This window comes from Capricornis sumatraensis, chromosome 19 (assembly GCF_032405125.1).
Source record: "Capricornis sumatraensis isolate serow.1 chromosome 19, serow.2, whole genome shotgun sequence".
In the NCBI taxonomy this organism is placed as follows: Eukaryota; Metazoa; Chordata; class Mammalia; order Artiodactyla; family Bovidae; genus Capricornis; species Capricornis sumatraensis.
In genome coordinates this window covers 76,120,436-76,253,357 of record NC_091087.1, presented here as the reverse complement: position 1 = coordinate 76,253,357, position 132,922 = coordinate 76,120,436, and the positions used below count along the sequence as shown (strand labels likewise).

Here is a 132,922-nt window from a genome sequence, read left to right as displayed (position 1 = left end):
CATAGACTGCAGCACACCAGGCTTCCCTGTCCATCACCAACTCCCGGAGTTTGCTCAAACTGCTGTCCATAGAGTCGGTGATGCCATCCAGCCATCTCATCCCGTGTTGTCCCCTTCTCCTCCCGCCCCCAATCTTTCCCAGCATCAGGGTCTTTTCCAATGAGTCAGTTCTTTGCACCAGGTGGCCGAAGAATTGGAGCTTCAGCTTCAGCATCAGTCCTTCCAGTGAATATGCAGGACTGATTTCCTTTAGGATGGACTGGTTTGATTTCCCTCCAGTCCAAGGGCCTCTCAAGCATCTTCTCCAGCACCACAGTTCAAAAGCATCAGAAGCATCCCGCATGCCGAGAAGCAACTAAGCCCATGGTCCGCAGCCACTGAGCCTGTGCTCCAGAGCCCGGGAGCCGCGACTGCGAGGCCAGGAGCCACAGCCGCTGAAGCCCGCGGCCTGGAGCCGCGCCCTGCAGCAAGCTAAGCCCCTGCAGCGCGGAGCCCCCCGCAGCACAGCTGGCCAGTGCCCCCACTTGCCGCACTTGGAGAAAAGCTCACGTTTAGCAGCCAAGACCCAGCACAGTCAGAAATGATAATGAATAAATAAATTCAAAACGGAAATTAAGAAAGCGATTCCATCTAAAACAACATCTAAAAGAATTAAATACTTAGGAATAAATTCACCTACTTGGTGAAAGCCTTGTGCGCTGGAAACTGCAAAACACTGCTGAAGAGAATTAAAAAGAAATGAACGGGAAGACATCCCGAATTCACAGACAGGAAGACTCAACATTGGCAAGACGTCAGCAGTGCCCAAAGCAGTCTACAAATTCAGCACAGTCTCTGAAAAGCCCAACAGCCCTTTCCCACAGTAGAAAAGCCACTCATCAAATTGATATGGAATTGCAAAGGGCTCCAAATAGCCAAAACACTCCTGCAGAAGGATAAGTTGGAGGGTCCACATTTCCCGACTTCAAAACATACCACAGGGGACTTCCCTTGTGGTCCAGTGGTCAGGACTTAGCCTTCCGATGCAGGGGGTGGAGGTTCAGTCCCCGGTTGGGACACCAAGATTCCACATACTTCACAGCCAAAAACCAAAGCAGAAAACAGAAGCGATACTGTAACAAATTCAATAAAGACTTGAAAAATTATTTAAAAAAAAACTTACCACAAAGCTACGGTAATTAAAACAGTTTGGTACTGGCACAGGAGCAGATGAATACAAGCACGGAGAGCCCAGAAACAAACCCTCACGTGTATGGTCAAGTGACTTTTGACAAAACTGCCCAGACCACTTAACTGGGGAAAGGACCGACTTTTCAACAAATGGTGCTAGGAAGATTGGATATCTACATGCAAATGAATGAAGCTGGACCCTTACCTTACACCATACACAAAAATTAACTCAAAATGCATCAGAGACCTCAGTGTACGAGCTAGGGCTCTAAGAGAACATGGAGGTAGGCACCCGTGACCTGAAGTTAGCCACAGCTTTCTTAAATAGGACACCAAAAGCGCAAGCCACAAAAGAAAACACCAATTCAACTTCTGAAAATTTAGGACGTTTTTGTCCTTCAGAGGACACTATCAAGAAAATTAAAAGACAACCCTCAATATGAGAGAAACGTATTTGCAAGTCTTGTATCTGATAAGCCTAATAACCAGAATACACCAGAACTCTTACAACCCGGCAATAAGAAGAAAAAGCCTAACTAAAACAGGGGCAAAGGGTCTGAATCGGCATTTCGCCAGTGAAGACACACAAATGGCCAGTGAGCAAAGCTTCATGGGTACAAGAGGTGATGGAGCGTTCTGGAATTAGGTCTTGCTGATGGGTGATGCTGACACAACTCTGCATAGACTGAAAAACACAGAATGATATGGTTTAAATGGGAGGATTTTGCGGTATGTGAATTACGTCTCAGTTTAAAGCTCTTAAAAAGAAAGAGGATGAAGAGAGGTGCCGGAGGCATTGTGTTATAGCCGCTCTTCCACAGGCATTTGCAGCAGAGATCAGCGCCTATCATTCTTCGTAAACTATACTGAATCACACCTCAATAAAAAGTAAAGGGGAAAACATAACAACAAAAGGTGTATGGCATGGTCGCTGACGAAGTGCAAGAAGATTGCACTTAATAGTAACCTCTGTTGTTCAGTCGCTCAGTTGAATCCGACTCTTTGTGACCCCAGGGACTGCAGCACGCCAGGCCTCCCTGTCCTTCAGTATCTCCCAGAATCTGCTCAAACACATGTCCATTGAGTCGGCGATGCCATCCAACCATCTCATCCTCTGTCACCTGCTTCTCCTCCCGCCTTCAATCCTTCCCAGCATCAGGGTCTTTTCCAGTGAGTCAGCTTTTCTCATCAGGTGGCCAAAGTATTGGAGCTTCAGCTTCAGCATCAGTCCTTCCAATGAATAATAGTAACCTAGGAAAGGAAAAAACAATTTAAATCAAACCTGGGATCAATCAACACTGGAAATTAGAACTTCAACCAAATAAAGATGGGGTGAAGAATGGAGTTTGGTAGAGTTCTCCTTTACGGCTTCCCTGGGGCTCAGACTGTGAAGAATCCGCCTGCAATGCCGGGCAGTCGGGCTTGATTGCTGGGTTGGGAAGATCCCCTGGAGTAGGAAGTGGCAACCCACTCCAGTGTTCTTGCCTGGAGAATCCCATGGATGGAGGAGCCTGGCGGGCTACAGTCCATGGGCTTGAAAAGAGTCGGACACGACTGAGCGCTTAACTCAGGGCAAAGCACACGGAGTTATCTTTCAAAGCACAGAAACTCAGAAACTACTTTAGCACCTATTAGAATCTGTATCAGAGGAGACAATGGCACCCCACTCCAGTCCTCTTGCCTGGGAAATCCCATGGATGGAGGAGCCTGGTGGGCTGCAGTCCATGGGGTCGCGAAGAGTCGGACACGATCGAGCAACTTCACCTTCACTTTTCACTTTCATGCATTGGAGAAGGAAATGGCAACCCACTCCAGTGTTCTTGCCTGGAGAATCCCAGGGACGGGGGAGCCTGGCGGGCTGCTGTGTATGGGGTCGCACAGAGTCGGACACGACTGAAGCGGCTTAGCAGCAGCAGCAGAATCTGTATACAGATTAAGGCCAGGTCTCAAAGGGAAAACAGATGAGGACTGAGCAGAAAAGTGAAAGATCCCACATTTGAGGAAAGAGATCACTCCTTGAATGGGGAGCTCTTAGCACTGGGCTAGAGGGGCACACAGACACGGCGGGTGAGCTGCAGGCTGGAGGGTGCCCAGGTGCGAGGGTCTCACGAGCATTAAGAATAAGTGGCAAGACGGCTGTCGTGAAGAAGAAAAGTTGGGGCTTCCCTGGTGGTTCAATACAACCAAATAAATAAATATCAATATTTAAAAAGAAAGAAGAAATGTTACAGAAATATCTACTGTAAATGGGCTTTCCATGAACACCTAATATCCGAAATTTAACTGTACAAAGCACAAAAAAGTCTCTATCTGGCCTACAAATCAGCTGTAAGTGAAAGGCCTGCAAGTTTTTTCCCAAAGCACGTGAAGAAGCTCGATACAGAAATCATAGGACTTATGGTGGAGAGATACAATTTGGTTTCAAATATGAGGAGCTCATGGAGATGACTCAGGTGACCGGGAAGACAGTGTCTCGCATCCAGAAGCCTTGCGCTGCACACGTAGCTACTGGACGGCCTCCTGTGTGCGGTCTATTTCCCAAGCCTTACGAAGACCAGATTTCATTTTAAGCTGGGGCATGGTTGCATTCCCAGCTCCTGGGAAGTCAGGACAGCTGCTTGTCTCTGGTCTGTTCTGCCTGCTAGGCTGTGGGCTTCTGGAGGCCCAGGGCTTTGTGCCAGCAGGGACGTGGAGACTGTGGGTGTTTACAGGGATGTCTGTGTGATCCTGGAGCGGGTTGCCACTTCCTCTTCCAGGGGATCCTCCCAACCGAAGGTCGAATCTGGATCTCCTTCATTGCAGACAGATTCTTCACTACTACACAAGTAAAAATTACGGTAACTATCCAGTTAAGGTGTGGGCGGGTGCTTAGGGTGCATGATACCTCAGTGAAAATAGGTAACATGAAGAAATGGCATTTTTTTTAGCATACTGCTACTCCTGTAAGTTTGAAACATACACACAGGAAATAAGCTTAAACACTTTTTTAACCACCATGCACCCTTTGTCCTGGGGGCTGCTGAGGCCGGAGGGTTGGGGTTCAGTTAAACAGTGGGAGGCCCGGTGCTGGGACCCCAGAGGTGCCCAGGGGAGATCACCAGCTTTCCGATCGCTGGCCCGGCCCAGCACCTGCCCAGGCCCTGGTCCCCGAGCTCTCCTTTGCCCGCTCGGGCCCCAGCTCGCTGCCCACTCCACCCGCCCATGGCTGCAGGTGGAAGTGATCCGAACGGTCCCCACGCCTGCTCCATGACTGACCCCCGGAGAAGTGGTGGGCAGAGGGGACCCCCAAGGGATTCCGACAGCACCTGGGCCACCTGACATAAGGCCTGGGGCAGCGGGAGGTGCAAGTGGGTCCAGAGACTCCAGGGGGAGCGGCACCCCCAGGACCTGCCACACCGCCCCTCCCCTCCCTCCACCCCCATTGAGGCCCTCACCACCCGGGAGGTGTCCAGACTGCCTCTTCACGGGGATCTGGGCAGCAGCCCATCCCCAGCTCTCAGATCCCCCAACATGCTGAGCAGCCCTCCCGCTTGCAAAGTCCCGCATGCTTGCCTGTTTCTCCTGGGACCCTCCAGTTAAGCCCCCGTTCACCCCGCTCCTCTCTGCCTCCTGCCACCCCTGGGCTGCTGCTGCCCGCAGATCAGGAGGGACTGAGCATCCAGGGTGCCAGGCCTCAGTGGGTGTGGCCAGGGCCCCGGCCACCCTGGCCCTTCCAGGAGAGCTGAGCTCTGCCCTTCCATGCCCCTCTGAGCACTCCCCACCCCCGCGACCCCTCATGGCCCAGCGAGGGTGGACCCCAGGCGTCCGTCTCCTAATCCTGCGAGGACCCCTTCCCCACCAGCAGGTGGTGATTCTGGTCCTACTGGGGCCGGGTGTGTTCGAAGGGCTGCATTTGCCCACAGTGCGCGACTCTGGAGGCCATGAGGGTCTCTGTGGAGAAGCCCACGGTTTTTGTTCAGTCGGTAAGTTGTGTCCAACTCTTTGCAGCCCTACAGACTGTAGCCAGGCTCCTCTGTCCTTCACTATCTTCCCGAATTTGCTCAAACTCGTGTCCACTAAGTGGGTGATGCCATTTAACCATCCCATCCTCTGGGACCCCTTCTTTTGCTTCAGTCTTTCCCAGCATTTGGAGAAGGAAATGGTAACCCACTCCAGTATCCTTCCTGGAAAATTTCAAGGACTGAGGAGCCTGGCAGGCTACCGTCCATAGGGTTCCAAAGAGTCGGACGTAACTTTAACTAACTTAACTTAACTAGCTTAACTTTAACTAACTTCCCAGCATCAGGGTCTTTTCCAGTGAGTCAGCTCTTCGCATCAAGTGGCCAAAATATTGGAGCTTCAGCATCAGTTCTTCCAGTGACTATTCAGGGTTGATTTTCTTTAGGATCGACTCCTTTGATCTCCTTGCTGTCTAAGGGACTCTCAAGAGTCTTTGTCAGCACCGCAATTCAAAAGCATCAATTCTTCAGCGCTCAGCGTTTTTTATGGTCCAAATCTCATATCCATATATGTCTACTGGAAAAACCATAGCTTTGACTAGACATAACTTTGTCAACAAAGTGGTATCTCTGCTTTTCAATAGATGTCTAGGTTTGTCCTAACTTTTCTTCCAAGGAGCAAACATCTTTCAATTTCGTGGCTGCAGCCACCATCCACAGTCATTTGGGAGCCAGAGAAAATAAAATCAGTCACTGTTTTCCATGGTTTCCCCATCTATTTGCCATGAAGTGATGGGACCAGATGCCATAATCTCAGTTTTTTGAATGTTGAGTTTAAGCCAGCTTTTCCACTCTCTTCTTTCACCGTCATCAAGGGCTTCTTTGGTTCCTCTTCACTTTGTGCCATAAGGGTGGTGTCATCTGCATATCTGAGGTTATTTATGGTTCTCCCAGCAATCCTGATTCCAGCTTGTGATTCATTCAGCCTGGCATTTCTCATGATGCACTCTGCATGTAAGTTAAATAAGCAGGGAGACAATATCCAGCCTTGTCATACTCCTTTCCCAGTTTTGAAACAGTTAGTTGTTTCATGTCTGGTTCTAACTGTTGCCTCCTGACCTGCATACAGGTTTCTCAGGAGGCAGATAAGATGGTCTGGTATTCCAATTTCTTTAAGCATTTTCCACAGTTTGTTGGGATCCCCACAGTCAAAGGTTTTAGTGTACTCAGTGAAGTAAAAGTGTTTTTCCCTTGCTTTCTCCATGATCCAAAGAATGTCAGCAACTTGACGTCTGATTCTCTGCCTCTTTGAAACTCAGATGGCACATCTGGAAGTTCCCAGCTCATGTACTACTGGAGCCTGGCTTGAAGGATTTTGAGCGTCACTTTATTCGCGTGTGAGATGAGTGCAGTTGTGCGGTAGTTTGAGCATTCTCTGGCACTGCCTTTCCTCGGGGCTGGAATGGAAACTGACCTTTTCCAGTCCTGTGGCCACTGCTTAGTTCTCCAAATTTGCTGGCATATTGAGTGCAGCACTTTCACAGCATCATCTTTTAGGGTTTGAAATAGCACAGCTGGAATTCCCTTATCTTCACTAGCTTTGTTCACAGTGATGCTTCCTAAGGCCCATTTGACTTCGTACTCCAGGATGTCTGGCTCTAGGTGAGTGATCACAGCACCGTGGTTATCTGGATGATGAAGGTCTTCTGTGTATTCTTGCCACCTTTTCTTAGTCTATCCTGCTTCTTTTAGGGCCTGACCATTTCTATTCACTATTGTGCCCACCCTTGCATGAAATGTTCCCTCAGTTCAGTTCAGTTCAGTCGCTCAGTCGTGTTCGACTCTTTGCGACCCCATGAATCGCAGCACCAACTCCCGGAGTTCACCTAAACTCATGTGCATTGAGTCGGTGATGCCATCCAGCCATCTCATCCTCTGTTGTCCCCTTCTCCTCCTGCCCCCCAACCCTCCCAGCATCAGGGTATTTTCCAATGAGTCAACTCTTCGCATGAGGTGGCCAAAGTACTGGAGTTTCAGCCTCAGCATCAGTCCTTCCAATGAACACCCAGGACTGGTCTCCTTTAGGATGGACTGGTTGGATCTCCTTGCAGTCCAAGGGACTCTCAAGAGTCTTCTCCAACACCACAGTTCAAAAGCATCAGTTCTTCTGCACTCAGCTTTCTTCACAGTCCAACTCTCACATCCATACATGACTACTGGAAAAACCATAGCCTTGACTAGATGGACCTTTGTTGGCAAAGTAATGTCTCTGCTTTTTAATATGCTGTCTAGGTTGGTCATAACTTTCCTTCCAAGGAGTAAGCGTCTTTTAATTTCATGGCTGCAATCACCATTGGCAGTGATTTTGGAGCCCCCCAAAATAAAGTCTGACACTGTTTCCACTGTTTCCCCATCTATTTCCCATGAAGTGATGGGACAAGATGCCATGATCTTCGTTTTCTGAATGTTGAGCTTTAAGCCAACTTTTTCACTCTCCTCTTTAACTTTTATCAAGAGGCTTTTTAGTTCCTCTTCACTTTCTGCCATAAGGGTGGTGTCATCTGCATAAGTGAAGCTATTGATATTTCTCCCGGCAATCTTGATTCCAGCTTGAGCTTCCTCCAGCCCAGCGTTTCTCATGATGTACTCTGCATATAAGTTAAATAAGCAGGGTGACAATATACAGCCTTGATGTACTCCTTTTCATATTGGGAACCAGTCTGTTGTTCCATGTCCAGTTCTAACTGTTGCTTCCTGACCTGCATATAGGTTTCTCAAGAGGCAGGTCAGGTGGTCTGGTATTCCCATCTCTTTCAGAATTTTCCACAGTTTATTGTGATCCACACAGTCAAAGGCTTTGGCATAGTCAATAAAGCAGAAATAGATGTTTTTCTGGAACTCTCATGCTTTTTCGATGATCCAGCAGATGTTGGCAATTTGATCTCTGAAATGTTCCCTAGATATCTCCAATTTTCCTGAAGAGATCTCTAGTCTTCCCCGTTCTGTTGCTTTCCTCTACTTCTTTGTACGGTTCATTGAAGAAGGCCTTCTTATCTCTCCTTCTTGCTATTCTCTGGAACTCTGCGTTCAGTTGGGTATATCTTTCCATTTCTCCCTTGCCTTTCATGTCTCTTCTTTCCTCAGCTATTTGTAAAGCTTCTTCAGACAACCACTTTGCCTTCTTGCATTTTTTTTTTCTTTGGTATGGTTTTGGTCACCACCTCCTGTACAATGTTCTGAACCTCCGTCCATAGTTCTTCAGGCACTCTGTCTACCAGATCTAATCCCTTAAATCTATTTGTCACTTCCACTGTATAGTCATAAGGAATTTGATTTAGGTCATACCTGAATGACCTAGTGATTTTCCCTACTTTCTCAATTTAAGCCTGAATTTTGCAATAAGGAGCTCATGATCTAAGCCACAGTTAGCTCCAGGTGTTGTTTCCACACAGTTTCTGACTATATAGAGCTTCTCCATCTTCAGCTGCAAAAAATATAATTTGATTTCAGTACTGACCATCTGATGATGTCCATGTGTAGAGCCGCCTCTTGTGTTATTGGAAAAGGATGTTCGCCTCTTGTGTTATTGGAAAAGGATGTTTGCTATGACCAGCGTGTTCTCTTGACAAAGCTCTGTTAGCCTTTGCCCTGCTTCATTTTATATGCCAAGGCCAAACTTGCCTGTTACTCCAGGTATCTCTTGACATCCGACTTTTGTGTTCCAGTCCCTTATGATGAAAGGGACATCTTTTTCTGGTGTTAGTTCTAGAAGGTAGATCATCATAGAACCGTTCAACTTCAGCTTCTTTGGCATCAGTGGTTGGGGCATGGACTTGGATTACTGTAATGTTGAATGGTTTGCCTCGGAAACGAACAGAGATCATTCTGTCGTTTTTGAGAATGCATCCAAGCACTGCGTTTTGGACTCCTGTTAACTGTGAGTGCTACTCCGTTTCTTCTGCGGGATTCCTGCCCGCAGTAGACATGATGGTTAGCTGAGTTAAATCCACTCGCTCCAGTCCACTGTAGTTCACTGATTCCTAAGATGTTGGTGTTCACTCTTGCCGCCTCCTGCTTGACCACATGCAATCACGCTGATTCGTGGACGGAACGTTCCAGGTTCCTCTGCAATATTGCTCCTTACAGTATCTGACTTCACTTCCGTCACCAGTCGCATGCACAACTGATGGACCTCCGCTTTTCCCAGCCTCTTCATTCTTTCTGAAGCTGTTAGCAACTGCCCTCTGCCCTTCCCCAGTAGCATCCTGGACGCCTTCCGACCTGGGGGGCTCCCCTTCCAGGGTTACGTCTTTCTGACTTTTCACACTGCCCATGGGCTTCTCCAGGCAAGAGCTCTGGAGTGGGTTGCCATTTCCTCTTCAGTGGACCACGTTTAGTCAGAATTCTTCACCACAACCCGTCCACCTTGGTGTTTTTGCCGGACGCCGCGGCTCAGAGCTTCAGTGAGTGCGCAAGCCCCTTCCCCGGGGCAGGGCTGCGACTGGCAAGCGGAAGCCGGTTAGCCGCGCACGCGGCGCCGTTACGGCTCGCTGCCGCCAGGGGGCGCGCTGGTCGCGGGCTGGGCCGCGCCACGAAGCGCGCGGCGGGCGCGGGGCGCGCGGCTGCGGGAAGAAAGGGCGCTCTCCACGCGGACACCGGCTCGAGGCCGGCGCTCCCGGGCGAGGAGCGAGAGGAGCAGGTGGGACGCGCCGCCCAACCGTCCCAGGGCCCGCAGCCTCCCAGATCAGGAGCCCTCCTGTGGAGACCCCAAGGCGCTCCGTTTACTCCGCAGATCTAGGTTGAGCGAGCTGCGGCCCACCCCAGGGGCGGTGCCCAGCCCGGCCCGAGCGTCCTAAGCGCCGGCCTCGGCCTCTCAAGCCCCGGTGCCCAGCCCTCCCTTGGGCAGCCCCTGCTCTGCTCTGCGCTAGTGCAGTGCCCTCTTGGCTGACCTCTGGCCCCCCTGCCCTGCGCTGTGTGCTGTCCACGCAGCAGCCAGAGAGGGGCCAGAACCCAGGTCCCGTCCTGTCACTCAGGGGATGGAATCCACTCAAACTCGAAAGCCCTGCAGTGGCCGCCAGGCCTGTGTGCCCCCACCCCCGCCCCGTCCGCCCTCCTCTCCTCTCTCCTCTCCAGACACTCTGCGCCCCCAGCACACCCGCAATGTCTGCCTGGATCAGCCTCTGCTCACAGATCCCGGTCAGCCAGAAGCCCCGCCCCGCCCACTGATAGGCAGATCTGGAGTCCACAGTATTTACTTTCTTATTTGCTGAGAGGGCCACGGTACTGCCACCCGCTCTCATGAGCGCCATCCAGAAGGGCCCTGGGGCTTAACTAATCATCTGGAGGGCCCAGGTGAGCTTCCCCGGCAGAGTCCAGACCAAACCCCAGCGCCTACCTGCGCCTCTTTCTGATCTGTGCCGCCCCTTGACCCCGACCTGGCTGGGAGAAAGCTGCCCCACCCCTGCCTTCTCAACCCACACAGCAGGTCGCTTAGTCAGGGTTTCGCTAACATAGGCAGAAGGTAGAGGGGAGCAGGGGAGAAGGCAGTGGCATCGCACTCCAGGACTCTTGCCTGGAGAATCCCAGGGACAGAGGAGCCTGGTGGGCTGCCGTCTATGGGGTCGCACAGAGTTGGACACGACTGAAGCGACTTAGCAGCAGCAGCAGCAGCAGAGGGGAGCGGACGGAGCAGCAGAGTAATCCACTGGAGGATATGGCCCAGGTTTCTGAGCCTCCCAGAGTTCTCAGGAAGCACCCCTGCTGATTCTCCGTCCATCCAAGCATCCTGCTGTGCAGTCACCCACCCCACACAGTCATCCATCCTTCTGTCCATCCATCCGTCCAGTCATCTTCCTGACCATTCGCCCACCCCACACAGTCATCCATCCTTCTCTCCGCTCATCTTCCTGTCCATCCTTCTAGCCTCCACCCATCCAGTCATCTTCCTGTCCGTGCATCAGTCCCAAACCCCCACCCACCCACCCATCCAATTCTGACCCATTCCGCCATCCAGACACCTGTCCATGCCTCTCGTCCATCTATCATCCACCCACCCAGTCGTCCGCCTGCACTCGCTCGTTTGTTCTGAGGCGTCTCAGCTCGCGAGGGTGTAATGAGCTGTCTGTCAGTCCCTGCGCTCTGTCCAATCCCCCTTTCTCTCCCATAATTATATCTCAGGCTTAGGCAGGGTCCACAACATTCAGGCATCAAGACATCCCGGACAGTTTGAAATGTCCCTCTGATAGCCAGTTTCAGCCTCCGCTTTCCCTCAGGAATCCCACTGCTGGCCACGCCTGTGACTCCCAGGCTCCGAACTGCGGCGGGGTCGGGGCTGCTCGCTCGCTCCAGCACTGGCTCGAGAAGATCGCTGACCTCCTTCTCCTGGGCCTCGGCCCTCTTGTTTTTGGGGGCAGGAAGCTGAGGTGGGGAAGCAGGGAACACTGCAGCGGGGGCCCGCTCCTGCTCCCGGGCTCTGGCCAGGCCTCATCCTCCTGCAGTCGGATGCCCTGCAGCGGCGGAGGCCGTCCGTGGCTGTCCTGGGGCAGCGGTCAGCCTCAGCTGGGCCCCTCCTCCAATGAGCCCCCAGCAGCAATCCCTGGCTGCAGGCCCTCCTCCACGGTGGCAGGCCCTCCTCCACGGTGGCAGCCCCTAGTCACAGCCTGCCCCTCGAGGCTCTCCTGCCCAGCCTCCCCTGACCCTCACAGGCCTCCACCCTGCCCTGTGCCCTGGGAGGCTGGCTCCCACGCCAGCTAGTTTCCGGCTGGATCAGCCTGAGGCAGACACGAACAAGTGCCCAGGGCAGGGGGCTCCCTGGTAGTTTAGGTCATCTTCCTGAGCTCCCGCCCAGCTTTAGTGCCCAGCCTCTGGCAGCGGCCATGCCCCTCTGTGACCTCGGCCACTGGGGAGTCCTGCTCCGCGGGCCCAGCTCCTCGTGGATTCCAGAAACATTAGCTGCTACCCTCGTCCTTCGAGCTCAAAAGACAGTGACTGTCCTGTTTGCGAGCCTCCAGTGCCCCTCCATCTCCCCTCTGCTCCCCAAGGCGGCTCCACCTCTCCATAAATGGTGCCTTTGGTAAAGAGTCTGTATCCAAAATGTCTGGGATGAACACGGCTTCCCGACTGATCCTGTAACCAGTCGCCAGAGCTCACCTGCTGACACGGGCAGGAATCAGTCTGTCTGTGGAAGGAAGAGACCCAGGGGGTGGGGCCACAGAGGGCGGGATGTGAGGCTGGTGGAGCTGGGTGCCCCCTGGTGGGTGCACGCAGGCAGGGCTGGGGTCGGCCCTTGAGGCCGAGTCCCGAGGGGAAGCCCTGACGGCTGGCTGGCTGTTGGCCGAGGCAGAACCAGGCTGGGGATTTCAGACCTTCACGCAGCTCCCCGCTCTGAGTCAGGCCATAGACCCCCCAAGTTCCGTGATGGGGAGGGCCTGGGTCCCCCCGAGGAAGGCTGCTGCTGTGGGGCCTCACGTGTCCGCCACAGACCTTTCCCCAGGCCTGTCCCAGAGGACCGGGGCCACCAACCATGTGAGCCGGGGAAGAACAGGCACGTTCCCTGGGGGTGGCCACGTGCTGGCCCCTTGGGCCTCCACGTGCCGCCGTGTCAGAGGGGAGGCTTTGGGAGCTCAAGTGACGGAAGAGTCTGGCCCGAGTCCATTTCAGGGTGAGGCCAATGGGTCGCGGTCACTCCTCTGGTTCCTGAGCTCAGGCAGACACGGCGCAGGAGTGATGGGCTCCTGCCCTCGGGAAGGAGAGTGGAGAAGCCACTTTAGGGAGACTCAGGCCTTCTCTCAGTACTCCAGACCCCAGGCGTCCTCTCCGGGCCTCGGCACTCTCCCTCTGGGTGTCCTACCATTCAACTCGGTCCCGATACTGTCTGCCCAAAACGGCACAGATCCCACAGGTTGAGGGCTCAGCTTACAAGACAGCCCCATCCCCCGTGTACCAAGTGCAAGTCCAGCTTGACACCGGTGCTTCTGACTCCGAGCCTTCTATGTCAGGGGCCCCATGATGCTCTCTTCAGGGTCAATAATTTGTGGATTGGCTCACAAAGCTGAGGGGGATGTTTCCTTACATTGACTAATTTCCAGTAGTCATGTGAGAGTTGGACCACAAAGAAGGCTGAGCTCCAAAGAACTGATGCTTTGGCATTGTGGTCCTGGAGAAGACTCTTGAGTGTCCCTTGGACTGCAAAAGGATCAAACCAGCCCATCTAGTGGAAATCAGTCCTGAATGTTCATTGGAAGGACTGATGCTGAAGCTGAAGCTCCAGTACTTTGGCCCCTTGATGCCAAGAGCCAGCTCATTGGAAAAGGACCTGATCCTGGGAAAGATTGACGGCTGGAGGAGAAGGGTGTGGCGAGATGGTTGGATGGCATCACTGACTCGATGGAAATGACTCTGAGCAAGCTCCAGGAGCTGGAGATAGACAGGGAGGCCTGGTGTGCAGTGTCCATGGGGTCACAGAGAGTCGGACACGACTGAGTGACTGAACTGAGCTGGACCTCCCAGCACCTGGATGTGTCCCCGCCCCAGAAGCTCATGTTGTTAGAGAGTTTTCATAGAGCTGAATCTGCAGCACCCCTCTCGGCTTCAGTGGGCAGGGCTGAGCACTCCAGTTCTCTGCCATTGGGCCTTTCTGGTGACCAACTCCATCCTGGGGCCAGCCAGGGGCCCCAACCCAGACCACTCATTAGCATCAATCCAGGTGTTATCAAAAAAGGCGTCCTTATGAAGAAGAAAAGACACTCCCTATCACTCAGAAAATTCCAAGGATTTTAGGAGCTCTGTGTCAGGGATGGGACAAAAACCAAATTCATTTTTTATTACATCATGGGGAGGAAAGGCCAAGCAGAACACCCAAGGGAAAGGCCTCCAACCTTGCTAAAACTGTCCCCAAGGGATTGAAATTAACGTCATCATGCCAGACTCGAGAACACAGAGGTGATGATTCTCCGGACTCAGCCCTGCCGACACCCTGGTATGAGACTTCTGCCGCCCAGAACCTGAGAGAATAATGCTGCTGCTCGAAGTCCCTGCGTCTGCGGTGCTCGGCTACAGCAGCAACAGGGCGCTAACACGCTCCCTTGTCCCGTGCGCTCATTTCACTGTGCGTCCACAGGCCGGGCGTGGAGACCAGTGGGAGACTGTGATAAGCTTGATCAGACTGCGATGAGTCTAAGGCATCTGCAGCTTTTCTGGATGCTGTGCGTCTGGGGAGCAAACCACCACGTCCTTTGTGCCCCGCGTGCAGCTAGTCACCCGCCTGGTGGTTTGTTTCCCCTTCAGTTCTGACTAATCTGAAAAACCCAGAAGCCTTCTGCTTTCCCTTGGCAGGGTTATCAGTACACCCGGCCTCCGTCACAGCCTGGCTCCGGGGGAACTTGGTCACTTGACGGCCGGCAGCTGATACACTGCTCTGGGCCCTGCACTGGCTGTCCGTGCTTAGCAGACCCCGTTATTAGGAAGCGGTAAGGGCACGAGACGCCACGGTGGGACCTGCGTCAGAGGGTGGGAGCTGAGCCTCGTGCAAGTTCAGGTGGTATTTCCAGGGTCCCGGGATCTGGAACGTGGCGGTCAGCCCTCGCCCCAGAGTGAAAAACGAGTCGCCGTAACTCGTGCTGCCCACTCGAGAAACGGGGCGCTGCACTTGGCGAGTCATTTCGGAACTCTGTTTTTCTCGGCAGTGCTCGGTGGCCTGCAGGACCTCAGCTTCCCAAGCTGTGCCCCCTGCCGTGGAGTATGGAGCCCTCCCGGGCTGCCGGGTCATCCCTGTGGTGGCCGTCTTGGATTTTGGAGGCAACACGTACTATCTGACCACGTTTCCCAACCCGTTTACTGAGTGACGTGAGGGCTTCCAGGCTCGAGTGGGGCCAGATCAAGAGGAGTGAGAGCTCTTGCTTGAGGCCAGGCCACCCTGCCATTTGGGACCCACAACCCATTGGGGCTGGTGCTTCTGAGATGCCAGAGAAGAGGGGGTTCTGGGGAAAGCCTCCGGCAGCCCTAACAGGGGAACTGCTGGACCCCGAGGTGGCGGATATGACATCGTGGCCTCGGTAGCAACAGGCAGCTCCTGGCTGAGCTGCTGGCCCCGGGAGACGAGACCATGGGTTGGGAGGTGACCCTGAGCCACCCTGGTGCCCTACTGATCCTCCATCCATACAAATGGAGAGTCAAACCCGCCCCACGCACCCCCGTCTTGGACTGAGGACAGCGGACGTGCGGCCGGGCCCCGCCGGGTCCAGGGGCCTTGAGTGTCTGCTGGACGTGGAGGCCGCTGCTGCAGCTGCTCCATCCGGGTGTGGGTGAGCCTCATGCAGTGACCCTTGGATGGGTGAACAGAGAACGGCACCAGCTGGCACGGGGTGTCAGCGGGCAGCTGGCTCCATGGCGCACAGCCCTGCTCGGTGAGGCCCTGGAGGACCACGGCCAAGCCACCTTCGGAGTGGTCACAAGGACCGCCTGGAGCATGACTGCCTGGTTCACGAGGTGTGGCCCCCAGTGGGAGTGGGGGTGGCTCACAGGGCGGTGGCTGGGGTGTGGAGAGCTGGGCAGGGGTCTTCTAAGGAGGCTTTTGAAACAGGCAGAGCGTGACGACACCTGTGTCCCACGGAGATGTTCCCAGAAGCCTCTGCTGCCCAGGGGATGCTTGAAAATCAGGTGGACAGGAAGGCCCTGTCTGCGGGGTCTGACACTCCTCACCAGGACCCCGCGGCCCTCGCCCAGGGTGCTCCCAGCAGCAGGCACGGTGGCCGCAGGCTCTGCATCGGGCTGGCTCCCCAGACCCCTGCAGCCGCCTCACTGCCGGGCGCCCGTTTCACCAGCAGGGCACCCCTCACCCTGCCCTACCCCCGCCCCCGCCCGCACCTCTGTGAACAGGCCCCTCATGCTGCCTCTGTCTCTGAATCCACAGGGTAAGCTGTTTTCTGCAGCAACCCCTCTCCCTGGCTCTCCCATGGACCAAGCCCATCTCTCATCCGTGGGTGCCTGCTGCTCTAAGAGGCCTCTAGCCCTTGGAAATACCAGGAGGGTGGCACTGTATCCTGCATACGGCCACCTTCAGGGAGGATAAACCCAACCCCTATGGATGGAGCTCTAGGATGACGAGGCAGGGAGGAGGGGGTGGTCCAGGACGGGGCGCTCCCTCAGCCTGAGCATTGGCGGCTCTCCCCACCCATCCTCTCTGGGCTGCGGCAGGACAGGCCGGGTGGCGGGGGTGTTGCAGGAGGCTGGTGGCCCTGGCTGGCAAAGCTCTCAACAGAATTTGCTTTGGAAGCACAAGGAGGGGGCGTCTGGGGCAGGGGCCTCGCCACTGAGCAGACCCCCCAACTCATGTCTGGTTACGTGTCCATCTGCCCGCTCTCCCCTCACCCTGACACTCACGGTTGCTTGAGGGATGGGCTGTTGTACAAGTGTTCCGAGGCTGCTGCAGCAAAGATCTGCAGACCAGGGTTCCTAAAACCACAGGAGCTTATTCTCTCAGGCTCCGGAGGCCAGAAGTCCAGCATCCAGGTGTGGCCACACCGTGCGTGCTCCCTCTGAAGGTCTGTGGGAGGGGCCTCCAGCTTCTGGGTGCTGTCAGTCTGGCATTTCAGGGCTTGAAGCCGCAGCCCCTCGAAGTCTGTCCCTGTAGTCACACGGCCTTCTCCCCTGGGGGTCTGTCTCCACGCTTCCCTCTGATGAGAACACCAGCGTCCTGGACTGAGGCCCACCCCAAGGATCTCTTGGTGACTTGATGACACGGTCCCAATCGCAGGTATGGGATGAGGACACAGCATCGGGGGAGACACATCCGGCCCCTAACGGCTGTGGATGAAGGGATCCACTCTAGCTTGCTTACGCACGTGCGGATTTATAAGGAGCTGTGAGAGGGCTCGCGGATCTGGCTCAGCTTCCAGGAACAGTGCCCAGAATCCCTGCCAGGACTGGTCTGGCTACGGGCTCTACTACCCCCACCACGCCCAAGCTGTTGTGGCAGCAGGAGGTGGACACCAGCCCGGGCCCCAGAAACAAGTTGCCTCTGCCAGGACCAGTCCAGCAAAACCGCTGCCCCAGCAGCCCACTGGGGTCCTGGCGCCGCTGCCCCCTCCTGGGTCAAGCTGGACATCAGGGCCTAGCGGTGAGGGAAGGCTGGGCAACGCAATCCTTCAGGGTTCCAAGCCGGAGGGACGGGATTCACAATGTGGGGACCACCCAACTGCAGAGATGCTATTCAAGAGATGCTGGGAGGCAGCAATGCCTGGCGTCCCCCGCAGTCACACCTCCACCCTCCTCTCCCCTTCTCTCTTCTGCTATAAACACTGGGAACACTTCGCGCCCACTCCCCCAGGTCTGCTGTGGTAGGTCACATAGTTCTGACCAGTGAGATGTCCCTGAAGACTGCTGGGGAGCTTCTGGGGAGTTCGTTTCTATGATAAAAGAGGTAGACATCCCTTTCACTATTCTTTCCGCTCTTTGTCTAGCCTGGAACGTGAATGTGGTGTCTAGAGCTGTGGCAACCCTCTGTGAGCATGAGGGAAGCCAAACATGATTGCAGAGATGCTGGTCTGACATGACGGCTGCTGAGTAGACTTGCCTGCCTCCAGGACTCTTGTTATGGGAGAAAAATAAACCCCTGTTGGTCCAAACTACTGCACTTTTCATAATTACCGCATTTGAAACCAAGTGAAAGTGAAAGTGAAGTCGCTCAGTCGTGTCCGACTCTTTGTGACCCCATGGACTGTAGCCTACCAGGCTCCTCCGTCCATGGGATTTTTCAGGCAAGAGTACTGGAGTGGGGTGCCATTTCCTTCTCCAGGGGCTCTTCCCCACCCAGGGATTGAACCCAGGTCTCCTGCACTGTAGGCAGACGTTTTACCATCTGAGCCACCAGGGAACTTGAAACCAAAAGTGCTTCTAACTGACATACCAGCCATGCATTCATCCAACTGTCCATTCATGTATCTTTGAAAATTAGTAAAGCAAAGTTCACTCGAATGGAACTAAGAGGCCAGAAGGAGGAGCTCTCACACACGTACCGCTCAGTACAGCTACCCCATCAACACGACCCAGACAGGAAGACGGGTCCCTCACCCCCAGCAGGAAGTGACATTGTTTTATTATCAGGAGGAGGAAGAAAGATTTTTTCCTTGCCTGGCAACAGCTCACTCAATAAGAGACAGTCACAATTTGGCCAATGAAAACCCACTATACTCTGACCTCCTAGTTTCCGTCAACACTTTGTGTTTATAACAGCCCCGCCCAACTTCTTTTCCCTCTGTAACAGTTTCCTCTTTTTGGCTTTGCCACAATTTCATATGGTTTGCCATAGCTGCGAGTCTAGAATTTCAATCCTTTACGGCTCCAGAATAAACTTGCTTTGCTGGTAAAACTAACTATTTCACTATTTTTGGTTAACAGGTCCAACAGTCCATCCATCTCCCTAGTGTCAACTACAGACGGGCACTTGCCAAGAGCAATCTCTAAGTGTTAGTCGCTCAGTCACGCCCGACTCTTTGTGACCCCACCGTCTGCAGCTCACCAGGTTCCTCTGTCCATGAGATTTTCCAGGCAATGATACTGGAGTGGGTTACCATTTGCTTCTCCAGGGGATCTTCCCAACCCAGGGATCGAACCCAGGTCTCCTGCACTGCAGGCAGATTCTTTATCCACTGAGCTACAAGGGAAGCCCTACTAACACTTAACAACAAGGGCATCTGCCATCTGGAAACGGCACCCACTCCAGCACTCTCGCCTGGAAAATCCCATGGACAGAGGAGCCTGGTAGCTACAGTCCATGGGGTCACAAAGAGCCGGACACGACTGAGCAGTTTCTGTGGAGACTGAAACCTGTGCGGCTGCACATCCCCGCCCCACCCCTCAGGAGAATTCAGGGTGGAGAGAGGCACTCTGTGCTCCAGGGAAACTGGTGGAACAGGTCTTTAGATAGACATTTTCAGGAACTGATTCTATGACCCCAATCCTTGCACTTCTTATCTAGAAACTCACTAAATCCCTTCATGGTGACATCAGCTCCTCCTGACTAGCAGAAGACCTTTGTAAAGCAAGCACTTGACTGCGCTGAACTCCCCCTTTGCTGAAGTCTTATACACTGGCCTTCCTCCCGCTGTCTCTTTGGAGCAGTCTCTCAGCCGTCTCGGGAGAGGTGCTGTCTCCTGGACTGCGGTCTGCACTTTGCCCCCAAGAAAAACTTAACTTGCAACTCACCTTGTGCGTCTTTCTGGTCAACACTGACTGTTCCAGGGAAAGTGTGCACGGATTTACAGTGGTTTTAAGGAAATGAGGGACAGTTTAAGTTTACTTGGAGACTTGGAATAAAGCTTGAGAGAAGGCATGGAAACCAATTGGAAGACAGAAGTGGGGATGGAAATGGAGTTATTCCAGCGAAGGCCTCTGCAGCAAGTTGTTTACTGTTAGAAGTAGGATTAGGGAAATGCAAAGTTTTGAAGGATTCCTAGATTTGTACAAACCCAAGCTGTCCAGTGGGGATACCACTTACACTATAGTCCTCTAAAGTAGTGGAGTTTTTTCTCCTAGAATTCACTTATCTCGGGCTTTGGAGATGGGTCAGAAGTCCCCTCCTCCCCCCTGCTGCCTCCAACGCTCCTCTGCGCCCTGGAGAGACACCCACCACACAGCTCCCTGCTGTCTGGCTCCATCGCCCTCTTCTACCCAACCTCCTTGGTGAGCTCAGGGGTGAGCCTAGCCTCGGACAAAACCAAGATGTCTCCCCAAAGCCCATAAAGTCAGGTGGTGGAAGAGTTTCTAATTAGAGAGACTTGAACCTGTAGGACATGCTGACTGCCTTGCTGAGGGTCAGTTCCGAGATGCCCTGGCCTTGTGCCCCAGGGCTGAGCAAGGACCATCAGGACTGAAACTGTTTACCTTAGGGGGACTTGAACCCACGTGGCTGGGACCCAAACCCAGCCAAAACCCAGTCTGGGACTCTAACCCACCAACTCAACGGACATGAGTTTGAGCAGGCTCTGGGAGATGGTGAAGGACAGGGAAGCCTGGCATGCTGCAGTCTGTGGGGTCGCAAAGAATCGGACATGACTAAACAACAGCAACCCACGTGGCTGGGACGCAAACCCAGTCAAAACCCACAGTATCTGGTTCTGAGACCTAATAAAGCTCAGGTGTTTGATGTTTCATCACAGAAAGAATTCAGTGCGAGACAAAGTGATAAGATGTGGATTTCTTCAGTGAGAAACACACTCCACAGAATGTGGGCCATCTTAGAAGGCAAGTCTAGCAGCCACTAAGTGTGGCCTGGTTAGCTTTTATGGGCTGGGTAATTTCACAGGTTAATGATTATTCCAACCATTTTGGGGAAGGGGTGGAGATTTCCAGGAGTTGGGCCACCAACCGCTTTTTGGTCTTTTGATGGTGCCTTGGAAATGGATCTTCCCTGTAGCTCAGACAGTAAAGATTCTGCTCGCCACGAAGACCTGGGTTTGATCTCTGAGTCACGAAGCTCCTCTGGAGAAGGGAATGGCAAACCCACTCCAGCATTCTTGCCTGAAGAATCCCACGGACAGAGGATCCTGGCTGACTATACAGTTCGTGGGGTCTCGAAGAGTCAGAGCCGGCTGAGCGACTGACACTACCCTGGAACCGTCACAGCGCTTCTGGGCGTGTCGCCTGTGCGCGGTCAGTCGCGTCCAACTCTCTGCAACCCCATGGACTGCAGCCCGCCAGGCTCCTCTGTTCACGGGATTCTCCAGGCCAGAACGCTGGAGTGGGTTGCCAGTCCCTCCCCCAGAGCATCTTCCCGACTCCGGAATCCAACCCAGGTCTCCCGCATTGCGGGCAGATTCTTTACCCTCTGAGCCCCCAGGGAAGCCTGGTGTGTCATCGAGCTTGCCGACTGAGGATAAATGTCCGGTCAAAGCCGACTCGTCTGCCACCCTGGACCCGGTGGGTCCCAGCAGGCTTGCGCTGGGCCCGGGGGCCGCGTCAGTCTCCCAGGGGTTGCGCCCTCCTGTCTGGGGACCCTATGGCCGCTGCTTACTGGCAGGGCTGGAGCCGCACGGGGCAAGCAGGGGGCCCACAGGGAGCGTGAGACCTGAAGCGGGCAGGCTTCCCCGTTTCCCCCGGTCACCAGGACCCGGGCGCTGCCCGGCCCTCTCGGCCTCGCGCCTCTGCCCGCTCTCCCGCAGGGCGGCCGCGGCGCGCCGGCCGAAGGCATCTCCCGCGTCTCCTCAGTCTCGCCTCCGGCGTGAGGCGACCCCGCCGCACCGACGGGCCCGGGGGGCAAGGCCGGCCGCCGCCCAGCCCGCGGGCGCCGCGCTCGGGCGAACCGCCGAGCCTTCGTCCCCGCGGCCGCGCGCACCGAGCGCGGGGGTCACACGGCGGCGCGCGCCAGCGTCCGCCAGCGCCGCGCGCCCCGGCGCCCAGCGAGCGGGGCCGGAACCCGAGGCCGCGCGGCTCGCGTTTCCGGGGGGCGCGGGGAGGCGACTTCCCGGAGCGACCGGCGCGTCGCCCCGCGTGACGGGGAGCGCGGGCGGGGCGGGCGCGCGCATGCGCGGGCCGCGCGGCGCTTCCGGCCGGGCTGCGGGCGGGCGCCGAGGGCTGCGGCCTCGCGGTGGCCGCCGGGCCCCCTTCTCGCCCTGGCTGCTGCGCCCTGGCCTCCTTTGGGCGAGCGGCCGCCCGGCTCTCGGCTTCTGCCGCCGCGCGTCTGGCTGCAGAGCCTCCTGGGGAGGGGGCGCGAGAAGCCGTCTCCTGTCAGCCCCCGCGGGCGGCGCAGGAGGACGGGCAGGGCGTCGGTAGCAGAGGCCCGCGCCCGCGCCCGCCCCTGAGCCGCTGCAGGGACCGCCTTCCCCGCCAGGGACAGCCCCTGCCGGCGCGCCTGGGCCCTGGGCCGGGCCGTGGCGCCGGGCCTCAGAGAGGAAGGGCTCGGACGATGCTGGGAGATGCGACCCGGCAAGGGCGGAGATGGGCGAGGGCGCCCCGGCGGGCGTTCTGAGCCGCGGGGGTCGCAGTGCGGCGCAGGCTGGCGCTCGGACCAGGGCGCCGGCCCTGGAGGTGGACAGGGGCCCCGTGTGCTCTGCACACAGCTCCAGAGCCCGCGGGGGGCCGCGGGGGGCGGCGGCGGAAGGACCCGGGCGTGACATCCAGGCGGCCGGCTTGCGCAGCAGGCTCCCCGAGGCTCGCCTGTAGTGGGGGCGGACGGTGTGTGGCGGGGAGGTCCGGGTTTCACTTCGTGTTCCTGGAAGGCACTCAGGAGACGTGTGGGTGTCACCTGTGCGACCGGAAGGGAGCTGGCGACAGGCAGCATCGCGTTAAGAGGCCCCAGCAAGACCCTCCACCACGGGGGCAAGGAGGAAAGGCCCCAGACTGGTGGCACTGGAGCGTGGGGGCCGACGAGAGGGGCGGAGAAAAGCCAGTGAGGTGTGGAAGGAAAACGAGGAGCTGCTGAGGAGCAGGTTTCCGGGGGTGATCAGCTTGGAAGTCAGAGCAGGTGGCCTGCTGGGAGAGAAACTTCCTGGAGAGGACTGCAGAGTAGAGAACTCTCCCCTTGAACTAGAGGTGATGCTCGAGTTGGCATGAAAGACGGACAAGCGAAAGAACCCCCTGCCAAAGGAACCCAGAAAAAAGAGATGAGAGCAGCTCTCCCAGCCAGGGATCAAAACTCGTCTACTGGGTCCAGCGCAGAACCGCGGGGCAGGGGCTTGGGGGGAGCCGTGCAAGAGGACAGGCCCGGACGCACGTGGGAGTTTGGGGGCGAAGGTGCAGGTGGACACTTAGTAGTGTTGCTCATCCAAATAATGAGAATGTCAGATCCTCAGTGTGGCTACGAACCAGTTAAAACGAAAGCATCGAACAAAGATAGGAAAGAAGTGAAACTAAAGGCGCTAGAAAAAGCTGGGTGGGTCCGGCAGCACTGGCGTGGAAATACCCCTGGGAAAGTGGGCGGGGGTGGGAGCGAGCACGGGAGGGAGGGGACCTCACACCTGTAAGGAGAGAAGTGTAACAGATGAGAAACTTCCTTTAAATCCCAGAGTGTGCTACCGTGCCGGGCTGGCAAGGTGGCCGGGAAGCAGGTGCAGGGGTGAGGGTAGGGGCGACCCCCAGGAGGCATTTTGACCCCGACAGGATCACGGGCGCTTTCCCCCACTGGGGATGCACACCAAATACCTCCTGTGCAGGACACACGATCAAGGTTGACTAGCCAAGGCGCTGCTTATTACAGCAAAAGTGGTAACCAGCCAGGTGTCCCTCTAGGGGACCAAATACATGTCAGGACAGCCACACCGGGGAACACTGCAGCCCTCAACAACGGGGTCAAGAAATTTCCTATGTGCTGATGGGAGAGGGCCTCCACGGTCTGTTTTTTTTTTTTTTTTAAAGTGAAAAAAAGCAACATGCAGAATGTGTATGGTATGCCACATTTTGGGGGTGATGACAGGGGAAAGAATATTTGCCTGTATTTATAAAAGGAAACATTGGGGAATACACTAGAAGCGAATCATGGTGGAGGTAAAGATGGGGTATGGATGTGAGAGTTGTACCATAAAGAAAGCTGAGCATCAAATAATTGATGCTTTCAAACTGTGGTGTTGGAGAAGACTCTCGAGAGTCCCTTGGACCGCAAGGAGATCAAAGCAGTCAATCCTAAAGGAAATCAGTCCTAAATATTTATTGGAAGGACTGATGCTGAAGCTCCAATACTTTGGCCACCTCATGTGAAAGTGAAGCTTGCTCAGTTGTGTCTGACTTTGTGAACCCGTGGACTATACAGCCCATGGAATTCTCCAGGCCAGAATACTGGAGTGGGGAGCTGTTTCCTTCTCCAGGGGATCTTCCCAATTCAGGGATCAGAACCCAGGTCTCCTGCATTGCGGGCAGATTCTTTACCAGCTGAGCCACCAGGGAAGCCCATGAATCCTGGAGAGAGTAGCCGACCCCTTCTCCAGCGGATCTTCCCGACCCAGGAATCGAACCGGGGTCTCCTGCATTGCTGACGGATTCTTTACCAGCCGAACTGGGCTGACTTACTGGAAAAGATCGTGATGCTGGGAAAGATTGAGGGCAGGAGAAGGAGGTGGCAGAGGATGAGATGGTTGGATGGCATCACCGACTCGATGGACATAAGTTTGAGCAAACTCTGGGAGATAGTGAAGGACAGGGAAGCCTGATGTGCTGCAATCCATGGGGTCACAAAGAGTCAGACACGGCTTACCAACTGAACAGCAACGAAGATGGGGTGCAGAGCAGGGAGGGAATTTACGTCCGGGGAGCACTCCAATGTGTGTCTTTTAATGATAAAGAATGAAACAGTAGTTCGGGGGAAAAGGAAACAGAAGGCACACAGAGCTAACCAGGTGTAAAAAGTGGGAGGAGGTGTGGGGTAAATAAGTTTTAATTAATGTTTGATCTGGGAACAAATGATTGGTAAGGTGGTTAAAAATTTAAAAAGTCCTCGACTTCCCACATACATGTGCAAAGTCAGTTCAGTCGTGTCCAACTCTTTCTACCCTATGGACTGTAGCTCACCAGGCTCCTCTGTCCATGGGATTCTCCGGGCAAGAATACCGGAGTGCGTTGCTGTTTTCTTCCCCAGGGGATCTTCCTGACCCAGGGGTGGAACCCACGTCTCTCACGTCTCTGCATTGCCAGGCGGGCTCTACCACTAGGGTCCCCGGGAAGAACCCCCCACTTCCCACACCAGACACCAACTTTCAGTCCCATGAGTGATCCACATTCCCAAGTTAGCTATTTGTTTGAGTATCCTTCCAGAGATTTTATACACGTCCCAACGATGCTCCCGTGCATAGAAGGAGCCATGTAGTTACAAGGGAGGGTGGCCCAGCGCCTCTCTGCACTTCCTAGGTTCACCTCACGGTGCAGAGATCACCCTGCCCCACACGGGACGCCTCCACTCCGTGGCTGTGACGTATTCTGTCCAATGTGTGGGCTGGGGTGTCACTAACCCGGGCCCTGCCCCTGGACATCGAAGCAGTTTCCAGCGGCTTGCTGCACGAGCAAGGCTCTGATGAAGACTCTCACACGTCAGTCACTTGGCGCTCGTGTGCACTTATCTGTAGGGCAGATTCCTAGAACACCTGGGTCCAGCACTCGTGCCGTCGTGGCGTGGACAGCAGTTGTCAAGTGGCCTTCCACCACAGACCCAGGCCAGCCGGCGCCCTGGCCGTCCCAGGTGCCAGTGCCGCTGCCCACAGCTGCCCCGAGCAAGGGTGGCACCAGGATGTCAGCTTCGCCAGGCTGATGCAGAATGAACCTGTGTGTTGCGTTTTTTCTTTTATCCCCACTCTAAACATCTACTTCATGAAGTCTCGGACGCAGCGGTGCAGTAAACTCCCTGCCCCATCCCGAGTCTCAGCGACCCGTCCTTCCACCGTTCTCTTTGTGTCCAGACGCCCAGCTGCCCTTGTCTCCCCACAACTGTCTTGCAGTCTTAACAGTACGTGTGCGGAAAGACACAAAGCTTAATTTTAAATCTTGACAAACAACTGCACCCGCGTGGCACACCCCCACATGAAGTTGGAAATGTCCGTCACCCGCACGTGCCCTTGTGTCCTGCCTGGCCTGCCCTCTGCCCAGCTGCCGTCCTGCAGGTTCCCCCGGACAGCTCTGCCTGCCCTGGAGCTCCTGGCAGGCATGGCGCACCCCATCCGCCTCCTCCCCTGGGAACGGTGACGTCCACCCACAGCACGCCTCACTCGCCTGTTCCCTTTGGGTCTGTTTCACCCTGTGGTGTGAGTGTGCAGCGGTCACATTCACTGATGTTCAGGCCATATCTAGTTTCCAAGTAAATATGGGAAAGCCACTGTGAACATTTCTTAAGGCTTTTAAAATTTTTAATACTTGGGCTGTGCCTCGAGGGGTGTGGAATCTTGGTTGCCCAACTAGGGACTGAAGCCACACGCCCTGCAGTGGATGTGCCGAGCCCTATCCTCTGGCCTGCCAGGGAGGCCCCAGCGGGAACATCTGAGTCAGGTCCCTTTGTACACGTGCGTGTCAGCTCTCCTGGGCCACGCTCTGGAGCGGAATCGCTTCCTCCAGTGATGGGCGTATGTCGGCCTTGGTAAGAAGCTCAGTCCCTCTTCCGTGTGGAGTGGGGGTGCTCTGGTTGCTCCACGTCTCCACCCCCACTCGGTGGTGTCGGTCACCGACTCAGGACGGGGTGCGGTGATGGCTCACTGTGGTTTTGTGAGTTTCAAGCTCTTCCATGTGCCTGTTGCCATTTATGTGTGTGTCTTCCCTTGGGACGTGTCTAGTGACCCTCCAGCCACAAACACACACGTCTGGCTGGTTGCAGTGTGTGTTGTTCAAAGCTAGGTTCCTGCCCAGATTCTGCTTCACTCGACCTCCAGTGCCTTCCCACTGTCACTCTAAACATAGCTTTTTTTTTGCCCAGCATTTCTCACTACTTTCCATGGGGGTTCAGTTCAGTTCAGTCGCTCAGTCGTGTCCGACTCTTTGCGACCCCATGAACCGCAGCACGCCAGGCCTCCCTGTCCATCACCAACTCCCGGAGTTCACTCAGACTCACTTCCATCGAGTCAGTGATGCCATCCAGCCATCTCATCCTCTGTGGTCCCCTTCTCCTCCTGCCCCCAATCCCTCCCAGCATCAGAGTATTTTCCAATGACTCAACTCTCCGCATGAGGTGGCCAAAGTACTGGAGTTTTAGCTTTAGCATCCTTCCTTCCAAAGAACACCCAGGACTGATCTCCTTTAGAATGGACTGGTTGGATCTCCTTGCAGTCCAAGGGACTCTCAAGAGTCTTCTCCAACACCACAGTTCAAAAGCATCAATTCTTCAGCGCTCAGCCTTCTCCACAGTCCAACTCTCACATCCATACATGACCACAGGAAAAACCATAGCCTTGACTAGACGGACCTTAGTTGGCAAAGTAATGTCTCTGCTTTTGAATATGCTATCTAGGTTGTTCATAACTTTTCTTCCAAGGAGTAAGCGTCTTTTCATTTCATGGCTGCAATCACCATCTGCAGTGATTATGGAGCCCCCCAAAATAAAGTCTGACACTGTTTCCACTGTTTCCCCATCTATTTCCCATGAAGTGATGGGACAAGATGCCATGATCTTCATTTTCTGAATGTTGAGGTTTAAGCCAACTTTTCCACTCTCCTCTTTCACTTTCATCAAGAGGCTTTTTAGTTCCTCTTCACTTTCTGCCATAAAGGTGGTGTCATCTGCATATCTGAGATTATTGATATTTCTCCCGGCAATCTTGATTCCAGCTTGTGTTTCTTCCAGTCCAGCGTTTCTCATGATGTACTCTGCATATAAGTTAAATAAGCAGGGTGACAATATACAGCCTTGACATCCTCCTTTTTGTATTTGGAACCAATCTGTTGTTTCATGTCCAGTTCTAACTGTTGCTTCCTGACCTGCATACAGGTTTCTCAAGAGGCAGGTCAGGTGCTCTGGTGTTCCCGTCTCTCTCCGGATTTTCCACAGCTCCATTGGGGTAGGGAATGGCATATTAAAAAGTAGACACATCACTTTGCCAACAAAGGTCTGTCTAGTCCAAGCTATGGTTTTTCCAGTAGTCACATATGGATGTGAGAGCTGGGCTGTAAAGAAAGCTGAGACCCGAAGAATTGATGCTTTTGAACTGTGGTGTTGGAGAAGACTCTTGAGAGTCCCTTGGACTGCAAGGAGATCCAACCAGTCCATTCTAAAGGAGATCAGTCCTGGGTGTTCTTTGGAAGGAAGGATGCTAAAGCTAAAACTCCAGTACTTTGGCCACCTCATGCGGAGAGTTGAGTCATTGGAAAATACTCTGATGCTGGGAGGGATTGGGGGCAGGAGGAGAAGGGGACCACAGATGATGAGATGGTTGGATGGCATCATTGACTCGATGGACATGAGTTTGAATGAGCTCCAGGAGTTGGTGGTGGACAGGGAGGCCTGGTGTGCTGCAGTCCATGGGGTCGCAGAGTTGGACACGACTGAGCGACTGAGCTGAGGGGCAGTCTAGCCATGCTCCCGCAGTGTTGCAGACTGTGAGGTTCGCTTGTGTCTCTCTCTGTTATGAAACGGGTATGGAGGTCAGGTAAATGTTCACAAGTCCTGGAGCCATCAGCCCTGCCTTTTTGGAGGCCTCCACAGTGAAGGGAACATTTACAGCTGCCCAGGTTCCAGTTTTACCCTGGGGTTTGATCAAAGAAGAGGGCCAGTGGCTCAAGGCCTGGGCAGGGGCAGTGAATGAAGAGGGGGTAGGGGGAGGCGTGGTGAGGAGGCGACACGTTTGGTGGGTTCATAACTGCGAGGCTGAATTACGACTGCAGCTGGATCAGGTCAGGGGTGAGGGCAGGAGTTCCGGAGCAGATGCCCTTACTGGTGGTGATGGAGGCAGGGGTGGGGCTGAGGGGGCAGGGGAGAGGCCTGGGAGCCCAGGGCGGGGTGCTGGCTGCTTTTCCTGCGCAGGGTTGAGTCTTGGGGGCCTTGGCACCTGGAGGGGGAGATGGAGGGGGGGAGGTGGGCCGAGAGCCCAGAGGCGTGAGGAAGGGAGGGGCTTTACCTGGATGCCTGAGCCCCAGGCGGGCTAGGGTCTTGTGAGGAGTGATAGGGAAACATGTGCCTCCATTCCTGGCCGGCTGGTGGGGGCTGATGGGAGAAAAGGTCCGTCTGCGCCCCCTTCGAGGAAGCGGAACCCGTGTGGGCCACCCTGGGATGGGGGAGTTTGAGGGCTGTGGCCCCTGGGGAGGGTGTGGGCAGAACAGGGCTTGTGGGCTCCTGGGGAGGGCGACGTGCCCAGAGCTGTGGCTCTGAGTACCATGTAGCCCGCAGCCTATGGGCTGAAGGGCAAAACGGAAACACCAACAAACTTCACCTCTAAGAAGACTGTGGTGGCTCGTCTGGATCCAGGCAGGGCCAGGCTGGGATCTGAGCCTCCCCGCTCCTAGGCCAGGGTCCGCCAGCCTCCATGCCCTTCCGAAACACCAAAAGTATGGGCTGGACTGTGCCCCCAAATTCAGATCGTGCAGACCCTGACCCCAGAGCTCAAACGTCACTGCATTACGAGGCGGGGTCTCCAAAGAGGTGATGAGGGTGAACTGGGGCCCCAGGGTGGGCCCTCATCCAGTCTGACTGGAGACCCTCTAAGAGGAGGTGAGGGCAGAGACGGGCACAGGGGGGTGCCCACGTGAGGACACAGCGTCTACATCCCACGGAGACAGGCCTCAGGGGGAGCCGGCCCTGCGCTCTTGGATCCGGGGTCCCAGGCTCCAGGGAGTGAGTGGCGACGCCCGTGGTCCAAGCCCCCTGCGGTGCGTGTGAGGCTGGTGCTAGCCAACCAGCAGTACCAGTGAAGACACACGCCAGGCTGCGGTTCATGATTCAGTGAGAAATACAGGGAATCCCCTGGCAGTCCAGGGCTTAAGACCCTACAGTCTCGCTGCCCAGAGCCCGAGTCCAGTCCCTGGTCAGGGAACTGAGATCCCACAAGCCACATGGCACAGCCAAAAAACCAAACACATACATATTTGGTCTTCGTTCCTGTCTCTGGCACAGAGCTCCCAAAACCCTCGGCATTTCCTGCGTGAAGAAACTCATCAAGCTGTCATCTGTTTCCTGTGAAGGAGGTGACTGGAGGCCCCTGAGGGTGGGGACAACTGCCAGGAGGACCACCACGGGTGACAGCCCCGCCCCCTGACCTCCCGGGGGTCGGGAGCCAGAGATGGAATCAATCATCCATGGTCAATGCACCCAGGCACAAAGCCTCCGTGAAGCCCCCACAGGATGGGGTTCGGGGCGTCCTGGCTGGTCTGGTCAGCCCATGGAGATTCAGGGCAAGTGGTTCAACCAGAGGGGGCTTGGAAGCTCACACCTGCCCCTACAGCTCGCCCCAGGAACCCTCTGGCTTATCCTGAATGATATCCTTTTTCTTTACAAGCCAAGGATGTAATAAACTGTTTTCCTGGGGTCGGGGGAGCCTCTGCTCCATAACTCGTGTTAGCGGTACAGGTGACAATCCGGGCTGGGGACCAGCATGAGTTGGGGGCAGCACTGTCTTGTGGGATTGAGGCTGTAAACACGGGTGTGAGCTTTGTCTGGGTCGACAGTGTCAGGATGGGGCTGAGCTGTAGGACACCCAGCTGGTGCCGGAGCACTGCTTGTAGGAGTGCTCAAGACACACATGCACACACATACACACACGCGCACACACGCGCGCACACACACACACACGTGCACATACATGTGCGCACACATGCACACACGTGCGCACACACGCGCACACGCACACACGTGCGGACACATACACATGTATACACAGGTGCACACGTGTGCGCACGCATGCACACCCATGCAATGCACATTTACACATGCATGCACACATATGCGCACACACACATTGGAATTGGCTCCAGAACCTAATTTTCGAGGCCCCAGCTGTCTGCTGAAGAAGGCAAGGAAAGGGGCTTTCTCTATACACAGATTTCTGTTCCAACTGGTGAAAACAAACCCATCTGAATCCCAACTCAGAGAAGGGAGCTCTCGTTGCCCAGGAGCCGGACTTCTCTACGGGGCCGCCGGCCTGGACACCGAGTCAGCACAGCCGGTTTCCTCTCTGAACCGCCCCCGCTGGGTCCTGGCCCTCCAACCAGCTGTCCCTGGACTCCTCCGTGGCTGCTGGGGTTTGCCCACCACCTCCCACCCTCCGGAGCCCCCCGGGGCTGGGCAGGGGCAGCTGCAGGAGGGAGGAGGCAGGGGAGGGGCATGGTGGCCCAGGAGGCCTGGGACCCGAAAGTGATGCTCCTCCAAGTGCCGGCAGGCCCCGCACTGCCCCCCACGGCCAGCACCCTGGGGGTGCGCTCCCCCGCTCCGGAGAGCACTGGGGCCAAGCCCTGCGTCTTCCTTCTTGTTGGCGTCATCAGCAGCAGTGCCGCTGGCATGCCCGCTGGCTGTGCCCAGGCTCCTCTCAGCAGCTGTCTGCCACAGTGCCTGTCCCCCCGCGAGGGCTCAGAGGCGGGGAAGGACGGGACCTGGAGGCAGGTGCTGGGAGGCCAGGTGGCCGGGCCGGGTGGGGAGGGCGCAGAGGTCTGCTCTTCTGAGCAGGAGGGGGATGGCGCCGGGCCGGGGGCAGCACAGGACTGTCACGGACAGCGGGCTGCTGAGGGGCTGCACCGTCTCCGGCCCTCCTCAGCTCGTGGCTGCTCAGCACCAGGCCCTCAGCTTGGAAACTGGCCTCGATGGGGTGTCCTGTGGGGCCCCGCCTCGAGGGTGGGTGGTGGTGACCGTGCACGTGGAGCAGGGGCGTGGAGGGGTGGCGCCGTGACAACGGCAGTGACCATGGCCGGGCGGGCTCGGGGCTGTGGAAGAGGGTGAGCAGTGTCGGGCCGGGGACCCTGCAGAGGCTGGCCAGCCGGGTGCCCCCTGCCCCCCAAGGCTGGGAGGCGGGGATGGAGCCAGTGGGCCAGAAGCCTGTGCGTCTGTCCTGAGGGTCTGAAGGTGGACCTCACTCACCAGCGGGCATGAGCGCTGGGAGCGGCGAGGCCCAGGGCAGGGGGCAGAGGAAGCTGGGGAGGAGGGCCCGAGGCTGGCCGGACCTGCCCTGGGCACTCCCTGCCTCAAAGCTGGCAGCTTCCCTGGGGCGCCCTGGGCACCGCACGTCTGCACCCACTCACGTGGCCCCTCTCACCGCCACCTCCGCAGGGCGGCCCGCGGCCGGGGGCGCCCGTGCCATGCGCTCCTGGAGGGTCCTGAGTGCCGCCCCGCGGGTGGTCGTGGGGACCTCTTGGCCCAAAGTCCTGCCCTTGGCACCGCGTCCCCCCCGCTGCGCCGAGGGGGAGGGGCAGCGCCCAGCTGAGGTTTGTAGGCGCACCTGGGATTGCCACCCACTGGTTCTGCGACTGCAGGCCAGCCAGACCCCTCCACGTGCTTTAGGCTGGATGCTCCCCCAAGGTGTGGGGGCGGCAGCTTCAGTGATGGGCACGGGGGCAGAGTGTGAGCTCAGCTGGGCAGAGCCGGGCTGGCAGGAGTCCTGGAAACCCATCCTGGTCAGCCTCCCCGCCCCGGTACCTTCTGAGCGCCCTCCTGCCCTTCCCTGGGTTGGCACGGCAGTAGCCTCCTCTGGGTTCTGAGGAGGCCCGGGCTGAGTCACGGGCCCAGATGGGAACAGGGCAGGGGCTCCCTGCAGGACAGTGGCTCCGGTCCAGGAGGAAGTCTCCTTGAGAGGCAGGCTGGGCCAGGCAGGGGAGGTGCAGGTGCCACCCCCCAGAAGCAAGGACGCGTGCACTTAGGGTCCAGGCTGGGAAGGCCTCGAAGGCCCAGCAACCAGTCCTCCCAGCACCGGTTCACCCAGCCAGCCTCTGGGGTCCTCTCAGCAAGTGAGGCCCCCGGCCCCTCCCCTCCTGGGCCTGACTCAGCTCTTCCTGGTGGGTGCTACGGCCGGGGACACACATAAGGCCACCTGCCCCGGGCCCGGCAAAGAGGCTCAGGGAAGCACCAGCTTCAGGCCCCTGTGGAATGCCCATGCAGACCGCCCATCAGCCCTGCCATCAGCTCGAGCTGGCTCGGGGTCCTAGAAACCCCAGCGGCCAAGCCTGTCCAGCCACTCGCCTGACTGGGTCCCACTCAGCCGTCCCGAGATCAAGCTGGGCGCCACAGGGTAGGGGTGGGGGTGGCGGGCACGAGACCCCTGACCAGCCTTGCTCACCTCCTGTGAGGGTCCGTCCCACCCAGGGGGAGGCAGGGGTGTACAAACGGGGTGTGGAGGGAGGCGAGAGGCACAGAGGCAGGGATGGGGACTGCCTCTGGGGCGGGGGGACAAGACGCAGACCCAGAGGGCTGGCGGCCTCAGCAGGCACCCCTGCACCCGGCGAGAGGCCACGAGCTGCCTCACCAGGTCCCAGCTCACACTCTGCTCCCCAGGATTCGGGGTGAGGGCAAAGTAACAATCTGGGAGAAGAGGGTCTCTCAGCCGTACACAGCCTGCTGCAGCTCCCTGCGCCCAGGAGACACGGCAGGTGGCATCTGGGACAGGGCTCCCAGAGTGCCCGCTGCACACCCGGGTCCCCCTGAAGACCAGCGGCACTTCCAACTCCCACTAGCTCTGGTGTCCCCAGGAACAATCACGGCCATCTCCACCTGGGGTGGGCTTTATTACCACTGTCACTGAGACGACAACGTGCACAGGGGGAGACCGTTACAGCAGGCGGGCGCACGCCAGCAAATCCTCCCGCCAAACGCCAAGCGCCAAGGACTGTCCTCCAGGCACACGGAGGACCCCCACCCAGGGGCAGTGGCGCCCGAGGGGCGGGAGGCTGGGCCATCCAGGAGGGCCCCACAGAGCAGGCGCCCCCAGCAAGGTGTCTATCTACACATGCCTCTGTGACACAATCCCACATGGTTAGTGTCTTAAATATATGTGTGTGTGTATATATATATATTTTTTTATCTGAACTGTGTCAGTTGTTAAACATAAAACTGACCACTTCTCTGTACATTAACTTCACAGTAACTGTTTGCAGAAGACAATGAATCCAGTGTTGATAACTCAGGACAGGCTGGCTTCCTGCCCCAGGAAAATAAATTTCTTCCCCAGTGGAAACCCCGTGGGGAAAACCAAGGCTGAGGCTTCATCTCCCCACTGCCTGCTGGGGCGGGGGCTCGGGTGCTGGTCCGGCTCGGGCCCCGCCTTTGCTGGACACAGATGCCCACACAGGCAGACTCTCTCTATCACACATGCACACACACTCCCAAGCACACACTCACGCATGGAAATCCGGTCATGGAGCACATTACCCATGAGTGCAGTCCCACCAGCCCTCCGAGAGGTGCAGGGCCGGGAGCCAGGACAATCAGAAGCAGGGTCCCCTTCCCCTGGTTCCCTCTCTGGTCTGCAGGCCAGCCTGCCCACACACCGGGAGGGCTGAGGGCCTGCAGGGGGATGGCCCCCGCCTGCCCACCTGCTGCAAAGGCCAATGGTCTTCTCACTCCAGACCAGGCAGACGAATAAATACGACATCAAGTGTTGTCAGGAGCCGAGCAATAATTTAAAACTTGAACTCGGACCTCAGCACCACTTCCGGTCACAGGAGAAAGAGCCCACGCTCTGGGGAAACCAGGAGTCTGGGCGGCTCTGCCACCTTCAGGACCCCCAGAACCTGGGGCGGCCCCACCTCTGCCCACCCACTGGGACCCGGCAGCGAGACCTGCCCAGGGAGCAGGCAGACGAGGCGGAATGCCTCCACCAAGCACAGATGCAGCAGCCTTTTGCGTTTTAGGAGCATCAGCCTCCGCAAGTGGTGTGCGGGGCCCTGTGACCGCTGCCTGGAGGCCACATGCCCTCCCCCCACCCCACCCCAAGCAATGCCTGCTTTCACCCAGACTCTCCCCCCCCGCCCCCGGCCCGTAGAGAAAGGAAACTCTGCCCACCTGGCTCTGATCCAAACTGCAGCCTTCGGTCCCCTACAGCACTCTGGCAATGACCAGCAGCTCCAGGGAGACCGCCATCAGGTGGACAGATAACCTTCAGGGTCAGGCCTGCCACTGACCAGGAATGCTCCAGGCGGGGGGGCTGCGTTGCTCGGCGGCCCCCTGGGGGCGGCCAGGAGGCATACTGGTGCCTGTGCTCAGGCAGGGGAGTGGCATGGCCCAGCGACCACGCGCCAACATCTGGCAACCTCCAAAGCCTCCTTCTGTATCTGGAGAAATGCTTCCAAACCCCACTCTCCGCCCTGTGTTGCGGTGTGGGCAGGACCAGAGCTGTGGAGGGCCTGCCTGCCTTCCCAGCACCCGCAGCTCCGCAACCCTCTGCTCCCAGCTGGCTCCCACCCGGGTTCCTGCTGGGGCCGCACCCCTGGGACACCAGCTGTGCCCTGAGGGCCCTGCTGGCGCTCACTGTGGCCGGGGCGCCCCGCAGGGGTTCCCACTGCCACCCACCAGGAGTGGTCTGTTCCATCCGAGCTCCCGTTGGGACTCACACTGACAGCATCTGTGAGCGGGCATCCTTCACCGAGCACAGTGCCAGGCTCACAGGGTGCCCCCGAGCCTGCTCATGGGGTGGTCAGGAAAGCCTGGGAGGAGGGTCAGCTGGCCTAATCTCGCTGGGGAGCCCGGGCCCTTTGGACCCTTCGGACCTTCCTTGGGACAGGCTGGAGAGAGTTCACAGGCTGGACGGAGGAGTTCAGTGTCTGGTCAGGGCAGATCCAGGGACAAGAGTGAGTTGGAACGGAGGGCCAAGGCTGGAGGACTGCCCTGGCGGCTCCCAGTCAGCCCAAGTCTGGGGCCATTTTCCCAGGGGAGCAGGGTTCCTTCTGCTGGGCTGGCCCAGCCCTGGGGGCTTCTGCTGAGCTCCGGGCCTCACACTCCCTCGGCCCCTCCGTCGGCCCTTCACACCAGCAGGGACTTGACCAGGCCACAGTGGAACTTGCGGACATGGCGGTAGAGGTCCCCTGACTGCGTGAAGCGGCGCTCGCACCAGCGGCAGGCGTGCGGCTTCTCGCGTGTGTGCACCACGGCGTGGCGGCTCAGGTTGTGCGAATACTGGAAGCTCTTGCCGCACTGCACACACGTGTAGGGCTTCTCGCCCGAGTGCGTGCGCTCGTGCCTCTTCAGCGTGTACGTGCAAGAGAAGGTCTTCCTGCAGAGCGGGCACGTGGGTGCCACCCCGTCGGGCGAGAGCCGCGCGCGGCCGCCGTCCCGCTCGCGGAAGTGGGCGCTGAGGTGTGGCTGTAGCACATGGGCGCCGGGGAACAGCTTGCCGCACAGCGGGCAGAGGCAGAGGCGCCCGGTCGGCCGCAGGGCGGCCTCCAGCTCCCCCCGCTCCGCCTCGGGCCCCGGCGCCCCCCTGCCCACCCCGCGGACCGGCAGCGGCCCCAAGCCCCCGGCCAGGGGCTCCGCCGCGGGAACACCGGGGGGCCGCAGGGGGCTGTGGGCGCTCCGAGGGCTGCTGCTTCCGTCCTCCCGCTCGGACTCTGAGTCTGGCTCCTCCTTCACCACCGGCTGGGCCCCGGGCTGCTTCTGGCGGCAGGGGGCGGTCTGGAGGGCGCAGGGTGGGCGGACGGGCGGCCGCCTCGGGCCGGGCTTCAGCGACAGGTCCAGGGCCCCGTCTGACTCTCCAGACGCCTGCCAGGGGGGAGGTCCTGGTGCGGGCGGAGGGCGGGTGGCCTTTGGCCCAGCGGGAGGGAGCCTGGCCTTCAGAGAGGCTGGACAGGACGCGGGGGCCCAGGCAGACAGAGGGCCCGGGGGCCGGCCCGGTGGCTCTGCCCCAGGGGCGGGCGTCTCCAGGGGCAGCGCGCGCTCCTTCTCGCGGAGCCTGTTCTTGCAGACCTTGACGATGTCGTACATGTGCAGGTAGCTGGCGGCGGCCAGGACGTCCTCGACGGGCAGGCTGCGCAGGTCCAGGCGGCCCTCGTACATGAAGTCCAGCAGACGGCCGAAGGCAGGCGCCGTAACGATGTCGCCGTTGAGCCGCACCGTGTCGCGGCTGCCCGCGGGCCGGTCCCTGTAGAAGAGATGGAAGTAGACGCTGCACGCGGCCAGCACAGCGCGGTGGGCCGGGAAGCGCGCGTCGCCCACCAGCACGGTGCAGTCGCACAGGAAGCCCAGCTCACGCTGCTGCCTCAGGCGGCCCAGCAGCCGCCCGCCGTGCTCCGGGAACTCCATGCCGCCGCGGTCATCACCTGGGCACAAACGGGACGCCCGTGAGCGCGCCTGGAGACGCCGCGGCCGCCACTCGCCCCCCCAGCCGCCCGACCAGCCCTTCCCGAGTGCGGGCAGCGCGGAGAGAGGGGCGCGGGGCGCCGCGCGCGACTGCCCGCCCGGAGCCTCCCTGGGCACCTGCCCCGAGCAGGAAAAACTCGATCGAAAGTAAACAGGAGCTGCTCCGCCGCGGGGGCGGGCCCCGGGGCGCCAGCGGAGGGAGCCGGAGCCGCGCGAACCTGCGCGCGTCTCCACCCGGGGCGCCCCTCCCCGCGCGGGCGCCCCTGAACTTCACTCTGGGGCGGCAGCCGGCCGCGGCCCCCGACGCCCGAGTCGCCGCGCCGCCGCCGCCGCCCCTGGTCCGCGCCTCCGCGCCGCCTCCAGCTGCCGCTCGGCCCGCCAGATGCCGCCGCCGCCGCCGCGGGGCCCCATTTAAGGCAGCGCGACCGCGGGGAGCGGGCCGGCGGGCGGGGCGGGCAGTGCGGGGCGCCCGCCCCTCGCGCTCACCTCCACCGCCCCGAGCTCCTCTCCGGCCGCTGCCCGCGCCGCGCGCCCTCCCCGGTGCCGCCCCTGCGCGTGCGGAGCTGCGGGCAGCGCGCCCCGGCGGGGAGGGCGCGGGGACGGGGAGGGCGCCGGGCGGGGCGCGCTCCAACTTGGCTGGCCCGGCAGCACTCGCCGCTTGCCCCGCCCCGGAGAGAGCGAAACTCGGGGCGGGGGCTGGAGGGGGCGGGCCGAGGCGACTTCCCGGAGCGGCGGAACCGCTGAGGTCACCCACGCCGCCCCTTCTCCGTCCGCCCCGCCCGGCCGGGCCCCGCGCGCCGCCATCTGGGGCGCTGGGGTGGGAGGGGACGCGGGGCGCGGCGGGGGAGGGGGCTCTCTCGCGATACTTGCCGCTCCATCCTCGGGGTCCCCCCCGTGGGGTCCCAACTGCGCCCGTCTGTTAAGAGACTGCTTCCGAGGACCAGCTCCTCTCCCAGCCAGCGCCGGCGCCAGTCTCCCGAAGGCGCAGCCGGGTCGCGCCGCCACCTCGCGGGGTGCCCGCCCTGGGATGGAGGAGGGGGCGGGGGTAGTCGTACATATTGAGAAGATGACACCCCCTTTCGTTGAAAGCCTCGTATTGAATTTAATTTAGCTGGGCCCCTTTTCCAGACGCTTGGGCGGGTTCTCAGCCTTGGTATTCCAAAACTGGGCACTCTCATCCTCTCAGCACACCCAGCGCGGCCTCTGATGGGAGCCAGGTGCACAGAGCTGTGAGCCTTGGGGACCGTGGCGGTCCCAGGAGGCGTCACGGGGTGAGGGGCCCATCGCGGTGATGGAGAGAGAGGGAACTGCGCCGAAAGCCCAGAGCCGGGCCGCGGGCTGCCAGGGGGGAGGAGGGAGTGCTCAGGGAGAGGTGACGCCCCGAAGGGGCTGAGCTGGCCTTTCAGGAGCAAGGCCACGCGAAGGTGTGAGGGACACCTAGGTCCTGGGTTAAGGAAGAAGCCTGAGAAAAGCAGAGAGCAATGATGAGCTCGGAGAGGCTGGGACCCCCAGGGCGGGAGGTGACTGTTGGCTGGCAGTCTTTTCCCAACTGCCTTTACAGAGCAGGATGGAGGCGCTGTGGACCGCTGCTCAGCTGACCCAGCAGCCCCGTTGGTTTAGTGAGGTGCTCTGATTATCACACTGGTTTTGGTTCCGAAGGCGCCAGGGCCACACAGCAGGCAGTCAGTTGTTGAACCAGGATCCAAGTCTGGCACCGTCTCCTGCATTCTCACCTGTACAGCCCAGAACCCCGGGAGATAGAGGGTGGGCAGGGGTGGGGTTCAGCGCAGCAGGAGAAAGGAAGCCTTGACTAGAAGCGGGGGTGGTGTTGTGGGGTGCTGGATTACAAAGGCAGGACCCCAGCCAGCCGGGTATACAATGGCAAAGAGGCAGCAAGACGGGGTGGGGAGCCCCCCAGCCATGCTCTTGGGAGGCGAGGACCCCTGGGGGTAGTTCCTGGCTGTGAGATAGGGTGTGGGGGTGGGGCTCCAGGGGTCCTATTTAAACTCTGGTGGGCAGAGGCCCTGGGGCCCACCACAGTTAGGACTTCAAGTCTGAGCGAAGGAAAGACACATTCTTATACTAAAATCTATTACTTGTTTGTCTGAAATTCAGATTTCACCGGGCAGCTTGCATTTTTATTTCCTAAATTCAGCGGTCTTTGGCTTGATACCCTGGACCTGCACTGTGCTCAGAGCCAGCGAGACTGGGGACCCTTTCCTGAGGAGGCCAGCCCCTTGCTTCACTTCCACGCCCCGCCCCCACCCCAGCTTGGGCAGCTGATTTCAAGTCAGGTCAGAGTGAACCCAGAGGGGACTGCCTCTCGGAGTCTTGCTCAGAGCCCTGCCTCTACCCCCTTCCAACCTTGGGCATGACTCTTAACCTCTCCATACCTTCATATTCTCATCTGCCAAAGGGGGAGATTAACTGGAGGGCCCAGCACACGGCAAGACCCTGGGGCCTTTCGTGAGTCCGCAGGTCCCACACACGTCTCCCCAGCCCTGTCTCTGCTCCAGCAGCAGCCCCTGGGAGTGGGCCTTCTTGATCACTCCCACGCAGGTGTCCCCAATCCCACGATCTCCTCTTGGGGCCTCCGCCTTCTCCAAGGAGCTCCCGCGTCACGTGGCCTTGCCATCCCGTGCTCTCCACTGGATCTTTGCTGCTGAGACTTGGCATGGCACAGGCAGGGGGTGTAGTCGTGTCTCTTGACTGAAAGCAGGGTGGAGGTGTCTGTCCAATGCCCACAGGTGCCCCCATCCTGATCCTGACTGCTCTGACATGCCCACCTGCCCAGCCCGGGCACACAGCTCCCCAGCCAGGCCAGGAGAGAAGGCCCTGGGGTGGGCAGAGTGTCCTGGCCTGCCCTGCCTGGCTGGTGGGACAAAGGGCTCCTTGGGGCCCAGACGGAGATCATGGGCACGAAGGGGGTCCATGCGGCAGCAGGGGATGTGGCCAGCGAGAGGCTGGGGGTGTGCTGGGTAGGGGTGGCTAAGGGAGGAGGGACATCGCTCAGGGGAGGGGACAGGGAGAGAGGCCCCTGTGTTTTCCTGGTCCGAAGGTCTCCAGTCTTCCTGGAGTTACATCCTTCTTCGGGCCCGGGAGGGGCCGCCCCAGGCCACCTGAGAGGGCACCCGGCAGCCAGCAGGCCTGGCCTGTGGGTCCCCGCTGTGGCTGGCGAGGCCTGAGGCACAGGGATGGCAGGAGGCTGTCGCAACGGTGGGGGCCGAACGTCGCTGGACACGGCCAGCCAGGCGGCCATCTGGCCCGGGAGCTGCCTCAAGGCCCCGCCCTGCAGCTGCTGCGGAGACCAGGCAGCCCGGGCCTCGGGCCCCCGAGTCCTGCCCAAGGGCCAGCAGCTGCAGAAGGTGACAGGGCCGCAAGGACCCTGAGCTCTAGGAGGGGCAGGTGGCCACCCTCCCCGGAGGCTGGTGCAGCAGTTTTTGTGGCCAACATCTGCCTCGGGGGCTCCTGAGCGGCCCCAGCCTCAGCCAGGGGAGCGACATTCGGCTTGGGGGGCAGCGGACAGGAGGTGTTCTAGAGGAGAGGGGCTCTGCTCACCCTCCGGAGGCCAGAGGAGGGCACTGGGCCTGCCCGCAGAGGCTCCAGCCGCAGGGCCGGCTCCCAGCTATGCTGCAGGGCAGGGCTGTGGGGCTCACCGCCTGGACACGGGCCAGGCCGAGGAGGCCTGACCACCACAGAGACACTCCTGGCCAAGACGCTCCCGATGGCGAGGACGGCTGCGAGTCACCACAGGGCCCAGGAGGGGGCGCCCTCTCGAGGCCCCCAGGGGTTCCCTGCCTTCTCCTTGGCATTGCCAGCCCAGGATGGGGCGCGGGTGCAGAGGAAAGCCCTCCTGGGAGAATGGTGGGCGGGGGTGGGGGGGATGGTCCTAGAGGGGGCCCAAGGGGAGGGTTGGGGGCAGCGAGTGCTTGTCAGGCGCCCAGCAGCCCAGACCGGTCAGGCCTCCCCCCTGGCCCCTGCAGACGAGGGCCTGGGGGTGGAGACGCAGCGCTGGGGCAGCGCACTGGGGCGGGAGGGTGGGGGTGTCGAGGGCAGAGGCCCAGAGGTTTGCGTCCTCTCCTGGAGGAGCAAGTGTCCCTGGTCCTTCTCTTTCAGCCCTGAGAGGAAGGGACAGCTGCGGACACTGTCCTGGGCGCTCAGCTGCTTCCACCTCTGACCCAGATGAAGTGTCGATATCCCACCCCTCCCAACCAGGCTAAAACTCTGACTCTGGAGGAAGAACAAAAATGTCCTCCTCCCCCCAAATACACACCAACGCCAGGAAGGGAGCCCCCAAGTCTTCCTTTCGTGAAGGGATTGCAGTCAACTTGGAGGCCTGGGGGGTGGGGGGAGGGGCAGCTGTTGGAAAAGGTTGTGCGCAGCAGGGCCCAGGGAGGGGTGGGGTGGCGGCTTGTCTGCAGTGCCATGCTGGCCCCTTCACTGGCCCCCAGAGCCCTACAAGTGCCCAGGGCCCCCGGGGACATCAGGGAGGACCCCGGTCTCCCTCAAGCTGTCACAGCCCTTTTCTGGAGACTGCCCTCCTGCACCCCCCTGGGTGTCTGTACTGCCTCAGGGGGGCCCCTCCAGGCCAGGTGTGCTGAATGGCGCCCTCCCCTGGGCCCTGGGCCCTCTTTTCTCTTGGTCCCCACGTGAGGTCCCTGTTCGCTTTTGTATCTGCCAGATGTCTGTGTGTTCCTTCTGGGGAGGGGAGCTTCTGGAAGACCCCCACCAGGGATGAGGGCCCAGCCCAGGGCCAGACCCAAGCAAGCCTTCAGCCCACAGACAGATGGCTGCCCACCTTCCAGCCAGCCGCCTGCATGCACCCCCCACCCAAGCGGCCTGCGCTAGGCAAAGGGCCTTGGACTGGGTCTGTTAGGCCCACCGTGGCCCCTCGAGCCACCAGCTCCCCAGCTTGGGGCATATTCTAAAAGTCAGACTAACCCACACTCCAGCCCTGCTCCCGCTGGAGGGAGTCAGAAGCAGGCGGCTCAGCCACGCCGGCCCTGTTAACAGGGTCGAGGCCGGACTGGTCCGAGAAGTGCGGGTTGGCCGCACAAGACTGGGAAACCGAGGCCAGGGAGGCCGCGGCCCGGAGACAGGCCCCGGGGAGGGGCGGGAGCGGCCGGGCTCCGCCGGCGGCCCGGCCCGGCCCCAGGGCCTCCCGCCGCGCGCTCCCGCTCCCCGTGGAGGGGACGCCCCGGGCGGCGGAGGCGGATGTGGGCGGGCGGCCGGGCGGGGCGGGCGCGGGGCGGGGAGAGGGCGGGCCGGCGGGGCCGAGCGCGGCGGGCGGGCGGGCGGCCGGCCCAGCGCAGCCGCGCAGCCAGCGCATCCCGAGGAGCGAGCCGGCGGCCGCGCACGAGCTCCGGGCCCCGCGGCGCGCGAGGCCCGCCCGAGCAGCGCCCGCCGCGGCCTCCAGCCCGGCCCCGGCCGGCCGGTCCGCGGGGATGCGGAGCAGCGGGCGCCGGAGGCCGCGGCCCGGCTAGGCCCGCGCTCTCGCCGGACGCGGCGCCCGGTGAGTCCCCGCCCGCCCGCCGCCCGCCGCCCGCCGCCCGCCGCCGGGGCCCGGATTTCCTCCCCGCGGCCGGGCCGCTTTGTTCGCGGCCGGCCGGGCCGGGGCGCGGGCCGCGCGCGGCCGGAATGGAGGTTCGGGAGCAGGAAGTGGCCGAGAGCGGCCTGGGCGGGGAAGGCGCGGGCCGGGCGGGCGGCGGGGCGGCGGGCCTCCGGCCCCAGCCTCCCGCATGACCTTGGGGAAGCGGCTCCGGCGGGCGAGGCCCAGGCCGGGGCGGAGGGGTGCGGCCGCGCGCCGGGGTCCGTGGCCGGGGGTCCGTGGCGGCCGAGGGCTCCCCGGGCGCCCGGCCAGCGGGGTCCCGGCGCACACTGGGTGCTCTGGGGCCCAGGGAAAAGACTCGACCCGGCTCTCGTTCAAGTTTGTGGGTGGGCCCTTGGAAGGGACTTCATTTTCCCATGGACAAAAAGTTGTCCGTGGTGGCTGGGTGCCCAGGCCCTCCCACAAAGGACTACAGCCTTCCTGGGCCCTGAGACTGGTTCTGCAGCTGGGTGGGTTTGCGAGTGCTGCCCACCCATCCCCGAGGCTGGGGCTCCTGCCCCAGGTTGGGGGGATCCCGGGGCAGCTGATGAACTTGGTGGGTGGGATTGGGTCCTGGCAGTGCTGGTGGACAGAGCTGGGGTTGTGGGCTTGTGCTCTGGGGCCAGAGATGCCCCCCGACGGTCACCCCTGGCCCCCTCCCACCTTGCTCAGGCCACTCCTAGCTGCCCTGGGCCTCTGTTTCCAATGAAGAGTGGGTGCACTGGTGGGGCTTGGTCCCCTGCCCCCTAGCTGAACATCTAGTTCGTAAACTGGTGTTTTGGAGGCCAAGGGAGGGGGCCTTTCGGAGCAGAGATTATTATTTTTTGGAAGGTCGTGACTTGAACAGTCATAGCAGTAACTCACTTTCGTGGTGAAGGCACTCCCAGGATGGAAGCGCAGAAGCAGAGGTCCCCTCGAGCCGCCCGCCCAGGGGAGGCAGCCCAGGCCCCGGCTCGGTGTGCACCTTTCTGCGCACAGGCACACCACCCTGTGTGTGCGCGCAGATAGATTTTTACACGCGGGGCTCTCAACAGCTGTTTGGCCCTGTCAGCAGCAGACCCATTCAGCCCCGTGGGGGTGGGGGCCCACCCGTGCAGAAGTCTTTGAGTCCAGCCCTCTGCCTCCAGGCCACGCCCACTCGAGTGTCACCAGAGCCCCCTGTGCGAGCCAGGCTGGCTCTGAGTCCCGGCCCTGGTGGTCCCTCCTCCAGTCTCACTTAACATGCCTGCCTGTGGGCCCGCTGACGGGGGTCAGACACAAAGCAGAGAGTGGGTCCTCTTGCCCTTCTAGGTTTAGCCCAGGATGAACAGTGCACAGCGGCTTTCTCCAGGAGCCCAGGAAGGTGGGCTGTGGGAGGTGCACGTAGGGAGTGCGTATAGGAAGAGTGTAACGTAGGTATCTACCATGTTGGAGATACTTAGGGGTGTCTGCCCAGCTTGAGGGTCCCAGAGAGGAGTCTTTCCAGGCCTGCCCTCCTGAGTGCCCAACCGGAAGGGTAGCGGGGGACTGCTTGTGGGGAGAATGCTGTTTCCCAGGATGCTCGGAACCAGTGATGTGGGCAGTGGGTTTTGAGGGGTGCCTAGGAGTTCATCCAACAGGGGAGCAGAGGGGGGGCCACACAGGGTCAGTGGCCGAAGTGTCTGCTCACGAGGAGGCTGCTGGTGGGCCTCCGAAGGGCCGGTGCCGGGCCTCCGTGTTTGCACAGTCCCCCCACCCCCGGTCTGTTGCCTCCTGAATGCTGTAATTATGGGTCTGTAACCACCCTGGACTGGGTGCTCCTCACAGACAGGACTCGTCTGAACCTCTCTTTGTCCCCAGTGCCCAGTGCTGAGCCTGGCAAAACCAGAGATGCCTGGTCCATGTTGGCCGAATGAATGAACTGGTTCAGGCCAGCGGGGCACTGAGGTTTAGGGGGGGCCTGGGGTTTCTCTGGGGTGGGTTTGTGAGGGGTCGTGTGTTGCCCTGGAGGGCTCCAGTTCGTCTGCAGCAGTCGCCTGCATGCCTGGCCCTGCCTTCATGTTGGAACTCTTCTGCTTCCCAGTCTGGGACGGAGAGGAGGAGGCCTGGGTCCTTCTCGGGAACGCCTGCCTTGGGGCGGGAGCACCATGGATGGGGAGACCTGGGTGCCCTCGCCAGGGGACTGCGGAGGCCAGGAGGTGTGGGCCGAAGCAGTCAGGGAGACTGCCTGGAAGAGAGGGTTGGCAGGTTAGGGAGGCTGGGATATACCATGGGGGGCCTTTTGGGGACAGGGGTCATTTGTACAAAGGTCAGGGGAGGTGGGAATGGTCAGAGAGGGGGACAGTGAGCTCTGAGGGCTTTGGGGTCCAGGAGGCGTGGTGGCAGGGGGGCTTACAGCCGGGCGGCAGGGCAGGCCTGGGCCTGGGAGCGGTGTGAGTGACTTGGGATCTGGAGCCGGGGTGGGAAGGCCGTGTGGGGGGAGGCGGCAGCTCTGAAGGCTAAGGGGGACAGGCCACGTGGGAAGGTGCTCCTGAGCTGAGACCCTGGGCGCCACGGGCCTCTTGGGTTCCCCTGAGGAGTGTTCCCCGGGCCCAGCACAGCCTCACACTTCCCTTTGCTTCCTACAGAGGCTGTCGGCGGCCCGCTGGGTGCGGGGTGGACCCCGCCGAGAGGCACGAGAGTGAGGTCTGGGCCGCACTGGCCCGCGGGAGCCACAGCAGCATGGACGACGTGGCCGTCGTGAAGGAGGGCTGGCTGCACAAGCGAGGTCAGTGCCCGCGGGCCGGCCCGGCTCAGGGCCCCGAGTTGGGCCCGTGGCTCCTCGGGGGCTGGAGGTGGTGTGGGCTGTGGCTGCTGGGCTAGCAGGGCCTCCCTGAACTCTGGGAGCAGCCCAAGGGCACGTCCGGGGCCCGACATCCCTGCGGCCTGGGGGACACAAGCCCCCACAGGACCTCCTGGCTGGGAACGTGCACCCCAGGCCGGCGTGCAGCCCGTGGAGCTGCCGCCTGGCCCAGGCTGCGGGCGGGGAGAACCACCCGCTTTCCTGGAAGGCAGCAAGGACTGGGGCCTGTCCAAAGCCTGGTGTGCTGGCGGCCCAGGGCACTGCCCGAGGGCTCCTGAGGGCAGGGCAGGGCTGGCGGGCCTGGCCCGGAGCCAGTCTCGGCTGGGCTGTGGGCAGGAGGGGGCTCCGCACTGCCCGGGGCCCGGGGTGCGGCAGGCTCACGCTGGTGCTGCCAGGCCCTGGCCCCTGCCCAGCCTGCCCCCTGCTCGCCCATGTGCCCAGGGAGGGGCTCTCGGGGAGCTGGTGGGATGGGAGCTTGGGCCCGGGCCCCTCGCCTTGCGGCCCTGCTGCCTCGCGGCCTCCTGTCCCATAGAGGCTGGACAGGCCCGGGGGGCAGGACAGGCCTCGGGTCGAGGTGTCTGAGGCGTCCAGGCAGGGCGTGCTCTCCTGCTCCAGGCCGGGGGCTGGTTAGTCACCACCTGCTCCCCCAACTTCCCCTTCCTGCAGACCGGCTCCAGCTCTGGCCGCCCCACACTAGCTAGCCGCTAGCCCCCACTCCTCATGCATGCCCTCCAGGGACGGTGTCCCCTCTCCACCTCAGGATCCCTCAGGCCACTGGGAGGGGGACCTCAGGCCCAGGTGGGCAGCCGGGGAGCTGCAGCGAGAACGGGTGATGTGGGACGCGCAGGAGCCGCCCCGCGGAGCAGGCTGGGAAGCTCGGGAGAGGGGGAGATGGGACCCCGGGCGCAGCAGGGGCGTGAAGCAGGGGTCACGGATGTGGTCAGCGTGAGCTTTCAGAGCTCGCTCCAGCAGCGGTTGGGGGCACAGTGCTCGGCCTCTGGACGGAGGTGGGGCAGCTGCAGGGGCCTGTGGTCCGTGGCTGCCCCCCCAGGGCTTCCTGCAGCGGCCGGCCCTCTGGGTCCCCCCCCCCCCCCGACCCTTTCCTGGTCCCCGCCCCCCATCCCTGCCAGGTCCCGCCCTGTCTCCTCACCCCGTCGCCCTCTTCAGGGTCAGGCCTGAGCCTGCCTGGGTCTCTGCCGTCCCCCCTGCACCTGGCGGAAGCGCAGGCACACACTGGGGTCCAGGGCCTCTGAGTCCTTGGCAAGCGTTGGTCGACTGACTGACCAGGGACTGACCTGGGAGATGCCTGGGGCTTGGGGCTGCCGGGGCCCCCGGCCCAGCTCCTGGGGTGTCCACTGGCCAGCCCGGTTTGGGTGGAAGTGCCCCTCTGACACCTGGGTGAGTCTGAGTGGGCCACTCGGGGTGTGTGCCTTCTGGAGGGGCGGGGGCAATCCAGGCAGCGCCCCATCACCGTGCCCTTCTCCACGGGCAAGTGTGTTGCATCCTCAGGCTTTTGTGTCCCCGTCTGTGCGGTGGGAGCAGTCGGGGGCGGGCCCCCGGACCCTGGGCGGAGCGCAGCGAGCCTCAGGCCTGACAGAGGTCCTGCGTCTGCCCCGCCTCTGGCTCCCATGCCCACTGGGTGGTGTGTGGTGTGGCGGGGCGCACTGGCCCCTGTGGCCCAGGAGGGGCCGTGCCTCGCGCAGGGGGTGGCCCGGGTCCACACCCAAGGCCCCCCCCGGGGACCCTGGTGTCACTACCATCTTGTTCGCTATATCTGTGCGTCTTCCACAAATCTGTTCTCCCCCGAAGTGTGGGCTCTTCCTGTGTGCTGCGCTTTGAGGTGAAAGGGCAGAAGGGGCAGAGGTCACAGCCGGGGTCGGGGGATCCAGAGTGACCCCGATTCGGGGCTGGAGAGCTGTGGTGGTGCCATTTCTTGGGCTGTGGGGGGGACTTGTGTTTCCGTCCTGGGGGTCCGCAGGTGGGTGGCTGTGTGCGCCCAGCCCCTCAAAGTGGGCGGGAGGGGTCGGTGTGAGCCGCTCCTGTGTGCTCCCCCCTGCCCTGCCCCCACCTCTCAGGACTGGCCGGACGAGGACGTCAAGGCCCCCCCAGTGCGGTCGCTCTGGGTGGAGTGGGGCCTGGGCCGGGAGTGGGCAGGGGGCTCCACCTTCCCCTCCCCACCCCCACTGCCAGGGGTCTGATTCTGAGTTGGGGGGGGTTCTGACTGTCCTCCAGCTCCTCACGGACCCCCGAGTGCCCCCACGGTGCCTCTTGTTATGGAGGTCAGGGGGCTGCTGTGGGCCCGTGGGCAAAGGGCGAAGGCACTTTAGGAGCCAGCAGGTGTCGGCCTGAGAGCTGAAGGGCAGGCATCGAGGGTCTGTGTAGGACAGACCCCCGGGCCCAGCTCCTGCCCCCGTCCTTCAGGGGCTGCACCGCCTACTTGTGTGCTCTGGCTCAGAGCAGCCGAGTGAGCAGGGGAGAACCTGCCTGGCAACCAGGCTCCATCCCCACCCTGCGGCACCCAGGTGCGGCCTCCAGGCCTCCGGGGAGCCTGCGGCCAAGCTGCTAGAGGCTCGGAAGGACAAGGGTTGGGCCAAGTGGGGCTGCAGGGACCGTGGGCAGAGCTTCTGCGAGACAGCTGCATGTTCTGAGTACGAGTGGATGTCCCAGAGGCGGGCGGACTCCCTGAGCAAAGCGGGATGCCGTGAGTGGCGGGCAGACACCCCCTGCCGTGGGAGGCCGCCCCGCATGGTGGGCGTCTGCCTCTCAGCTCCAGCCGAGGCGCTGGGGAACTGGGCTCAGTGAGGCTCACGGAGGCCGCTTTGCAAAGATTCGGCCTTTTATGTGTGCTCTCTGACTTTTGAAGGTGGACAGCTTGAAAAACCAGCCCTCCTCCAGGAGGCAGGGCTGCTTGGACTTGGCCTGCAGTCCAGCAGGAGCCCCCACGCCACGGCCTGGCAGGCAGGGGCTGAGAGGCGGGCGGAGAGCCGGCCTGGGGGCACGGGGTTCACTGCCTGGGAGCCTTCCTGGGTCTGGCCCCCACGCCCCCAGTGAGGTCTACCTGGCGAGGCCCTGTGTTCCTCGGGCTCGGGGCAGGGGTCCGGGGGCAGGGTCTGGTCCTGGGGGCGCCTCAGGCCTGCCTCTGTCGTGACCCTAGCCAGTGGCTGGCCCAGACCTTTCCCTGGTCCAGGCTCTTGCCAGCTCCCTGAGCTCCTCCCTGGCCTCCTGGTGGGGAGTGGGCTTCTGGGCCGTGCTGGCCCCTCCCCTGCCTCCACCTCAGTCCTGGCCGGTTCCTGCTTCTGGCCGCCGCCCTGGGCTTCACCTGCTCCCTCCACTGGTCCCGGGAGATGGTTGTCCCACCTGCTGTCAGCCTCCCACCCACCGCAGGCCTGAGCTTCCCCCCACAGGGTGGGGCCGTGCGGGTGAGCCTGGCTCTGCTGGGCTCGGGGTTCTGCTGGCCAGAGCTGAGGTTCTGCTGGCCAGAACACGGGGCTTGTGGGACCCCCGGGGGGGGGGGGCTGCCGCCTGTGCTGTGCGCCCCGGGCCCGGCTGAGCTGAGCCCCCGGGCTCCAGTGTCTGGCCCAGCGAGGCGCGCCCAGCTTCCCTCCGCATCTCGCCACGGGGGCCGTGGCTTTGGCCCTGGTGGTCCCCTTGGGCCACACGGAGCAGACAGCCAACCCCAAGGGTGGGAGCTGGCGCCTGGGGGCGGGCTGTTCCTGGGGGGGCGCCTCCAGCCCGCGGGTGGTGGCGACCTGGGGCCCGTGGCGTGTGGCTGAGGCTGAGGCCCGCGGGCCGGTGTGGGGCCGAGTTTCCTGTTTTGTGAGCAGGCTGAATTTTCCCTTCAAAACAAACAACAAAAGAGGAAGCTTGGGCGTCCTTGCGCTGGGGGTGAGGGGTCATCCCCGCCCCCGCCCCGGGTCCCCAGACTCAGACGCTGCCCCTGTCTGCTTCCTGGCCCCACGCTGGCGGGTGGGGAGGGCCCTGGCCCCTGGGAGCTCAGCAAGCGCCCCTACAGGGTCGGGGAGGGCGTCCCACCCGCCGCGGTCCTCTGGGGCAGCCTGGGCCGGGTCGCGTCAGGCCAGTTCCTAGAAGTGCAGTGGGGGTGCGGGCGTCCCCCCTGGCCAGGCTCGTGGCCCGCAGCTGCCCCGGGGGCCTCGCGTGACTGCTCCCACGGGGTGGGTGCCCTTGGCGTCTGCCCGTGCGCCCCCGTGCGGGTCCCTGGCCCCCTCTGGCCGCTTGGCAGAGGGCCCCGGCTCCGGCCTGCGTGCGCCCCACGCAGCACGCTCCCCCTGCTCTCTCGTCTGTGTCACGCGGCTCCCTAACCGTCAGAAATAACACACTCCTGTCTCAGGAATGTTGGGATTGATGGGGGTGCTGGTTACGTGTGCTGTTGCCCCTGCCAACCTTGGGGCTGTGGGCTGAGGGCCCCGGGGCGCTGGGTGTGTGCCCAGGACCGAGCCCCCTGAGCCCGGGCTTTGCCTGCGGGGCCTGCCTGCCCCCGGGCCTCCGCGGGATCCACAGGGTCACGGGCCCCATACCAGGCTGACCTCAGAGGCGCCCGTTGGCCGAGAGGATGTGCTGCTCCGCCCCGGGCTGGGGTGCAGGATGCCTGGCGACCCTGAATGGGGGGCTCTGAGGAACTAGGAGGGGATGGGGCCAGGGTGGGTGTGGCTGGGAGCGCGAGGAGGCAGGGCCGGGCGCGGGGAGGCCGCCCGCCGGTGCCAGGTGGGCCGCTGGGAGAGGGGGCCGCTGGGACGGGCCCCACATTGGGGAGTGGGCGGGCCGCTGGGAGAGGGGGCCGCTGTGACGGGCCCCACATTGGGGAGCGGGCAGCCGGGCGGCGGGGGGCCCCGACAGTCCCGAGGTCCCTGACCCCTCTGCCGTGCGGGTGGTGTTCTCTCCTGGGGGGATGTTGGTGCTCGGAGCCCCTTGGCCGCGGGGAGGCTGGGCTCGCTTGGATGCCCACTCTGAGCGTCTGGGCTGGCGGGCGGGGGGCGTGGGCACAGGGCAGGCCCCGCTGCCCCCACCGGCCCCCCGGGAGCCGGTGCCGCCCGTCTGCTCACTCCCCTGCCTGTGCGCATCTCCTCTGCCCTGCCCCGCGGGGCCTGGCACCTTCCTGGGTTTGGTTGGGTCCATCCTGGGCTCTTGGCACAGGGATGAGAGGTATGTCCCTAGGGGAATGTTGTGGCAACCCAGCACGTGCGTGTATGTGACCTTGGGCAGCCCTACCCGAGGGCCGGGGCCGGTGACCCAGAGGCCAGCAGCTGAGGGAGGAAGCCTTGGACTTACAGGCCTGCGGGCTGCCCCTCCACCTCCTGTCCCGAAAGCACGGGCCCCCAGACACCCCTGCGGCAGCGAGGCTGGGCGCCCACGCAGGCCCAGGGCGGCAGATGAGGCCCGGCAGGCAGCCGCAGGGAGAATGCGTTGGGTCCGTGGTGGCGCCTGGGCAGTGGGGATGCGGCCGTTCAGCAGGCGAGGTTTCTGAGTGAATGGTGATTGAGTGAGGGGCATCCAGCCGCTGGGGGACAGGGAGACAAGAGGCGGGGCGGTGGATTGGGCAGGAAGCCCTGTGTCCCGGGGACAGGACCCGGGACGGAGCCAGGGGGGCAGCTCCGAGGCAGTGGGGGGGGGGTGGTGCCCTGGGGCCCAGTGCCAGCCGGATGCGCGCGGGGTCAGGGCAGCCGCTTTCTCTAGCCGGTGCAGCGGATGACGTGTGGTGCCCAGGGCGGAGGCGGGGTTTTCAGAGAGGGTGGCCAGGCCGGCGGACGTCCAGGCCGGGCGGGCGTGCAGGCAGGGCAGTGGTGGGTTGTGATTGGCAAGAGGCCGGTGCTGCCCTGGGGCAGTGGGAAGCGGGAGGGCAGCTCCTGGGGCCTTCTGCTCTGCCAAGGTAGGGGTTCCAGCGTGCCCCGAGTGCACCCCTGGCTGCCACCCCGCCTGCCTGCGTTCCTCTGCAGTCTGTGCGCCTTGGGCCTTCCTTGCTTGATGTCAGAACCAGAGACCTCACGGCTTCTCAGTCTCTCCAGAAGCAGGCCCGGCCCGGCAGCGGGACCTCGACTCTGGCCCCCAGCCGCCTCTCTGGGACCTTGAGAGCCCCTGCCTTGGGCCCTGGATTCCCCAGGGAGCGGCTGGTCATGACGCTCCACCTGCTGTGCCTGCGGGCTGCCGGGGACGGCTCAGGGCCCATGTGGGGGTGCGCCCCTCTCCCCCAGGACCTCCACTGGGCCGGGACTGGACGCCCATCCTCTCCGCTCCTCCGAACTGCCCGTTGTGCCCCCAGGAGGACCTCATGAGTGCTGCGTCCCCAGGAGCAAGGAGCTGGCAGTGTGGTTTGCGAGGCAGACCCGGGCTCTGCTGGAGGGGGGCTGGGGCCACTCCCAGGCACCGGCTCTCGGCGTGTGCTGACCGTCCGGGGCCGAGTGTCCTGCTGGTGGGATGGGGCCTGCGGACGTGGGGACGCGGCCGGCTGCGGGCCTGCCTGGCTGGGGCATGCGGTGGCTGTCAGTGGCCGATGGGTGTGGCGTGGGGGCACCGCGCGGGAAGTGCCGTCAGCTGGCGCCCGCTCCCTGGGCCTGCTGGGGCTTGCTCCGCTCTGGAGGAGCAGCGCGGTGCTGCCTGGCCCCCTGCCAGGCTGCCTGCCACCCACCAACGCCGTGGCAGTGCGTTCATCCAGCACTTTCCCCGAGAGCTGGGGACTCAGGACCGGCTCAGGGGCCCGTGCGGGGGGCTCAGGGTGGGGCTCAGAGGGGCCAGACCCCCGGCAGGGGAGGGTGTGCCTGTGGCAGCCCGGGTTCCGGGAGCCTGCATGCTGCTTCCCCGGGGCCCACAGCTTGGGTCTCGGCCTCTGGGTCTCCTGCCCGCTGGGACCCGTGCTGGGAGATGTTGGGGGGCTGGCCGTCAGCCTGCGTTCGTCCTGTCCCCGAGCTGGTCCCCGGCCCGGCTGTGGGAGGCCAGCGATGCTGGAGAGGAATCCCCTCCTTCCTTGGGAGTCCTGTAGCCGCTTCCTGGAGATGAGCTGGCGTGGTGGAAGGGCCCCGCTGGCAGACCGTCCATGGGGATGCTGAGGGGCCCCTGGGGGGCAGGAGAGGAGAGGGTCCCGCCCTGGGCTTCCCCATGTGTCCCCAGCACGGGCTGTGGGTGCCTGTCCTGCCATCCCCCCGTCGTCGGCCCCCAAGTGTTATGGCCAAGTGCACAGCACGGCGTGGCCAGGCCCTGGGCCGGCGGCCCTCCCCGCACCCTGTCTGTGCTGAGCTCATTCCCATGCAGGCCACAGCCCAGGTCGCAGCTGGCGGCCCCCAAGTGGCCGCCTGGCTGGACGTCTGCAGGCGGGAGCGTCCCAGAGGCTGAAGAACGGGGTCTGTGTCTCCGAGCCTCGGCCCTGGCCTCCTCCCACCATCCCCGCGGCACAGCACGGCTCCTGCCCCTCCGCCGGGGGCCCGAGGCGGGTGCGGCCCCCTCTAGTGCCCCAGGTGCGGAGCTGGCGGGGGACCCAGCAGGCCTCACGGGCCTGTCCACGTTGAGTGCCTGCCCCCGGCTTCTCTCGGCCTGCGCTCCCCCCACCCCCACCTGCCCAGGTCGGGTCCCCAGAGCCTGCGTGGCCCTGGTGGCGGGCTCGTGGGGGCACGGTGGGTGGGGTCCGCAGCTGGGGATGGCGGGGTCTGAGGCCTGGGCCAGGGCGTGGGGGGGTCCTGCTGGCAGCCCGCGCGGGGCGCGGCGCTGGGGGCCCACGCTGGGCGCGGTGGGGGCGGCAGCATTTGGTGACTGAAGATGGATCTGGGGGCTGCTCGGGTGCGGCGCGCATCGCTCTCCCAGCGCACTTAGCGTCCCGGGGAGCGGCAGCTGGCGGGACGGGAGGCTCTCCATCAGGGGCCGACAGCTCCAGACTGGCGCGCAGGCGGGTGGGGCGAGTGGCGGGCGCGGGCGGCCCCCAGCCAGCTCTGCCCCCCACCCCCACCCTCCTACCCCAGTGCTGGCACAGGCCGCTGAGGGGTCCCCAGCCCTGGGGCAGGAAGCGCCGTGCTAGCCACCTCCCCTGGGGGGTCTCAGGACTGGGTGGGGACCCTGCTAAATGCTGCCGGGGTGGGGGCAGGTCACCGGCCGCCTCCTGGGCCCTCCTGGCTGGGTCAGTAGTGTCTGGGCCTGGTGGAGACCCCTGCCTGCGATCCCTGGGGGAGGGCGGGAAGTTCCTGGATGCTCCTCGCATCCCCCAGAGGCCCCAGAGGCCCCAGATGGGAGTGGGCCAGGGCGGAGGAGCGGGCGAGGGGAGGGGGTCTGGGCCCTGCTCGGCCTCCAGGTGGCCACTTCCAGGAAAGCCCGGCCCCCTCCCCTCCACCGCCCAGTGGCCCTCTGCTGAAGTGGGCGCCTAATTAGTAAGTCCTCTGCTGCCGTTCAAACTCCTTGCTCGGCAAAATGGAAATGAAACGTTTTTTCTTGGTGTCAGTATGAAAAATGGCAGTCGCTGGAACGTCACGGAGGACATCTGCTCTGGTTCTCTGGCGCGTGTACGGCTGATGCTGCAGAACTTGGGGGGAAACTTTCCCGGGGACCTGGGTGACCCGTGGGTGGGACAGGGTCTTCCAGGCCTGGCTTCACAACTGTGAGCTGGGCCCCCTGGACGGCAGGAGGGTCATCACGTGGGCAGGAGCTTCTGCTCTGAGTGCCCACCCTGGGGACCTGCTGAGGGTGGGCTCGCGTCTGCCAGGCGAGTCTGGGCGTCTCACTCTCGAGTGTGGCGCTCGCTGCTCGGCGCTGGATGCCAGGTTCCTGGAGGGCCCTTAGGACTGGGCCAGCCTTCATCAGGTCCAGGCGCCCACCTGACCCCCTTTCCAACACAGGCTGGGGTGGGCTCTTCGTCAGAGGTGGGTGCTTTCCCACAGCAAGCCCCGCCTGCCCACCCGGCCTCCACCCCAGGGGAATTGGGGTCCGTGCCTGACCTGGCCCAACCCTCGACCTGGGGATGAGGGTGTGCAGGCCCAGCGCGTAGCCCAGCGGCCCAGCCTCAGGCCCGCCCGCCGCATCCGCAGGTGAGTACATCAAGACCTGGCGGCCCCGTTACTTCCTCCTGAAGAACGATGGCACCTTCATCGGCTACAAGGAGCGGCCGCAGGACCTGGAGCAGCGCGAGTCGCCCCTCAACAACTTCTCTGTGGCCCGTAAGTGCGTGGTGGCCGCGGGCGGGTGTCCCTGCGCGTCTGCAGCCCCTCGTGGGCCCCTCGGCCTCTGCATCAGGCTGGCAGCCCTCGGGGACTGTTAGTGGCTGGTTTCGGCTGCGCGGGTCTCTGAGCCGAGGCCCTAGGCTGTTGGGGGCAGAGTGCTACCCCCAGAGGCACTGACGGGCCCCCAGGGCTTCTCCCCAAGGCCCGGGCCCGAGGCATGCTAGAGTGGACCGGCTTCAGGGGCCTGTCTTCCCGGCACAGGTTCTCAGAGGCCCCGGCCCCACGGGGGCGCGTGTGCCCACCTCAGCGGGGTGCAGGCTGGGTGGGTATGGCAGTGCCACCAGGGGCATCTCAGGAGGCTCAACGGATGGGCGCATTTTTCCTAAAGCAGGTGCTGCTGTGGCCTCATGCACCTGCAGGGGGCGGCAGGTATGACCGCCCGAGGCAGGGGCACTGAGGTGTGAGGATGGGCGGCCCGGCGGGGCCTCCAGCCTGGGTGCCGTGCCCAGGGCTGGCCCGGGACACAGGCCTGGGGGTGGGGGAGTGATGGCTTGTTTACTGGCAGGCCCCAGGGCCCACCCACCTGCTGCTGGGGCACAGAATGCAGGCCCAGCCCCACCCGGCTCCTCGTAAGCCCCCTGCCCTCCCTGCCGTGAGCCCTGGGAGTCCGGGGCTGCCAGCTCCCCCCCCCCCCCCCGCGTCAGACCAGGGCTGTGGTGCAGGGTGTGGGGGTGGGTAGCACCATGGTCCATCCCTCAGCCTCGGTGCCTGCAGGTGCCTGGGTGGGGCCGGCCTGGTCCCTGGGCTGTCCATGCTGCAGGGAGGCCCAGCCGGCACACCCCACCCCAGGGCTTCCAGCAGAGAGAGCAGAGGCCCTGACCCCGACCAGGCCCTGGCTGGGGGCTCCCTGGGGTGCTTTACCAGGGACTGGCTCCCGTGAGCCCTGAACCCTCCTCCCAGGCTCCTCAGGTGTCAGCGGAGCAGCAGGTAGAATGGCGGCGGGGGGAGGCCCGGGAGGCAGGTCCCCTCCGGCAGCCCCGTGGCCGCGAGTCTGGGCTCCCCACGGGGCCCCCGGGGCTGGGCTGGGGGCTTTGGGCCTGGGAAGGATGCTCAGCTGGGCAGCTGCCACCTCGTGGGGGAGGAGGTTCCTCGGGGGGAGTGTTGCCCGAACTCAGTGCAGGGGAGTGTGGGGACCACCCAGAGGGGCTTCCAGCAGCGGGTGGGGCGGGGGCTTGAGGCAGGCCTTAGGCCGCCGGAGCAGGAGCAGAGCGGAGAGGGAGGGCTGGGCGGCTCCGCAGGGGCCTCTGCGGCAGGGGCTGTTCACTGAGGAGGAATTGCCGGGGTAGGGGGCGAGAAGTCAGGCCCTGGATGGGGGTTGACCACCTGGGTCCTGGGGACTCCTGGTGGTCTCCGATGGGCAGAGTGAGTTGGAGGAGGGTATGCAGACCCCGAAGGCTGCTGCACAGATTTTCCTCCCTCTCCTGCCCCGGGTAGACGTGGGCCCCCAGCACCACTCCCCACCCCCACCACCCCGGAGACCCCCGCCCTGGTCCCCAGCCTGGCAGACCGTTCCTTGCTTCCTTGCACTCGGCTGAGCCTGGCAGGGCCCCCGCGGTTGCCAGGGCCTAGACGCTGGAATGTCGGAGGCCCCTGCCCTGGCCCCAGGCCCCTCCTGCCTGCACCGGCGGAGCTGGAACCCGGACCCGCTCTGGGCCCTGGGCGCTCCCACAGCTCCTTCGCTGCAGGTGTGCGCGTTTGGGGCACGCGTGCTCCAGACGTGCGTGCGCTCCCAGGCCTGCCAGCCGGTCTCTGCTCCTGCGTGCACCGGGGTCGTGGGCAGCAGCGTGGAGAGGGTCGGCCCAGGTGGCCTCTCCAGAGGATGAGTCATTACCAGCCTCCATCCCGGGCCTGGCCCTGCGCTGAGATGGGGCGGGGAGCCCGCTGGTCCTCATGTGGCTGGGGGGTGGGACGTTCCTGCTCGGGAAGCTGGGGAGCTGCTCTCCCAGAGGCCTCCTCCCTGCCAGCCCCTCCTCAGGCCCCCCAGGTCCCCCATCCTCCTACTGGTTGAGGACCATGTCCTGGGTGGCTGGGGAGCTCAGAGACCAGAGGACAGGCCTTGGAGATGGATCCGTCCAGTCGCAAACACCCCCTCAGGGGCACTGCCTGGCTCTCAGCAGGGTTCCAGCTGGAAGGGAGCTCTGGCCCCCTTTTCCAGGGCGGGAGACTGAGGCTTGGAGAGGCCTGGCCTGCGGTGGGTGGGCCGGGATGCTGTGCAGACAGGTGCTGCCTGCCCTCAGAATGCCAGCTGATGAAGACGGAGCGGCCGCGGCCCAACACCTTCATCATCCGCTGCCTGCAGTGGACCACGGTCATCGAGCGCACGTTCCACGTGGAGACGCCCGAGGAGCGGTAGGGAGCGCAGGCGCCGCGGCTGGGGAGGCCCTGGGCCCCGGGCAGAGCCGGGGTCTCACCTGAGCACCCTGCAGGGAGGAGTGGGCCACCGCCATCCAGACGGTGGCCGACGGGCTCAAGAGGCAGGAGGAGGAGACGATGGACTTCCGGTCGGGCTCACCCGGCGAGAACTCGGGGGCCGAGGAGATGGAGGTGTCGCTGGCCAAGCCCAAGCACCGCGTGGTGAGCCCCAGCGCTGCCCGGGGCCCTGCTGCCACGGCCCCCCACACCCCGCCTCCCAGCCCCTGCACGGAAGCGGGGGAGAAGCGCTGGGCGCAGGGAGGCCTGGGTACTGTTATCCCATCCCCCAAACCCCAGCATTCCCAGCTGGGGCACACAGCCCTGCAATCTCCCTTGAGCCCTGGACCCCCAAGGACCATCCCCCCTGCCCGCTGCCCCAGCCTCACTGTCCTCGGCCCCGAGGCTGCCCGCAGAGACCCCGGCCCCGCTCAGCGCTGTTGGGCCGCCGGCAGTCAGCGTGCTGCCCCTGATCCTGGCGCCTGCACGCTGCCCTCAGACCATGAATGAGTTTGAGTACCTGAAGCTGCTGGGCAAAGGCACCTTCGGGAAGGTGATTCTGGTGAAGGAGAAGGCCACAGGCCGCTACTACGCCATGAAAATCCTCAAGAAGGAGGTCATCGTGGCCAAGGTAGGGGCTGGGGCTGGGGGCGGGGCCCGGGAGGCCGGGCAGGCGGCTCAGCAGTGCCTGTCTTCCAGGACGAGGTGGCCCACACGCTCACAGAGAACCGCGTTCTCCAGAACTCCCGGCACCCGTTCCTGACGGTGAGCGCCCCCCGTGCCCCTGGGGGTGGAGGCGCGGATGGGCAGCACTGGGGACCCCAGCCCGTCCTCCCTGCCAACCCAGCAGGCTCAGAGCTTGGATGATAGTGGGCGGGCCTGCGGGAGGGGCGTGGGGGTGCACAGAGCGGGCAGGGGCTCCCGGCTTCCCTCTGTTCTGCTGAGACCCTGGGAGGCCGCACGCCCCACGCCCTCCCTGCTGCTCACGGCAGGCGCTCCCTGTCCTGGGGGAACTCGGCCCAGGAGGGATGTAAGGAAAACCCGAGCAGCAAGGCGTTGGCTGGATTTAGCCGCCAGGCCTGGCTGGCCGCGCTCCCAGAAGGTCAGCAGTCAGGCGACCGGGCCAGCCTCCGGAGTCTTGTCACCGGGACCACTGTGCTCAGCACGGTGTCTGCTCTCCAGGGGACGCCTGGTCTAACACGGGGAGAGAGCCGAGGAGCAGGCAGGCTCCTAAGATGTTTTCTCAGGAGAAGTGTGAGGCGTTAAGAGCAGACACTGTCCGCCCAGCCCAGAGTTATCATGACCGTGGCTTCGCTGCCTCCACTTCATTTTGCCCCTCCCCTTCTGTCTGGCCAGAGGATTGTGAGAAGGCCAGGCTTTGTCATGCCCTCCACTGGGTACCGGCCACCTCAAGTCCTGTAGAGACCCGGACTTGCCCTCCCTGGGGACGCTTGCCTCCCTCTGGCTCTCCCTGGGGATGGGGGATGGAGCAGGACGTGGGGGAGGGTCTCACGTCTGTATCTTCATGAGCCAGGGGGCCATCCCATCAGTAGTCATCTTTCTTTCGAAGTGAGGCTGCCTGTGGTTCGACCCGTGAGGGCAGTGGGTTGCATCCTGCAGGGGAATCTCCACGTGGTCACTGGACCTGCAGCTGCTGGTCCTCGGGCATGGCTTTTGGGGCAGCTGGGGGTCTCCTACTCCACAGGGCAGACCCCCTGCCCAGCCAAGGGCCAGGTTCCAGCTCTGCTTCCCTCGCAGGCCCTGAAGTACTCCTTCCAGACACACGACCGCCTGTGCTTCGTCATGGAGTACGCCAACGGGGGCGAGGTAGGGCCTTGCCCCGGCGCGGCCCTCTCTGAGCCCCTCTCTGAGCCCCGGGTGTTGTGGGGGGTGGCCACCCTCCCCACTCCCCGCCGGGTTAGGGTCTCTGCCCCGCGGCCCTGGCCGAGGTGGCTGGCCCGGCTCAGGCTTCTCGTCCCGCAGCTCTTCTTCCACCTGTCCCGGGAGCGGGTGTTTCCCGAGGACCGGGCCCGCTTCTACGGCGCCGAGATCGTGTCGGCCCTGGATTACCTGCACTCGGAGAAGAACGTGGTGTACAGGGACCTCAAGGTGGGCGGGGCCGGGGAAGAAGCCGGGGGCGGGGCTAGGGAAAGGAGTCGGTGGGGGGGAGGGGGGAGGGGAGGAGGAGGGGAGTCGGGGCGGGGCTGGGGAGGGGGGAGGGGAGCAGGGGTGGGGCAGGGACGTGGGGAGGCCTGGGGCGGGGCGGGGCGGGGAGGGCAGGGGGCGGAGGCCGGGCCGGGCGGGGCGGGGCGGGGCGGGGCGGGGAGGGCAGGGGGCGGAGGCCGGGCCGGGCGGGGAGCAGGGGTGCCAGGTGGCCGGGAGGCGGGCTGAGCTGGAGGCCAACTCCTGCAGCTGGAGAACCTCATGCTGGACAAGGACGGGCACATCAAGATCACCGACTTTGGACTGTGCAAGGAGGGCATCAAGGACGGTGCCACCATGAAGACTTTCTGCGGGACCCCCGAGTACCTGGCCCCCGAGGTGCGCACAGCTGCACCCTCGTCCCAGGGCCCCGCCCCCCCCCCACCCTCCAGGCCCTCACGTGCCCTGTGCCCTCTGAGCCCGTGCCCTGCACCCCCAGGTGCTGGAAGACAACGACTACGGCCGGGCGGTGGACTGGTGGGGGCTGGGCGTGGTCATGTACGAGATGATGTGCGGCCGCCTGCCCTTCTACAACCAGGACCACGAGAAACTCTTCGAGCTCATCCTCATGGAGGAGATCCGCTTCCCGCGCACACTCAGCCCGGAGGCCAAGTCCTTGCTCTCGGGGCTGCTCAAGAAGGACCCCAAGCAGCGGTGCGCCCTGCCCCGAGCCGCCCTCCGCCTACCTGTCCCCTGACACCCCCAGGAAATGCCCGGCAGGCTTTGCTGGTGGCTGTGTGTGATGTCCTTGGCCTGGGCTGGCCCAGGCAGGGTGGCCCCTCATACCTGGTCAGGAAGACCCCGCCCGGCTGGCAGCTCCTGCCCACCTAGCGCCCTGCACCGGCTAGACTTTGCCATGGAAGGGGCTGCTCTTATTTGCTGCCTGGCAGCCAGCCTCAGCCTGAGCCGGGCCCTGGGCCCAGCAGGCACGACCAGTCACCTTGGCTTCCGTTTGCCCCCCAGGCTTGGTGGGGGCTCTGAGGACGCCAAGGAGATCATGCAGCACCGATTCTTCGCCAGCATCGTGTGGCAGGACGTGTACGAGAAGAAGGTGCGCAGGGCCGCACCCTGGGCAGCACGCCCGCTCACCTGCACCTGCTCACCCCCGACCCCTGCCTGCTCACCCGGCACATCTCACACCAACGCCTGCTCACCCCGCATATGTCACACCAACATCTGCTCACACCTGACCCCCGCCTGCTCACCCCGCACATCTCACACCAACACCTGCTCACCCCTGCACATCTCACATCAACACCTGCTCACACCTGCTCACCCCCACTCATCTCACACCAACACCTGCTCACACCTGACCCCCGCCTGCTCACCCCGCACATCTCACACCAACACCTGCTCACCCGGCACATCTCACACCAACGCCTGCTCACCCCGCATATCTCACACCAACATCTGCTCACACCTCTCACACCTGCTCACACCCCCAACCAGCTCGCGCCCCCACCAGCTCGCGCCCCCGCCTGCTCGCGCCCCCACCAGCTCGCGCCCCACACACGTGAAGAGGCTTTCGAGGACTGAGGCAGCATGCTTCCTACACACGTGGTTCTCTGCTTTTGGCCCTCTGTGGGACCCACAAGCTCCAGGCCCTGGCCCGTGCTGGCAGCGTGGCTGACAGACCCAGGAAGGTGGTCCCTAGGCTTGCTAGGTGTCTCTCCTCAAGCCCGCTTCCACCCTGTTGTCAGCGCACCCCTCCTCTGCAGGCTACACGCAGCCAGCTGGACCTCTGTCCCTGAGACGGGGCACCCCGACTCTGCCCTTCTCCAGCCAGGGTCCTGCCCCATGGCCTGCTGCCTCCTGGCCCTGCCTTTTGAGGGCTCTGGTGCCAGCCCTGACCCAAGACCCAGCCTGCTAGTTGCTGCTAGTTCCCAGGCAGACCTGACCCTGGGCCAGGGTGGAGCACATGGGGGTCCTTGCTTCCTCCCATGAGTCTGGCCCTTTAAAGCTGCCCTCGAGTCCTGGGTCACGGTGGGTCCTCTGCAGCCTGATGCTGCCTGGCCACTGATGCCCGGGGCCGAGAGTGAGGTGGGCAGCCCTGCAGGTGGGTCCCTGAACAGCGAGGTCCCCCAGGGCACCCAGGCAGGGGAAGGCCTGGCCACAGGCTTGTCTCCTGGGTGGGGAGCTGTGTCTGGGTCCAGGTGTGCCGGGCAGTGGGAGCAAGGCCCATAACCCATGCCCCCCTCCTGCAGCTCAGCCCGCCCTTCAAGCCTCAGGTCACGTCTGAGACGGACACCAGGTATTTTGATGAGGAGTTCACAGCCCAGATGATCACCATTACGCCACCTGACCAAGGTGAGGGTGGCCCTCCCTGCCGACCCCTCAAGACAGCAGAATTCTGTTCAGCATTTTACTGGGCGGCTCCCTCTCCTGTTAGGGGAGAAGGCAATGGCACCCTACTCCAGTACTCTTGGCTGGAAAATCCCATGGACGGAGAAGCCTGGTAGGCTGCAGTCCATGGCGTCGCTAAGTCAGACACGACTGAGCGACTTCACTTTTCACTTCCCCTCTGCAGGGTGGGTGCCAGGGCCGCAGTCCCCTGGCCCCAGGATCGTGGGGGCGGGGGTCACTGAAGCTTGTTGTGGAGTCTCGGGGGTGATCCCTCGGGGCCTACCTTGGTTTCCCCAGTGCCCGGGAGCTGAGCCGTCCCTCCTGTCCACAGATGACAGCATGGAGGGGGTGGACAGCGAGCGGAGGCCCCACTTCCCCCAGTTCTCCTACTCGGCCAGCGGCACGGCCTGAGGGGCCTGCTGGGCCGAGCTCAGGACACCGCGGCGGGCAGCCACGTGCTCTGGACGACGCTTCCCGAGGATTGGGAGGAAGCCTTGCACGGAGGATCTGTATTTAATGTTTTTTTATTTCTGGATGCGTTTGGGTGGAACCACGCCGTCCGCCAACACGGATGGGGAGGCGCCCCATGCCATGGGCAGGGCCGCCCGCACTGGGGGCAGAGTGCCCCTGGCCGGCCGGCTCGGGAGGAAGACGTCCTGCGGTTTCTCTTAATTTATTCATCCAGTTCTCCAGATGCTGCCTCGGCCTTTGGAGCGATTAGATTCCTGTAGGGAAGCGACGACTTCTGCAGCCACGGGCTCGCCAGTCCCTGTGGGCCCTGCCCGTGGCCCCTCCGTCCGTCCGGCCAGCTGTCCCCAGCTGCCCCCATCTCCCCCGACCCTGCAGCCCCAGAAGCCATCTGGCTGTGGGGTGCTGGCCCAGCCCCCTCGCTCGGGGAGGGGCTGAGCAGAGGCTGCAGGAGGGCGGCCCCCATGATCAGGCTGGGCCAGGGCTGCGGTGAGATAGAGGGCTCGGGTGCCACCTGTCGCTGTCTTTGTGTACTGGGGTTTCTGATCTCAGGAGAAAGCCCTCCCTGCGCCCCTTTCCCACTGGGACCGGCTCCCCGATGGCTCCCCCGGTAGCACGTGTCCTTCTAGAAGCTTCACTCCCGCTGTCGCCCCGGCCCTGCCCGCCCTCTGCAGGGGCCATCGCTGTGCCCTGTGCGCCTCCTGGCCAGACGCTGCGCTGCACCAAGGCGTTTTTTTATACTCAACTTTAGTATTTTTACTATTATGAAACTTTCCCTCCAAATTCTTCAATAAAAATTGCTTTTCAACTCTGGCTCGTTTTGCTGGGTGGCGGATGGAGGTGCATGTGGCTGACCTCCTGACGGGGCACCTGGCCTTCCTGTGCCCAAGGCGGCCTGCCTGGAAGCCCAGGGACCACCTGAGAGGGTGTCCCTCACCCGCCTCTGGCAGGATTCGCCGGGGAGTCGGAGGGAATGCCCTGGCTGCCCCTGTGCCCAGGGCTTCACCCCAGCCCCACACCTCAAGCAGGCCACCCAGGCTGCACAGCTGTCTGCCCAGCAGCACCATCCATGCAGCAGGCCTGACCACCAGGATGGACCGGGACCCTGCAGGGCCCACTGCTGGCTAGGACAGACACTCCAGCCACCGCCAGGCCCTGGGACCTGAGAGGACCAGAGGGCAGCCTGCCAGGGGTCACGCAGCAAGCCCGGGACAGCTGGGAGGGGGCCCAGCGGGATGGGCCTCGGGCGCCACCTGGTGGGTGCAGAGCGGCGTTGCCGCGCAGCGCCGGCCTCCCGGCGGGCCATCGGCACCTGCAGGGAGGGGCGGGGCCTTGCCCTCCCCTCTAGTGGACTCTGCTGCCTCTTCTCCAGGCTCCGGGGCAGGTGGCCCTGACAAGGCATTCCTTGGAGTGGGGTGGCTGCCCGCTTGTGCTGGACGGGGTGCCTGAGCAGAGTGTGGGGTGCTGGAGGTCCGTCCAGGCCTGGGGGTGCCTCTGGAGCCGCCCAGTTCACTCTAGTATGCAGCAGCTCTCTTGGAGACCAGACACGCCAAATGCTGCCTGCTGAGCATGCTCTAGACCAGTTTCAGAAACAAAAAGGCCTGCTTCAGACGGGAAGCCTGCGCACTGTTGGTGGGAGTGCACCAGGGCACAGCCCGTGGATAACGGTACGGAGGCGCCTCAAAGCAGAGCTGGGACCACCACGGGGCCCAGCAGCCCCACTCCTGCACGCACGCATGTGCCCCAGAGAGGGGAAGGCAGGGTCGGGGAGGCATGCATTTCAACACCATAGAAAAGGGAAAGGTGGAGACCAGACGATACAGCAGTGCCCGATGATCCCAGACTTGAAGCAATGGCACCCCAATGTGGCCAGTGCGGTGTGGAAACCCGGGGGGTGTCGCTGAAGCTGAAGCTGGGGCGTGGTGGGGGCAGCTGGCCAGGGAGAGGGGCTTGAGCCACTCCTTCCCACAGGACCCCCTTGGGAGATGGGGTGATGGCCCCAGGGGCATTCCTTGGACTGGGACAGGCCTCAAGGTCATGGGCACGGACACAAGCGTGACCTTCCTGTGTCCCATCCAGGAGGGTTGGGCCAAGAGGGGATGAGCCAGGGGCGAAGACCCCAGAACATCCGGACCTTCCCGGAGGCGGGGCTGTGGAGGCACCTCCCCGGCAGAGCAGGGTGCGGGGAGTCGGGCATCTCAGGGAGAAATTCACGGGGCCATTCTGGCCTGGCTGGCAAGGCCACAGCAGACCTGGAGGGGCCTGGTGAATTGTGGCCCCGGGGGCAGTGAGGCCCAGCAGGGCAGCCTGGCCCGCAAGGGAGGCTGTAATGCTCGCCCATATCCTACCCTGTCCTTCACTAGGCCAGCCCCCTGAGGGACAGGGAGATGGGAACAGAAGTGCCTTTAGCATCTGGGGTGCCCACGGGGCCGGCCAGGCTGGGGTGTCGGGATGGCATAGGGTCGGGGCCTTCCCTGAAGTAGATGGCAGCCCAGGAACATCTGCTCAAGGCTCATCGTTCAACACTCAGCCCGCCCTTCCACTCTGAATTTGCCTCTCTACTCGTAAAGGACTTCTTGTTGACGAGGGTGGCTGCTCTTGCTGTTTGGGCTGCCTGAGGGTCTTCGCCCCTCGGGGGCGCCGGGCCCGCCCCCAGCACTGGATGTAGCCGCGCCTGAGCCTGAGCACCATCGCGCTGCTCTCCCGGACGCCTCGCTGCTGCTTTCTGCCGTCTGTCCTCTTTCTCTGCCTCATTTTGGATTAATGACTGTTCTTTAACAGCCCATTTTCTTTTATGGCTTATTTCTATTTCCTCAGCTTTCCCACTGCTGCTGCTTTTCAGTTCCAGGACGCGGGATCCCGTGAGGAATTCAGAGCCAGTGCTCTCTGTAGGGAGGTCGGAGCTGTGGCCTGGCTGTGCTCGGACCTGTAACCGACTCACCAGCCTGCCTCTGAGACCCAGCGACCCACACACAGCCCTCAGATCGCACACCTCCACGTCCCAGCTCTGTGCTGGGCTCACAGCTTGTTCCCATCACGTTCAAAATCCCCAACACACATTATTTTTGCTTCCAACAACGGTCTTTGTAACATTCTAAATATCCTCGGTTGGTAAGGCACGTCGAGCTTGCCGCTTTGGCCAGTGTGGAGGCACCCAGTGTGCCCCCCCCCATCACCACCTCCAGAAACCTTCACCTTCGCAGACTGAAACCGTTCTCCTTCCACTCACTGCCCACCTCCGCCCCGCCCGCAGCCCCACCCCTCCGCTGCCCTGCTCTGAGTGGAATCGCAGGCCCGCCCTGTTGCAGCTGGCCGACTTCCCTCAGCACAACACCCTCTGGGTCTGTCTGTCCTGTAGCCTGTCAGGGTTTCCTTCCTTCGTAAGGCCAGGCCCGATCCCACTGTAGGGATGGGCTGTGTTGGCTCAGCCCTGTCCCCCAGATGGACATGGTCCTCTGCCCTCCTGTGAACGGCATTGCTGTGAACACGGGTGCACAGGCTCGCTTCCCTGCAGGGTGTTTGCCAGAGGTGGGGGCGCCGGGTCACTCACTGCAGGGCTGCCCCAACGCCGCACTGCCTGCTGGCCACAGCTGCGCACGGGCAACCTGACGGGGGCGAGGCCGCTCCTCCCGACAGCGACCTGTGTCCCCAGCGATGAGTTTCACTGAGCCTCTCTTCCTGTGCTTGCCGGGGTCACAGTCTGCAGGTGGACGCGGGGCCGGAGGTGACCCCCGAGGATGGCTGACCGCCGAACGGGTTTGAGCCGCGCTCCCGGGGCTGAGCCAGGCGGCCTCTGAGTGTTTTCAGCTCAGAAGACCCGGGAGTCACTTGTGACCCCCTTTCTTAGACCTAAGGCCCCCTCACGGCCCTCCGTCTCCCTGCTCCAGGGTCCCAGGCTCCGCCCATGGGGGCTAACCCTGCCCTGGCCCAGGCCCCTAAAGATCGCTGTCACCGACCCTCCAGCCGCCAGTGCCCCGGCTGCCCGCCCCCCGCACCTCTCTGCTCTGCCACGCTCTCCGGGGAGCCAGGCTGCCCGCCCATGGGCTCCTCTTGGCGGGCAGCGCTGTGGGGGTCCGTGCATGGGAACCGGCCTGCGGCCCGCCTGTCCGCTGCCTCCCTCAGGCCCCGTGGGCCGCAACCCTGGCCAGAACCCACCCTCCTGGGTAGGGGCCCCGAGACGGCAATGTGCCTGGTGGCCTTGCAGGGACGGTCTGAGACTCGGCCCACCCGAGGGCTCAGGGTGCTGCCGTGTGGGGCCGGCAGGTCACAGGCCTCAGGAGCGCCGCCAACTGAGCCCTCTCGTCCAAATATAGAGGCTTTATTGTCTTCAGTGGTCAGGGGCACAAAATACAAGAGAGAAAAGGCACCTTCCCCCGGTCCCTCAGCCGCCATGGCGGGGCGGTGGAGGTGAGGCGGCAGTCCACACGCAGGCTCAGGCCTCAAACACGGCGCAGCTGGAACACAGCACTTTCTCGTGAAGGTCACCCCCGTAGCTGAGACCGGCGAGAGAGGGGCTGCGTCAGGGCTGAGTCCCCGTGAGCTGCGTACCAGCCCGGCCCAGACGGAGGCAGTCATGAGGGGGTCCCGCACCCAGGCGGCCGAGCCCGCATGGCCAGGCCCCCAGAGACGGACGCTCCTGAGGGAGGCGGCTTGGGGGCCTGGGCTGAGGCCAGAGTGCGGAGCCTGCTGACCAGGGGCGCCCCGAGGAGACCCCCTCAGCCCCCAGACACCAGCCCGCGGTGGGCGTCCACCTGCAGGGGGTGACGGTGAACGTCTGGGGCGCTCACCGGAAAGGCCCTGCCAGCCAGAGCGCGGCTCAGGCCTGATGCTGGCCTGCCGCCCCGGGCAGGCCCCAGCTGGGCGGCAGGGCTGACTGGCCTCCACCGGCTCCAGCGGGGCAAGGAAGAGGCAACCCAGCCAAGGGCAGGAGACTGCTTGGGGGAAGGAGCTGACGGGCCGGGAGGCGGCAGCTGCCCCAGGCAGGCGCCACAGCATCAGCACTCAGGAGCCCAGGCCCAGCTCTCAGCGGCGGCCCAGCCCACAGTCCCGCCGCAGCCGGGGCCCGAGCGGTCCACCAGGCGTGGGCAGGACGCCGTGGTAGGGCCACACTGCAGCTCGGAGGCCAAAACCCGGCCTCCAGGGAGCCCTGGAGCAAGTCATGAGCTCATCACACAGGGCAGGGTGCCCGGCCCACCACGGCCACGAGACCAGGCAGGTGAGCGGTGGGCTCTGTGGGTGTTTGGGAACCAGGCAGCTGGGGGAGGCGGGAGGACAAGGAGGCCCCGCTCCAGGGCCCGCACTCACTTGGCCAGGGGGAGGCCCCGCCCCAGGGCCCGCACTCACTCCAGGAGGGGAGGCCACGCCCCAGGGCCCGCACTCACTCCAGGAGGGGGAGCCCCCCACCCCAGGGCCCGCACTCACTCCAGGAGGGGGAGCCCCCCACCCTAGGGCCCGCACTCACTCGGCCAGGGGGAGGCCCCCACCCCCAGGGCCCGCACTCACTCGGCCAGGGGGAGCCCCCCGCCCCAGGGCCCGCACTCACTCCAGGAGGGGGAGCCCCCCACCCCCAGGGCCCGCACTCACTCCACGAGGGGGAGCCCCCCCGCCCCAGGGCCCGCACTCACTTGGCCAGGGGGAGCCCCCCACCCCCAGGGCCTGCGCTCACTCCACGAGGGGGAGCCCCCCCACCCCAGGGCCTGCACTCACTCCACGAGGGCACACAGGGCGCAGGCCACGGCTCCACAGCTGCAGCAGGTGCGCACGCAGCGTGCACACAGGGCCCGCTCGCACTGGCTGCACGCCGCCTTCCCATCCACGGCCCGCACGCAAGATGAGCAGGCTCCCGACGCCACCCCAGCTGGGTCTGTGCAGAAGAAACACTGGTCAGTCCAAAGGTGACCGGGAGCCCTGGCGCTGGGGGCCACCCCTTGCCTCCCGGAGGACAGCGGGCCACCCTCCTCCAGCACCTAACCCACCACTAGTCAATCTGTGTGGAAGCACGGCGCTGGGACCTGTTCACCAGGGGGAGATCCTAGCCGGCTTCCGTGAGGCCCACCTGGAACTCTCACCACCCAGAGGTCAGGAGCCTGGGCTAGCTCCTCCCCTGACCACCTGCAGCAGAACTCGCCAGGCCTTCAACCCCTGGCACATCTCACAGCTGCGTCTCCAAGTGTGGTCCCCGTGTCCTGGCTTAACACAGGGGTTCCTGGGCCCCCAGGGGTGGGGGTTTTTAGCTGTGACGCACGTGACAGTCTGAGTCTACAGCACACTGCAGAGGGATGCAGATGAGAGCTCCAGGTGGGAAGCAGGCAGGACACCCACGAGGGTCACCCAGAAGGGTGCCTGCTCCTTTCTGATTGAACAGTTAGAGCTGTTCACAGTTCCCATACATCAGAGCGGGGAGCGCCTCCTGCAGTGGGAACCTCCAGGCACTCGCCCCACTCCCGGCATCAGACTCCGGCCCAGCTCCCGCCAGCCCAGGAGGAAGAGCCCCCACCCCATCCTGTCTGCAGCAGAGACCTGGGAAGCGCCTGCCGTCCGCCTTACTCACCAGCCTCGGAGGCCTGCGCTTGACTCCGGGTCAGCCGGCCGTCGGGCCCGATCAGCATCTGCCCACGCGCGGCCCGAGGGGCTTCTGTGGGGCCGGGCCTCGGGGACTCTGGCGTGTGGACAATGGCGCAGCCTTCCTCCCATGCAGGGTCCATGCAGGCCTGGGCTCCACGGAAGAGAAGCTGCATGGTCTTCTCTGGGGAGGACAAGCATTGCCCGCTTACACCCCTGCGGTATGGAAGCCCCTGTGGGGCCGCCTGTCCCTGGAGCTGTGCGTGCTGAGCCCTCCTCTGAGCAGATTTCCAGTCACCCGGGACCAAGCTGCCCCTGGCGAGGCTGCCCTCCGGCCTGGGCTCAGTGGGCACCTCCTCCAGCCAGGTTCTGCACCCTGCAGCCCCACCTGGGCTCCCCGTCCCGTCACTCTGCTCATTTTTCACAACGTGTGGCCTCACCTCCTCCCCAGAACCCACAAGCAGGCCTCCTCTGATAGAGCAGAGCCCCACCAGGCTCCTCCGTCCCCGGGATTCTCCAGGCAAGAACACCGGAGTGGGCTGCCATCTCCGTCTCCATTCCCTTCTGCACTGTGGATAGCCAACTAAAGCACAGCAAGAAACTCAGGGCTGAGCCTGCAACCTTTTGGCTGCTGCAGAGCTGCTGGCAAAATGCACAGCCACAGCTGGCTCCTGACAAGGTACCCCAGAACTTTCCAGACCTCTGTGGGACCTGGACATCTCCCCAGCCACGAGCAGCAGCTTTCGCAAGGTGAGATGCTAAATGCCAGCCCAGCAATGCTCTGTGGTTCTCTGCTCTGTCCCAACAGAGCCAGGGTGGAGACCTTAGAAGCTGCTGGTGCTGGGCGATATCACAGAAACACACAGCTGATAACTCAGCGGAAGTGATGACAGCCTGCCACACCCAGCTCCTCCTCCTCCAGTCTCCCCGTCTGTAACAGGATGGGACTGGGCGGGGGGCCGGTCATGTGGCGAGACTAACACCCGTCTTCAAGGGCCTGTGGCCAGTTCAACATAAAGAGGCCAGAGTTCAAGACTCGGAGATCATTGCACGTGAGCTCACATGGGCCTCACGATGCCCTGTCCTTCTCAGAGAATGTCCAGGGAGCCTAGCACTCCCTCCCTGATGGGCCCTGCATGGGACAAGCTCTGCAAATGCTCCAGGACATTGTGGTCAAGAGCTAGACTGACTTATGTGTGTGTGTTAGTCACTCAGTCGTGTCTGACTCTGAGACCCCATGGACGGTAGCCCACCAGGCTCCTCTGTCCATAGGATTCTCCAGGCAAGAATACTGGAGTGGGTTCCCGTGCCCTCCTCCTGGGGATCTTCCCAAACCAGGGATGAAACCCAGGCCTCCGGCACTGCAGGCGGGTTCTTTACTGTCTGAGACGCCAGGGAAGCCCTCCCTTCTGGTTGCAGTGTTTTCATTTTTGGAAGGTCCTGAGAGAGTAACATTGCAGTTTGGCCCAAGCACCCTAGGCTTCACTTATTTACATCACCTGCTAATCTCTCCAAAGCGATGTCAGTATTATCCATGCACTCAAAAACGTGCCTGAAGAAGTCAGAGGAGAAGGCTTAGGTCAGGGCCCTCACATTTTTCAACTGGACAGTGCAGCCGCGCGGAGCCGGACAGCACACTCCAGCGCCCCGCTTTTCGCACAGGCTGTTCCCTCTGCCAGGAATTTCCTTCCTTTCCCTCTCTGCCTGTCTAACCCCGCAGGATCTGGCTTTGACTCTGTTCCTCCAGGAGACCTGACAGCCTGCAGGTGGTCCTTCGGTGACCCGTGTCTGCCCCTCTAGAGAGTCCTCCTTCGACTGGCCCCCTCAGCAGCGGCACCGCCTGGCAAGGAGGGCGCGCTCCACACAAGCCTCTCGGGTTTGAAGGGGTGCCTCTGCCGACCTTCCCACCGGGACGAGTCCCGGGAGGCGGGACCCGGAGGCCTATCGCTGGGCTGGTCAGATCAGAGCGAGCTCCTGTGAGTCCAGTATTCCCGCAGGACCGAGCCCCGACTCGGCCCCACGCAGAAGCCGTCCGTTTCGGGAGGTGCGGAAGGGGCAGGTCGTGGACGCGGGAGCATTCACGCCGTCCTTCTCGCGGCTCCTAAGCCCGGTCAGGCGGCGGGGAACACGGGCACCGGCTCCAGGGGGCGCGGCCGGTGGGGACCCCCCGCCCAGCTCCGCTTCACAGCACTCACCGAAAATCTCTCGTGTGAGGCGCTCGGCGCACACGCCGCGACTCAGTTCTCTCTGGCCGACACGCACTTTGAGCTGCAGCGGGGCCGCATCCGCGAAGGGGCAGCCCCGCTTGGGCATGGCCGCGGCCCGAAGCGGCTCCGCTCGGCCGCCGCGCCTCTCTTGCTCGTGACGTCACAGCCGCGCGCCAACCCGGCGCGGAGCGGGGGGTGGGACTAATACGCGGCGCGACACAGGATAGGTCTGGGAAGAGGATGGGGCGGGACTCTTGTGCGGCGCGACGCGGGATAGGCCCAGGCCGAGGGCGGGGGCGGGGCGCTTGCTCTGGGAGGCGGGACTCAGCGGCGCGGGAAAGTCCAGAGAGAGGTCAAGGGTCAGAGCGGGCGCGCCACCAGCAGGGAAATAGGAAGGCGGTGTGATGCGAAAGCACCGCGGGATAGGCTGGGGACTACGTGGGGGCGGGACTCGTGAGACACGCGGCCCGTGATAGGCCAGAGGCGACATAGAGGCGGGACTCATCCGAGGGGGCGAGACTCGTTTGAGGCGGCGCGAAAAAGGCGAGCGTATTGGCTGTTGTTCTGGTCTCCAAACAAGTCTTTTCTTTTTAAATTTATTTTTTTAACTGAAGGATAACTGCTTTACAGAATTTTGTTGTTTTCTGTCAAACATCAGCATGAATCAGCCATAGGTATAACTCTGGAAACTCATATTTCTTCCTTTAAATCACCAGTGGTCTGAGGAGGATTCACTTTTTTGGTATTTGACTCCAGAAACATTTTGTCCTGGGGCACAGCTGATTAACAGTGCGGCGGTAGTCTCAGGTGGCTAGCAAAGGGACTCAGCCCCACATACACGCGTGCCCGCTCTCCCCCAGTGCCCCCTCCCGTCCAGCTGGCGCCCAGTGTTGAGCAGAGTCCCATGTGCCAACTTTTCTTTATTTCTTAATCTGGAGGAACGTCTCGCCTTCACAAGTGGAGAGTGCCTTACACGGGGCCGTCCTGGGCAGGGCTGAGGCAATGTTGGGCTCTGACCGAGCAGCGAGGCTCCGGCCCCACCCAGGCCTCTGCCGGCTGCCTGCCTCCCTGACCCTCATCCTGTCTGCTGGCCCAGGGGCCATCCAGCATGTCCCTCTGTAGCCCGGATTTCTGGAGACAAAGCCGAGGGCCTCAGTCTCACAGGACACGCCCCACATGAGGCACGTCACAGCCCTGGACACTGACCCCGCCTAGAAGGGATATGAGCGGGGCCAGCCTCTGGTCCAGGTGCCCCTTCCCACCTGGCCTGGTGGGTCTGGAAGGAACAGGTCCGGAGGGGGGCTTTGGCAGCGTTTTCCCGGTCGTGTGTCTGTCGTGTGGTTCTATTCCTGTTAGCCATCTGCAGTAACTGACTGAAGAGACGCTTGATTGGTTTTATCCTAGAAATGGACGAAATTCCCAAGAATATTGTTTTTAATCTTACAGATCTTGGGAATTTAAAAAACTTTCTTTGGGTTCAGATTTGAAACTGCCTTAGACTCTTTTCAGTCACAGTAAATATTCTACAGGTGCAAAACATTGTGATTAAAAGAGAATCTTGATAGCTCTTCTAGCTCAATTTTAAGAAATATTTGTGGAGGGCCTGGTCAGTGTTGGATTCCTTTTCTAGAGGTGCTAGTAACAAAGCTCTCAGACTAGGGGCTTAGACAATACACATTTCTTCTCTTTAGTTCTGGGAGGTGGAAGTCCCAGATCGAGGTGGGCAGAGCTGACTTCTGAGGCCTCTTCCTCATCCCCTTCTCAATCAGACTGGATTAAGGCGAAGCCATAAGACCTCTTGAAAATTTATTACATCCTGGTTTCTCAAAAAGTTGAAAATGGGACTACCATGTGATCCAGCAATACCACTTTGGTGTATACAAAGGGACTGAAGCCAGTATCTTGAAGCGCTGTGCCCCAAGCTCACTGCAGCATTTCTGCAATCGCCAAGACATGGAGACAACCTAAGCGTTCGTCTGTGGATGAATGAATAAAGGAGTGAGTGGTATTAGGAATTACATATAAGGAAATATTATTCAGCCATAAAAAAGGCCATCCTGCCCACTGGAACAACATGAATGAACCTGGAGGACATTTTGCTAATTTAGAGAAAGACAAATATAGTACTGTAAAATTGCACTTACATGTGGAATTCAAAATCATCATAGAAGCAGAGTAGAATGGTGGTTGCTGGGCGCTGGCATTGAGGGAAATGGGGAGCTGATGGTCTGAGGGTACAGACTTCCAGTTATAAGATGAAGTTCCAGGGCTCTCATAATGTATAGCACAGTAACTCTAGTTAACAAGTATTATGTACTTGAAAGTTGCTAAATGTAGATCCTAAATGTACTCACCATAACAAAAACAGCCAAATGGTAATTATATGAGGTGAAGGATGTATTCTCTCACCTTATCAAAGTTTGCAATATGTATGTGTATGAAATCATGACGTTGTACACCTTAGTGTTATAAAAATTGAGAAATAGAAACCTCATTTAGAAATGAGTCGGAGGGACTTGCCTAGTGGTCCAGTGGTTAAGATTCCAGGCTCTCAATGTAGGGGGCCTGGGTTTGAGCCCTGGTTGGGGAACTAGATCCCACATGCAACCAAGAGTTCAAGCATGCTGCAACTGAGATCTCGTGGGCTGCAGCTAAGGCCCAGCACAGCCAGACAGATAACTCGATATTTAAATGAAATACAATGGAGTCAGAGAAAATTCCCTGGTGGTCCAGGGGTCAGGACTCTGCACTTTCACTGCTGAGGGTTGGGGGTTGGGTCAGGGAACTAAGATCCCACAAGCAGCATGGTCAAAAACTTAAAAAAATAAATTGGAGTCAGGAGGCCAGAGAGGGAGCAAGCAGACCCTGTGTGTGCCGTGCACTCAGTCACTTCAGACTCTGCAACCCATGGACTGCAGCCCACCAGGCTCCTCTGTCCCTGGGATTCTCCAGGCAAGAACATTGGAGTGGCTTGCCATGCTCTCCTCCAGGGGATCTTCCCGACCCAGGAATTAAACCCATATCTCTGGCATCTTCCTGCAAGGAAGAGAGTGCCTTGCGTTACTTTACTAATAGGAGGAGGGAGGAAGGATTTCTCCACTCCTGGCAACAAGCCAGCCAGTGGAAGACCGCTTACATGCCAAATTCTCAGTTTCCACCAATGGACTCCTTGCTTAGACGGGCCCTTCCTAATTCTCCATTCTCCTCTATTAAAGAATTGCCTCTTTGTTCTCCAGACTTGCCTGTGGTTTGCCATAGACTGCATGTTCCAAACTGCAACTCTTGGCTGTTTCCGAATAAGCCCATTTTGCTGGTCTCTTTTATTGTTGTAGGTCAAGAGTGTATAATTAAAGTGTGCATTATATATGTGCCAATTGCTCGTTCTGTGTTGATTGTATCTTGATATATGTTGGATCATAAGAAAAGCAAGAGAATTCCAGAAAAAAATCTGCTTCACTGACTACGCTAAAGCCTTTGACTCTGTGGATCACAACAAATTGGAAAATTCTAAAAGAGATGGGAATATCAGACCATCTTACCTGCCTCCTGAGAAACCTGTATGCAGGTCAAAAAGCAACAGTTAGAACTGGAAATGGAACAACAGACTGCTTCCAAATTGGAAAAGGAGTACATCAAGGCTGTATGTTGTCACCCTGCTTATTTAACTTATATGTAGAGTTCAGTTCAGTTCAGTTCAGTTGCTCAGTCGTGTCCAACTCTTTGTGACCCCATGGACTGCAGCACACCAGGCCTCCCTGTTCATCACCAACTCCCGGAGTTTCCTCAAACTCCTGTCCATTGATTTGGTGATGTCACCCAACCATCTCATCCTCTGTCGTCCCCTTCTCTTTCCTCAATCTTTCCCAGCATCAGGGTCTTTTCAAATGAGTCAGTTCTTCGCATCAGGTGGCCAAAGTATTGGAGTTTCAGCTTCAGCACCAATCCTTCCAATGAATATTCAGGACTGATTTCCTTTAGGATGGACTGGTTGGATCTCCTTGCAGTGCAAGGGACTCTCAAGAGTCTTCTCTAACAGCACAGTTCAAAAGCATCAATTCTTCAGCGCTCAGCTTTCCTTATGGTCCAACTCGCACATCTATACATGACTACTGGAAAAACCACAGTTTTGACTAGACAGACCTTTGTTGGCAAAGTAATGTCTTTGCTTTTTAAGATGCTGTCTAGGTTGGTCATAACTTTTCTTACAAGGAGCAAGCACCTTTTAATTTCATGGCTGCAGTCATAATCTGCAGTGATTTTGGAGCCCAGAAAAAGTCTGTCACTGTGTCCACTCCCCATCTATTTGCCATGAAGTGATGACCTGCCTCTTGAGAAATCTGTATGCAGGTCAGGAAGCAACAGTTAGAACTGGACATGGAACAACAGACTGGTTCCAAATACAAAAAGGAGTACGTCAAGGCTGTATATTGTCACCCTGCTTATTCAACTTCTATGCAGAGTACATCATGAGAAACGCTGGACTGGAAGAAACACAAGCTGGAATCAAGACTGCTGGGAGAAATATCAAGAACCTCAGATATGCAGATGACACCACCCTTATGGCAGAAAGTGAAGAGGAACTAAAAAGCCTCTTGATGAAAGTGAAAAAGTTGGCTTAAAGCTCAACATTCAGAAAACGAAGATCATGGCATCTGGTCCCATCACTTCATGGGAAATAGATGGGGAAACAGTGGAAACAGTGTCAGACTTCATTTTTTTGGGCTCCAAAATCACTGCAGATGGTGACTGCAGCCATGAAATTAAAAGACGCTTACTCCTTGGAAGAAAAGTTATGACCAACCTGGATAGTATATTCAAAAGCAGAGAGATTACTTTGCCGACTAAGGTCCGTCTAGTCAAGGCTATGGTTTATCCTGCGTTCATGTATGGATGTGAGAGTTGGACTGTGAAGAAGGCTGAGTGCCGAAGAATTGATGCGTTTGAACTGTGGTGTTGGAGAAGACTCTTGAGGGTCCCTTGGACTGCAAGGAGACCCAACCAGTCCATTCTGAAGGAGATCAGCCCTGGGATTTCTTTGGAAGGAATGATGCCAAAGCTGAAACTCCAGTACTTTGGCCACCTCATGAGGAGAGCTGACTCATTGGAAAAGACTCTGATGCTGGGAGGGATTGGGGGCAGGAGGAGAAGGGGACGAGAGAGGATGAGATGGCTGGATGGCATCACTGACTCGATGGACGTGAATCTGAGTGAACTCCGGGAGTTGGTGATGGACAGGGAGGCCTGGCGTGCTGCGATTCATGGGGTCGCAAAGAGTCGGACATGACTGAGCGACTGAACTGAACTGAACTGATGGGACCAGATGCTGTGATCTTAGTTTTCTGAATGTTGAGTTTTAAGCCAATTTTTTCACTTTCCTGTTTCAGTGTCATCAAGAGGCTCTTTAGTAGAGTACATCATGTGCTCTATGCAGAGTACATCATGTGAAATGCTGGGCTGGATGAATCACAAGCTGGAATTAAGATTGCCAGGAGAAATATCAACAACCTCAGATATGCAAATGACACCACCCTTATGGCAGAGATTGAAGGGGAACTAAAGGGCCTCTTGATGAAGGCTGAAGAAGAGAGTGAAAAAGGTGGCTTAACACTCAACGTTCAAAAACCTAAGATCATGGCCTCTGGTTCCATCACTTCATGGCAAACAGATGGGAAAAATGGAAACAGTAGCAGATTTTATTTACTTGGGCTCCAAAATCACAGTGGATGGTGACTCCAGGCATGAAATTAAAAGATGCTTGCTCCTTGGAAGAAAAGTTGTGACCAACCTAGACAGTATCTTTAAAAGCAAAGACATTACTTTGCCAACAAAGGTCTGTCTAGTCAAAGCTATGGTTTTTCCGGTAGTCATGTATGGATGTGAGATTTGGACCATAAAGAAGGCTGAGCACCAAAGAGCTGATGCTTTTGAACTGTGATGCTGGAGAAGACCCTTGAGAGTCCTTTGGCCATCAAATCAGTCAGTCCTAAAGGGAATCAACCCTGAATATTCACTGGAAGGACTGATGCTGAAGCTGAACTCCAATCCTTTGGTGACGTGATGTGAAGAGCTGACTCATTGGAAAAGACCCTGATGCTGGGAAGATTGAGAGGAGGAGAAGGGGATGGTAGAGGATGAGATGGTTGGATGGCATCACTGACTCAATGGACATGAGTTTGCTCAAACCCCAGGAGATGGTGAAGGACAGTGTGCTGAAGCCCATGGGGTTGCAACGAGTCAGACACGACTTAGCGACTGAATAAGAACAGCAATCACATGATTGTTAATTCTCTTTTTAAGTCCTTACCTCCAAATACAGTCACAGTCACAGTGTGAGGTGCTAGGAGTTGAGATGTCCACATGTGAATTCCAGGGGGACACAGTCCAGCCCATGACTGGTGCCACCCTCTGTGCTAGGCCCTCGGGGGTGCTGCTGGGCAGAGCCAGCTGGGTCCTTGCCCTCTGGTGGGAAAGGGCTTGAAAAACACATTTTATCGAGCAACAGCCTCAAATCACTTACTTGTCTTTTCCCCACATACTCAATTGAGACCAGTGTAAGCTCCTCTATCCTGGAGCTCTGCTGTTGGTGCCAAGGAGAGAGGACACCAGGTTATAATTGCTCAGACCCTCACAGCACCTGATGCTGATAGAAGGCAGCTAACCTCACCGCCCCCCCCCCATCTCTGGGCCACACAAGGGTGAGGACGCCAGTGCCAGCCAAGAATGGCGACCCCTCGAGTTTGGTCTTTTCTGTAAAACTTCTGCAGATAGTCAGACATACCACCTGCGGCTGCCTCCCCAGGATGTGGTCCAGAGCTGGAAGGAAACAACAGCTTGTACTGGAGTGAAGGATTTAGCGGCAGCTTTCTAATCTAAGTTGCAGGCTGACCTTGCTGAGCCAGAAGTGCAGCTTTTTACACAGAACAAAGTGATTTCTCTTTCTTCTGAAAAATGTCCGTTCTGGTTGATTGCCCAGAGCATGCACCCCTCTGTTGTAGCAAGATGGGATGAAACGGTCATCTGGTCACGAGAAGTGCAGTCCCCGGGGGCAGGGAGGAGAGCTGGGGTCCACCTCCTCCTTCCCTAAGAGCTCACCCTGCCTCGGGGCTCTCTCCTTTCCTCTGTCGTGAAGGGAACGCCAAGGTCTGTTTCTTCTGGTGTCTCTCACTTCTAGCCCTGCTGCCCGAGGAAGCTGGTGCACACATGTGCTCCCGCATTCTTTCAAATCACTGAAGGCCATTCTCGGCCGTTTGGAAAAGCTCACTAGTGTGTGTGTGAAGCCATACTCCCAATATGCGGCCCGTTCACCTAATATGCTGTCACGAGAGTCCGGGACTCCAGGGTGCGAGCCGGTGACACTGGGCCCGGCAGAACATCCTGGGGCTGGCGGGGTCCACGGGAAGCAAGCCGGTTGGCATCTGCCCAATGTCAGTGAACCCAGATGGCATCCTCAGCTCTAGAAAGTGAGGATTTAAGCCTGGCAGACTCCTAGTCTCTCCATGTGTATAAACCCTCCTCTCTCTGAAATGATACCAAAAGGCCAATTATTTTTCTAAACTGACTGCGCACTCTGAAGCGTTGTTGAATGAGCCGAGTACGGCTTCCAGTTGAGCACAGACCACAGCAGGGTCTCTGCAGGTTCTGCCAGCTGAGAACCGTCTTCCTCGCTTGGGGAACATGGGGCGGGGCAGAGGGTGTCCCACTGAAAGGCAGGGGCTGCCGTGTCGGGAAGGGCTCTGGCATCTAGAGCGGGTCTGCGAAGACATTCCATCTTGGAAAACATGCTTCATGCCCGTGGTCTTGTTGTCTGAGCAAACAAACGGCTTGGCTTCCTGACACCGAAAATGTGAGTCACCCAGGCCACTGATGCTGCCGAGTGATGCCTTTGAGCAGTTAAAAGTCGAAGCAACGATGACGAAGTCAGAAAAAAACCTGCACTGCTCACTGGTGCTCAGCGGCTGCGGGATTTGTTTATTACTCAGCGGCTCCAACTGCATAGACAACCACGTGACAGTTAAGGAGCCAGAAAAGGGCTCTGGTTTGAGCTCATGTGAAACAGCAGGATTTTAAAAAATGCACACAGCACTGGCTTTCAGATGTTTCAAGTTGTGGAAATCAGTGGGTTGGGCTGAAGGCTTAAAGAGTAATACAAAAGTACAGAAAATAGCTTTCAAATCTCTTTGTTCACGGTGTTGGTTCTGCTGGCCGAGGAAAAGACACGACGTGGGCCACGCCGCTGGGGTCAGCTCCGGCTTTGTCTAAAACAGCTGGATCATCGAATCTCTGGACTTGCCGACACCAACCCATTTCACTGAAAGGGGAAGGGGAGGTTCAGCCTGGGGTGAGGCGGGTGGAGGGCGTGGCTGGACGCAGGGCACCCACCTGCCACTCCGACGTGGTTCTCCACAAACCGAATGTAGCTCTGGGCCTGCGGGGGGAGGTCCTCCCACTTCCGGGCGGCCGTGGTGTCCACCTTCCACCCGGGCAGTGTCTCGTATTCCACCTCCACCTTCTGCAGGATCTCCTGGTTGGCTGCGGACATGGGCTGGGTGAGCCGTGTGCCACCGATGTCTGCGCAGCTGTGGGCCTGGGACCCCCAGCCCGGGGTCTGCTTGCCCCAGCGTTCGGGGGCAGAGAAGGCAAGCAGCTCTGCTTGGTTTTCTCAGGGCTGGGGGGTGGTTCTGGGACGCTGCCTGATCCCCTTCCAGCCAAGAGGACACGCCACCCTGGACACGGATTCCAGGGGACACCTCAGCTGAGCAATTCTGAGGCCCCCGCTTCTAAGGGGATTTGAGGTCCTGCAGTATTAGGGTTCCTGAAGGGTCTACGTTCCCCTCCCCAGGGCAAGGATCCCACTTGGTCTGGACTCCTGGCCTCACAGCAGACGCCAACGACCCCTGTGGTCAGAAATGGCTGAAAGGAGCTGTCCATTGCAAGTACATGCCCTGAGTCCCAGCGCTCCCCTGCTGTGTCCTCTCAGAGTTCAGAGTCAGTCGGTCTGGGGGACACTGGCCGAGAGGACGCACGGGGCTCCCACAGCCGAGAGTCTGCGCACACACACACTGGGGGGCAGCGGGGGCAGCTCGCCCACGGCCGCCGGTGGGGGTGGGGTCATCCGTGACCCCAGGCCAGACACACAGGACAACATCACTGCCTTTACTCTTTTCAGAAGAAGAGACACTTGCTTGGTCACAGAAACTTCAGGGAGACCTTAAAAAGTCTAACCAAAAGCATGTGTTTTCCTAGGTCGACGTCATCTTCCTATTTGTCCAGAGCTTTGAGCGTCCAGAGCCCATGTCTGCTATTTCAGGTGAGTCTCCAGCTCCCAGGGGGTGGGCATTGACCCTGGGGATTCCCCAAGGTCTTGGGGTCGGGCCAGCCCTTGAGTCCCTCTGAGCCCTCCTCAGAGCGTGGACGCACAGGCCTCCGCTCGGGGTGAGAACCTGCAGCGCACAGAAGTGGGGAGAGCCTTTGACACAGGCTGCCCCGTGTGCCCAATGCGCACACGCCGTCCCTTCGCCCGAGACCAGTGGCCAAGGGCAGGGGGGCGGCGGTGCCCGCACCTGGGAAGTAGGGGATCCGCTTCCCGCCGAGCTTATACGCCACGCCGACCTTGATCTCGTCCAGGGCGTCCAGGATGTCCAGCTTCGTCAAGGCCAGCCTGTCCAGAGCACAGCGAGAAGCTGAGGGCTGTCAGCTGCCTCGCTGCTCCCGCCCAGCCCCACCCCTCGCCCCTCTGTTTGCAGGACTAGGATGGAGGATGGCAGAGCCCCCGACGGTTAGGCCGGGAGTCCAGCACTGCCCCGGCCCCACGGCCCAGCAGAACAGGGGTCTGGACAAGTGCAGGCCCTTTGCTCTGGGATCGCTCCCCGGCTCCAGGAGAGCCGTCTGCACTACTTCCGGTGGCGGGACACCCTCTGGCCTCACGATGTTGCCTTCCCTGTCTATGCTCAGGAGCCAAGGCAGGGCCAGCCCCAGGGCGCCCTGGACGGCCCTCCCCATCACCCCCCAGTGGCCTCGCTGTGTGGAAGGGTCTCCCTGGGGTGAGGTCCCCCTGTGTGGGGAGGACTGTGGGCCTGAGCCCCGAGGCCCGGCTGCCCTGCTCCTGCAGCGTCTGGGGAGTTGGGGCTGGGCCCCCGGGGGGTGGGCGCCCGGGGAGTGGAGGGCGCCTCAGCACCACCCACGCGGTGAATCCGTTGACCATGTGGGCGTATCTCAGGATCATGAGGTCCAGCCAGCCGCAGCGCCGCTTCCTGCCCGTGGTCACGCCCCACTCGTGGCCGCGGCTCTGCAGCAGGTCCCCGATCTCCTGCGGGGCGACAGAGGGCCAGGGGGCTGCGGGGACGGAGCCCGAGCTGGCTGCCCGCCCCGCCGTGGCCCCCTGACGACCGCCCTTCCTCACGCCCGCTGGCCCGTCCCGGGCCCCGGGCACGCCCGCCCCAGCTGAGCCTCGTGGCCAGCCCCGTCCTGGCCTCATGGGCAGGTGAGGGTGGATCTGTAGACCCTGCAGCTGCCCTCAGGCAGGCTGTGCGCTTATTTTGTGCTTCTTTCTCCGGGGTTCATAACTCTGCCCAGCATATCCCCTTCCTGCTCTGGCCCTCACACACCTGCTCAGGACAGGAGCCTAGTGTCCCTCCAGCCTCGCGGGCACAAGGCTGGGGAGAGAAAGGCAGGGGCCGCCCTGAGCTTTCAGAGACGCCCACGAGGCTGGAGGGCAATTTGCTGGGGAGGCGGGGTGCTGCTCCACCCTGCTCTCGTCCGGCTGAGACCAAACCCAGGCTCGCTCAGGCCCCGGAGGAAGGCGGCCTGGGTGCCCAGGAGGGGCCAGAGAGAAGGCTCTCAGGGTCCTTCCTCAGCCGGGGGCTGTGCGGGACAGCCACATGGCGGTTGGGGGGCGGCTGGAGCTGCAGCCTCAGCATCTTCTCTGCGGCCTCCGCGGTCCCTCCACGAGGCGCCCGCAGTCCCCCGGGGCTGGGGACTCACGCTGATCTGCTCGGTGGGGAAGGCGCCGATGCCCACGCGTGTGGTGTAGGCCTTGACCACGCCATAGACCTCGCCTATGTTCTGGGGCGGGATGCCCAGGCCAGTGCACACACCGCCTACCGTGCAGTTGGAGGACGTCACGAAGGGGTAGGTCCCTGCGAGACAGAGCCAGTTGGGTTGCCACCCTGCAGGAATCCTGGCGAGGGGTCACCCCGGTGGGCCCAGGGACCATTAGGGGGCATGGCCGACGCAGGGTGCTGTGTGTATGAGCTGGCGGGGGGGGGGGAGGGGGAGGGTCCCTCAGGTTTGGATGGTGGGTGCCTCGCCTGCGCCAGGCGGCCTCAGGACTGGTGTGTCCCTGGGCACACCAGTGGGGACACACACAGTGGGGACAGCGGGGACTGCGGGGACAGAGGCCCAGGTGGGGCAGTTGGGGCTCCCCAGCCCAGCCAGTCTCTCCCTCACCCCCGTCCCTCATCCCCGTCCACGTCCCTGATCCCCCTCATCCCTCATCCTCGCCCCTCATCCCCAGCCTAGCCTCCCGTCCCTCCTCCCAGCTGAGGTCGTGGGAAGAGGGCAGTAGCACTCTTTCCCGGGCACAGAGGGCAGCCTGGCGTGGAAGGCGAGCCCACAGCTGTCCCCTTGGCAGACAGCGCAGGCGGGGCTCACGGGGCTCTGGCCGGGGGCGGCGCAGGCGGGGCTCGCGGGGCTCTGGCCGGGGACGCACCGAAGTCAATGTCCAGGAGGGCTGCGTTGGCGCCCTCCACGAGGATCTTCTTGGGGGGGCCGCGGAGCGCCTCGTACATGAAATAGACGCCGTCTCGGACCATGGGGCGGATCCGCTCGGCGAAGCCCTGGGAGAAGGGGCCAGGATGCAAGAAGGGGGTCCACCCGGCTCTGGCCTCCTCCCCTGTCTTCCAGCAAACTCCTGCCCGGTGAGGCCCTTGGTTGGCATGCATCCCTGTGGGTCCATCCCTGTCTACATCTAGGGCCCCAGAGGAGGCTGGAGGAGCTGGGGTCCGGCCCTGGAGGTTTCCAGAAGGGCTCCGTGCGGACATCCTCCTGTCTCCCGCCCGCTCCGTCCCTCTAGCAGTGAGCTGGGACAACTCGAGCTCCTGCCTGCGATGGACGGGGTTGGTCTCTGTCCCCCAGCACGTCCATCCCGCCTGCTCCGTCCCTCTAGCAGTGAGCTGGGACACCTTTGCCTCTTGCCCCAGACCGACGGGGTCTGCTTATGGCCCCTGGAGTATCCAGGGTCGTTTCCTCAGAGAGGACTAGAGTGGCCAGGTCAGCGGGTGAGCCCCTGGCCTCCTGAGAAGACCGCCAACCGGGGGCTCCCACAGGAGGCCTGTAGTCCCCGAGCCCAGCCACCAGGAAATAAGGTCTTGTTCTGGGGCGCCGCGGCAGCGCGCACGGCTGTGGAGGGACCCTCGGTGGGGCTGGGCCTGCCCAACGCTGGGGTGCTCAGCTCTACCTTGAGCCTTTTGAGTTGACCTTCAATGTCCACTTCCAAACTGGGGAACATGGACTGGTGCTGGTGCGCCAGGTTCTTGAATCTGCGGAAGCGACAGTGACTGCCACCCCATCTGCCTGAGCCCCGCGCCCGCCTCCCTGGCCTGGGTTCCCCCAGCCCAGGGCTGGGGACGGGTCAGGTACCGGGAGGAGAACTCGTCAAAGTCAGACAGGAGGTCGCAGATGCGGAGGCCAGTGCGGGCGGCCTTGGACGAGTATGCCGGCCCGATCCCCTTCCGGGTGGTGCCGATGCTGGAAGACAGGGCAAGGGCCATGAGCTCGGGGGCCTAGGCGGGCCTGCCGGAACTGGGGGAGGAGCCCGGGAACCCGCGGCCCCCGGCCAGCCCTTGGCAGCCACCCCTGTAAACCAAGGTTGCGCTGGGCGATGCCCGAGGGCCCTCCCCGGCCCCAGCCTCAGTGGCTGGGTTGCGGGGCCGGCACGTGGGTCCAAGTCCCGGCCCTGGCCCTCCTGTGGCCCCCAGAGGCCCAGTGCCCGGTGGTGCCCTCTCTGGCCCAGCTGCCTTCTGCCCAGCACTGAGGCTGCTGCTCTGGGCACCTGCTATCTCCTCAGAACTGGAACCTGGCAGTGCCACCCTGTACCCACTGCCCACCACAGCCCAGCCCAGGTCGAGGAGCAGCCAAGCCTTGTGTGTGTGTACTTGTGCATGAGTGTGTGAGGGTGTGTTCATATGTGAGCATGTGTGAGCGTGCGTGTGAGAATGTGTGTCCCTCTGTGTGAGTGAGCATGCGTGTCCCCCTGTGAGTGAGCATGCGTGTCCCCCCGTGAGTGAGCATGCACGTCCCCCTGAGTGTGCATGCGTGTCCCTCCGTGTGAGTGTGCACGCGTGTCCCTCTATGTGAGTGCGCGCGCGCGTCCCTCCGTGTGAGTGAGCATGTTCGTCCCCCTGTGAGTGTGCACGCGCGTCCCTCCATGTGAGTGTGCACGCGCGTCCCCCTGTGTGAGTGAGCATGCGTGTCCCCCTGTGAGTGAGCATGCGTGTCCCTCTATGTGAGTGTGCACGGCCGTGTGTGTATAATCTGTGCACATGCATGCACTGGTTGTGCGTGTGTGCACACGTGTGAGAGGCAGGATTCTGGTCTGCTTCACTCCTGTCCTGGCTTTGACGCTGTCCCTGGCCCACTGCAGTGCATGTCTCTGGAGAACCAGTGACTGGCCATTGAGGCGGCTAGGCAGGCTTTGGCGCCCGCTGGAGCTGCGGTCAAGGCTGGCCTGGGACTGCAGCAGGGGCGGGGGGGCGCGGCAGGCAACGGATGGCACGGGCACTCCTGGGGGTGGCCCCAGGGAGGACTGCCCGGCCCTGGGAGAGGCGGCTCGCCTGGACTTCAGGGCTGGGGAGGCGCGGGGTGAACTGACAGACGCTGTCCTCGGGGCTCCTGGTGGACGCACGCCGCCCCCCTCCACCCGACACGCCCCCAGCTCTGCGGCTGTGGACTTGAGGCCCGGGGGCAGCGCAGACGCCACTCACTTCTTGCCCTCCTGGGCCTGCCGCTGCACCTCCTGGAGCCCGTCCACCGCCTGGTGAAAGTCGAACACTGCCAGCCGGGTGGGCAGGAGCATCCGGAGGCAAGAGAGACAGAAGGTTACGGGGTCTCTGGGGACACCACGGGTCCCTCCCCTAGGCCTGCACTGGCAGTCACCCTGACCTGGCACGGCCTCGGAGAAGGCCTGGGGTGCCTGGGGTCACTTATTCGCAGGCGAGCAGGGAGGCCCCAGGACTCACCGAGGTGGGCCCGGTCAGAGATGACGAGCCTCTTCTCCCAGTCCTTCAGGCCTGCGGACACGGCACGCAGTCGGAGACAGGCCCTCCCCCGGGGGCCTGGGGACATCCACCCACGTCCCCACGGGCGGCTCTGTCTCCTCACGGGCTCCGTCCTGGCACGTCCTGGAGCCCACGTCCCGGGGCCAGGGCCCGCTGGCTCCTTTTGCGCCTGCTCTGAGCCTGGGCCCTGAAGCGGAGGCTCTGCTCCGTCCAGGGCACCTTAGGGCTGCAGTGCCACCCACCTGCCTCTCGACAACCACTGGGGGCCCACCTGCCCGCGTGCCTGGCTGGCAGCCTTAGTCACTGCATGCCCGCCTCCTGCCCCTGAGCAGCCCCCAGGGACCACACCCTTCCCTGCAGGGATGTCGGCCCAACCGTCCCCATTCTTGGGACATCAGGGTCGAAGTCCAGGCTTCAGGGTTCTGTCCTGGAGAGCCTGCATCTGCAGCTCCTGGCATCACCGGTCCCCAGTGTCAGGAAAGCTCGCCTGCGACATAGAGGCTGTGGCCTGAAGCCAAAGGCTGGGGCCCCTGGACTGATTGCCTGCTCTCAGGCTTCTGGTGTGAGCAGGGCCAGCAGGCACGGGCCGGGGGCCAGGGTGGAAACCGCACCACCTGCCCACCTGCCGCCGCCATCGGCAGAAACCACACAGGGAGCACCGCCAACTCGGCCGCGGGGAGCACACATGGCTCCCGGGCGGCGCGGCTCCGCGGGGACGCGGACCTACCTTTCTTCTCGTTCTTCTCTGCTTCTTCAAACAAGCCCGGCAAGTGGACAACCACTCCATTGCCTGAGAGACATGGACACGAGATTGAATTGGGTCACAGAGGGACTTCACACTTAAAACGCCGTGAAATTCACGCCCTCATGCTGACGGCTGCATCATTCATGATGGCTAAGACGGGGAAAGAACCCAGCTGTCCGTCAGTGGACATCAATGATGGACAAAGAAAATGTGGTTCAGCCACAAAAGGGGATTATTACACAGCTGTGAAAAGGAAGGGCATGCTGCCACACGGATGGACGTCAAGCGCACCACGTCAAGTGAAATACGGGTGGAAGCCTTCGCCACTCAGTCGTGCCTGACTCTGTGACCCCATGGATGGTAGCCGGCCAGGCTCCTCTGTCTAGGGAATTCTCCAGGCAAGAATACCGGCTGCTGCTGCTGTTGCTACGTCGCTTCAGTCGTGTCTGACTCTGTGCAACCCCATAGACGGCAGCCCACCAGACTCCCCTGTCCCTGGGCTTCTCCAGGCAAGAACACTGGAGTGGGTTGCCATTTCCTTCTCCAATGCATGGAAGTGAAAAGTGAAAGTGAGGATACCGGAGTGGGTAACTATTCCCTTCTCCAGGGGATCTTCCCCACTCAGGGACTGAACCCGGGTCTCCTGCATGGCAGGGCAGATGCTTTACCATCTGAGCCCCCAGGGAAGCCCCTCTGTGAAATAAATAATAATAAATAAAGTGAAGTAAGCCAGACACTAAAGGCCATTCTCTGTATGACCCCCTTGTATGAGGTCCCCCTTGTACGAGGTCCCTGGAGGAGTCAGACTCACAGGGACAGAGGGCAGGGTGCTGGGGGCCGGGGGCGAGGGGAGGGAAAGGGGATGGAGAGTTCAGGGGGGACGGAGCTCTGCAGATGGACATGCTGATGCTGCGAGACAATACTAACGTACTCGATGCTCCTGAACTGGACGGTTAAAAATGGTTAACATGGAAACTTTTTTTTTTTTTGCCACGAGAAGGAGCTTAATAATTCTCATTAAGATGCTAAATTCCCAAGATGCAGTTTGGAAGAAATGAGTGGTTAAATTGCTCACTGGGCCAACGTTCCCCGACTGTCACATAGCTCACTGTCAGCTGTGTGGTGGGTCGGGGTCAGCTCCGATGTGGTCAGCTCACATCTGGTCAACTCAGACCTGCCTGTCCCCTCCACAGACTTGGCTGTCAGGTGACCACTGAGCTGCCCAGGGCTTCTAAGAAGATTCCACATTTCAAAGAAAAATCAGCGCACGGATCTGGGGTTGCCAACTGTTTTGCCACGAAAGGGCATTTACAAAAAAAACTGTGTGGCCACTGTTTCATCAAATAGAGGGAATCTGAATACCCAGAAAGGAAGTAGGGCATAAAATTTAGAAGAAAATACATGAATTTACATAAAATAAATTCTGTTTTATGAAAGATGGAAAGTTTATATTACGTGTACTCTATCACAGTAAAAAATGGTCCAAACAGAAGCCTCCATTTAGAGAGACAGCAGACGAGGGCTGCTGGGGGAGGCTTCAGGAGGGAGAGACTGTTCCGGAACTGAGCTGGGGCGGGTGCGCCATCCTACCCTCTCGGGGCGCATTTCACGGTGCCTAAGTTATACCTCAACAGAGCTGTCGTGGTTGATGTACACGGAGACGGGGAAGCAGCAGGCGGGGAGAAACACAGCCTGCAGCTGTTTGGTCTCGGGAGCCAGGCCTCCCCATCCCCGTGAAACTGAGCCAGGCCTCCCCATCCCTGTAAAACTGAAGCGGGGGTGAGTAGAGGGCGGGCACTGAGCCCAGCTGAGGAGGGGGCTCGCCACGGCCACAAGCCCACCAGGGGCCCAGACTGAAGCCAAGGCTGCCCCTTCCTCTGAGACCAAAGCCCGCCGGGTGGGGCCCCCGCGGCCTTCCCGGGGGGTGCGTCCCCAGGGCGCCAGGATTGGCGGAGGGAGATGGGACACAGGTCCAGATGGGAGTGACTCAGAGGTGGCAAGCCACACCGGGCTCGAAAGGTCATCTAAATGCCAGGAGCCCCGAGATGGCCTCGGGGCGGGGCCTGGCGGGGGGCCGCGTGAGCGCCGGCGCGTCCCACCCTTGCTGGGGGCTCCCGTCAGTATCTGGCCGGGCTGGCCCCTGCCCATGCTCCTGGGGGCCGCTGGCCCCCATCCACCCCCGGCTCCCGGACACCGGGCAGACGGCCTCTCCCCTCCCCACAGCACGCGGTGCCTGCTTGGCCTGGTTCCCACCTAGTGGCGCCCAGCAGCCTCCTGGGGCAGAGACTTGGCCCCTGGGTGCGGGGTCCCGGGTGAACTGGGGTCCTCACCCTCCACCAGGGCCCAGTCTGCACCACGGAGAAGCCCCTGGGCCACCGCCCTCTCCTGCTCAGCCTGACCGCCCACCGCCCCACAGGCCCACTGCTGCAACAGCGCCCCTGGGCTCACACCCAGGGCTGGGCCCATGCCACCAGCGGGCACACACTCGCTGTGCCAGCCCTGCTTCCTGGGGGTGGGGTGGGGCAGTGAGTCACGCGTGTGGCCCTGCTCAGTGGTGGAAAAAGCCGGAAGGAAAAGTCCCTGAAGTTCTCAGAGTGTGTCCTGGAGGGATGGGCAGGAGAGGGCGGTGGGAAGGGGTGGGGGAGGGGCTGTCCAGGGGCTGGAGGAGGGTGGGGGACAGCTGCCCACGCAGAGCCCATGCAGACCCACAGGGAGCCAGCCCCACAACGTTCGCACACTCACCCACGGGCATCACACGTGCACACACTCTCACAGGCACGCACATACCCATACAGGCATGCACACACGCACACAGACTCACACACGTGACACCCACACTTGCCATACACACGCGTGGACACCCACACCCTCACTCACCCACACACACACCTACAGGCTTGCACACACACACATCCAGGGAGTCTGAGCGCTCAGGGAGCCTCCTGCACCCTCCACCTGCCCCTCCATCCCAGGCGTGGGGAGGAGGGGGTCCTGGGCTCCGAGCAGGGCCCCGAGGCGGGGTCCCCAGATCAGGGCCTCTGCAAGGGGTCCCGGTGGGGCTGGAACCTTGACCCTCGGGGCCCAGCCCCGTGCCCCGCTACGTCCAGCCTGCGTATAGACCCCTGGGCTCGATGATGTCCAGGCCTCTTCCACTCACATCCATGGGTTCCTGGGCCGCGGTGGGGCAGGCGGGCGGGCGGGCACTCACCGATGAAGGACACGGCCTTGGGGTTGATGATGCCGCTGGGCAGCAGGTGGAAGTCATACTCCTTGCCATCCACCACCACGGTGTGGCCAGCATTGTTGCCTCCCTGGGGACAGAAACCGGATCGGCATCCACCCCAGGAGGCCTGCCTGGCACCTGGCTCACTCGGGCAGCTCTAAATGCAGGTGCTCAGGAGCCCCCTCTGGGGTGCCCGTGTGGCAGGAGTGTGAGATGCCATCTCTGCTTGGGCTTGGGGAGCCTGGTCCAGTGGTTGGCTCCGATGCGTGTCTGGGGTGCCAGGGCCTGGCCGGGACACTGGGTCCAAGAAACAGGCTGGCCCCCACACCCAGGACCCTCTTGGGCTGACTCTCCGGGGAGGCCGGCTCAGTGAAGCCCCTGAAGCCTCCACAGGCTCAGAGCCCTGCCTGCCCGCCCACAGCTCCCCCTGGGCTTCCTGCTCTGACTCGAGGATGATGCAGGGAGCAGAGATTCAGGCCCTGCTGCCACAGAGCCTGAGCTCTGAGAGGGGAGGGGGCAGAGGGCGGGCAGGCAGCACAGCCTTTCCGGGACCAGGAGCCGGTGCAACAGCAAGCCCTCCCTTGGGCCTGCACCTCACACCTAGGAATAAAGCGGGAAAAACCATCCTGAGGCCGACTGCGGTGTGCGGGTAGCCAGGAGGAGGCCCCACCCAGGAGGGAAGCCGGGCTCCAGCCCCAGGTCTAGGCTCTAGAGGCCAGTGCGGGCCCCACCGTGGGCCCCGGAGCCGGTGAGCAGGGCCCGGAGAGGGGATGTGTCCTGGCTGTTGCCTGAGGCCTTGAAGCCCCGCCAGCCCGCCTCCTGCAAGGCACTAGCGTATCCGTGGGGCCCCGCCACGGCTGGGCCCCTGCCCTCCATGCCCCGCTCTCCTCCTGGCTGGCAGAGGAGGTGATGGCCACCGGCTGTGAGGGTTCCAGCACCCGTGCCCCTCAGGGCCCAGCAGAGACGAGCCCCACACGTGTGCGTGGTCGCTTCCTGCCCGGCCAGGCCTGGCCTAATGAGGGCCACGTCCTCCCCCGGGCGCACCTGCTCCTCATGGAGGGGCTGGGGAGGTTCACACACCTCCCGTCTCCCCCACGGAAAGGGCCCAAGCGGGGGTGGGGGGACCCGAGTGGGGGCACTTTCTCCTGGACCTCCCTCACTTCACACTCGGGCAATTTAAGGAGAGTGGCCAGAGCCCGATCTCCCCTCAACGCCCCTTTCCCAGCCTCCGTCCCAGCCACCCCCGATGGCCCTGCAGACCCCAAGTGTTCCGCGTGTCACGTGCATGTGCAGAGGCCTGTCTGGAATGACCCCGGGATTGGAGGGCCAGGGCGGGTTTGCCTCTAACTGACCCCTGGGGTCAGTGGGGTCCCGGTGTGTGTCCTGGGGCCCCTGCTGCACAACAGGGCCCTGTGCCACAGCCCACTCGCCCTGGAGGACAGCCTGCCGCCCCCCCGGCCGCCTGAGCCAGGTGGTCCCTGTGGGAACTGACCACAGGCTCTGAGCCGATGATGGGGGGCAGGGGACATGGTGGAGGGGGGGCTGGGGACCAAGGAGGGGGCCCCACAAACAGGGGTGGCGCAGTGCCAGGCCACAAGGGGCTCAGGATGGAGCCAGCTGGGAGTGAACCGGGCGGGTGGGCCAGCTAGTAAGGGACCCCAGGGGGGCTGCTGGAGGGGAGGGAGCTGATGCTGACCAGGGTGCGGGGGGGAGAGGTGGTGGGCTCAGCCTTGAGCATCCGAGTCACTGTGACTGATGGCCTGGGTTTTGGGGTCACTGGGCCCCCTCAGAGGCCCCATCCTTACTCTGCCCTCACCTCGGGACACGTGCAGTGCCTCCCGGCACACGAGGTTCGCTGTGCAGTTCATGCCCACGGTCACCTTTGCCACGTAGGTGGGGCAGCCTGGCGGAGGGTGGGGGGGACCCGAGGTCCCAGGAAAGGAGTTTGCAGCAAGACTGGGTGGCGGGTTGATGGCCTCCGTGCAGCCTCTCTCCCTGTGCGCCAGATCCACCCCCAGCCGCGTCCTGCCTGCGGTGGCGGGGGCCTAGACACTCTGCCCCCTCCCCGGTTCTCAGTTGCCCAGTGCCAGCATCAGCTGGGCCGAGCACACTCCACTTTCGTTTGGGGCAAACACCAGTGCCTAGGAACAGGCGCAGGCCGCCGTGGGTCCATGGGTGGCAAATGACCCCCGCTGGCTACAGGGCCCAGGCACCAGGCCACGGTCCACTCCTGGGGTGTAAGCCAGCCTTGGACGCTGAGCTCAGGGCCGGCTGACCTGAGGGCGCCCCTCCCAGCAGCTCTGCAGAGGTCCAGGCAACCGTCCCAGAAACCCCCATCTGCCCTCTCCCGGGGCGTGGGTGAGGTCGGGGCAGGGATATTCCACCCACCCCCACTCCTAACGCCCCAGCCCTGCTGTGGTCTGCAGTCCACAGGCTGGGAGAGCTGGGGGCATGGCTGGGAAAAGCCACCTAGAGGGACAGCTGGTTCAGAGTCCCAGGCCCAGCCTGGCAGCCCCCTCAGGGCCTTTGCCTCCAGGCTGCACTGTCTCCCTGTCCCCCCAGGTGGACAGGCTCTGGAGGCTCCCGTCCAGAGTGACCGGGAGCCAGCCTCACCCCTCTTTTCTGCCCGGGGGACCCTCAGGACTCTACCTCCCTGCAGGTCCTCCCCTCCGTGATGGAGCCTCACAGCTGGCACAGCCAGCTCAGAGGCCCCAGGGACGCTGCCGCCGCCCCCACGACCTGGCCGGGCACTCAAAGTCCCCAGTGGATGGCCCCACCAGGTGCCGCCCTGGCGGCAGGCATCTAAGCAAGTGGGGCTTTCTCGTTCAAGGACACAGCAACAGCACCAAGGCCGGCCCACTCCGAGATCTAGCCAGCCCCGGCCCTTGCTGTCTCTGCGGGTGTCCTCCAGCCCACCCTCCTTGGGGCCAGCGCAGAGTGGACGAACAAGACACAGAGGGTGGGTGTGGGCGGCAGGCCTCCGAGGCTGTGACACTGCTCTCGGCCCTGGGTGTGGCCGCGGGCGGAGGCGGAGCCTCTGGGCGGCCCCGAGGTGGGTTTTCTCAGGATCCTGCCCAGCAGGCAACAGCCAGGGGTCTGCCCTCCAGGTGGAGAGCCTTGGGAACTGGCCCCCACCCCCACCGTGGTCTGGGTGAAAGCGTGTCTTTTTGGGTGTCTGCTCTGAGGGACTCTACCATCGGTCCACCATCCATCCGTTCACCCCAAAAAGAACTGCTCTGCGCGTGAGGCACCAGAGTGAGGCCTAGAGGGGGGAGGGCAGGGGCCCCAGGTGGGTGCACAAGTCTCCCCCGCCCAGGGCCACGACCGCCCAGGTGACCCTGCGGAGGCTCTCCCCCTGGAACCTCTGCTGGGGGACAGGTGTCACGAGAGGGTGCACACGTGGAGGCACCACCGGGCGTCTCCCCCAGAGCCCCCGACCCGAGAAGCCCCTGGGCCGGCCTGGGGTTCAGGGCATTCCCAGCCTCCCGCCGGGGGAGAGAGATCCCAGAGCACCGACGAGCCACAGGGCGCGGCCCCTCACCCCGCAGGAGTGAGACCATGTGCCCTCGGTCACCGCGCCCCGGAGCTGATGGGCCCACCGCGCTGGACTCCTGCACCGAGCCGCCTCACTGCCCTTGGAGGGGCGAATCGTATATAAATCCTGCCCGGGGCGGCCTGAGGCCTCGGGGCTGTTGTGGGGCCCAAAGCCTGCTGAAGGTAACTCTGGAAACAGAAGGAGGGCTGGCACCGTGTCCTGGGGACAGCACGAGGCGCAGGAGGGGGCGTGACCGGGGCCCTGACAGGCAGGCCAGGCGCGTGGGCTCTCGGGTTCCCGTCCGGACGGGGGTCGGGGGTGGGGTACCTCAAACAGCAGGAAGGATGCCCGCGGGCACCGCAAGAGAAAGCCCGGCACAGGGGCGGGGTCTCCCAGGGAGTGGGCGGAGCGCGCGGCCCGAGGAGGCCGGCAAAGGGCGGAGGGAGGCGGAGGCAGCTCTGGGGTCGCTGTCGCGAGGCTGCCGCGGGACCTGGGCCAGGAAGAGGGAAGGGGCGTTGGGCGGCGAGTGAGGGGAGAAGGGAGCCCCGGGGCCGCGGGGCCCGGAGCAGCCCCAGGACCTGCGCCCAGGCCGCCGGGGGAGGCTCGGGCGCCATCCACACGGGGAGGGGGAGGCAGACAGAACAGCAGGGGGCTAAGGCCCAGGTCTCTGGACCCTAAGGAAGGTCTTGGGGGTCTTGCGGTGCATGCTGACCACGGGCCCCAAACCCCCGGGATGGGGAGCACCGAGGGTGGCCACTGGGGGCGCCTTGGGCAGGTGGAAGGTGAGTTCCCCTGAGCCAGGCCGCTGAAGGGCTTCCCAGGTGGACCGCGGGCGCCGGGAGGGCGTGGCGGAGGGCGGTGCAGCGGCAGGACCGGAGTAGGGGCCCTGGGCGGCCGCGGGGGTCGCGGCTGCCGCTCGGGATGACCCCAGGCCCAGGTGACAGGCCAGGCGACCCCTCTGGTCACGAGCTGGCTGGTTTCAGTCCTTCTAGACAGCCACCCAGGCAGGGCTGGGTTCCCAGCCCACCCCGTCCCCCACCCGTGACTCTGCGGCCAGCTGCCGGCTGCCCTGGCCCAGAGCGCCAAGATCGACCCAGCTCTGGGGCCAGGTGCGTGTGAAGGCCACAACGCTGGGCTCCAGGCAAAAGCAGTCCTCTCTGGGTGGGGGCTGGACCCTCCCTGCGCCAACCAGAGCCCAGCACTGGTGCCAGGCGGGTGTGGCACGCAGGAGGACCCATATGTGCTGCTTGTTCTAACGGCTCAGTGGCTCTGGTCCCGTTTCTCCGCCTCACCAGCTTGTTTGGAGGCTGGAGGGGAGAAGTCACGGTGGGCTCCCAGGATACCTGGAGGCCTGCGCCCGGAGACTGGATCTCAGGGAGAAGCTGGGTCAGGGAGAGGGTGTGTGGGCTCCCGCTTGGGTGGGGGGCTCCAGGCGGCTCTGCCCTAGCTTGGTCCCGCCCACGGCTCTCACAAGCAACAGGAGAGGGCAGGGCCCGGCCTGCCGACCCAGGTGGCAGAGCACCGAGGGCCTTCCTCCAGAACCGCGTCGGCAGCGGGGAGCCCTGTGGTTCCGAGGCGAGGGCCCTCATGGACACCTGCCAAGCCCCGAGGTCACTTCGAGGAGGGTGGGTGAGGCTGCCCAGAGCGGGCAGGTCACAGGGAGGGCCCTGGGCGTCACGGCTGGAGCAGGCAGGCCCCCCGAGGGGACAAGCAGCAGACGGGCTGCGCGCCCGGCCCAGGGGCCAGGGGAGGGGGGGTGGACTTGCTCGCTGTGGCTGAGGGGCTGAGACGGTGGGAGGCTCCCACTACTCCAGGAGACACCTTCTAGGAGCCCACAGTCAGCCTGCGAGCAGCATCTGCCCCAGTGGGCACACTGGCCCCCACCCCGGTGGCGCTGAGTCCTGGGCCCCACCTGGCAGGAGCTCAGGCATGAGGTGCCCAGAGGGCGTCCCTTCCTCACTTCTGGCAGCCTCCCCACATGGGGCTGTGAGCCTCAGGAGCAGTGTACCCCTCCAGGCCAACCCCACTGCACCCAGAGCGCGGCACGGCCCGAGGGGTGCAGGAGACAGACGGGGTGCAGAGAGCAGCCCGCAGCGGGCAGGGGCCCTTGGGGGACAGAGCTTGTGTCTGGCATCCTGGGTGGCACCACCAGCCTCGGGGTCACCCTGGCCAGAAGACCCAGGCTCCTCCCTCTCCTCCTTCCGGCCCTGGCCGGCAGTCCTGCCCGGGTCTCTGCCCCCGCTTGGCTGACCCTCCGCGGCTCCAAGAAGCCATGCCTGCTCCCACTCTGGGCTCCAGCCGGCAGCCTCCTCCCGCACACTGACCCCTTGTGGTCAGCCAGCTCTGTCCCAGCCCCAGGCAGAAGGAGGAAGTGCGGAGTCTGGGTGGCCTCCAAGCCACTGGGGGCCGGGGTCCCCGCCTCGCCCCCCATATGCCCGCCCCAGTGTCACCCATGGCACACCCCACCCCCTGAGGATCAGGTGTCCCCAACTCAGCGACTTGTATTTATAGCTCGGCCCCTGGCCCACGGCCCTGGGGGTGGGGCCGGCGGGGAAGGCGGGGTCCCTGGGGGAGACCATGGGGGAGGGAAGACGCTCTGCCCCGAGTGCGTGGGGGTGGCGGCTGGGGAGGGAGTCCCCGGAGGGAAGGCGTCCAAGGGGCGTGTTGGGGAGGGGGGAGGGCAGGGAGGGCAGGGTCCGGCCGGATCGGGGTGGGGGAGGGCCCGGCGCCCGGCCCGCACCTGGCAGCGGCTGATGATGTCGGCGTCCGTGGCCAGCAGGTCCACCACCTTGCCTTTGCCCTCGTCCCCCCACTGCGCGCCCAGCACCACAGTCACCCGGGAGCCGGTGGTCGCCGCCTCGTGCTGCAGCCGCCCCCGCTTGACGCCGCCCGCGCTGGGGGGCCGATCGTTAGAGGCTCGGGTCCCGGACATGCTTGCTCGGCTCGTCCTCTGCGCTGGGCCGCGCGAGAGCCCGCCGCACCCGCGCGCCGCGCCATTAAAAGGAGCCGGCCTGGGGCGGGGGGCGGGGCCGGGGCGGGCTCTCTGGCGCCGTGAGGCGCCGCCTGGACCTCAGGGCCGCCGGTCCCGCCCCCGCCGCCAGCCGGGGCCCGGTGGGGCCGCGCGCCCGGCCGCGGGGCTCGCGGGCCAGAGGCGCACTCCGGGGTCCCTCCCGCTGGAGCGACCCGGGCACGCTCCTGGGGGCAGTCGCACTCGTCCTCCCCGTGGCGGGGCCTGGGCCCGGCGAACCCACATTTGGGGTCTAGATCCCCTCCAGGGCGGGCGTGCAATTTGCCCAAAGGGAGCTGCATCTCCGCGTTCCACGCGGGGCGCTCTGGGCACGCACCTGCCCCGCGGTGAACCTGGGACCCCGGCCTGGCGTGGGCGCCCTCTGGTGGTCACAGAGAGGACAGCGCGTCCCCTGGTCCACCCGCTCGGGCGGGGACCCCCATTGCCTGTCACAGGGCACCCTGGCATCAGCAGGCGGGCCCCATCCATCCAGGAGTGCGGCTGCCCTCCAGCTCCTCGGTTCTCAGGGCTCTGAGTCCAGGGAGAAGCGACGGTGTTTTCAGGTCACCTGGCCGGCACAGGAGAGGGCGGCCACAGTGCTCACTGGCCACCCCGAAACTTCCTTCCGGCTCCTCCTGTGCAGAGACTGGGCGCCCAGAGACGGTGCACGTGGTCTGCTGGGCTCCCGTGTCCGGGCTGAGTGCACTGCAGCCCGGCACACCCCAGGTGGACTGGGGCTTGGACGTGACTGGCCCTGCAAGTCATAGAAAGGCCAGGGAAGGCCCCAGTGGGTAGGGGGGGTCTACGCGGCCCCTGCCCCAGGGCAGGGGGCCAGCGCCTCTAGTTTCTTTCCTGGGGCGCTCTTGGTAGGGACGAGTCCGGAGTCTGCCCCCTGGCCTCTGCCCAGGGCTCAGAGAGCCGCGGAGCTCCCTGGGCTCCCAGGCCCGAGGCAGGGGGAGACCAGACGCTCCCTGCCTGCTCTTGTCACACCCTCGTGGGGGGTTAGGGATTCAAGCCCGGGGGGAGGGGGGGCCGCGCCGTGCCCCCATCCTCCCCTCCTCCCACCCCAGCCTCATCCCCCGGGCTCCTGGGCAGAGCCAGGCTCTGACCCTGGGCAGGTCGCTTGGCCCCTGTGTCCGAGTCCCTCTTCTCTCACACGGGGACACCACGGGTTACAAGTCGGGTCCCAGGCCTCCCTTGGTGATGGTGACGGGACAGACAATGCTCCTATCCCCTCAGCCCCGGGCCACCCGCTCTGGGAATCCGCTGGAGCAGCTGCAGGCGGGCTGGGTGCAAGGCTGCGGAGGCTGAGGGTGGGCGAGCTGCGGGGTGCGGCCGGGGGCGCAGGGTTTCGAGAGTGAGGGCGTGGGAGGCGGGCCGTGTCCCTGCTGAGGGGGCGGGACTGTGGTGGGCGGGACCGAGGGTGGGCGGGGCAGGAGGGGTGGAGGGTCTCCTCTTTGTCTCCGAATGCGGGGGTGGAGCCTCAGGAGGCCCACCGGGAGCCTGGAGAGGACTTCGCTGATGTCACCTTTACCCGGGAGGCGGTGGGGTGCTTCCCTGTCCGTCACTGGTGCTGAAGGGCCCGCCCGGGGAGTGCCGGCCCCGAGCCCTGCCGGAGGGAGACCCGGGGCTCTGGGCCAGCAGGTGTGAGATGGAGGCCTGGGGGGGCCAGGGGAGTGCCATGGGGTTCAGACAGGCTCCAGAGACAGGTGCTGGCTGAGGCACCCGCTCCCCCAGGCCCCGGCCTATAAATAGCCAGCATGCCTGGTGGTGAGGGTGGGGAGTTGGGCTTTTCTATAAACAGCCCTGTCCAGGCCCGGCCGCTGGGGCCTGGCCAGTCACACGGCCCAGCCCGAATTAGAACGCTCCCCAGCAGAAGCCCTGCAGGCGGCAGGCCTGTCCCCAAAGCGGGGGCAGCACAGGGCTTGGGGCTTGGGGGGCTCCCTGTGTGACCTCACTGCACACCGCACACGATGCCCCAGGACACACACCTCTGAACCTGGCACAGGGCAGGAATGAACGCTGGTGCAGATGCTTTGGAACAAAGTATGGCAGTTTCTTTAAAAGTTGAATATAGAACTTGGCGTATGACCCAGCCATTCTTGTCCTAGGAATCTGTCCCTGAGCAATGAAGACGGACTTGCAGAACACAGACATTCACAGCGGCGTGGCTCACAGAGCCTTGCACGGAGACTGCCCGAGTGTCCATGGACAGAACGGACGGACAGAACATGGTGCGTCTGTACACCAGAGCGCCACTCAGCCACATGAGAATGGGGTCCTGGCACGCTCCGCACAGCTGTCTCCAAGTCACGCCAGGTGAGGTAAGGCCGTCACACAAGGCCATGCACTATCCCATTCCGCTCAAGTGAAATGTCTACGGAAGGTCAACCCATAGCACCAGAAGGCAGTGCACTGGCTGCCGGGGCTGTGGGGAGGGGGAAAGCAGGAGCTTCAGGGGGAGGACGGAAAAATTCCAAAAGTAGACCGGACGGCTGCACAGCCTTGTGAATCTGCTGGAAAGGCAGCTGCGTTCCACACACTTACAACAGGCAACGTTTACGCGTGTAAGTTACGGCCCTGTGGGGCTATGCTCGTCTCACCATGGCGCTGGCGTCTGCTCACCGTCCGCCCTGACGCTCTCCCAGGTGTTCTGTGGGGGCAGCGAGGCCCCTCCATCCCCCCATCCACACACCCACCTTCCTGCCAAAGCAGCCACCTACCCAGCCACCCACCTGTCCATCATCCGCCCATCTGTCCATCATCCGCCCATCCATCCGTCCATCATCCGCCCATCTGTCCATCACCCGCCCACCCATCCGTCCATCATCCGCCCATCTGTCCATCATCCACCCACCCATCTGTCCATCATCCACCCACCCATCTGTCCATCATCCATCAATCCATCCACCTGTCCATCATCCATCCATCCACCCACCCGTCATCCATCCATTCATCTGTCCGTCCATCCATCCACCCATCTGTCCATCCATCTATCATCCATCCACCCACCCACCCATCTATCCTTCCACCCATCCATCTGTCCATTATCCATCCATCCACCCACCCGTTATCCATCCGTCAGTCCATCCATCCACCCATCTATCATCCACCCACCCACCCATCTATCCATCCACCCATCCATCTGTCCATCATCCATCCATCCACCCATCTGTCCATCATCTGCCCATCCACCCACATCATCACAGCTGCTGTGATCACACCACATTCATCCATGAGTTGGAAACACATCATAGTCCCTGCTGGGCTAGCCTTGTTCTTTATTGGCCAAAGTTTCTCCAGTCTTGGTAGCACACACACATAGGGTGGGGGCAGTGCAAGGGGCCCACAGGTCAGTGAGGAGAGATGGCAGCCCCTCTGGCCCCTCAGCCTGGATCCTGGCCTCCCCTCAGCCCAGTGGGGCCTGGAGGAGGGGGCAGCAGTTGCAGGCCGGGTGTCTTGTTGACGAAGGGACCCCAAGGGCAGCCCCCTCCCCACCTCAGGGCTGGAGGTGCGGGGATGGGTGCCGATCCCACGGGGTTCCCCCTCTTCTGAGTAGAGGGGCCCTGGCTCTCCCGTGCACGGCCAGACAGCCTGCCTCTACCCAAAGGCCCTGGGTCCTCTCACCCACCTACCTGTCCCCAGCTCGGCCACACAAAAGAGTAGAAACCCACAAAGCATCCCATTTCAGTTAAAAGACGACTGCTTCAGCCCAGCTGAGTGAGTTGGGGGCAGAGCTGTGGAGTGGGGGCTCCGGTCCTCCCTGGCTCCGTCGCTTCGGCGGGGAGGTCTGTGAGGGCCTATCCCCAGGGTAATCTGGGAGCCAGGTCACAAGCTCGGGGTGCCCCGGATGCAGCCACTTGGCCCGCCCGCCCTGGGTGGTGCATGCCGTGTGGGTCGGGGCTGGGCAGCGGCATTTAGGAAGCAAACCACGAGCGCAGGGGCGTGCAGGCAGGCCAGAGGGCGCCAGGGGGTCCTGGCCTCAACGGCCCTAGGCTCCGAGAGGCCGCGGTGAGGCCGGGTAAGGCACGGAGTCTGGGCTTCCTGGGGGCTGGCCCAGCCTGGCCCGGAGCCCTGCCCAGCAGCTCGCCCAGCAGCCTTGCCATGGCTCCTCTCACTTGGCTCTGGACCTGGGCCTGAGGCCTGTGGGGAGAGGAGAGGACGTGATCAGAGCAGCCTGGCCAGGGGCCGCGGCACGGTGCCCACCCCAGAGGCCTTTTCTCTGGAGCAGCGAGGCGCCCCCAGGCGGCAGGTGCCAGCTGACCCCCAGCAGGCTGGCTCCCGTCCACCCGTCCGGCCCGTGGTCGCCAGGCATGCTTCTCGCCTGAGACGGGCGGGCGGGCTCTCCACGGTGTCCTGTCCCCGAGTCCCACCCCGGCCACACTCTCCGGCCCACTGTCGCCGGCTCTCCCCGGGGCTTGCTCAGCCACTTCCCCACCAGCCCCTCGGTGGGGGCCTCCTGTGGTCTTTCTGCTCCATCCTCAGGGCACCAGCACCGCCCCAGGCCCCCAATTCCTGCTCCTGTGCGCACCCAGCGCCCTCCACACTCCCGAGACCAGGGGCTCTTGCCTGGCTGTTTCCCTCAAAAGTCCTGCTCTCCTGGCCCCCACGGACCCAGGCAGCTTGGGGCCTGGGCACCAGTGCTCGGAAGAGACAGATGAGGACAACCGGGGCAGAAGCAGACGGTCGGCCACTCCCGCTGGGGCCCTGCCCCATGAGGAGCCAGCAGGCAGGGCCCAGCCGGCGGGGGTGGACAGATGGAGGGGGTGCAGCTCTGCTTAAGAAAGGACCCGAGGCGGCGGCCTGATGGCTCTTGTCCTGCGGCCACAGGAGCACAGACCACCCGCCCCCGACACTGCCCACCAGGGCGAGGGCAGCAGGGAAGCTCGTGGCAGGAAGGACGGAACGGAAGCCACAGTGCAGACCGCGAGCCACCCCCGGCCTCGCCCACCGGCTGCTCACGCACCCCAGAGCGAAAGCCCGCTCGGGCCGCGGAGGGTCCGCCGGAATCGCCGGCTGGCCTCTCAGCTGGTGTCGGTGCTGCTGAGCACGGGGCAGACAGGCCCACGAGCCCCTCCTGCAGTGCTCTGGGGAGGACTCCTGTCACTGGCTGTGGGTCCTGCCCCCCGTGCAGTCTGGACCTGGCGGGGGACGAACAGGATGCCCCCAAAGTGACTTGTGTCTTCAGCGTCACGCGAGACGGGCGGACTGGGTGTGCGGTCCTGGCAGGACCTCGGTCCAGAAAAGCAAAGCAAGGGCCACAACAGGCAGACGGAGGCGCGGGGCCGCCCTGAGGCTGCAGGGGAGGCCGGCTCACCGTCCAGGTATGTGGGGGGGGGTGGCTCTGACCTGGGGGCCAGGGACGAGCCCAGGGGCAGCGTGTCCTGACGGCTCAAACTGGTCTGCGAAGGCGCATGGGGAGGGGGTGTGGGTGGGAAAAGGAAGCAGATGTTAGCAATTTTCCTATATTTTGCATGTTTTTGAAATTTCAAGGTGAACAGTAGATGGTGTCCACTGGGACTTCCTTGCAAATTTTCCTTCAACTTGAAGTTTTTTTCCAAACAAAAAGCTGGGGACACAAAGAGGAGGGGCCCTTCCTCCCTCCTAACCCAGGGATGAGAGGCCCGCAGGGGCGGGGGGCGCAGAGCTCGAGGGAGCTCAGACCCCACGTTGGGCTCAGTGATCTTCACCAGACAGCGGCCACATGTGGCTGCTGTCCCCAAACCCACAGAAGCGACCCCCAAGGTCCCCCACACCCAGGGCCAGCAGCTGGGGCTGCAAGGCCAGATCCTGGCCCTGAGGGCTGTGCAGGGCTCCTGTAAAGTGAAGGTGAGTGTGTCAGAGCAGAAAGCCCAGCTGGGAACCCCCCAGGGGCGACCCCTGGAGCAGAGGGAAAGGCTGTGCCCGGTGGCCAGAGCTGCCCCGGACCACACCCCTGCCCCGGCCTCCAGCACCTGCTAGACCTCGCCTCGAGTCCGGCGGGCAGGAGGTGCGTGGAGAACCAGGGCCGCCCTCGTGCAGCTCTGGACCCCGCAGGGCTCCCAGTCCCCGTGTCTGGTCATGGTCCACCGCCCAGGCCGGGGTGCGGCGAGGGCCCAGGCCTGTTGCTCTGGTCACACCTGTGAGCTCTGTCAAAGACCCCAGCTGGCCCGCCCACCTTCAGGGGTTCTGGGAGGCCCGGAGCCCGTCACCGGGGAGGCGCCTACAGGCCCCTCCCTAGGTCTCCTCCCCACTAGAAGGGAGGCCTGAGCACCCCTGCAGGGGCGGGCAGCCTGCCTGCCCTTCGCTGGCTCCCTGGGATTGCGTGTGGCTCGCACCAGGGCCAGAGGAGGGTGCCCTGAGGACAGACTCGGGGAAAGGGGAGGCCCTGGGGGTGGGAGTGAGCCAGCTGCTCAGGCAGGAGGGCCTCTCTCCCGCCCTCAGCGCCCTGGAGCCCCGTTCACCTGTCTGCAGGCAGCGGAGGCCCCATCTGCCCCAGGAAGAGACGAGAAGGCAGCTAAGCGAGGCTCCGAGAGGGCGGGAGGGGAAGCCGGGTGCCAGGAGGGTCCCGGGGAGGGCTGGGGGAAGCGATTAGTGTTCAGCAGGGCCGGCGCGGGCCTGGCCCTGCCTACAGTTAGTGCTGAGCGCCAGGCGGGTACCTACCTCACTGGGTCACACAGAGCCTTTTTGTTTTATTATCGTCAGGGTCGGGGGCAACCTCTGCTTCCAAATAAAAGAAATGCGCTCAACAGCTCGTCCCTCACAAGCGACCCTGGGCTCAGAGTCGGGGCTGGGGCCGCATGGACGCTGAGCTGAAGCGCAGCCGTGCCCCAGGCCCCCCGCTGCGCCCAGCTGGGGTTGGCATCACCAGGCAGAGGTACTGGGCTAGGGGCGCAGCTGCCAGGCGGGGCCCTCCCAGTGCAGGGACCCTGCTGCCTCCTCTGCGGGGAGGCCGGAGGGGCGGGCCGGGGATTGCCCACTCTCAGGGGCAGCGGCCGGCCTCAGGGGAGGTCCAGGCTCCGGCGTGGGATGGATGAGCCTGGACCACGTGTCGATGCCCCCAGCCCTGCTTACTCGCCCACCCGGTACCCCTGCTCCGCAGGACGGGGCGGGACAGGGAGCCTGAGTTACCTTCCTGGTTCCTGGAGGGGCGTTTCTTCCTCCGTTTGCCTGTGCCCTTTGACGTCCGGCCCTGAGCCCTGGGGAGGGTGCTGGACCCCGACGAGTCAGTCACCGCATCCTCGGAGAAGGACCTGTCCAGGGAGGTGTCCAGCGCGGAGTCTGGGGCTGTGAGCTCCCCGTCCCCGTCCTCATCAGGGCCTGCAGCGGGGAGGCCGGCGTGGCGGCAGTGGGCAGCTGCATCCTCCGGGCCCTCATCTGTGCTGCTGGCCTCGGCCTGGTGGGCACCCAGCGCGGCCAGGGGCTCCTCAGCGTCTGGCTTCAGATCCATGGCTTTGGGGGGCTGGTCACTGAAGTCGAGGGGCTTCAGGACTTGAGCGTCTCCCAGTACCACTGGCCAAGCCCCTGCAGGGGGCTGGGGGCCCTGGGGGTCCTCCATGGGCAGGAAATCACTGGCATCTGTGTACCAGGAAGAGCGCCTCTCCAGGGACCCAGGGCCACCCGTCTCTGATGAGTCTCCAGTGGGCTGGAGGCTGGTGGGAGTGGCATCCGCGAGGTCCCAGCTCTGGGGCTCCCTGGCGGCTGCAGCGTCCAGACCAGGCTCAGAGCTGGGGGGGCTGGCACCTCCCACGGCATCCCTGGTGGTGGCTGTGGATGAAGTACTGGTCAGTGGAGGGCACGGGCCCCACCCCCTGAGTGATCCCAACCCCCAGGGCCCTGCTCAGGATGTCCCAAGTCAATACCACCTGTCCTGTGAAGCCCCCTCCCTGAGAAGCCTTCCCTGGTGATCGAGTGGGTTCCCACGAGGCAGGCCTGGGCCCTGGTTTCCATGGTCTGTACCCAGCGTGGGGTATCAGGGCACACTGGGCCCACGGCAATGACATATATCACTCCTGCCCCCAGAGCCCCCAAGGCAGCCTGGCCAGGAGTGGAGGGTCCCACCCCAGGGCCTCATCCCGCCTCTGCCAGCCACCTCAGAGACCCTCTGAGCCCCAGGGCATATGTCAACGAGCCCACTGGCCCAGCTCTTCCGCCCGCCTGGGGGCCAAACGAATGGCTATCACAGCAACCAGGGAACCCTCTGCTGCAGCAGAGATGTGTGCAAGGATCATGGGAGTGAGGTGTCCCTTATCTCAGGGCAACAGGGAAGAGGAGCAGGCTTACCTGTGCAATCAAGGAGGGCTTCCTAGAGGAAGGAAGGCACTAGGCTGCAAGGATGGTGGGAAGGGAAGGGTGACGGGAGGTGGTGGAGGGTCTCACCAGGTGCCTTGTTCCTCGGGGGGTCGGTGGTGGGTGCCCTGCTGGCTGCCTCTGCGTCCCCTCGGCCGCGGGCCGTCTTACGCAGCTGGAAGCCCTTCCTGATGTCAGCCAGCAGGGCGTCGATGACACACACCTCTTCCTGCTTCCCGCCTCCTCTCCTGGCTGAGGAGCCCAGAGACCCTCAGGGACACTGCCTAGGGTCCCCAGAGCCCCCGAGAGGGAGGGGCGGTGGCTCCTCGACTTTCGAGGAGGGCGGAAAGGCCACAGCCCAGACTCGGCGGTCCCCAGCCGCCGGCTGCCCGCTCGCCTCACCTGCCTTGCCGCCCGCGCCCCGCGGCCTGCGGGCCTCCTCCTCCGCCAGCTGCTGCTTCCTCCTCTCAGCCTTGGCCGCCTGCTCCTTCCGATCCTTGTTCTCCTGTGGGACGGACGCAGTCCGTGACCCCAGGCCTCCGGCACCCCAATTCTGCCTGCCCTGCTTGGAGACAGCGGCGACTGCAAACCCACCACACATCCTTCCACCCACCTTCAGGGCGCGGAGGAAGAGATCCCGGAAGGTTTTCATGGTGCTGAGCGTGTCCTCCAGGGACAGCTGCTGGGCATCCTCACACAGGTAACTAGCCAGCTCCAGCTGCTTCTGCTCGATAGCCTGGAACACCTCCTCCAGAGCCTGTGAGTCTGTGATGCTGGCCTATGTAAGGGGGAGGCGGGGGGTGGGGGTCAGGGCCTGGGGGGCCAGGGGGCGGGGCCAGGGGCCTGCGGTGGGAGGGGCCAGGGCCTGCGAAAGGGCGGGGGCGGGGCCAGGGGCCTGTGGTGGGAGGGGTCAGGGCCTGCGAAGGGTCAGGGGCGGGGCCAGGGCGGGGTGGGGGCGGGGCCAGGGGCCTGCGGTGGGAGGGGTCAGGGCCTGCGAAGGGGCGGGGCCAGGGCGGGGGCGGGGCCAGGGGCCTGTGACGGGAGGGGCGGGGCCAGGGACCTGCGGTGGGAGGGGTCGGGGGCGGGGCCGGGGGGGCCTGCGGTGGGAGGGGGCGGGGGTCAGGGGTCTGCGGTGGGAGGGGTCAGGGCCTGCGAAGGGTCAGGGGAGGGGCCAGGGCGGGGTGGGGGCGGGACCGGGGGGGGGGCCTGTGGTGGGAGGGGGCGGGGCCAGGGGCCTGCGGTGGGAGGGGGCGGGGGCGGGGGCGGCCTGCGGTGGAAGGGGGCGGGGCGGGGTCAGGGGCCTGTGGTGGGAGGGGTCAGGGCCTGCGAAGGGGCGGGGGCGGGGGCGGGGGCGGGGCCGGGCCAGGGCCCCACCCACTGTCTCAGGAGACTCCTGCTCGGGAGCCTCTAGAGCGCTGGGTTCGGCCACAGCAGGACGGCCTCCAGCACAGGCTCTGCAGGCAGTGGTCGCCAGGGCTCTGAGGGCCGGGGCGCTGAGCCCTTCAGCCCAACATCAGGCGAGACCCCTCAGCTGCGGAAACCGCCTGGGGGCCAGGAACAGGGGCTGTTCTCCTGCAGGGCCCCTCGCTCTTGCTCTCTCCTCCCCAGGCTCACCCACCCGGCTCGCGCTCCCACTTTACGATAGACCCCAGGCCCGGGAGACACCCCAACCCTGGAAAGGGCTGTGCTTGCCCAGCGCTCGCCTGGAGGCGGTGGGCGTACTGCTCCTGCACCTCTGGGATGGAGGAGGACACCTTCCGCTCCATCTCCAGGAGCTTCTTCAGGTTAGTGCTGGACTCCGAGTGGACCGCATCAAGGTTGATCCTGAAGGTGCCAGTCGAAAGCTGCCATCCAGCCTTGCTAGGACAGTGGGGCCCCTGGACGGCACACCCTCAAGGACAGTGGCCCCCGACAGCACACTGGCTGCCAGAGGCATGTCAGAGGTCTAGGATGGGCTGAGCAGTGTGGGCTCAGACGCCCACCTGAGAAGGTGCTGGGCGGGTGGTGTCAGGACAGTGACCCTGTCGGCTCAGCCTGCCCTGCTTGCCTGACTCTCTGCAAGGCTCAGCCTCCCCAGGACCAGAGAACTTTCCACGGTGGCATGGAGCTGGGCTAGCCAGTGCTGAGTGTGGACCCTGCCCTCCCAGAGCCGCCCCTGGGCCATGCGACCCCACAGCCCTGACCCTGCTTCCCGGGGCCTCAGCTTCCCTGACTGTACAATGCGGGTAGCATGGACATGTCATGAAAGTCAGCCTCGTGAGGGGGGTGTGCTAGACCAGCCCCTGGTGTGACCGTGGCCGGGTCACTCCCCTTCCCTCTAGGTTGCGCAGGGACAGGCCCCAGTGGACACAAGGTCCTGTGCCAAAGTGGGATGACTGTCAGGCAGCAGATCCAGGGCCCAGGGTGGCGCCCCGCACGGGAGCAGCCCAGCTGAGCCCACCTGCACTGGCTGGGGTGTGGGCGGTGGAGGGGAGGCACCTACCCTGCGGCTCGGGCAGGCAGCTCCAGGTCCTGGGGTAGCTGCAGGAGGTCAGGGTGGCTCTCCTCCACTTCCTGCAGCGTGACGTGTCCAGTGAGGCCCACTGAGGCCACACACCCAGGGCCGCCATGCAAGCCCCACCCTCGGTAGCTCTGGTCCACGTCCCGCCTGACTGCAGTTCTCACGGTTTTGCTGTCCCGGGGTTGGGGCGGGACAGGGGCTGGTCAGAGTGGGTGGGGGCTGCAGGGTGAGGCAGTGCTGCAAAGGGGAGAGCTGGGGGGCTGGGCGGGGCCCCCGGGGCCTCTGGACCCGTGTGCTGCACTCAGGAGGCGCCCCCCTGCCGGTACCTCCAGCATGTGGTGCAGCAGCGTGACCCGGCTCTGCTGGGACTTGGTCTCCGTGAGCTTCAGCAGTGTGCTTATCTTGAATCCATCGGCGTCCCCGGTGTGGCTGCCCTGCGAGGGGAGGGCGGGGAGGGAGTCCCTTGGCCTGCTGGAGGGGTGGGGTCGGGGGTCTGGGAGCAGTGGCGGGCTGGGTGCTGTCCACTCACGTAGTTGAGAAAGTTCCCGATTTTCAGGATCAGCTGGCAGAAGACCGGCAGCCGGCGACTGGTGAGCAGGCCTGCGGGACAAGGTCCCTTCGTGAGCCCCCCGGCCTGGCCCCCAGGCTCTGCCCAGGGTGGGACAGGGGCACGGGGCACGAGGGAGGGGCAGGACGGCAGAGCCCTGACCCCAGGAAGCTTGGGGCGTGCCGCCAGCAGCGCTCCCTGAACCCCAGTGCCCGTTCTGTGGGCGAGGATGCTGAGAAGACCTTCTGGGACCTGCGGCCACCTTGGCTCTCGGCTCTGTGGGCGAGGTGACAGGGATATCCCTGGGTGCATGCCCAGCAGAACTGGGCTGTGCCTCGGCGGCCAAGCCTGTCCACGTCCCTGCCACGCAGCTGTGGTGACTCCCTGGCTCCTCGCTCAGGGAAAGAGGTATGTGTGTGCACGTGTGTGAAAGCGTGTGCATGCATGTGTGCACCTGTGCATGTGAGAGAGCACGTGCATGTATATGTATGTGCATGCATGTGTACCTGAGTGCGAGAGCATGTGCACGTGTACCAAGAGCATGTGCATGCACAGGTGTCTGCATGTGTCCAAGAGAGCGTGTGCACACGTGTACATGCATGTGGGCACCGGTGTATGTATATGATAGCACACGTATACACACATATCTGCGTGTATGTGTGTGTGCACCCGTGTGCATGCACGTGTCTGCATGTGTGCAAGTGTGCAAGAGTGTGTGTGTGTGCACACATGTGAGAGCGTGTGGGTGTTTCTGAGCGCATGCACGTGTGGGCGCATGCATGCACATATGTGTGAGAGCATGTGTGTGGGCATGTGTGTGTGTGCACGCCCACACAGCATGTGCACACGTGACTGTGCACGCGTGGCACAGCCCTCAGGACCGGGCGGTGTTCTGTGGGGAGGGGAAGCTAGGCACCCACAGGTGCCGTCCAGGGCCAGCCCGCCCAGCCCCGCAGCTGCACTCACTCTCACAGGCGGCGAGCAGCAGCTGGGCCTTAGGCCGCACCATGTCCAACACGACGGCCGTGCCCTCACACAGCAGCATGCACTCGATCCGAAGCTGGTAGCTGGGGCGGCAGAGCAGGAGTTCAGGCTCCAGTGGCCCCCATCCACCTGCCTGGGGCCCGCAGGGTCCTCTCAGCTCGGAGCTGCCAGGGGTCTCATGGCCTGGCCTGGTTCAACAAGCACATTCCCAAGCCAGGCCCCAGATGGGATCCGGCAGGACTGAGAGAGCTCAGCAAAAGCACTTTGGACAAGCCCGCAGGTGCTGAGGACAAGGGCGGTCGCCCTCTGTGGGACAGTCCCCTCCTAGAGCAGAGTGGTCACCCAGGAGGGCCTGGGCTGGCCTGCAGGAGGCCATGGAGCCCTGCCCACCACCCACCCCCACGATGTCCCTGGCCTGGAGGAAGGGCTGGACCCCACAGGGCCCCTTGGAGGGACCCAAGGCTGGGGGCTGCACCAGAGTTGTCAGCCCCCAGCCTTCACGGAACCCCAGACAGGGGTCTGCACAGCCCAGGCCCAGCTCCCGTCCACCCCCGGGGCTGCCGGCTCACCAGGGGATGCTCAGCAGGAGGAGGTAGAACTGGTCGGCGCTGGCGAGCCTGGCCTGATCCTCCGTGAAGGAGCGCAGGTTCTCAATCTGCGGGAGGCACCCACACATGCTCGCTGCAGCCCACTCACAGGCGTAGCTCTGCAGGAGGGGCCCGGGCTCACCTGCTGCCCTGCTCACTCACCTCGTGCTTCTCCGGAAGGAGCTTGAGGAGCTGCTTGAGGACCTCCACGTCAAACTTGGTGCTGTCCCCCGCCCGGATCATGGCAGTGACCTCCTCGTTGGAGCTGGAGGGGCGAGAGGGTGGGGGTGGCCGAGGACAGCATGAGCCACAGCCCTTGGCCTCCTGGGACCCTGCCTGCCTGGGATGGCCCTGGGCCCACAGCCCCACGCCGGTCACAGCAAGCTTTCTCCCTCCACCTAGGGAGTCTCAGGGCACAGAGAAGGCGGGCCACCTGCCCAGGTCGCGGCGGAATGACGCACTCCCCAGCTGCCAGACCGCCCCCTGCCTCCTCCTTCCAGGGGGCTGCTCAGGACAAAGGGTGAAGGCTGAGCGGGACCCAGTGAGCTCCCGGGCAGGGCACCTGCAGCTAAGAAGCACTCAGGGCAGGGAGGCAGGGCGAGGTCCTCAGCCTGCCGCAGCCACCACTCGTCTGTGGCTTTAGGGGGTCCCTGCCATTCTCTGGGTCTCATATTCCCCAGGGAGGCGGGACTGGTGGTCTCCAGGGCCCCCAGCAGGAATCCTTTGCCGCTATTATCTGACTGCAGTCCCAGGGATGGGGTGTGCACTTCCCAGGGAGGCCTGCAGAGGGCACTGCTGAGCCCAAGATGGGCCACGGCAGAGGCAGGGCTTCTGACCCATCGAGATCCTGGATGCTCACCATTTAAACTGCTTTAGGAAGATGTTGAGGTTCAGGCTCTTCTTGGAGTCCAGAAAAGTGATCTGCAAAACAGCCCCAGCCCGTCAGTACCTGGAGGGCGGCTACAGAGCCCTGTCCGAGCCCCGGCCCCATCCCTACCTCCTTGGGCTCCTTCCTGGCCGGGGCCACCGCCTGCTCCTTGGGTTTGGCCGTGGGGAAGGAGAAGAGCCGCTCGATGCTGGAGAAGTCGGGCTCCACCACCTCGGCGTCGGGGCTGCTCAACGTCGCCCACATGGAGCTGTGCTCTGTGGGTGAGGGGCCTCCAGTCAGGCTCACGCCTGCCCCCCAAGTCCAGGGGCAGGTGGTGCAGGCCTGGAGGGCTGGTAGGGGTGCCCTGCCTGGGGCCCAGCCCAAGGCAAGCATACAGCAGGCACTTGATAAATGCCCAGCCACAGAAGCCCTCCAGCTGATGCCATGCTGTGTACGTGCGTGCGGGTGCCCAGGGCCCTGTGTCCAGGCTGGCCGGCGACCTGGCCTCTAGCCACCCTTGGCTTTGACCTCTTGGCATCAGCACGCCCAGCCCCTGGGCCCGCGCAGTGCAGGGCCCCAGCAGCAGAGACCCGCAGCCTCCAGGGGGCGTGTGGGAGCACAGGGGCCGGAGGGGGACCCCTGACCTGTCCCCGCCCCCTGCCTCGGGAGGGAAGCCGTGTGGGCTGGGCCTCACCGCGGGCCACACTGGATGGCAGCTTCTGCCAGTTCAACTTCTTCATGCGCAGGGTGGGAGGGTTCACGCGCCGGTGGCGGGGGACCCAGGCCGAGCCCAGGCCGCTGTCCACCTGGGCCACGATGATCTCCTCCACGTCGCCCACGGCAGGGGGCCCGGAGACGCAGGGCAGGGGCGGCGGCGGGGGCGGGCCCCCCAGGCCCGGGAGGGGAGGTGGGGGCGGTATGGCCCCAGCAGAGTTAGGCAGTGGGGGTGGCGGGGGCGGCGGGGGCGAGGGGAATGCAGCCCTCATGCTCGGCAGGGGCGGGGGCGGCGGCGGAGGGGGAGGTGGCGGAGGGGGCGGTGGAGGGGGCGCGGTCGTGGGGCCAGGGAGCGGGGGCGCCGGCGGGGGCGGGGGTCGCTCCAGCTGCTCTGGGGCTGTTGGCTGCGGTGCAGGCCCGCGCTCGCCCCGGTTGCTGGCGACGAGAGGGCTGCCGAGGGCCGCGGCTGGCTGCTGGCCACCCAGGTCTGCTGTCGGGGCGCCAGAGTTTTGCGGGGAGCTGCCCCTTTCGCTCTGGCCAAGGTCGGCCTGGGTGCTCTTGTGGGCCTTGTCCAGGGAGCGGGGGCGGGGCCGCCCCTTGATGGACAGGAGGCGTTCAACCATCTCCTCCAGGCTGCACTCTTGGCCTGGGGTGGGGACGCCCGGGCTCAGGATGGGGTCAGGGGCCAAGGCTGGCCTCCTCCACCCGCAGGCCGAGAACCCCGTCTGCCCACCCGCCTGGGGTCCGGGAGGGGGGCGCAGGCTGGGGCGGCGGGCTTGCTGCTCCTCCCCCAGCCCCGCAGGCTCACCGTCCGTGGCCAGGAGCACCGCCCGGTTCACCAGGCTCTCCAGGGCCTCCCAGAGCAGCTGGCTGGAGCGGAGGTTGGGCTCCAGGTGCAGGAGGCCCTGCAGCACCGAGAGCAGGTGGGCAGACGCCGGGGAGCAGCTCACCTGGGGGCAGGCGAGGGGTGCGGGTCGGTGGGCGTCACCGCCCGGGCGTCACCCGCCGGCCTCCCCGCGAGGGTCCCTACACCCCAGGTGGTGGTGGTGTAGTCGCTCGGTCGTGTCCAACTCTTTGCAACCCCATGGACTGTAGGCCCTGCCAGGCTCCTCTGTCCATGGGCATTTCCTAGGCAATACTGGAGTGTGTTGCCATGCCCTTCTCCAGGGGATCTTCCCCACCCAGGAACTGAACCCAAGTCTTCTGCATTGCAGGCGGAGTCTTTACCAGCTGAGCTGCAAGGGGAGCCCCGGGAATGAGCCTGAGTTAGGGCTCCCCGATGGGCACACTGGTGACATCAGGGCCGGGTCAGCGCGGTGGGGCTGCCTGTGCCCTGTGGGGCGTCAGCAGCGCCCCTGGTCCCCGCCCACTGGAAGTGCCCCTGCCCAGGGTGACGGCCCCAGTGTCTCCAGCTGTTTCTGGACGGCCTCTGCGGACCCCGGCCCCTGGCTGAGAGCTGCCGGGTTCAATGAAGATGGGGCCTGGGCTGGACTGGAACTCAGCTCTGTCTCAGCCTCTCACTGTCCCAGCATCCCCTGGGACCACCCCACAGTGGCCGGGCTGCTAGGCCCAGGACCACGCAGCCACCCTGTCCTGCTGGGTTCCCGCCCCAGGCTCCGCCTCTCCAGTCCCCCACCCCTGCGGGCTCGGGGTGTGGCTCTCGAGCTGCCTGAGGCCCAGCAGGGCGGGGTATGAGCGGGGCAGGCCCTCGGCCCCTTCTGAGCCCTGGGCCCCCCCCCCCCCCCCCGAGTCCTGGGAGGCGCTGCCCGCCGCATGCACCTTGTGGAAGAGCGCGGAGAAGACCTCCTGGTGGCTGTTGACGTCGATGCCGCCGAAGGCCCGCAGCAGCTCCTCCTCGTCCTCGGCCTTGGCCTCCCTGAAGGCCTCGAGCTGGATCAGCAGGTCCCCATCCTCCAGGTCTCTGGGGTCGGGGAGGGGAGGGGGCCGGGGAGTTCAGCTGGCTGCCCCCCATGCCAGCTGCCCCTCCCTGGACAAACACGCAGACCACCCTGGGCAGGGCCTGAGGTTCCCACAGCAGGGCCGGGAGGCGCGGTGATCTGTGGGGTGGGCTTCTGGGTCAGCTCCACGCCCCCTGGGACAGAAAGCGTGAGTTCTCACACTTGCAGGGAGAGACGGCATGGCTGTGCTGCTTGGGGCGTGAGGCGGAGGGCAGGGGAGCACCAAGGCCTCTGTGGGGCCCACCGAGCCTCAGCGCTGGCCTGAGCTGGGGTGCTGTGTCCACCAAAGCCAGCCCTGACCAGTCCTCACATCCAGCAGGCCTCTCTCCGCTAAGGCCAGTTCAGCCCCAGTCACATCAGCTGGGAGCCTCCTCATGGGGTGGCCCCCCCGCCCTCTCCCTGGGGGGAGCGTGGTCCTGGTTAGGACCAGGATGGGGTTCTCAGCTACACCGGCTTCTTTAAACATCGACTGATAAACAGTCTAAGTGTGTCCCGTGTGATATCTGGGCCACACACTGATGGAACAGTCTGCGTACACTTCAGTTTAACTGCACATCCTGTATTAAACTTGGGGACCCTGGTTCTGGGGCAGCTGCTGGCCGCTGGGGGAAATTCCACAGAATGGCCTGTCCAGCTAGGGATGGCAGGCTGGGTCCTCCCTGGGCCTGGCCCCAGGATGGGGGGCCTGTCAGGGCTACTCTGGGAGGCCCCCTCTCGGCCCTCCTGAAGGTGCTAATTGGGAGCCGGGTGGGGGGGAGGTGCGTGGGGACTCACCGAAGCCGTGTCAGGACGTCCAGCAGCTGCAGCCCTGGGAAGGGGCAAGCAAATTACCGGCACGTGGGACGCCTTCCCCTCCGCCCTTTCCCCGGACTCACTCCCACCACCCACAGTGCCCAGCTTGTGGGGCAGGAGGGGAACCCGCTCCCTCGGGTCGCTGGAGGCATGGGGCTCTGGAAAGATCTCATTGGACACACGTGGTGCCCGGGGAACAGTCACGCCAGCAGGGCCAGGCCTGGACGTCAGCCAGCCGGCCTGCCTCCCTCCACGCGGCAGCCTTGCACCGGGATCCCTCCAGCGCTACCGTCCAGGGGTCCTGAGGCCCTGCGTCCACTGAAGGGAGCAGGAGGGCAGGAGGCTTCCCAGGCCCAAGCAGAGCCCGCCCCAGGGCCCTGGAGAGGGGCGAGAGGCATCGTCCCCGAAGCGGGCAGCGCGGGCCAGGTGGCCAGGGCCCGGCGCAGAGGTCAAGGTTACCGATGAACTCGCTGCGCAGCTGGGCGCGGGCGCGGACGTCCTCGGGGCCGAGGATGATGGCATTGACCACGCTGAGCAGGGTGGCCACGTAGGGCACGTTGTCGCTGTCCGAGAGCTCGCTCATGATGACGCTGAAGCGGTACTGCTGGCCACACACTGTCTGCGGGGTGGGGAGGGCAGGCAGGGGTCAGCGTGCCTCCAGGCTCCGGCCCGGCCTCCACCACATGTGTCTCACCTTGTAATGGTCCAAGGCGTCCAGGGTCAGGGCGTGGCCCTCGGGCGAGTAGATGCACAGGGCGGCCAGCAGCTCAAACACCTGCTTCTTGACCATCACGTTGGACGTGTCCAGAGCTGCCAGAGGTAGGGGCCTCTCAGAGGGGCTCGGGGCCCCCTCCTCTGGGTCCTGCCCTCCCCATGCCTGCATCCGCTGCCGGGCCCAGGCTCCCACCCTGCAGCTGCCAACCTGCTGGGCTGGCAGAGACCAGGGCCCACTGCCCACATCAGGCACTGGTCTCTGGACATGCTGGCTGCCCCCAGGACCCCCGGAAGGGGTGTGGAGGCAGGCGCGGCCCCAGTCACTGGGGTTCTACTCCCAACAGCCCTCAGGTCTAAGTTGCGGGCTCTGGGCCCAAGGCCCACACTGGCACTGCTCCCAGCACTGAGCCCATATTTTCTCCAAACTTAGAGCAACCGTGTTTGCGACTCACAGCCCACGAAGCCGCCTTGTCCCCGTGGCCCCTGTCTCCCACCGCACTCCCGGAGCTGGGGGAGCTCTGGGGGTGTCTCCTGGCTGACCTTGCTGAGACTAAGGCACTAAGGACTCTGCAGACGGCAACGGCTGGGCGTGAGCTGGGTGGTTTCTGGTTCACTCGCCCACCTGGGCCCTGCCTGCCCTGGAACCCCACGCATCAGTGGGGGCAGCACAGCCTGGCGGGCAGAGCATGCAGTGACCACTGTCCACCAAGGGCCACCTGGGGTCTCCCCCAGGTTGGGGACTACGTCTGGCCACAGCCTGGGGAGACTCCCTGAAATAGGTGAGTGAGCCAGAGCTCAGAGGGTGAGCAGGACTCGGCAGGCACACATGGGCACCACAGCCTGAGTGGGGAGGAGGCGCCCCCAGGAGGCCAGTGCAGAGGCGGGGGTGGGGGTGGAGAATGATGCCAGCGGGTGGCCCAGACCTGAGGAGCTGGAAACCAGGCGGAGTGGAGGGGCCCCCCCTCAGATGGACATGTTTCTGATCCAGTTGACTCCGACTGCCACGGTGTGGACCGGGCCCTCAAGGCCAGAGAAACCTCAGGCTGGGGCAGAGCCTGGACTAGCACCGGGCTGCGCGGAAACGCAGGGGAAGTCACAGAGCAGAGCGGGTGACCAGGTGCAGCTGGCGGAGGATCACGCTGCAGTGTCCCGGCTTCAGAGTGGGCGGCCCGCCCGTCCCACCCTGCGCGCGTGCCCGGGCCTCACCCAGGGAGAGCTGGCGCACGTAGGCCTGGTTGCTGAGAATGTACCGGATACCCTCCTGGGAGTTCATTACGGCGCGCACGCAGCTGACGCACGTGAGCTGCAGCAGGGCGTCGGCGATGCGAGCCACGCCGCGGCCCGACAGGCGCGCCAGGGCCTCCAGGAGCAGGTCCAGGCCGCTCTGCTCCAGGAACTGCACCATCCAGCCGCCGTCGCTGCCCTCCAGCCGCTTGCGCAGCCCCGAGTAGTTGACCACGGAGGGCACCTGCAGCAGCCGGATGCAGAGCTCGGGCTCGGCGCTCTCCAGGTTGGCTTCCGTGGGGTCCGAGTCCTGCGGCCCCAGCTTCTCCTTCAGCGCCGCCCACTTGCGCTGCGCGCCCTCCTTCACCGACATCTTGCTCAACTGCGGGCGGGAGGAGACGGCTGTGAGCCCGGGGCCTACAGGGCACCCGCGGCCCAGAGAGGGGGGGGCAGGCGGTGGCCCTTGCTCCGTGTCTCCACCTCCCGACAGAGGACTCGCCTGCTGATGCCCGGGGGACCCGCTGTGCTGGCAATCTCTCATCTCGCCAGGCCTCCCGCTCCCCACAGGCGTCCCCTGTGCCAAGCGCCTCTTACACCCACCCCTGTATCGGTCGTCATAGCAACCAAGGAGGCCGCACCCCTGCCCTCACGGTAGGCACCAAGGCCCTAGGAGGCCTCATTGGCAGGAAGGCCACTGGCCCCGTGGTGCTCAGGCAGCAGAAATGGTGTGTCTGGGGCTCCTTCACCTGGACCCTAGGGTGCTCCCCTGCCCAGTGGACAGGCTCAGATGGGGATGATAGGTGGGCGGGGACAATTCCACACCCGGGGCATTTCCAGACTGCCCACGGCACCAGGAATGTGGCTGGCTCCAGGGTCACGTGCAAGGCCCACTCGATTCCAGGCACGACCAGGGACCTTTGGGGAGCAGCCCTGCCAGGCCCCAGCTTCTGTGGGCTTCACTTTGTCAGTCAGTGTGCAGGGGGCAGGGACCAGTGTCCCCCAGGCCCGGGGCTCTCGGACACTGACTGGATTCAGCTACAGGCAGTCTGATGGCTGCCCAGAGAACATCCCCCAGAGGGCGGGGGTGGCCCAGGTCAGGACATTCCCAAACACTCCATTCTCAGACCAGAAGAGTGGTAATGGAGGGGAGTCTCTCTGTGTCATCACGAGAACTGGTTGGGTCCCTCTCCTGGGGCCCAGGGCTGTGATGTGGGCCCCAACCCGAGCCCTGGGACTGGCCCAGAGGGTCAGAGGTAGCCCAGGCTCTTCTGTGACCATGTATGGTCTTGTATTTAGCATGTGAGTGGGGCAGCGTGGAGCTGCTGGGCTGGAGGCTCAAGGGGCAGGGCACGGTGACACCACTGCGCCTCATGCCGGGGGGCCTCATGCTGGCACTGCCCACCCTGACCCCTGACCTCCCACCACCTGGAGGGGGGTCACGGTACACCCCCTACTTCACAGGAGGGAAATGGAGGTGGCACCCAGGGAAGCAGGGTCACGCACGTGCCCAGAGTCCCAGAGATGGAAATGGCAGAGCGAGGCTGGCCCCCAGAAGGTGGCCTGGGTCCCTTGAGAGGCTGGCGCCCACTGTGGCATCACCCTAAAGGCTGCTGGCTCTGGCCAGTTACGGAGGAGACCCCGGGGGCCAGCTGGGGCCATGCGTGAGACAGGCTGAGGGGCAATGGCCCAGGCGCCCATGCTGGGCAGGGCTTGGGGTCCCCAGCACTCGCTGTTCACTCCTGGAGGCCCTCCCCCCAACCTGGGTGAGGGTCTTCGGTGTCCTCCCCTGTGAATTAGGAGACAGACGGGCCCCTGGGCCAGGAAGCTGGTGTGTGTCAAATGGGAGCAGAACTGAAGTTTTGCCCTCAGTTCGACGTGAATGACGCCTGTTTCCCTTCCTCCATTGATACGGAGGGGTGAGCTAGCAGTGAGGAATCTGCTGCAGCAAAAACAGACGTGAGGCTTTTCTTAAATAGAAATGAGACTTTCCTGATAGACAAGGAAAGTAAGGAAACAATGAACAGGCTGGGAAAAGAGCGTAAACAGGCCTAAGAGTTTAAAAATCTCAGTTATTCTTTACCTGTTGCCACTAGCATAACGCACTCGCAGGTAGACTTGTCCTTAGCAGAGCTGATCTCTCTGGCTTCGCGCCAGCTGCTCTGTATTGGGCACTATCCTCCCCCTCCCCTCTCGCTGTTGTTGCTTTAGTTGCTCAGTCGTGTCTGACTTTGCAGCCCATGGACTGTAGCCCACCATGCTCCTCTGTCCATGGAATTCTCCAGGCAAGAATACTGGAGTGGGTTGCCATTTCCTTCTCCAAGGGATCTTCCTGACCCAGGAATTGAACCCTGGTCTCCTGCCTTGGCCGGTGTGTTCTTTATCACTGACCCACCAGGGAAGCCCCACGCTTGTAGCATTCTACATTTCACAAAGATCAGGAGTTGAAAACTTCAGGGACACCAGACTTGGTGATGTCAGCTGAATTGCCCAATGTCAGCTGTGACCACTTTGAAATTTTGCAAAAGAAAGGGAAAAGAAAAAAAAAAAAGGCAAGCCCTTCATGAGGTCAGGAAGCCTCTCCCTCTCCCGAGGGGGGCAGCGTTCCTGGGGCACCAGCCTCCGGTCTCCCTCTTGCCTGGCAAATGGTAAAGCCGCCCGTTTCTCTCCACCAAACTGTTTCCGTGTTTCTTCTATTAGGCATTGGTGGACAGGGAGCCAAGATTTTGGAAACACCTGAGTTTCCAGAGCCTCCCCCCACCCCCCTGGGGGCCTCCTGGCAGTTCAGCAGCCCCTCCTCTGTCTGGAGGGGCCCCCCCATCCCTCATCCTCCCCCCTGCCCTGCAGGACCCCTGGGTCCTCCCAGGAGGCAGACTGGCTGGGGCAGGGCGGGGGGCCCCTGACCACTGTACCCCCAGCTCCGGCCCTCTCAGCAGACCCTGGCCGAGCCCCAGGTCAGGCTGCTGCAGCAGCTGGGGGGGTGGGGGTGGGGGCATGCGGGGTGTCCCCAGGGGCCCCTGTGGCCTGGGCCCTGTACTGGACCTGGCCCGCCCCACAACTGCAAGGTTTAACCCACCCTCCAGGCCCCCAGGTACTCACCCAGACACGCAGGACCTTCCGGCTGCCTCTGCCCACCCAGGCTGGGCCCTGCCTGGGGCTGCCCCCCACATTCCCCTGGCTTCTCATCGCTGCTGCCCACCGACGTGCCCGGCTGCCCCTCCCAGGCAGCCTCGCGGTGTGGGGGAGGGGCACTCCCACCAGCACTGTGAAGAGCCCGGCGGACGGACAGACAGATCTCCGCACACACTGCCACCGGCCGTGGGTGCCGCTGCTTAAGGAGCACCCAGAGCTGACCCTCCCTTCCTGCCCCCGCCTCCCCTGGCCCGAGGCCCCGGCTGCCTGGCACAGGCTGGGCGGACCCAGCAGAACTCTCCCAGACCAGCGCTCTGACCTCCAAGTGTGTCTCCAGCCAAGAGCCCCAGGGGTCCCCTGACGCGGAGAAACAAGCTCCCAGAGGCCACCGGGTCACCAGAGCTGCCCAGGATTCCCCACACACCCCTAATTCCCGGGGCCACAGGCTCACTGCCCCAAAAGACCCCCCACAGGGGAGCCCCTGGGTCTGAGGGGAGGGGAAGCCCAGCTGGTGACCAGCCCGGTCTGCCCACCTGTCTGCCTGATCCTAGGCCCTGTGTCCTGCAGCCAAGCTGCCCTGGTTGTCCGCCACCACCCCCCCACGCACTGAGCCAGTCAGAGAGGGTGCAAGGGGCTCCACTGGCCACAGCCCACACAGCCCAGTGAGCACGGGGCATCCAGCTGGGAGAGCGAGCTCAGCTAGGGACCCAGAGGCTGAGGTGGGTGACTTTTTTCCCTCTGTGATGCCTACCAGGCTGCCAGCCTCGTCCAGGGTCCACCTGGTCAGGCCCTAGGCCAAGGACATCTTCCTAGAAACATTCCAACCACTTTTCAGGATAACGAGTGAATATACAATGGAACTCAGCCAGACCATATACAGAACTCTGACCCACAGGGGCAGCCACCAGACCAGAACCACCAGCACCCCCACAGGAAGCAACCCGGGACGCAGCCCACTCCCTGTGGGCCAGACCTGCAGGGCGTCAGACTGCTATCTCTAGCGACAGCCCCGGAAGCCCTCCGAAGGCCCTGGGACATCCCCCCACGGCCCAGGCTCCATCAGTAACCCACAGCTTCCTGGGCTTTGTCCTCGCTTCCCACTGAGGACCAAGCAGAGAAAGCTGGACAGGACAGGACATCGCCCAGCCACTGCATGGGGGCCCTCATCTCCTCAGCCGTGCAGCTCCCGAGCCCTGCAGCCCCCATCAAGACCCAGGAAGCCCCGTCCTGTAAAGAAGCTTTCTATACACAGAAAATAGTTTAACATAGTAATACGTGTTATATAGTCAAGGGTGTGTAGGTAGCGTTCTGTGTATATAGTAACCACACGGCGGTGATTCCCTGGCTGCTGCAATTCCGAATAAACACCTTTGCCTGTTCCCTTCTGGGTGGTGACTGAGCATCTCTGCAGGGAACACTGGAGGGACTCAAGGAGGGAACCAACGTTTACGGCTCTCAGGAGCACAGGCTGTGGGCGACGGCCCTTGGGGACAACGCAGGGACCCTGCGTGGGAGGCAGCGAGCCGGAAGCCGGGCTGCAGCGGGTTTTCATACTGAAACTGGGCCTGGCGGGCACCGGGCGAGCGCGCAGGGCCCTCACGGCTGTGGTCATTCAGTCCGTGGATGCCAGGCTCTCAGCCCCGGCCTGCCCTGTCCACAGACTGAGCGCCCACCCTGCAGCCAGGCCGGGCGCAGAGACCAGGGCTCCGAGGGACTGGACCCGAGGGGTGGGGCCTCGGGCCCAGCTCTGTTCTTGGCAGGGCTCCGAGGGGCGGAGCCGCGGCTGTGCTCTGGGCGAGGCCGAGGCCTAGATGGGCGGGGCCAAGGGGCGGAGCCGCGGCTCTGCTCTGGGCGGGGGCGCGAGCTCAGGAATGTGTTCCCGGCGCTCAGGGCTCCCTCAAGCGAGGGGCGTGGCCAGCCCGCCAAGGGCTGGGCCTGCGCAGGAATTTGGAATCAGCACCGCAGGCTGAGAAAGTCTGGGGCTCCCAGGGTCCAAGCTCAAGAGGCTCAGGCCAGACCCTGTACCTTGAGCATCTGAAACGTCGGGTGCTTCAGCACCTCTTCTGTCCTCCAAGCAGACCACCCCACCCCGTACCGAAACTACAGCGGACAAAGGGAAGGGCCCTTTGCAGGGGAAGCCCCCGAGGCTCTGACATTAGTGGGATGTTGACCATAGATCCTTAGCGTTCATCTTTCTTCTTCCGTTAACGTGGGGTGTCCTCTGGGAAGGGGTCATGCCTTCCCCTTCGACTGGGACTCTGGAAGATAGGGTCTCCCTCTGAGCTTTCCCAGGGTCCACTCACTGATCTGGGTGTCCTGCTCACCGGCATCACCCAGCCCACACAGGTGCCACCTCCTCAGACTCCCATCTGGCTCTCCTGCACATGGCCAGCCTGGCATGGTGATGCTGGCCCCTCCACCTGGGTGCCCTCATACCTGGGCAGTGGTGCTGACCAACAGGAAGCCATTACCTCTGCCTACAATAATCAAACTCTGTGTGTGTAGCAGGGGGCAGGGTCAAAGTTGGCCTCCCAGAGCCCCGAGACCAGCCCCTGCAGATGGAGAAGCTGAGCCGGGCAGACACTGGGCTGTATCCTGGACACACACTAAGCTGCGGCTAGGAGGCCCTGGAGGGGTCCAGGGCCCACTGAGCTTTGAGCAGCCTGGTGGGCGGGCAGCCCAGCCACAGCACTGAGCCTCTCACCTTGTGGAAGTGGCTGAGGTTTTCTGTTCCGCAGTCCCTGTTGGTGAGGGGTGCAAGGTGAGGGGTCTGGGGCAGGGGTGGGGACTAGGGCTAAGGAAGGCACCTGTGACGGGGAACGGTTGCTGGCAGCTGGGGAGACAGCTTGGGGCAGCCCTGCTGGCATCAGCACTGAGCTGGGGTGCTTCTGGGCCCAGAGCCAGCAAGGCTGGGGGCGGGGCACACAGAGTGAGCTCGTCTCCCGGGGTGGGCGGTAAACCGGCAGGAGCGGGGTTCCGGAACTGGGAGGCAGGGGCTGCCACACAATATTTTTAGCTCCTACAAAACCAAAATTTTTCCACTGCCTGGCAACTCTTGGATTACATTCCTGGCAGCTCCCTGGAGCTCAGGGGCAGCCCAGGCCCTTCCCGGTGGGAGGGGGAGCTGAGGCTGCCCTGCCGTGACTTCCTGTCTCCCTCCTTTCCAGAATCTCGGCGTCTCTGTGTCATGCACCAGGCCCGAGCCCTCTGGGGATCTTCACTGACCTGTGTGGGTCACCTGCTTTGGGCTCATCCCAGGTAGGGGGTCTTGCAGACAGGGGGCCTCGGGGAGGTAACTGAGTGTCCGCCCACCGCCCACCCGTGCTTGGGCGCAGTCCACAGGGCCTCAGGCATGCAGGGTCCCATGGTTCCCTGGTCCATCTCCTGTCTACACAACCCTCCTGCCCACTGCCACCTACGTCTCCAGGATAGGGTGTGAGGCCTCTGCCTCCCAAGCCTGACTGCGCGTGAGGAGGCTGGCTGGCCACTGTGGCACCCAGCAGCAGGAGACAGGGGCCGGGGAGGCGGGTGGGCACCAAGACATCCAGGGCAGCGCCGAACTACGGAACAGAGACGACCACCAGGAGGCTGGTTGCACTGTGTGGGATTCCAACCACATGAAATGGGGTGTGTCACACAGGACACACGCCAGACACTAGAGAGGCTGCATCCAGGGGGAATATGGTCATTTCACCATGAGAAAGGGAGCCTGCAAGCACAGTGACAGAAGCGGGCCAGCGGCATCTCACAGGGAGAACTGGGCTCCGAGCGGGTCTGTCCCCAGCTCAGTTACCAGGGGTGAAAGGGCAGAGACAGGAGCCGGGTCTCCTGCGCTGTGAGTGGAGAAGGATTGGGGCCCGGGCGGGCTGCACCAGCAGTCGGGGGAGCCAGGCTGGGGCTCGGTCCCTGGTGCCCCAGGACCTGGGTCAGGTTGGGTGGTGATAGACACAGACCTCTCTGGACCCCACTGTCCTCATTAGGAGCAGGAGTTGGCGGGGCCCCCACAGGGCGCCCCTGGTAGGGGACTGATTCGACAGGGAGCACTTGCCACTGGAGGCGGTGGGTGGTGCTGCCCCTGTGCTGGGCGCAATGGGAGGAGGGCCCACCCTGCGCTGGGCACTGCGGGTGTTGGGTTTTGGGGGATGGGCTTGAGGGGATCTGGGAGGCCCCCTCCCCCAGGATGAGCCTGCTCGGGTTTGGGTGCAGGGAGAGAACAGGAAGGGCGGAGGCACCCGCACCAGGAAGCCCAGCTTTCGCTTCCACCTGGCCCAGGGGCGCACAGGGGCCGTGTCTGTCCTTGCCTTCCGCTGTCACCTCCTCCCTGGGCTCAGCACTCCAGGTGCACAAGCCGGGCTGACAGGGAGAGGCCTGGCCCCCCTGCCAGTCTCGGGTTCTGATCGAGCTTCCGGGGGCCCGAGGCTGGAAGGGCGGGGAGCGGCTCGGGGGCCGACGGGGACAGTGGCCACCACTGCCACCCCCTATCGCCGAGTCAGCGGCGGCGCTCGAGGGAAGTGATGTGTGCAGGCCTGCGGTTAGAGGGTGAGGAACTTGGTGGCGCCCCGAGGGGCAAGGTGTCTGGCCACAGCGTCCACCTGCAGGCTCTGCTGGGCCGCACGCAGACCCGGGGCTCGCCGCCAGCATCCGCTCTGCCCGGGTTCTCTCCCCGAAGAGCAGACACAGCTCAGGGCAGGAAGCGTAGGGTCCCTCCCCTGGCCCCTGCACCCTGCAGGAAAGGCCACTCAGGGAGGAGCCGCAGAGTTGGGTAAAGGAGGGGATAGGCCAGCTTCAGTCACTGACCACCCTGTGCCTGTCTGGGAGTCTCAGGGTGGAAGGCCACCCACTGCCTGCCCCAGGGGTCCCCCCAGCCCCAGCCCGCCTGTCCTGTGTGCCCGGTCCAGGCTGCCTGCCCAGAGGAGGGAGAACAAAGCAGCAGACTGGGCAGGGGGGAGGGCCCAGCCTGCAGAGCCTGGCACCGCCAGGGGCTGAGGCCAGGGCCGGGGGCGGGGGACAGCTCAGGTTCCAGCTGAGACCAGGCTCTGCTGCGGGCCAGCCATGTCCCTTGGGCACGGACCTCAGCACCTCTGGCCCTGACTCCTGTCTTCACCCAGGGACAAGCAGGTTGATGCCACCCCCGCCCCCCAATCTGCCAACAGATCCGTGGATGCCAGCTGCAAAGCAGGCCCACCACTGCCAGAAAGCACAGGCCCCTGCCCACTGCCGCCTCCTCGGCCGGCTCACCGAGCGACGCTGAGCGGGAGGGTCACCGCCTTCCAGGGCCCCACTCAGCACTCCTGAGCCTCCCAACCCACGTGGCGGCGCCAGCAGCCCGACCGGACCGGGCGAGCAGGATCCTGAGTGTTGGGCATGAGACGCTGCACACTGCTCTTTGCCAGGCACCAAGGGCCAGGCCCAGCCTGGACTTGGTTTTCACATCTATAAAATGGCCAGGATGCTGTCCAGGGACCTGGGTTGGCTAAGCCACTGCCGCCTGCACAGGGCCGGGCCCACCTGGCCAGCTCGCCCTCTCCTCTCAGAGGTGACTGCCCAGGTCCTGGCCGTGCCTCCATCACTGCCGCCTCCATCTGGATGGCCTGGTCGTGCCCCCAGGGAACAGCCCGGAAGCACAGGGGCTGGGTCGGGGGCATGGGTGTCCCCAAAGGGGGCAGCAGCTGGTCTGGGCGACCCGGGCTGGTGCTCTCAGGCCATTTACGCTCGTGCACGTGGAGCGGCAGAGCCAGGCAGGAAAGGTGGATGGCCAGCGCCCCCCGCCACCCCCCGCCCCGGGGGCCAGGGAAAGAGCAGATGTCTGCTTCCTGGCTCCTGCGCGGGCGGCCGTGCAGAGCTGTGCGTGAGCAGAAACGGGGACGCTGGTACAGGCGCATGGGTGAAGGGAGGCATGCTCCACACTGAGGCCGCATCCCAGGGTCCCAGACAACCCAACACCAGGCCAGACGGAGAGACTGAGGCCCCCTCATCCAGCTGGGCAGGGCCCATGCTGGTATCCACGCCCAGACCCACTGGCATCGGCAAGGATCAAGGCCAAGCTCAGGAATGGAGCAGTGCCTGCCCCAGCAGTGGGGTCTGCTGGGAGAGCGTGTGTACGTGGGTGTGGTGGGGGGACCACCACTGTCTGTGGGGCGAGGGGCTGGGCTGGCCTCTGCCCACAGCAGCCCAGTGCGGACTCCGAGGAGCCCCGGGAAAGCACCATCCAGGGCTGTTCATGCGGCCAGAGTGGGACGGCCCTCTCCACCTCCCCGACCCACAGCGCACAGCGCTCACCTGAGATGCTAGGTCTCAGTGGCACCATCTGCAGAAGGGGTGCAAAACATGCTGTCCTGCACCTCCCCAAGCGTGTTTGCAGGCTGGCCTCCCATCTAAGGAGGGCGCCGCTCGATGGCCCCAGTCGAGCGGCCCTCCTAGAGGTGCAGGTCGCACAGCCCCTCCCGGGGGTCTGCCTTCCCTGTCGGGTGGGTCCAGGCACAGCCTGTGGGAGCAGGTGGTCCCCCAGTTCAGCCTCCTTCCCCATCAGGCCCCAGGGTGCTCTGATGGGGAGTCAGCTCGCCAAGTCGGGTGCTGGAGGGTTCAGGACTGGCCCATGAGCAGGGGGATGCCTGAGCGAGGCCCTCAGGAACTGCAGCTGGAAAGGGGGGGGTGAAGGAGGGGTGGGGAGGATGGGGGCTGCAGGAAAGTGGCCTCGCCCTCGCCCTCAGCCCCTCAGTCCTCAGACAGCTCGGGGGGGGCCCTCCTCCTGTGCCTGCCCCCTCCCCTACTCCTAGGAGGGTCCGCTGCCTCGAAGAACATGTGGCTCCCGGAGTCCAGCGCCGCCATCTGTCTGCAAGGGCTGCTGGGCTCTGGAGTCACACAGGGGGTGCCCCGAGGGTGGGCCGGCCCCTGCCCTCCACTGCAGGCCCAGGGGCAGGGGGCGCTGCCCAGCCAGGATGAAGCTCCCCCAGCTCCCAGAGCATCGCTGGCGGGACCCTGAGGCGGCTGCACGCACGTGCCTGCTGTTCCTGGGGGACTGCGGGGGTGACGAGGGGCAGGGGGACAGCCCGGCCTCCAGGTGCTGGATCCCCCGGCTGCCTACTTCTCTCCCGCTCGGGGCAGTGCTTCCCCCATGCCCAGCGTGGTGAACACCGCAGCCCCTGTAGAGGCTGGTGCACACAGGAGGGGCTTTATTGGCACCTCTTTCCAGGACGGCAGGCACTGATCCCATCAACCAACGACCCCGTCTCGGTCTCCTCTTCCGTGAAACACAACCAACCCTCCCCCGGGGGCGTGGCAGTCAGAGCAGGTGGGGACGTTCAGGCCAGGTCACCGACTACTCTCCTCCACTCATTCAGCCCACAGACCCTCAGGCGGTGGCGGGGACTTCACCTCTGGGTTTCCCCTCTGGCCATCCTCACAAGCCAGGGGCTCAAGCCCACCTCTGGGCACACTGCTGCCCGGGTCCAGGCCAGGCCAGCTAGTCATGCCTGCACACAGGGCCATGCCCCTCTCACTGCCCAGGATCCATTCCTCCCTCCCACCACCTTCACGAACCAGTTCACTTCTCCAACCTGGGAGACAACTGCACTTTGACGAAAGGCAAAAGGAGTCTATTCAGGGCACAGCTTCCCGGCCCGGTTTAAGGGGGAGGTGTGTGCAATTAGCTCCGACAGCCCGTCAGCACCTCCACGCAGTGGGGGCCTCACCTGGTGGTTAACTCTCTGTCACGAAGGAGCAGAGCCTTCGGGGGACTGGCCACCTAAGTTGGTCACGGGAGGGCAGCCCCACCGGTCACCTGGGTTCACACCAGCTCCGCCTCCACCCGCACCTGCCCTGATGACCTGTCAGCTCCAAGCTGGGCGCTGGCAGCTCCTGGGAGGGTGGACCTGGGCAGTGGTCAGAAGGGGCTGACGGTACCAGCTGGGCTTTGAGCAGAAAGTTGATGCTGGGCTGGAAAGGGGTGGGTGGGAATGGTGTGAAGTCTGACTCCAGACTGGGACCGAAGGCCCTGGCAGCGCTGCAGGAGGGCCGCAGCATGCATGCCACCCCCTGCCCCCTCCCCTCCCCTGGGCAGCCATGCCAGGGAGTCTAGGGCTTTGCTCCGGGTCCCCAACTCCTCCACTGCTGGGCGACATAGGAGGTCCAGGCCTGAGCCACTGTCCCCACTCTGTGGGTGAAGATAGGGAAACTGAGGCCGTAGAAGGCCAGAGTCCTGACCGGTTCCCATTGCCAGAGGGAGAAGGGGGAAGGGCTGGTGGGGAGGGGACTTCCCACTCCCGATCCTGGATGGGTGTGCCCGACCTCTGGCCTTGTTCCTGATTCCTGGCTGGGGCAAGGGCTTGGCCATCACAGGGCCTCTGACTCCTTGTGTGTCCGGCTGGGAGGGGCAGCCTGGGGCCTCAGGGGTCAGGCGGGCACAGCTGGGGGTGGGGGGCGGCACAGATTCCCTCCTGAGGTTGTGATCACTCCCCAGGTTCTTCCCCAGTAAGGGGTCCCAGGGTGAGGAGCAGGGGCTAGACTGCCAGCCCTACTCTGGAGAACGGAGGGCAAGGCCGGGGCTAAATCCCCTAAGGCCTGCCTGAGGAGTGCCCAGGACGCCTGCGCCCACCTGCGCCCCAGCACCTACAGACCCAGCAGCTCAGACGGGGCCGCAGGCCACCGCGTGCCCGGTGTCACCGGGCGGCGGCCGCGAAAATGAAGTTTATTTTCCCAACTGTGGCTGATTCATGGTCAGGATGTGGCAGCCGCAAGGCGGGGGAGACCTGCCGGCACTGGATAGGGCGGCGGCCCGGCCGGCCCTCGGCCCACCGCTCGCGGGCAGCGCGCGCTCGGGCGGCGTCTCCGCGCCGGGGCCGGCAGTCTGGGGCGGGGCAGGAGCCTACGGGGCCGGGGCGGCGCGGGATCCCCGCCGGGGAGCCGGGACCCAGCTGCCCTGCGCCGCGGGGCTGCGGGCTGCCACCCGGGCTGCACACGCCTCTACCCCAACTCCGCTCCCGAGCCGCAAGCGCCCCATGGCCCCGACTCAGTTTCCCCGCGGCTCCCGGCCGACCCAGAGGGCGCGGACTTACCAAATAGGGACGGCGGCAGAGGGCGGGGATGGGGCCGGCGTTTGGTCCGGGTCGGATGAGGGGGCCGCGGGCTGCCGGCCCACCTTGCGGCTCCGCACGGCTCGGGTTTGGGCTGGGACTCAGGCTCCGAGGGGCGCGCGGGAGGAAGAGGAGGCGCCGCCCAGCCCCGCCCAGCCCCTCCCGCTGGCGGCCACGTGGGGAGCGGGCGCGGGCCGGGGGCGGAGTCCACTGGGGGGGCTCCTAGAGAGGCCCCGCCCACCGCTGCCCCCTGGGCGGGGCGCCCAGGGACTCTCCCCAAGCCCGTAAATACCCGCGCCACCTCCGCCAGGCTCGGTCTGTTCCCGGGCCTCCCAGTTTCTTTCCTGCCGGGCGGGGGTGGCGCTGGGGGTTGGGACACACGGAGCGGGGAGTGGGGGTCCCGGGAAAGCTCTGGAAGTGGACCCCCCCCCGCCTCAGCCCTCTCTGTCCGCCCCCCTCCCTGGGCTCCGCTGCTCCGCCCCCTCCCACAAACCTCCTGCAGGTCCACCTCGCCCTGGCAGCGCGCCAGGTAACCGGCTCACCCACCGAGGCTTCCGGTCAAAGCCTGGCGGCAAGTGGACCAGCCTCCCGGGCCGTGCTCGCTGAACCCTGCGTGGGAGCCCCCCTCGGGCCAGATGACACCGCGAGCTGACGCCTGGGGTCCCCTCATGGGGCTTGGTCTTCTGGAATGCAGAGCGTCCCCATCAGGGGGGCAGCCCGGGACCTGGTCCCTGGTCCCCAGCAGAGATGCGGTCTGAGTGGTCTCTGGGCCTGGACGCTGCTGGCTGCAAGCGGCAGGCCTGAGTGCCTCCCCCTCTTCCTGTCCTGCCCCATCGCTCCTACAGACTAGGCGCAGGGGGGGTGGCGAAGGGGGATGCCCACTTCATCAAGAGGCCCTAACGGCCCCGCAGGAGGCCAGCCCTTGTGGGAGGGGCAGGCGTGCCTTCAGCCCCAGGCCTGGTGGGGGAGACACCACCCTACGCAGGGTCCTGCACTGGCAGGGCCTGACCTGAATTGCTGAGCTTTAGTTTCCCCATCTGTTAAAGAGATGGACTGTTCGGCCGAAAGGTTACTGGGTGATATGAGCACAGTGGGTGAAACGTCTGCACTGACGGCTTTGGCTCATCAAATTTCCCCAGAGACCTGCCGCCTTTGGACGCTAGGGGAGTGGCGCTGGGGGTTGAGGGCTCACAGAGGGTAGGCGGCTGGGAGCAGACCCTTCAGATCGGGGTCTAGGTGGCTTCACAGCCTTGCTCTGTCTTCTCCCTGGGGCCAAACACACACCCCTTGGTGCCCAGCGCGCCCCTGCAGGGGCAGGGCTGAGACTGGCGGATGCAGCCCCTGCCGGTCCAGCGGCCTCAGCCCCTGGAGTCTCCTTGGCTCGGCCCTGGTGTGGGAGCAGCTTCTGGCAACAGGCCTGTGTGGAATGAGTGCCGGGCGTGCCAGGTGAGCCACCGAGGAGGGTGCACTGGCTCCTGGACACCGTCCAGCCGCGGACCTATGCGTGTGGCGGCTGCCTGCCCCGGGACTGCCGTTCTTGGAATGCGCGAGTCCTAGCTCTGCCGACGCGCTTCTGCCTGGAAGGCTGGCTGGCACCCCCGCCCGGCGCCCTGGCCCTCTCCTCGACCTCCGGAAGCTTTCCTAGCTCCCCTGAGCTGGGTTTCCGGTCTCTCCATTGCTCCCTGGGATCCAGCAGTTGGACCCTCCCGAGGGAGTGGGGGGGGCGGTTGGCACTAGTCACTGACTCATCGGTCTCCCAGCCTGGCGCCTGGCTGTAGCCGGTTGTGGTCAGTGGGTGTGTCTGTGGATCCAGAGGACAGAGGAGGGCAGGGGAGGATGGTGGGAAGTGACCTTCCAGCCTTCAGGCTGGGCTGGGGAGGGTGACCCAGCTGTGAGACCAGTGCTGAGCAGGGGTGTGTCCCGTGCCCCAGATCCCCAACTCTTACCCACCTGGCGCGGGGAGCTGGCAGAGTCCTGAACCTCCCTCTCAGAGGCTGAAGAGGGAAGCCTGGCATTGGCTGAGAATCTGCGGTTCGGCCACCCAGTCATCCACTCATTACGCCCATCCACTTTTCCATCCTTCCATCCATCCATCTGTCCACACACCCACCCACTCATCCATCCAGGACTAAGTCTTCCTGGTGAGCAAGAATGGTGGGACCCAGCCCTGCTACAGAGTGGCTGTGGCACCGCGGGCAGCTGCTCCGCCTCTGGTCCTGCTGATCCGGGCCTGACCACTCTGCTCGTCTCCAGAAAGGTCAGCTCTGGTGGGGCAGCGGCTGGGGCTCTGGCCCTCGGTCTGCTCCTGCCCCTACCTCTGCCTCGGCCACTTTCTTCTGTAGCCTGGCAGCTCCGGCTGCTGTAACCTCAGCACCCTCTCACGGCAGGAGGTGGACGTCCTCTCGTGCAGGAGGATGGACCAGGGCCCACCCCTGGTCTGGGGCGGGGAGGGGGGACCCCAGTGGGACGGTGGGCTGGGTGGTCAGTCAGAGGCTCTGGTAGGTCAGTGACGTCTAGCCTCTTCCTTTGAGGGTCACTCACACACTCAGGAGATTTTCATCATTTGCTGATTCTTCATTTGGGAACTTGCCTACTTGCTACAATCTATTTGTAACCCTAAAATCAATACTTGTCTCGCAATCGTTTGCTGACATGTGTAGACCAGCAGAATTTCTGAGTCCTCAGCTGAGGTCAGAAGGAGCCACTCTGGGCTTTCTTGTTCATGCTGCAAACACGGCCAGTTTAGCACTCAGTCTTCCACAGTTTTGTGCTTTTGGGGGGAGACAGTCCTGTTTCAAGTGGCCCTAGCCTAGCCCTAAATGCGCCCAGTGTCCCTAAAAGTGCAGGAAGGCTGGGTGTGCTTCACAGAGAAAACACGTGTGTTTGAGGAGTTTCCTGTCCATGTGAGTTTCAGGGCAGAAGGCAATGGCACCCCACTCCAGTACTCTTGCCTGGCAAATCCCATGGACGGAGGAGCCTGGTGGGCTGCCATCCATGGGGTCACACAGAGTCAGACACGACTGAAGCCACTTAGCAGCAGCAGCCTTGGGCTCAGGGCTCCTGAACCAGTAATATAATATGTACCAAATGCGGTGTCTTTGAACAGTAAGGAACACAGAACAAGGTCATGTATTGATGGGCTGCTATTTCAGCCACGTGGTCTGAGGACCCTGACTCTGGGCTCCCCCAGGGAGATGGCTCAGTTCTCGATAGTTCAGTGTTTGTGGTGACTCTACAGACCAGAAGGAAATGGCAACCCGCTCCAGCGTTCTTGCCTGGAGAATCCCAGGGACAGAGGAGCCTGGTGGGCTGCAGTCCATGGGGTCGCAAAGAGTCGGGCACGGCTGAGCGGCTGACACTGCAGACCAGACCCGCAGCCCTTGCTGCTGGCTTTGGCTGCTGGGCTGTCTTTTCCAGAGATTCAGGGCCAAGCCTGGGCCTCACGGGTCTCTAATCCCAGCTGGCCTGCCTCGCAGTAGCCACCCCTCGCGCCTCCAGCCTCCAGGCCCCACCCCGCTGCAGCCCCCTGCTCGGCCCAGAATAGCTGTCTCCATTTGGCTCCCAGCCATCCTTGAATTAGGCTCTGAGCCTCTCCTCCGTGGAGAAGAATCCGCTGGCATCTGAGCTTTCCCGTGCAGGAAGAGTTCATAGATCTCATGCGGGGGGGTTGGGGGTGAGTGGGCGGAGGAAGGGGCTCCTGTGGCCCCTCTGCCCCCTGGAGGAGCTCTGCTCCCTGAAGGCCCCGGGACACATCTCTGCCCCCGCCCCTCCTGGCTCACCCCCTTGGGGTCTGCTGCCCCTCCTGGACCACCCCCTTGGGGTCTGCTGCCCCTCCTGGCTCACCCCCTTGGGGTCTCCTGCCCCTCCTGGCCCACCCCCTTGGGGTCTGCTGCCCCTCCTGGCTCACCCCCTTGGGGTCTGCTGCCCCTCCTGGCTCACCCCCTTGGGGTCTGCTGCCCCTCCTGGCCCACCCCCTTGCTCAGCCTCTTCCTGACCCCAGCCGAACTCTCCTTTTATTCCTCCGGAACAGTGGGGAGGTTTAAGGGTTGAAAATAACCCCAAACCCAAGCATGGGCCTCTGCACACACCTCTCCTACCTGCTCAGCGCCTGGTCTAAGACTCCGCTGGCTTTCCGCACTCCTGCTCACTGCCCTCCCCCACCTCCCAGGGAACTCCCCCGCCAGGACCCCTCTGCGGGGATTCTCTGACTCCAATCCTACCCACCCTGGAAGGATCACTGTGCTCCCCTCTCCCAGGAACCGTGGACCTCAGCCCTCCGTGACCAGTCCTGTGGGGCAGCCATCGGGCTCCCTGGCTGGACTGTGAGCTCCAGTCGGGGAGTGGCTGTGGCTCAGGGTGCCAGCAGCCCCGAGTGACCAGGATGTCGGGGTGGGAGGTAGGCGTGAGCTCCAGCCGCCTCCCCACCCCCAGCCCCGCACGCTCTGCCTCTGTGGGGCCCCACTGCGTGTGCAGCTCCGAACCTGCCAGGCTCTCCATGCCTGCGCGCCCGCCATCCCCCTTGAGCTCTGCACCCAGCCCTCCTCTCTGTGGCCACCCGGGTGGCACGCCGTTTCCTTTCATCCGTCAGTTTCTGATTACCTTGGCCATACTTTTGAGATTAACTAGAAATCAAGCTCTAACTTGAGCGGCGCCAGAACCAGGACCAAGCACTGTGGCTCGCAGCGCTCAGGGACAGCCGATTGCTGCTTGAGCGCCCTGGGGTGGGAGGATCCGTGGGCGGGGGCGGGAACCTTGCCGTGCGCAGGGTGCTGGGTGTTAAGCCAGGCCCTAAGCCCGGCACTCTTACAGTGAGTCCTACCTACCCCGAGTCTTACCCCAACCCTCTCTAGACCACACCGGGAGGGAGGAGGTGTGGGAGGCAGCCGGAACCATATCTGGCACTGCAAAGGCGAGGGACAGCCACAGTCTTTCCCTTGACGGTCAAGGGATGTTCTTTTTTTAATTTTTTGCATTTTAAATTGTATCAATTTATTTATTGAACCCTGAACGCTTAAGACCCAGATTCACCAGGCTATATGGGGGAAGGGGAGCAGCAAGACGCCCCCCTCCCTGCTTTAGCTTCCGGGGAGCTCTGACCCTCGTGTTGTTTCTTCCCATCTGTGGGTCCCCACCACCCGGTGCCCCCCTCCCCAGGCCTGCGCCCCGCAAGGCTCAGCTCTGTGTGCTCATTTGCTCCCGGGCCTGGCAGGAGGTACTGGGCGATGGGCAGGCAGCTGGCTGTGGATTGGCCGGCCCAGAAAGACCCCGCCTCACTGCCGCTGGTTCCTCCTCCAGGGCTGGGCTGTAGCCCCTCCAGCTGCAGCTCGCCCCAGGGTGGGCTGTGTGAGTGTGTGTGTGTGTGTGTGTGTGTCTAAGCTTTCCCCAGAAGACAGACGCAGGGCTCTGGGAACAGGCAGCAGTGTGGTTAGTTCAGCCCTGGCCAGGGTCCCTGCTGACCCCAGCTAACAGGGCCGGGGCCTTTCTGGTCCCCCCGCACCCCCCACCTCGTGTTGGCAGAGAAGTGGCCATGTCCTCCTGCAGCCGCTGACTCAGGCCCGCGTCATCTGGAAGAGCAGCTGAGGGCGGAGGGGAGTGGCGGATGGGCAGGCTCCATGTGGGCTGGGGGCCTGCAGGGCCTGCGGGCTGGGCCCCGTGCAGCCAGGGTGTGCCTCCCGTGGGCCAAATTCCACAGCGCCGGGCCTGTCCCGGCCTGCTGGCAGCCAGGCACACCGCTGCAGACAGTGGGTGGTGGTGTCCAGTGGTCCGGTCCAGGAGCCATGTAGCCAGACGGCCCAGGCCCAGATCCGGTTTTTGTGGCTGACAAGCTGCCTGGCCTTGGCTGCTAGGCCCTCCGACCCCGTTGAGGGGGAGAGCAGTGACATTCCCTCTGTGGGGGGTGGTCCTCTGAGAGGTCCCCTTCCCATCTGTGCCTCTAGCAGTGTCCTGTGGTGTGAGTGGGCGCCCTGGCTCAAGCCCAGGGGAGGCGGTGCTGGGCAGCTTCACTGGGGCAGGGACAGTTCCTTCAGACAGGCCAGGCGGGCAAGAGGGAGCCCTGAGGCAGGAGTAGGTGGGCTCCAGGCTAGACATGTACTACTGGCTCCAGTTTGCATTTCATGAACACAAAAAAGTGGGCTTCAGGCTGGATGCTTAAAGCTGTGAGCATTTCCTGAGACCAGAGATAGGTGGGCTCCAGTTGAGGAATTTACAATCAACCTCTTGTTTGGCCTCC

General features: G+C 63.1%; 5 protein-coding genes across 9 annotated transcripts; 1 reads left to right on the top strand and 4 right to left on the bottom strand.

Moving 5' to 3' along the window:
* Positions 1–34,644: 34,644 nt before the first annotated feature.
* On the bottom strand, positions 34,645–36,711 carry ZBTB42 (zinc finger and BTB domain containing 42). Its single transcript, XM_068991506.1, has one exon. The coding sequence runs from the start codon at positions 36,709–36,711 to the stop codon at positions 35,437–35,439; it is 1,275 nt and encodes a 424-aa protein (XP_068847607.1). The 3' UTR covers positions 34,645–35,436.
* Positions 36,712–42,235: 5,524 nt separating this feature from the next.
* Positions 42,236–62,552, top strand: AKT1 (AKT serine/threonine kinase 1). 2 transcript variants are annotated; one of them, XM_068991422.1, is made up of 14 exons: positions 42,236–42,280; positions 44,941–45,080; positions 54,173–54,301; positions 56,602–56,713; positions 56,791–56,935; positions 57,273–57,404; positions 57,473–57,538; positions 58,532–58,600; positions 58,757–58,882; positions 59,186–59,314; positions 59,415–59,629; positions 59,939–60,026; positions 61,180–61,282; positions 61,650–62,552. In XM_068991422.1, the coding sequence occupies exons 2-14, from the start codon at positions 45,035–45,037 to the stop codon at positions 61,727–61,729; spliced, it is 1,440 nt and encodes a 479-aa protein (XP_068847523.1). In that variant the 5' UTR covers positions 42,236–42,280; positions 44,941–45,034; the 3' UTR covers positions 61,730–62,552. The 2 variants fall into 2 exon arrangements, with proteins under 2 accessions (XP_068847523.1, XP_068847522.1); XM_068991421.1 differs by having other exon boundaries at positions 56,791–56,938.
* Positions 62,553–66,126: 3,574 nt separating this feature from the next.
* SIVA1 (SIVA1 apoptosis inducing factor) lies at positions 66,127–70,698 on the bottom strand. Of its 2 annotated transcripts, XM_068991423.1 has the most exons (4): positions 70,543–70,698; positions 68,337–68,531; positions 67,493–67,649; positions 66,127–66,279 (listed from the first exon to the last, which is right to left on the bottom strand). In XM_068991423.1, the coding sequence occupies exons 1-4, from the start codon at positions 70,658–70,660 to the stop codon at positions 66,219–66,221; spliced, it is 531 nt and encodes a 176-aa protein (XP_068847524.1). In that variant the 5' UTR covers positions 70,661–70,698; the 3' UTR covers positions 66,127–66,218. The 2 variants fall into 2 exon arrangements, with proteins under 2 accessions (XP_068847524.1, XP_068847525.1); XM_068991424.1 differs by lacking the exon at positions 68,337–68,531.
* Positions 70,699–78,531: 7,833 nt separating this feature from the next.
* ADSS1 (adenylosuccinate synthase 1) lies at positions 78,532–95,289 on the bottom strand. 3 transcript variants are annotated; one of them, XM_068991069.1, is made up of 14 exons: positions 95,071–95,289; positions 88,781–88,883; positions 85,555–85,617; positions 85,176–85,181; positions 84,789–84,839; positions 84,534–84,600; positions 83,191–83,298; positions 83,009–83,090; positions 82,262–82,388; positions 81,535–81,689; positions 80,736–80,860; positions 80,113–80,212; positions 78,934–79,072; positions 78,532–78,862 (listed from the first exon to the last, which is right to left on the bottom strand). In XM_068991069.1, exons 1-14 carry the CDS (start codon positions 95,260–95,262, stop codon positions 78,810–78,812), a joined length of 1,371 nt encoding a protein of 456 aa, XP_068847170.1. In that variant the 5' UTR covers positions 95,263–95,289; the 3' UTR covers positions 78,532–78,809. The 3 variants fall into 3 exon arrangements, with proteins under 3 accessions (XP_068847170.1, XP_068847169.1, XP_068847168.1); XM_068991068.1 differs by having other exon boundaries at positions 78,934–79,083; positions 80,115–80,212; XM_068991067.1 differs by lacking the exon at positions 85,176–85,181 and having other exon boundaries at positions 78,934–79,083; positions 80,115–80,212.
* Positions 95,290–98,656: 3,367 nt separating this feature from the next.
* Positions 98,657–126,792, bottom strand: INF2 (inverted formin 2). Its single transcript, XM_068990864.1, has 22 exons — positions 126,676–126,792; positions 114,476–114,875; positions 113,250–113,365; positions 113,015–113,174; positions 112,538–112,571; positions 111,585–111,726; positions 110,614–110,755; positions 109,786–110,451; positions 109,221–109,366; positions 109,083–109,144; positions 108,386–108,488; positions 108,206–108,291; positions 107,619–107,719; positions 106,635–106,705; positions 106,432–106,539; positions 106,088–106,158; positions 105,309–105,429; positions 104,219–104,383; positions 104,008–104,110; positions 103,674–103,857; positions 102,448–103,073; positions 98,657–99,480 (listed from the first exon to the last, which is right to left on the bottom strand). The coding sequence occupies exons 2-22, from the start codon at positions 114,864–114,866 to the stop codon at positions 99,452–99,454; spliced, it is 3,627 nt and encodes a 1,208-aa protein (XP_068846965.1). The 5' UTR covers positions 114,867–114,875; positions 126,676–126,792; the 3' UTR covers positions 98,657–99,451.
* Between the last annotated feature and the right edge of the window lie 6,130 nt (positions 126,793–132,922).

What these genes read in the sequence shown, in the direction of transcription:
- ZBTB42 (XM_068991506.1), bottom strand. Translation starts at nt 36,711, where the DNA reads ATGGAGTTCCCGGAGCACGGCGGGCGGCTGCTGGGCCGCCTGAGGCAG.
- AKT1 (XM_068991421.1), top strand. Translation starts at nt 45,035, where the DNA reads ATGGACGACGTGGCCGTCGTGAAGGAGGGCTGGCTGCACAAGCGAG. An exon ending in CAACAACTTCTCTGTGGCCC is followed by an intron (nt 54,302 to 56,601) that starts GTAAGTGCGTGG and finishes GCCTGCCCTCAG; the next exon opens with AATGCCAGCTGATGAAGACG. An exon ending in TGGTGTACAGGGACCTCAAG is followed by an intron (nt 58,883 to 59,185) that starts GTGGGCGGGGCC and finishes CAACTCCTGCAG; the next exon opens with CTGGAGAACCTCATGCTGGA.
- SIVA1 (XM_068991423.1), bottom strand. Translation starts at nt 70,660, where the DNA reads ATGCCCAAGCGGGGCTGCCCCTTCGCGGATGCGGCCCCGCTGCAGCTC. An exon ending in CCTCACACGAGAGATTTTCG is followed by an intron (nt 68,532 to 70,542) that starts GTGAGTGCTGTG and finishes TGTCCTCCCCAG; the next exon opens with AGAAGACCATGCAGCTTCTC. An exon ending in GCCCTGTGTGCCCTCGTGGA is followed by an intron (nt 66,280 to 67,492) that starts GTGAGTGCAGGC and finishes CGCCGGTCTCAG; the next exon opens with CTACGGGGGTGACCTTCACG.
- ADSS1 (XM_068991068.1), bottom strand. Translation starts at nt 95,262, where the DNA reads ATGTCCGGGACCCGAGCCTCTAACGATCGGCCCCCCAGCGCGGGCGGC. An exon ending in ACATCATCAGCCGCTGCCAG is followed by an intron (nt 88,884 to 95,070) that starts GTGCGGGCCGGG and finishes TTCTGTCCCCAG; the next exon opens with GGAGGCAACAATGCTGGCCA. An exon ending in GCGGATCCCCTACTTCCCAG is followed by an intron (nt 79,084 to 80,114) that starts GTGCGGGCACCG and finishes CCATGTCCGCAG; the next exon opens with CCAACCAGGAGATCCTGCAG.
- INF2 (XM_068990864.1), bottom strand. Translation starts at nt 114,866, where the DNA reads ATGTCGGTGAAGGAGGGCGCGCAGCGCAAGTGGGCGGCGCTGAAGGAG. An exon ending in ACGCCTTGGACCATTACAAG is followed by an intron (nt 113,175 to 113,249) that starts GTGAGACACATG and finishes CCCACCCCGCAG; the next exon opens with ACAGTGTGTGGCCAGCAGTA. An exon ending in TCTCCGCGCTCTTCCACAAG is followed by an intron (nt 110,756 to 111,584) that starts GTGCATGCGGCG and finishes GCCTGCCCCCAG; the next exon opens with GTGAGCTGCTCCCCGGCGTC.